Source organism: Triticum urartu, chromosome 5A (assembly GCF_056163025.1).
Source record: "Triticum urartu cultivar PI428250 chromosome 5A, HENAU_Tu73, whole genome shotgun sequence".
In the NCBI taxonomy this organism is placed as follows: Eukaryota; Viridiplantae; Streptophyta; class Magnoliopsida; order Poales; family Poaceae; genus Triticum; species Triticum urartu.
Genome location: NC_141877.1, coordinates 327,789,941 through 327,934,119, shown reverse-complemented (window position 1 = coordinate 327,934,119; position 144,179 = coordinate 327,789,941).

Below are 144,179 nucleotides of genomic sequence, written 5' to 3'. Positions count from 1 at the left end.
GGGAGCGTCTTCATCTTCCTCCTCGTCTTCATGGGAGGAGTACGCCGAGGAGTCCTCGGACGATGAGTCCGATATCACCTGGCGCCGGGAAGGGAAGGACTCTCCTTCCGGACAGTTCCACCACCGCCGCCGAAGGCGAAGACGAGTGGCTGCCCAGGGCCAAGCCCCTGGCGAAGTCGTAAGTATTCGGATACCAGAGTAGCTCATAGCATTCCTTTGTCACACTGCTTCTCCTAACGCCGAATCGTATTATGCAGACCGCCCTGAGCCCGTATCGACGTATCCTCGTCGGACGGCTCCCTGGACTCGTCGGATATGGATAGCGATTCACTTCCGACCGCCACCTCCCCTTGCCCTACGGACAACACCGAGGTGTTGTCTCAAGAGGCACCGGGTCGAGGGGAGACAGTCCCGGAGGCGCCTCAAGGCGACCTTCCGGACTCCGGGAACAGAGGGAACAAGGCCCCCGAGGGCTCCGAGTTTGGCCCTCAGCCGAACACCGCGCCGGAACCTCCAGTGGTTCCGGACTCGAGCAGGCGGCCTCCTTCCAAGAGGGGCAAGACGCCTGTGCCGGTGACCTCTGTCCATCCAGAGGCATCGGACAATCTGCTGGGAGTGCTTCGCAGCGCTTCCATCGACGAGGAGCACCGCACTATTATGAGTGCGGTGGTCCAGAAGGTTCAGTCCGCCAAGAGCGGACTGACTGAAGCCTGTGCCAGCCTTCTAACAGGCTTTGAGGTAAGTTTTTGAAATATGGGAAAAATATTACCGCATAGACAGTAGCCCCTGATGCTCTGTTCGGTGTTCACAAAGCAAAGCCGAACAGAGGATCAAACACTATCGCAGGAGTCTAATATAAGTATGTCTATATGCGTGTGCAAGCTTCGCTGCTAGCCTCTGCCGCACTGACTGCAGAGGTCGCCGCACTGAAGCAGGACCTCAAAGGGTCCACGGAAGAGCTCGGCCTTGCCAAGAGGCAGCTCGAGGAGAACAAAGGTAAGTAGTACCAAGTCTATGGACATATATGAAAGGAATGCAATTGCAAAATGATAGGATCATCGTAAATTTGCCAGGGGGCACGACCGAGGTGGTGACCCTGAAGCAAGTGCTATCCGAGGCCAAAAACAAAGTGGCCAAGGAGCGCACCGAGCGGGAAAGGCATGAGGCACGGGTGGGCGAGGTGCAGCAAGAGCTCCATGCTCTCATGACAAAGCACGAGGCGTTGGAGCTTGACTTGAAGACGCGAGAGTCCGAGCTTGCCGCGGCCCTCGAGAGGGCAAAGAATGCCAAGGCCGAAGCCCAAAAGGCCCTCCAGGAGATTGATGAGATGAAGAAGATAGCGGCGAGTAAGGCATTCTATATGCAAAGCAAGCATGTGAAAGTAAATTACTTGTTACTTACCCGAATCCGGAGCTCTCCAGGAGCATTCGCAGATTTGCCCCGCAGCGTGTCGGATGCCGCAACGTTTTAACAGGCCGAGAAGGGAAGCTCAACGGAGAAGTTGTTTTGGGCCCAATATACTGGGACCGAACACCCGGTGCCTATGAGCGACCAGCTAAAGCAGCTGGTCGAGCTACACAAGGCGGTCGAACAGGCCATGAATGGGCTTTATAGTCCGGTTGTGGCCTGGCGACGCCCTTCCGAACAGCTAGTTCGGCCTGGTGAGGCGGCTTGTGGATGCCTGCCCACGGCTGGAAGTCGTCAAGTGGTCCTCCTGCATCGAAGGTGCACGCCGGGCTTTCGCCCATGTGAAGGTGCAATGGGCCAAGCTAGACGCCGTGAAGCTAATCAAGGAAGGGTCGCCGGAGGGCAAGGAGCGTCGCCACCCCGAGATGTACTATGAGGGTGTCCTGAAGGGTGCCCGTCTCGTAGCGGACGAGTGTACCAAAGATACAATATTTGAGTAAACCCGCTCATGTAATCATGTATTCATGAAAACTTGTTCATATGCGCTATGCAAAGCTTGTTTGAATTTAAAATATTACCTTCTGTTCAGCTGTTTATCAAATCTGAGAGATGGCTAGTCGTCGGCTTCTGCCCCCATGCCACGAGTGCTGGGGTGTTCAGGATAAACCTGAGCACTCTTGTTCCCATTTTTGGGTCCTTCGAGGGAGGTGCTCAGCACAACGAACAAGGCAATCAGACTATAATGCGTTATCACTCTCACTTAGCCATAGAATTCTATAATTTTAAATTTAGGCCAAGCCCCTAGTGTTCGGAAGGCCGAACTCGGGGCGCGATACACGCCTTAAGCCGGACAGGGCCGACTCCTCGCTCTAAGCGGCATAAGTCTTTAAGGACTCGAAAACCTTTCGAACAGCGACCAGTCTCTCGCCTTATCATGATAGTCAGTTTTAGCTTTCTCTACTGAGGTGCTTAGCCCAGCAGAACCGGGGCACAATCGCAGTAGTTCTCCCAGTGCTACCTTAGCTGATATAGCGGAACGTAAGGTACCAAAATATGGGAGCCGGGCAAACCCAACTATTGACCCAAGACATGATTCGGAGCTGATGCATATAATGCTATAAGTTCGGGGTGCCGCACTGTTGAAAGTGTCCGGACTTCTCACGCCGTATTGTGGGGTATGCTTAAGCCCCTAGCGTATTGGCCATACCAGAGTGTGCGGGTGCTAGATGTCATGAATGAACATATATATATAAAAGAAGAATGCAATAATAGTCTTAATGTTATGCATTGTTTATTCAAAAAGGTGTGTTAAAGCAGAATGATACATGCAGTGCAATAAGAAAAAAGTAGGACTATGTCCCCTCCAAGGGCGAGCTGAAGAATAGTATTAAGGCAAGTATTACACTCGTTATCGTAATCCACCTGGGAGTTCTGTGGTGTGACGTAGCTTTCTGCCTTCTTGGTTGCTGCATCATATGTTCGGCAATCATGCTACCGGACCGGGTTTCCAAAGATGAAAGTCCTGAAAAGAAAATAACAAAACGGGAAGCCCCTAGTGCGGTTTAAGTCGCGTCTTGGGGCGTGCTGTAGTCATGCCCCCCCTCCCCGCCTGTGCCCATGGTATTTTTAATGCGTAATTATGTACGCGTGGCACGAATTTCGCCGTTTGGCTTGGGCCGGGATGGGGGCCGCATTGCTATGCGAGCTCGGAATGTGCCAGGCGGTCCTGTTGCTGATTACTCCGGGCGCGCTTGAAGGTGTTTGGGTCCTTAAACGCCGAACTAGTGGATTGCCTTAAGAGGCTGCTTTGCGCTTCCGCTGCGAGGGCCACAGTGTGCTCCTCCATTCGGAGAGAGCGCTCTGTGTTTCCGTTAACTGTAATGACCCCCTGAGGTCCTGGCATCTTGAGCTTGAGGTATGCATAATGCGATACCGCATTGAATCTCGCAAATGCGGTTCGCCCGAGCAGTGCATGATAACCACTTCAGAACGGGACTATATCGAAGATTAACTCTTCGCTTCGGAAGTTATCCGGGGATCCAAACACCACTTCCAGTGTGACTGAGCCTATGCAATGGGCCTCTACACCTGGTATGATCCCTTTAAAGGTCGTTTTGTGGGTTTGATCCTTGAGGGGTCTATACCCATTTTGCGCACTGTGTCCTGGTAAAGCAGGTTCAGGCTACTGGCGCCATCCATAAGGACTCGAGTGAGGTGAAATCCGTCAATGATTGGGTCTAGGACCAGTGCGGCGAATCTGCCATGACGGATACTAGTGGGATGGTCCCTGCGATCGAAGGAGATCAGATAGGAGGACCATGGGTTGAACTTTGGGGCGACTGGCTCCAACGCATATACGTCCCTGAGCGCACGCTTCCGCTCCCTCTTGGGGATGTGGGTTGCGTATATCATGTTCACCGTCCGCACTTGTGGGGGGAACCTCTTCTATCCTCCGGTGTTCGGGTACCGGGGCTCTTCCTTGTCATCGCTATGTGGCCCCTTATCTTTGTTTTCGGCATTTAACTTGCCGGCCTGCTTGAATACCCAACAATCCCTATTGGTGTGGTTGGCTGGCTTGTCGGGGGTGCCGTGTATTTGACACGAGCGATCGAGTATGCGGTCCAAATTGGACGGGTCCGGAGCGCTTCTTTTAAATGGCTTTTTCCGCTGACCGGGTTTAGAGCCTTTGAATCCGGCATTGACTACCGTATCCTCGGTATTTGTCACTGTTAATGCGGTGCTGATGTTTGTTGCGACGTGTTCTGCCATTGCCGTCCTTGGTATCCGAAGTACCACGGTTCTTTGATATGTTATTACTGCGAGCCAGCCAGCTGCCTTCTCCCCCACAAAAGCGGGTCATGAGTGTCGTGAGGGCTGCCATGGATTTTGGCTTTTCCTGACCAAGGTGCCGGGCTAGCCACTCGTCGCGGATGTTGTGTCTAAAAGATGCTAGGGCCTCTGCAAACAGACAGTCGATGATTTGATTTTTCTTTGTTGGGAACCGTGTCCAGAATTGCCTGGCCGATTCGTCTGGCTGCTGAATTATATGGCTCGGGTCATCGACGTCTGGTGCTCGCACATAAGTGCCCTGAAAGTTGTCGAGGAATGCGGCTTCCAGATCTTCCCAACAGCCAATGTACTCTGCTGGCAAGTTGTTGAGCCAATGCTGAGATGGTCCTTTAAGTTTGAGTGGGAGGTATTTTCTTGCGTGTAGGTCATCACCGCGGGCCATGTGGATGTGCAGGAGGAAATCCTCGATCCATACCGTAGGATCTGTCGTGTCGTCGTATGATACTATGTTTACGGGTTTGAAACCCTCTGGGATCTGATGATCCATTACCTCATCTGTGAAGCATAAGGGGTGTGCGGCACCTCTGTACTGGGCTATATCGCGACACAGCTCCAATGAGTCTTGCCCGCTGTGTTCGGCCCAAACAGATTTACTTTTACTATATCCGGCATGACGTTTATCATCTCGCATAGTGGCGCGCCCTCGTGATCCATAGATCGATCTTGCATGTTTTGCTTTGTCCTCCAATACGTCTCGCAGGTCTGGCGTATTTCCCCATGCCTTTTTATTTGAATGGCGTCGGGGTGCAGGCTGAGCTTTTGGCTGGAGCGCTTCTCTATCGGGGCCACAAGGTGGCCGATCAGCCGCGTCATACGCTTCTTACTCCAGTCGGGGTAGCAACCTGCATTTTGGGTAGCTCTTGGAGGGGCGTTCGAGTTTATATTCCTCGGCCGCGAGGACTTCAGTCCATCTATCAGCTAGCAGATCTTGATCAGCTTGAAGTTGTTGCTGCTTTTTCTTAAGGCTATTTGTCGTGGCTATAAGCCGGCGCTTGAAGCGCTCTTGTTCGACGGGATCCTCTGGTACGACGAATTCGTCATCGTCGAGGCTTGCCTCGTCTTCGGAGGGGGCATGTAATTATCATCCTCCGCCTCTCCATCTGCCGCTCTCTCTGGAGGGCTGGCCTCTCCATCCTCCTGTCCTAGATCGTGCTGGAGGGGATTGTTGCCATCTTCGGCACTATCCGGAGTGTTATTATCTCCTGTGCCGGCATCACCACTTTTGCTTTGGCGGGACTTAGAGCGGCGCCGCTGACGTCGGCTCTTGGGTTGCTTTTTGGAGGGGTCATCCTACGATGTCTCGTCGCCATTGCCTTCCTTGGGTGTGTCCACCATGTATATATCGTATGATGAGGTGGCTCTCCAGTGTCCTGTGGGCAGTGGTTCCTCTTCGTCTCTCGCATCGTCGTCCATACCGTCAATGTCTTCGGAGTCAAAGTCGAGCATGTCGGTTAAGTTGTCGACAGTGGCTACTAAGTGGGTGGTGGGTGGGCAGCGAATTTCTTCGTCGTCTGCATCCCAATCCTGCCGGACATAGTTCGGCCAGGATCCTCCTGACAATGAGAGAGACCTTAATGAGTTCAGTATGTTGCCAAAGGGCGAGTGCTGAAAAATATCCGCGGAGGTAAACTCCATGATCGGCACCCAAACGGATTCGCTAGGAACGGGCGCAGGCAGTTCGGAGTCCATGGCCGGAGAAGGATCCGGCAGTCTGACAACACGGCTCTCGTGCAGGGTAAGGTCGATGTTCGGCTCGATCACCGCTGAGGGTAAGGCCTCTGAGGGAGTCCTGGATTAGGGGGTGTTCGGGTAGCCGGACTATACCTTCAGCCGGACTCCAGGACTATGAAGATACAAGATTGAAGACTTCGTCCCGTGTCCGGATGGGACTTTCCTTGGCATGGAACGCAAGCTTGGCGATGCGGATATTTAGATCTCCTACCATTGCAACCGACTTTGTGTAACCCTAACCCTCTCCGGTGTCTATATAAACCGAGGGTTTTAGTCCGTAGGACAACTTCATCATACAACAATCATACCATAGGCTAGCTTTTAGGGTTTAGCCTCCTTGATCTCGTGGTAGATCTACTCTTGTACTACCCATATCATCAATATTAATCAAGCAGGACGTAGGGTTTTACCTCCATCAAGAGGGCCCGAACCTGGGTAAAACATCGTGTTCCTTGCCTCCTGTTACCATCTGGCCTAGACGCACAGTTCGGGACCCCCTACCCGAGATCCGCCGGTTTTGACACCGACATTGGTGCTTTCATTGAGAGTTCCTCTGTGTCATCGCCTTTAGGCCCGATGGCTCCTTCGATCATCAACAACGATGCAGTCCAGGGTGAGACTTTTATCCCCGGACAGATCTTCGTCTTCGGCGGCTTCGCACTGCGGGCCAAGTCGCTTGGCCACCTTGAGCAGATCGAAAGCTCCGCCCCTGGCGATCAGGTCAGGTTTGGAAGCCTAAACTACACGGCTGACATCCGCGGGGACTTGATCTTCGACGGATTCGAGCCACATCCAAGCGCGCCGCACTGTCTCGATGGGCATGATATAGCTCTGCCGTCGAACAGCGCCTTGGAGGCCGCACACGCATCGGTTCCGACCATTGATTCAGAGCCTACTGCGCCGATCAAGGATCAGCGGTTGGACGCTGCCTCAGGGGCTACGATCTCAGAGGTGATCGAGCCGAACTCCAGCCCCGCACTTCGCATGGCCCATGACTCCGAGGAGCCGGATTCCTTTCCGAACTCCGAGCCCCCCGCGCCCCTGCCGATCGAATCCGATTGGGCACCGATAATGGAGTTCACCGCCGCAGACATCTTTCAGCACTCGCCCTTCGGCGACATCCTGAATTTGCTAAAGTCTCTCTCTTTATCAGGAGAGCCCTGTCCGGACTACGGTCAGCAAGGATGGGATTTGGATGATGAAGAAATTCAAAACCCACCCACCACCCACTTCGTAGCCACAGTCGATGACTTAACCGACATGCTCGACTTCGACTCCGAAGACATCGACGGTATGGACGACGATGCAGGAGACAACCAAGAACCAACGCCTATAGGGCATTGGACAGCCACCTCATCTCACGATGTGTACATGGTGGATACCCCTAAAGGAAGCAACAATGAGGAAAATGGGGATGGAAAGAGGGATTGATCTCTCGAAAAACAATCAAAGCGTCGGCGTAAACGCCAACCCAAGCCCCGCCTCGATAAACACCCAGCCATAGAGCAGGATGAGCCGGTAGACGACGAGCATGACTTAGAGCAACCGTCCCAACAGGACAACCCGGATAGAGAAACCGAACATCCCTCCCCCGGCGAAAATGGCATTCCGGACGACCCTACGCCAGACAAGCCCACGAAGCAGAAGAACCTCCACAAACGGCTCGTTGCAACCGCACGCAGCCTGAAAAAGCAGAAGCGGAAGCTAAAAACTGCGGAAGATGCACTCAGGATCAGATGGAGTAAAGTAATCGATACTGCAGATAAATACGGCGACAGTCGCCGCACTAAAAGCTATCCGAAGAGAAAGCTACTGCCTGAATTCGATGAGGAGGCCTTAGAGCCCTCGCATTCCAAAAGTGAGAAAGCCACACAGTCGGATAGACGACCCCATGGCCAGCATAAAGCGGCAAGCAGCGCCGCACTTAAGCCGGCATGCGACCCACTTAAGGATTCGCATCACGGCCCAGCCAGGTCCATTTATGGGCCAAGAAAGCAAGCTCTCGTAAGCAATGCAATAAAGCCATTATCAGAATCTGGCACACCCAAATACAGGGGTGCCGCACACCCCCTATGTTTCACCGATGAGGTCCTGGATTATGAATTTCCAGCGGGATTCAAACCCGTAAACATAGAGGCATATGATGGAACAACAGACCCTGGAGTCTGGATCGAGGATTATATCCTCCACATACATATGGCTAGAGGAGATGACCTCCACGCCATAAAATACTTACCCCTCAAGCTTAAAGGGCTAGCCCGGCATTGGCTCAAAAGCCTTCCTGAAAACACAATCGGAAGTTGGGAAGAGCTCGAGGACGCTTTCCGAGCAAATTTTCAAGGGACCTATGTCCTCCCTCCGGATGCAGACGATCTTAGTCACATAACTCAATAGCCCGGAGAGTCAGCTCGGCAATTCTGGAATAGATTTCTTACTAAAAAGAATCAGATAGTCGACTGTCCGGACGTTGAAGCCTTAGCAGCTTTCAGGCATAATGTCCGAGACGAATGGCTTGCCAGACACCTCGGCCAAGAAAAGCCAAGAACAATGGCCGCACTGACAAGCCTCATGACCCGCTTTTGCGCAGGAGAGGACAGCTAGTTGGCAAGATGCAGCACCAGTGACCCAAGTACATCCGAAACTAGGGATGGAAACGGAAAACCGAGACACAATAACGACCGTCGCCGGACTAAGGAAAAAAGTCCGAAGAGCACGGCAGTCAACGCCAGATTCAAAAGCTCACGACAGAATCAGAAAAAGCCGCCCCTCCAATATAACAGGGACGACCTATCCAACCTAAACAAAATCTTGGATAGGATATGTCAAATACACAGCACTCCCGGAAAGCCTGCTAACCATACCCACAGAGATTGTTGGGTTTTCAAACAATCCGGCAGACTCAACACCGAACACAAGGGGCTCGACACACCAAGCGAAGACGAGGACGAACCCCAAAAGCAGAGTACCAGGAAACAAAAGAATTTCCCACAAGAAGTAAAAACAGTAAACTTACTCCACATAACAAAACGTGCGGCGCCCATAAAGGTACGCGCCCCACGGCCTATTCCAAAGCAATCCCGCCACTGGTTGTCAAAACCAATCATCTTCGATCATCTGGATTATTCTAGAAGTGTCAGGAACCCAGGCTGGACTGCCCTGGTACTCGATCCAATAATTGGCGGACTCCGGTTTTCAAATGTCCTTATGGACGGTGGCAGCGGACTCAACCTGATATATCAGGACTCAATCCGCCACATGGGGATCGACCCAAAAAGAATTCGCCACAGCAAAACCTCCTTTCAAGGAGTAACGCCAGGTCTGGACACCCATTGCATGGGTTTTCTCCAGCTCGAGGTTATTTTCGGCTCTGCCGATAACTTCCGTCGTGAAAAGCTGACTTTCCACATCGTCCCATTCTCAAGTCGCTATCAAGAACTACTGGGACGCGAAGCTTTCGCCCGCTTTAACGCAATACCGCATTATGCATCTCTTATGCTTAAGATGCCCGGTCCACGCGGCATCATCTCCTTAAAGGGGAAGCAGTGAGAACACCTCCCCCAAGCGGAGGATTGTGCGGCCGCTTTAACAGCCCCACAATATAATGGCTTCACCAGCCAGAACATCGGAACAGGTCATTAAGACCACGGACACGGATAGACGAATCCGGCACAAAAGTATCGTTGATAAAGGCTTAGTGGCCATATACCCCTGCACTAGGGGCTTCACACGTATAAAATAAGAGACAATAAAGCTCAATTTTTCATATTTTACTTTACACTTTGTTTATTTCATATAACTTTTTTTCGGCACGCCCCTTTTTCAACTTAGTTGCTCTCTTTTTACAGATGAATGTCGTGCTGCGTCCATCCAGGATACGGCACAACGGAGACATAGGCGCAGACGTGCAGTAGGGACCCATTCCAAGGATTCTTTTCAGATTAAGACCCTGCGTAAACCTTTTTTACTGTCTCTTGTTGATACACATCCCCTGGTTCTATGACCAAGGAGGAGGCTGGCGTCTTGGCATGTGGCCATGTCAGAATTCTTGCGCGTACCTGGACACTAGGGGATTATACCTCAGAGCGTTACCTCGCCCGCTCTCATAAAGACCGAATACCTTAGGGAGTGTTCGGCGTCGCGAGTTTGGCCTTATATGCATCAGCTCCGAGTCATGATTTTGGTCAAATGTTGGGTTGCCCAGCTCCTGTGTTCGGCCGCCTTACGTTCCGCTCTATCGGCTAAGGCGGCACCAGGAGAACTACTGTGATTGTGCCCTGGTTCGGCCAGGCGAGCACCTCAGTAGAGAAAGCCGAAAACCGACTGTCATGATATGGCGTGAGACTGGTCAACCACTCGATGACTCTCCGGAATCTGTAGGATTCCTCCGCATTAACGAAGGGCCGTTTCCCGGCCAGGCACATACGCGCCCCTAATTCAGGCGAGCGCAGTCGCCACCAGGGGCTGCCTAAATAGTCCCATTGTCAAGCTCCTATGGCTAAGTGAAAGTGTTAAAGCATTATAGTCCGGTTGCCTAGCTCGCTGCGCTATCACCTCCTTTGTAGGACCAAGACGTTGGATTAAGTGTGAAAATGCGCCTTCTGCGAGCACCCCCGCACTATGTGCATGGGGGCTGAAGCCAACGACTGCAATCTTTCAGATTGTGTATATATATCTTAAAACGGCCGCACATCAGGTGTTCCAAATACTTGAAGGCACAAGTATAAAAGGCTACTACAATTCATCAAAATATTGCTTTATAATTACATATGCTATCAGAACATAGCATCCTTCGAGCACTGCGTCTCTATTACACGAGCGCCTTCAAGAACTTCCTGAAAATAGTGCTCGGAGGGTACCCGGCTTTTGTCCGAATCTCGGGATGCAACAACGGTGGTCTCCATCTCTGCCCAGTATGTCTTGACACGGGCAAGAGCCATCCGTGCGCCCTCTATGCATGCTGACCTCTTCATCGCATTGATATGTGGCACCGCGTCAAGGAATTGCTGCACCAAGCTGAAATAACTCTTCGGCTCCGATCTCCCCGGCCACAGATGACCCATGACGTACTTCATGGCGAGTCCGGACAATCTATTCAGTTCGGCCCATTGAGCCAGATGATCGTCCACTGCCAGTGGACGCTCTGGATTCTGGAACTGCGACCAGAAAAGCCTTTCCACTTCGCGATCTTCTTGATCTCGAAAGTATTCGATCGCATCAGCAGCACTCGCTGCCAAATCCAGATAGGTGTCCTCCGCACTCCACATCCGGTCCAACGGAGCAAACTTCGGATCGCAAAACTTCCTCCGCAGCATAAAGGGCTTTCCAGCCGCAATCTTTCCGGCCTGACACAGCTCCTCCTTCGCAGCTCTCATCGCAGAGCGAGCGTCCTTGGCATCAGCAACGGCCTTCTCTAAGTCCGTCTGTCTCGCCCGGTCTTCTTTCTCAAGAAACTTGCAATGGTCAGCAGCACTTTTTAACTTCACGGCCATCACGGCCATCTCCTTCTTGCTTCGGCAGTGAGCAGCCTGTTCGGCTCTCAGCTCTTCAAGGGCCTTCTCGGCAGCCGCATCAGTTTTCCTGGCTTGTTCCTTAGCTCGGGCAAGTTCCGCCCGAAGACTCTCCACGGCGGCCGCACCATCTGTGTCAAGCACACACATTGTAAGATACTGGCATAAAGCTCCTCTTACCAGATGCCGCCCGAGGAATTGCATATCTTGAGCCTCACCAAGCCGCTCGTTGACGAGCGCGATGTCGGCATCTGCCACATCAAGTTGCCGCTTTGGTTCGGCAAAATCATCAGTTCGGCTCGATTCCGGACACTTCGCCACCTGTATACAAAGGCGACATTTTAGACCTGGGATTATGATCCTCTGCGCGTCGTCAATTTTGACAACGCACAAAGTCTTAGGGGCTACTATCTACACAGGGCGCATCTTGTTTATGCGCAACTGACAAAGAAGTACATTATCAAACGTACCTCAAAACCCGTCAGCAAACTTCTGACGGCCTCATGCAATCCGCTTTCCGCGGACAAAATCTTTCCAACCACCATACCCATCAATGCACGGTGCTCCTCTGAGATAGAAGCTCGCCCCAGCAGAATCATCAGCTCCTCCGACCGCGCATCGGACGGTGTCGGACTCGTCCTATGACCTCCATCGAAGGCCGGACGCGGAGAACCTTGGGGGGACATATGGCTACCTTCCACCCCTGCCGGATTTGGAGAAACCCTCCGCAACGATACCTCAGGGTCGCCCGCCTCACCAGGCGGTACGGCAGGGGGAGGCGTTCCACTCTCCATCATCTCCGGAAGAAGATCCCCCGAAGACGAGCTCTGCTGAGAAGGGCTACAAAGTAAAATATCGGTTAATCTTCTCAGATAAAAAGCAAGGATTTCTCTCATCCCTCTAAAGGAAAATCTTTCTCTACTTATGGCTCGCTGGAGGGCTGATCCCTTTGAGGGCGTAGTTCGGCCAAGGATCTCCCCGGCGTCGGACCCTCTGACGAGGACTTTTCCCCCCGCTTTGAGGCCATGGTATACGGGTCGTCAGAGGCGGCCCTCTTCTTCCCCTTAGGAGAGGAATTGTCGGCTCTTCCCTTCGGAGCAGCCTCCTTCGAGGAGGCCATAGTTTCCTTGTCCTCCCCCTCACTTCCCTCCAAAGGCACGATCTTCAACATCCTGACTAGCACGGGATCCGGCCTGGTCTCAGGAAGGGGAGCCGGACACCTGATCAGCTTTGCCTTCGCTATCCACTCCTGTTTAAAAGGATAGCTCTTTTAGGGGCGAATTTATGACAATTTTATGGATAGCGAGTCCGGGCACAAGGTTACTTACTTGAGTATCCGGGCGATTGCAGCTTAAATCTGCGTCCTCGGTCAAATCCAGACACATTTCTTGTGATCCGAAGAACATTTTATACATCTCCACGGGCGTTGCGCCCATAAAATGTTGGAGAGCTCGTGGTCCCTCCGGATTAAACTCCCACAGACGAAGGGAGAGACGTTTGTCGGGCAGTGTTCGGCGAATCAGCATGACCTGCGTCACCTTGACTAGGTTGAGGTCTCTTTCTAAGAGATCCCTAATGCGGCCCTGCAACAAGGGCACGTCTTTGGATAACCCCCAATCTAATCCTTTGTTGACCCATGACGCTAGCCATGGTGGGGGACCCGAGCGAAAGGCAGGAGGCGCCACCCACTTGGTGCTCCTGGGAGCGGTGATATAGAACCACTCTCGTTGCCACAAGCCGAGCTCCTCTTGAAAGGATCCCTCGGGCCATGGAGCATCAGCATTCTTACTTATGACAGCGCCTCCGCACTCGGCGTGCCGTCCCTCGATCATCTTCGGCTCCACTCCAAAAGTCTTGAGCCATAATCCGAAGTGAGGAATAACACGGAGGAATGCTTCGCACACAATGATGAATGAGGAAATGTGGTGGATGGACTCCGGAGCTAAGTCATGAAATTCCATCCCATAATAGAACATCAGCCCCCTCACGAAGGGATCCATCGGGAAGCCTAACCCCCGAAGGAAGTGAGACATGAACACTACGCTCTCACCGGGCTGGGGACTGGGAATAGCCTGCCTTTGAGCAAGCAACCTATGCAAAATTTCGGCGGTCAAGAACTTAGCCTCTCTCAACTTTAGCACGTCCTCCTCTGTGACGGAGGAGGGCATCCATCGGCCTTGAAGGTCCGAACCGGACATTGTCGAAGGTCCAAGCGCCTGGAATCTGGAGCCTAGGGTGGTGGAACTCGAGGCGACGGGCGAACTTGTTTTGAGATTGGAGAAAAGGAGTAAGGCCTTGGTCTCTTTATAAGAGGTCGAATACCAGGAGCCCTCCCCGTAACCATTTGGGACACGCCTTTAATCGAGAAGACATGCTAACAGGCACGATTGGGTTACCCACGTCAGTATTGATGAGAATCCCATAAATGGGGGACACGGTCTCTGCTTTGACAAGACGTGCCAAGGAAACCGCCTCGCAAAACACGCTGAGGTGGAAAAGTGAAAACGATTCGAATAAAGGCTTGGCCATAGTGTGATGTCACGCTGCAGAATACGTCAGCAGATTAGATTTGTGTTAATATTATTCTCTCTGTGGCAATACGTGGAAACTTATTTTGCAGAACCGGACACTACTCTTGGTGTTTACAAACTTTTATGAAGAATTTGGAGGAGGAACCCGCCTTGCAATGCCGAAGACAATCTACGCTCCGGACTCGTCATCATTGAAGCCTGGTTCAAGGGCTACTGAGGGAGTCCTGGATTAGGGGGTGTTCGGGTAGCCGGACTATACCTTCGGCCGGACTCCAGGACTATGAAGATACAAGATTGAAGACTTCGTCCCGTGTCCGGATGGGACTTTCCTTGGCATGGAAGGCAAGCTTGGCGATGCGGATATTTAGATCTCCTACCATTGTAACCGACTTTGTGTAACCCTAACCCTCTCCGGTGTCTATATAAACCGGAGGATTTTAGTCCGTAGGACAACTTCATCATACAACAATCATACCATAGGCTAGCTTTTAGGGTTTAGCCTCCTTGATCTCGTGGTAGATCTACTCTTGTACTACCCATATCATCAATATTAATCAAGCAGGACGTAGGGTTTTACCTCCATCAAGAGGGCCCGAACCTGGGTAAAACATCGTGTTCCTTGCCTCATCTTACCATCCGACCTAGACGCACAGTTCGGGACCCCCTACCCAAGATCCGCCGGTTTTGACACCGACAGCCTCCGTGGCGAGGTCCATCCACCCGTCCATGGACGGCGCAACTGGCTCCGAATTGAGGGTCGGAGCGGCTGCCGGTGCGATCTCCTAAACATTGTCTGATGGTAGAGCTAAATCGTACTCATCGTGACCACGTGACGTACAAGGCAGAGGCTCGAATCCGTCGAAGATCATGTCTCCGCGGATATCGGCCATGTAGTTTAAGCTTCCAAACCTGACCTGGTGGCCAGGGGCATAACTTTCGATCTGCTCCAGATGGCCAAGCGAGTTGGCCCGCAGTGCGAAGCCGCTGAACACAAAGATTTGCCTGGGGAGAAAAGTCTCACCCTGGACTGCATCGCTATCGATGATCGTAGGAGCCATCAATCCTAACGGCGACCACACAGAGGAACTTTCAATGAAAGCACCAATGTCGGTGTCAAAACCGGCAGATCTCGGGTAGGGGGTCCCGAACTGTGCTTCTAAGGCGGATGGTAACAGGAGGCAGGGGACACGATGTTTTACCCAGGTTCGGGCCCTATTGATGGAGGTAAAACCCTACGTCCTGCTTGATTTATTCTTGATGATATGAGTATTACAAGAGTTGATCTACCATGAGATCGGAGAGGCTAAACCCTAGATGCTAGCCTATGGTATGATTGTATCTTGTCCTACGGACTAAAACCCTCCGGTTTATATAGACACCGGAGAGGGTTAGGGTTACACAAGGTCGGTTACAAAGGAGGAGATATCCATATCCGTACTGCCTAGCTTGCCTTCCACGCCAAGTAGAGTCCCATCCGGACACGAGACGAAGTCTTCAATCTTGTATCTTCATAGTCCAACAGTCCGGCCAAAGGATATAGTCCGGCTATCCGGAGACCCCCTAATCCAGGACTCCCTCACTGACGGAGAGCACTGTACACGACTCGACTCGGCCACGCCCTGACGATCGACAAAACGGCGCACAGTCCCCCTAGGCATGCGGGGCCCGCACCTAGGGGAAACCAGCGAACCACAAGCCCTCAGCGGGACCCAGCCCGGGTTCCCAGACACCGACAATACATAGCCACCGACTTGTAACATTACCATTGTACCCCCGGGGGGTTGGACTATAAAACCCCGGGAGCCCGCAATCGTAGCAGAGCAGGCAAGAGAGAAAGCAGAAGACACATACAAGAGAAAAGCAAGCCAGCATAGGACTAGCCACAAAACAGCAACACCGAAGAGAAGGAGCAGCCCAAGCCTTGGCCACCTTCCTTCCTCCTCCATACAGCTCGAGGAGCAACATTGTACTATCGATCATCCAACTACACTCGACGGGACTAGGGGTATTATCTCTCCGGAGAGCCCCGAAGCTGGGTATGTCCGACGTCCCGCGCCTGGTCATGCCAACCTCGCCTCTGGAGTCCACCAACGCCCTCATGCATCCTCCTCTCTTTAGCCATCCCTTGGCATCTGCCGTGCGCCCACCATGACAACCATCGTCTTCCCCTGAGTCCGGCGAAACTCCCTGCCCTCTCAGCCCGTCATCGGAGCCTGTTCTGTTGGTTTCATTTTCACTATGGTTTGACACTGTGAAATGACATTTTTGCCCTTGCCCCTAATCAGCCCCTCTGAGAGAGAACTGTTTCTGGCAAATCTTTCTGCGAGCTTCTCGCACTTCTTCCCCGGTGATTTCTTCACCCCAGGCAAGCCACAACCACCATTTGCATGATAGCCATGCAGTAGCTTTGCCTTTCAACTTGAATCTTTAATAATTGTATGTTTGTTTTGCTACTGTTGTCGTTATTTCGGTTATGCTTATGGATCGGTGGTTACCGTCATGATATGCTTTCTTGCACTTTGTTATCATGAGCTACTTGTTAGTATTACTTTCATATTGCTATGCTAGATAGTAGTACATGTTGGGTTGGACATGTTCTTCGGTGCATGACTAACGTCGGTTATCGAGTACTGTTAATATGCATTGTTCCTTTGCTGCTAGTTGATTAAGTGTTTACTTAGTAATGTTGTTGATGAGTTCTTGCATGGTATTTATGGTTGATGCTAGTGGTCATGTTATGCTATGACTAGTGTGTACTTGTAATATTCATGCTCGTCATTATGCCATGCTTAGTTGGAGACGATTCATTGTTGATATGGTGGATAGTTATGTTGCAACCGTGCTTATGTTGATATAATGCTCATGCATTGTAATTGCATCATGTTATTTTATCATTGCTCAGCATATTGCATTCAAGTTTAACCGGATTAAATTGAACTTGAACAACTGTTGGCTGAGTCATGGTGCCACCATATCGAACTGACCAGTGCAACCACGCTTACCTTTATGGGAAGGTCCTAACTGGGTCTATTGTCGTGCCTCTCGCCGGTGCCTCCAATGAGGGAAGGTTATCGGCGCGCGCTACCCTGATCAGGTAGGCGGACATAAGCCTTGTGTGCCCATTGTTGTTGTTATGGATCCGGGTCCTCGTTTGGGACCGTTTATGTTTGGCCACGACGGTGGTCGTTGGTGTCTTTGGTAGACACGGGGCCACCCAGGACTAGCCCAGTGGGGGGTGAGTCGGAGTGGCCGGGAGAGTGTCATGGCAGTAGATTGGTTTTCTCAGAACAGCATTGGTCCACCCGAATGGGAGTGCGAGGTCATGGGTTCCGTGGTGTGGGTACAATGTACTAACCTCTGCAGAGTGTATATTAAACCTATCGATAGCCGCGCCCGCGGATAGGGGCCCAGTTCGTAGTCGGTCACACTATGAGTCAATAGTAATAATAATAATATGCTTAAGAACAACCCTGGTTCGATGATGAGATAAGTTGGTTGTGTGATCTATGAATGATCACCGTTTGGTTACGAGGTAACCCGTTGAACCAAGAGTGGTTCCGTTCGAGATCTTGAGATGATCACCGTGGTATCGAGGATACCGAGTTGTTGGATATTCATGATGTTGTGCGAGAATCATGGGTAAAGATCAAGCTCCTTGTGGTCATTTAATGATTACTACGGTATTTTTTATACCAAGCTTGATTTGATCCTGAGATGATCATGTGATGTCCGAGGTTGGTAAGTGCTGCATGTGATGGTTATGAGATAACCCGAGAAGAGTAAGTTGGTGCATGGTAGTGTCATCATGTTGGATGCTAGTATCGTCAGAATTATATGTTCATGCCATGTTCATATTGTTCTAGCTGTATCATATCATGTTGTTCATGCCATGTCATCCTGAAGATCTCATGATAATTCTTGCTTAACCTGTAATTGACATGATGTTGTATGTCTTGAATGCTTCTGGTTATTGTGAGCTTGCAAGTACATTCAATGTACTGACCTAGCGTGTCATGCCAGTTTGCAGGTCATGTCGTGATTGCTTGATTGCTTGTCGTGGTTTCCGTTCATGCAAGCTAGGATAAGCGTTCCAGCTAGAGTCCCTGCGGAGTGGAGTTCACCACCGTCGTCGTTGTTATGTTGCTAGAAGTTTTTCCGCTGCTTCGAGTTGTTCCGCTGCTTGCATAGAGCAACTGAGGATGGCGTAGTGTCTCCGTGCTGATGTTATTCATTGTAATATCAGAGACCTTGTATTCATATTCGTGTAATAATAGAAAGCTGGTTTGTTCTATGCTAAGCAGTGTCGTATTCTCGAAGACTTCTCCTCGATCTCTAGGCTGGAATACGGGGCATTCCGGTTTCTCTAAGCCGGGGTGCCACAGCTCTTGGCATCAGAGGAGGTCTGGCTGTAGAACGCCGTAGTCAGCGTGAGCGGTAGAAACCTCGGTAGTTTAAAGTCCGACTTGTTTATTGCTTTTGGTTGCTGCATTTCTTTGTTGCATAGCATGCATATAGCCTTAGTATTTGTTACTAATGGTTTATCTGGTGAGTGTAGCTGGCATCGGTTCGGATCCACTACAGCTCAGCCTTTGCATTTCTCCAGTTTTTCTCTTCTTGCTCGTTCTTCAGTGTTTGGTGTCATTTCTGTCCCAGCAGAGTGATGCCAAGTGATCCTGACACCGTTTGCAAAACTGGTGCTCAGGTATCTCGCTGATATCCTCCTTTCAGCCCCGCCTACCGTTTCGGTGATGGACATGCTTCTATCCCGAATCGCTCTTCATTTTGTCATGTTGGCAATCCTTAATGATCTTAGTTATCAAGAAAGGGTAATGTCAGCAGCCTCAGTTTTCCACCGCTATCCTATTCCTTGGATGAGTATAGATCTTTTTCCGTCCGCTTGATAATAATGTGGTTGTGACCTTCGTGTCCCATTATAGGATTACCAAGTGTGTCCTCACCTCCAATCTAGTCCTGGTTGCTGCCAGGTTAAGCTAGCACTTCGTGTAGCGCTATTTACACCAATTCTTCCACACATTTATTCGTCCTCGTGCACACCATCACAGCATGCTAGATCATAGTACCGGAGATCACGCGGGATTTGTGTGCTTAAGTAGGCATGCATATGTTGTGTGACTAGCAGTAATATGTGACATTGATTGTGTGTGAATTGATTTTTGTTGTGTGCTTTTGTTTAGTTCAGTTTTCTTTTGCTTCTTTCTTTTTGGGCCCCGGTGTTACATTATTTTTCCCCTATGAAGAGTTTCCCGTCAACCCACACCGGACTCGAAGAAGTAATAAGGAGTTCAAATATTTGGAAACTCAGCTAAACATAATGAACTCTCAGCCAGCAGCAGTAAAATGGGGAATATCTGATTTTGAGGCTGATAATCAATTTTGTATTAGTATGCACTCCTCATAACAGTACTGATAACTCAAGTCTACATCAGTATGAAATCCTCACAGCAGTAATGATCAATTCAGCAACAAGACAAGTTGTACAAGATCAACGGTACATTTTCCGTCGAAGGTATGGATCATATCCAAATTTTGGCTCAGCAATACATGATGCTTGAAATATGTTATCATCCGAAATGGAGTCAGAATGTGATATGCTCAAGGAAGACCGTCAAACAAATTTCCTCATGCAAATAATCAGCCACCGAATATTATGGGCATGTGTGTAGATTTCAGTCTGCATATTAGTATGAAGCTTTGGATGTAATAAACTCAGTATTCTTCCACACGTTATCGGAAGAAATTTATGATGAAAGGCTCCTCAAATTTCCTCAGCATGATATGTGAACAATTTCCGGTTTAAGATACCCGATCTTTCTCAGCAAGATACCTCGATAAAAGCTTCTGACAGACGAAAATGAATTTTTCTCAGCAAGCCAACCCGAGGAGAAGCTTCTCAAGTACGAAACTCAGGCTTCTGCAGCACAATAATCAGACCAAGCTTCGTGTGTAAGCTATAGAGCCTTCTTCTATGCGATACCTAGACAAAAGATTTGAGAAGAAGATAACAAGTCTTCCTCAGCAAGCTACTCGGATGGCTTCTCTCGTAAGCCATTCCGTCTACATCAGTATCATACTAATACACTGTCCTCAGAAGTTATATGATAAGCAGTACCGCTCAAGAATCAGACTCGCAACATTTTGTCGGAAGCACAAATCCCTCAGGGCATGAGTCTTCTTCAGAAAGCCAGTGTTTGGTTGCATGTGATTCTTATATATGGTGAGCGTGTATCCCTAGTCATATTAATCACTCATATGAGATGCGGCAAGGATCCAGCGGATATACCTAAAGAAAGTGAGGATCCCACAACCTCACGAGTCAGGCAAAGGAAAAAAAGCAGAGACACATCCCATAAATCACAAGAATTGACAGGATCTGGGGATGACATAACAGAATCAACAGTCTTGACAATGGTCATCAAGGACATTATTCTCGCACCGACAAGGAGATCTCATGAACTCTTGTATGGTTGGCCTCAACAATGAGCTCTGTACAGCTACAAGCCCCGAACATATGTCTTATGTGTGCGGACCCAGGTCAGAAAATAAGCAAAAGGAATAATGCCAACAATATTGCATTAATCACGTCCCTGGTCATACGAAGAATCAAGGACATTTGTGGCCAAGTTATTTCAGTAAGGTATCCTGACAAAAAAAATCATGACCGTTAAAGGGTGAGACTAACAGCAAAGGTATGATGATTTCTGCACAACCATCAAGGCCCGGATACCCAAATCAGTTGGAGGGCGTAATTCCATATGATTCCCGAAGGCATACCCTCAGAGGCCTACTCTGCTCTACAAGGATTTCATATCCCGCTGACCCGCTTGAAATGGTTAGTGTGAAAAAACAAAATGGGTATACCAACAAAATGAGAAAGTCAAAATCTGAACAATCAGCTCAGACCCGGTATACTCACCAACGAAATCAACTACATGGTCAGTCTGTCAGGAAAAGCAATTGTCTGTCAGTCCCCTATCAGGCTAGTCTCAAGATGTAAATGTTTGAGGTATGACACAACTATAACTCCATACCCCGCTATATTGCTCAAAAAAGGGCAATCTGTGGTACATATCTCATGCTCGAGCCAAAGGGAATCAATCAAAATAAATCGGTACCACCTATGAGCAGTCAGATCCCGTCAAAAGATGGCCATGATTAATTCTCAGCATTTATTGAAACCAGAAGGCCTGTATTTATTTTAAGCAACCCCATGACAGAAGTAAAAAAAGGTTTTCATGACCAAAAGAAAATGTATGCTCAGATCCATTGGATATCACCACAGGTATGGAGAATCAATGTCTGTAAAAAAAAAGAATTGGTATATGAGCAAAGACCCGTCAGAATCTGGGAAAGGTGAAGCAAGCCACCCCAGAGCAAGGTAAGTTAATCATCTGAAATTTTTGAGGGAACAATAAATGAAGGAAAAAGGATACCCGAGCTGGAAACGGTGTCCTTAAGTCATACTTGTTCCCTGAGCAACCAAATCTCGAGGACGGGATTTTTTTAAGGGGGGAAGGTTTGTAACGGCCTGGTTTTTGGCCCCTTCTTTTTCTTTTAATTTAATTGGTTTTTGCTCTGTTTTTCTTTTTGGAGTGGTTCTGTGGCCTTGTCACCTGGGAAATCACCTTCATTTCCTCTCCCAAGTGACTCATGATTCTCAAAACCTTGCCAAGATCATGTCATTCCACTGCTTTACCAAACCCTAATTTATTTTTCTAGGGAAAATCATTTTTCTATTAAAGGATTAACCCTATCTGCCCTAGGTTGTGAAGCAACCTATATTTCTATCCATCCAAAAAACCCAAATAATTCTTATAAATTTTTTGGGTCATATCTTCCTCAAATATGCCAAAATATTTCATTGGCCATATTTCTCACCATGCTCAATAAATTCATTTCCTATTCTGTCCTAAATGGCACATTGTGAAGCAAGTGCTATTTATCTTTTCCCATTTGACTCCAAACTTTTTGGACATCTTTTCCTGTCCAAATAATTGACTTGTGCCAAAATTCAACTTTATTTGCCTAGCCAAACTTCATAAGTGAGTTTTCAAAGTTCATGTCCGAGGGAAGCCTTTGTGAAGGAAGTGCTAGCTAGGGTTATCCAAATGAGTTGAAATTTTTTACACTCCTTCATGAACTCATATTAGCACACGCCTCCAAATTTCATCCCCATCCAATCATCTATATGAGCACAGGACCAAATCTTTGATTCTGTTAATATTTTCAGGTTGTGAATCAAGTATAATTTATATTGCTTCAAAAATCCTGATAAATTACCAGATGGTTCTCCTACCCAAATAACTTCTCTCCACCAAATTTGGCACCATTTCACCTAGCCAATATTTCTATAGAATTCTTGCAAGATTCTGGTTAGTGAAGATAGCTGTGAAGGAAGTACCATTTTCGTGAATCCAATTGGTATGAAATTTTTACAGTATCTTACTATGACCAAATAATTAGGCCTTACCAAATTTCAGCTCAGGTTGATGCTTCATGTGAGTGCATCACCCAAATCTCATTTCTGGACCAGTTTATGTGGTTGTTAAGCAACTACATTAAATCTTGGTCTTAATCTTCTCAAAGTTACCAGGATGAAAGTACTTCTTACCCTAAAACTCGCACGCAATTCCATTTGTCCCGATCACCTTCCTGTTGATCACCAGTGCTCATCCAAGTTTACTGCAGTAAACTTTAGAGGGTGATTACCATTCAACTAGAGCGAGTTTCTCCGAACTACCACATCAGTTGCAACCTCCTCAGGAAGGACTAACCCCTAGACATCTTTTGGCATAGCTTGTGGCACTGTGTGCACTAGTGCACGCGGTGACCATCGTTTTGGCACGCACCGGCCGCGTCCAGAGCGTCTTCTTGCTCGGGCCCCTTCTCTGCTCGGCGTCTCAGCGAGCATGGGCCTGTCCAGCGGGTTACACACGTCATCGCCGTCCTCCTGGAGCCAGTTCCCCCTCCGTTAGCCCCTCCGTCAGTGTTCGTCGCCGCGCACCCACGGGCGCACTGTGGCCGACCGAGCACTAATGGCGCCATGGCCGTTTCCCCTCTGCGCCCTCGGACCCACCTGCACTGTGCACCACTGTGGCTCGTCCGCTCCACCTTAATCGCGATCCTGCGCCTCCCCGTGATCGCTGGCCATCGCCAGAGCGTTGGCCGGATCCCCGCGGCGACACCCAAGCATACCTCCCTCGCCCGGCTATATATAGCCATCCTCGCGGCCTCCCGAGCACCTCATCAGCCTCGCCTCACTCCCAGCTCCCTCCCCGTCCACTCACCAGGGCTCCGGAGCCACCACACCTCGGCCATGGCCGCCGTGTCCACCCTCGGCCTCCTCCTAAATTCGCGGCCATGGAGCCCTAATCTTCCCCTAGCCACCACCATCGTCTTCCCCTGAGTCCGGCGAACCTCCCTGCCCTCTCAGCCCGTCGCCGGAGCCTCTGTTGTCGTCGTCCCCAAGCTTAGTCATCACCGGTGCCTCTCTGTTCCCCTTGCGGCACCGTCCCTCCCGCACATCTCCGGCGTCTCCTTCCCATCAGAATGGATGCGGCGCTCCGCCCCTAAGCCGTCGGTGCCTGCGCCTTGGCCTGAGGTGGCCTGGGCCGGCCAGGCCATCGCCGGCATCGCGGCCCCGCTCCTGCCTCCTCTGTCTCGCTTGGGGCCGAGCGAGCGAGGTAGAAGATGAGTGCCAGCCTGGCCCCTGCCCCCCTGGGTCCCACCTGTAAGCCTCTAAGCCGACCGGTCCCGCTTTGCCATGCTGGATAAGTGGAGGCGTATTCCTCTGAATACGTCATCCCAGCTGGAAAACATACTCTCCTTCTGTTTCAGCTCAAAATGTGTTTCCCTGCTCTAAAGGCGTATTCCACTAAATGCGCTTTCTCTTTTTCAGCTCAGGGGCCTGTTTGTAGAGTTATTTTTATAGATTGGTCCCTGAACTTTGTCGGGCTATAACTTTTTGCTCAAGACTCCGAATGAGGTGATTCCAAAGCCCACGTCTTCGTTTCGTCGAGCCTGTTCTGTTGGTTTCATTTTCACTATGGTTTGACACTGTGAAATGACATTTTTTCCCTTGCCCCTAATCAGCCCCTCCGAGAGAGAACTGTTTCTGGCAAATCTTTCTGCGAGGTTCTCGCACTTCTTCCCCGGTGATTTCTTCACCCCAGGCAAGCCACAACCACCATTTGCATGATAGCCATGCAGTAGCTTTGCCTTTCAACTTGAATCTTTAATAATTGTATGTTTGTTTTGCTACTGTTGTCGTTATTTCGGTTATGCTTATGGATCGGTGGTTACCGTCATGATATGCTTTCTTGCACTTTGTTATCATGAGCTACTTGTTAGTATTACTTTCATATTGCTATGCTAGATAGTAGTACATGTTGAGTTGGACATGTTCTTCGGTGCATGACTAACGTCGGTTATCGAGTACTGTTAATATGCATTGTTCCTTTGCTGCTAGTTGATTAAGTGTTTACTCAGTAATGTTGTTGATGAGTTCTTGCATGGTATTTATGGTTGATGCTAGTGGTCATGTTATGCTATGACTAGTGTGTACTTGTAATATTCATGCTCGTCATTATGCCATGCTTAGTTGGAGACGATTCATTGTTGATATGGTGGATAGTTATGTTGCAACCGTGCTTATGTTGATATAATGCTCATGCATTGTAATTGCATCATGTTATTTTATAATTGCTCAGCATATTGCATTCAAGTTTAACCGGATTAAATTGAACTTGAACAACTGTTGGCTGAGTCATGGTGCCACCATATCGAACTGACCAGTGCAACCACGCTTACCTTTATGGGAAGGTCCTAACTGGGTCTATTGTCGTGCCTCTCACCGGTGCCTCCAACGAGGGAAGGTTATGGGCACGCGCTACCCTGATCAGGTAGGCGGATATAAGCCTTGTGTGCCCGTTGTTGTTGTTATGGATTCGGGTCCCCGTTTGGGACCGTTTATGTTTGTCCATGACGGTGTTCGTTGGTGTCTTTGGTAGATACGGAGCCACCCAGGACTAGCCCAGTGGGGAGTGAGTCGGAGTGGCCGGGAGAGTGTCATGGCAGTAGATCGGTTTTGTCAGAATGTCGTTGGTCCACCCGAATGGGAGTGCGAGGCCATGGGTACCGTGGTGTGGGTACAATTTACTAACCTCTGTAGAGTATATATTAAACCTATCGATAGTCGCGCCCGCGAATAAGCGCCCAGTTCATAGTCGGTCACACTATGTGAGGGAGTCCTGGATTAGGGGGTCTCCGAACAGCCGGACTATATCCTTTGGCCGGACTGTTGGACTATGAAGATACAAGATTGAAGACTTCGTCTCGTGTCCGGATGGGACTCTACTTGGCGTGGAAGGCAAGCTAGGCAGTACGGATATGGATATCTCCTCCTTTGTAACCGACCTTGTGTAACCCTAACCCTCTCCGGTGTCTATATAAACCGGAGGGTTTTAGTCCGTAGGACAAGATACAATCATACCATAGGCTAGCATCTAGGGTTTAGCCTCTCCGATCTCATGGTAGATCAACTCTTGTAATACTCATATCATCAAGAATAAATCAAGCAGGACGTAGGGTTTTACCTCCATCAATAGGGCCCGAACCTGGGTAAAACATCGTGTCCCCTGCCTCCTGTTACCATCCGCCTTAGAAGCACAGTTCGGGACCCCCTACCCGAGATCTGCCGGTTTTGACACCGACATTGGTGCTTTCATTGAGAGTTCCTCTGTGTGGTCGCCGTTAGGATTGATGGCTCCTACGATCATCGATAGCGATGCAGTCCAGGGTGAGACTTTTCTCCCTGGGCAAATCTTTGTGTTCAGCGGCTTCGCACTGCGGGCCAACTCGCTTGGCCATCTGGAGCAGATCGAAAGTTATGCCCCTGGCCACCAGGTCAGGTTTGGAAGCATAAACTACATGGCCGATATCCGCGGAGACATGATCTTCGACGGATTCGAGCCTCTGCCTTGTACGTCACGTGGTCACGATGAGTACGATTTAGCTCTACCATCTGACAATGTTTAGGAGATCTCCTTCCTTGTAACCGACTCTGTGTAACCCTAGCTGTCGGTGTCAAAACCGGCGGATCTCGGGTAGGGGGTCCCGAACTGTGCGTCTAGGCCGGATGGTAATAGGAGGCAAGGGACACGAAGTTTTACCCAGGTTCGGGCCCTCTTGATGGAGGTAAAACCCTACGTCCTGCTTGATTAATATTGATGATATGGGTAGTACAAGAGTAGATCTACCACGAGATCGGAGAGGCTAAACCCTAGAAGCTAGCCTATGGTATGATTGTTGTTCTGTATGTTGTCCTACGGACTAAAACCCTCCGGTTTATATAGACACCAGAGAGGGTTAGGGTTACACAAAGTAGGTTACAATGGTAAGAGATCCACATATCCGTATCGCCAAGCTTGCCTTCCACGCCAAGGAAAGTCCCTCCTGGACACGGGACGAAGTCTTCAATCTTGTATCTTCATAGTCCAGGAGTCCGGCTGAAGGTATAGTCCGGCCATCCGGACACCCCCTAATCCAGGACTGCCTCAGTAGCCCCTGAACTAGGCTTCAATGACGACGAGTCCGGCGCGCAGATTGTCTTCGGCATTGCAAGGCGGATTCCTCCTCCAAGTACTTCATAGAAGATTTTGAACACAAAGATAGTGTCCGGCTCTGCAAAATAAGTTTCCACATATTGCCATAGAGAGAATAATATTTACACAAATCTAATCTGCTGACGTATTCCGTAGTGTGACATCGCCCCACGGCCAAGCCTTTATTCGAATCGTTTTATTGTCCCACCTCAGCGTGTCATGCGAGGCGGTTTCCTTGGCACGTCTTGTTAAAGCAGAGATCGTGTCCCCTTATTCTGGGATTCTCATCAATACGGGCGTGGGTAACCCAGCGGCCCCATTGATTACGGCGCTTGGAGATAAGTGAGTTTTACCAGGCTGGTGGGGACACATAGTTGCGTCCACCCATATAAGGGGATAAGGATCCACCTTTTCACGTACGCCTTCTTCCTCCTTTACCTATCCATTTTCGCGCACTCGAGCTCCAGCGCCCAAGTCCGCACTCCCCACCTCAACCTTCTCCAGCCATGTCCGGAGCGGGAGGCAAGTGGATGGTCTCCTCCATCACGGAGGGACACATCAAAAACTGAGGAAGGCCGGATACTTGTCTAACGACATCGCGTACCAGCTTCCCAAAGAGGGGCAGCTCGTCCCCGCCCCAAGGCCCCATGAGAGGGTAGTGTTCCTTCCCCACTTCCTCTGCGGACTAGGCTTTCCTATCCACCCATTTGTCCGGGGACTCATGTTCTACTATGGCCTGGATTTCCATGATCTGGCCCCGAACTTCATCCTCAACATCTCGGCGTTTATCGTCGTGTGCGAGGCTTTCCTCCGCATCCGCCCCCATTTCGGCCTATGGCTCAAGACTTTCAATGTCAAGCCGAAGGTGGTGCGCGGAAACCAGGCGGAGTGCGGAGGCGCCATGGTGGGCAAGATGCCCAACGTCTTATGGCTCGAGGGCTCCTTTGTGGAGACCCTGAAGGGGTGGCAATCGGGGTGGTTTTACATCACCGAGTCGCGCGACCCTGAGTGGGTCGCAGCCCCCGAGTTCCGGTCCAGACCCCCAACGCGGCTCACGTCCTGAAAAGAGACGGGCCTGTCGTGGGGTAGCAAATGAGAGGTGACTGGACTGCAAACATGCATCCAAACCATGGTGAACAAGTAGCTCAAGCTTGTCAACGTATTCCAGGTTATGCTCATCCGTCGGATCCTCCCGTGTCAACAACGGGCCTTCAATCTGTGGGAGTTCAACCCGGCGCAACACCGAATTCTGAGCAGGCTCTTCGACACGACATACAAAGATGCCTGGAAGGTGCTTTTCAAGGGCGCCGAGGCTCCCGCATCCTCTACCGAGGATCACGGACTCAGCGCGCAGCATCACGCTAGCGCGGTAAGTTGTTTGTACGTTTTACAGGGTATTAGTTTTTCATAGTTTAACTCTATGCGGGATCTAAGCTCCCTTACCTTTGACAGGATTGGCAGGCGAAGTCCGGACAGATCGACTGTCCGGCTCCTTTGCCCGAAGACCCAGCCGATGCCCGCTTGGCGAAGCTGCTGGTTCCGGCACCCTATGTGTTGCCCGAGAAGAAGGCCACGAAGAAGGCTACGGGGACTCGAAAAAGTGCCCGGCGCCAGGAGGTGTCGGGTTCATCATCCGACCGCAACAAGGCGCATTCCTCCCATGAAGATGAGGAGGAGGAAGAAGAGACCTCTCCCCCTCTAGCGGGGGGAGAGAAGAAAAGGAAGGCCGCCCTTACTGGGGAGGCCGAAGGGTCCAAGAAGGGGAAAACCCTTCCTCCGGACTACTCCACCAACGCCGACGAAGGCGCAGAGGAGTGGCCGCTCAGGGCCAAGCCCCTGGCGAAATCGTAAGTATCCGGACACCAGAGTAATTCATAGTATTCCTTTATTGCACAGCTTTCCCTTATGTCGAATATGATTATGCAGCCCACCCAAAGACCGGCTCGACGCGTCGTCGAGCGGTTCACTGGACTCGTCGGATGTGAATTCGCTTCCGACGGCTACCTCCCCCCGCCCTACGGACGACGCCGAAGTGTTGTCCCAACAGGTTCCAAGCCAGGAGGAGGTGGTCCTGGAGGCGCCGCAAGGCAACCTCCCGGACTCCAGGAGTAAAGGGGATAAAACCCCCCAGGCTCCAAGTCCGGCTCTAGGCCGGACACCGCTCCGGAACCTTCAAAGGTTCCAGAGTCCGGCGGGCGACCTCCTTCCAAGAGGAGCAAGCCCACCGTGCCGGTGACCCCCGTCCAACCGGAGGTGTCGGACAATCTGTTGGAGGTGCTCAAAGGCGCCTCCATCGACGAGGAGCACCGCACCATTCTGAGTGCGGTGGTCCAGAAGGTTCAGTCCGCCAAGAGCGGACTGACTGAAGCTTGTTCTAGCCTTTTAACAGGCTTTGAGGTAAGTGAAGAATGTGTAAATAATATTACCGCATAGACAGTAGCCCCTGATGCTCTGTTTGGCGTTCGGGAAGAAAAGCCGAATAGAGGATCAAATAAAATTCGCAGGAGTCTAACAAAAAGGAGTCAATATGCGTATGCAGGCTTCTCTGCTGGCGTCCGCCGCACTGACTGCGGAAGTGGACACGCTAAAGCAGAACCTTGAGCAGTCCGAGCAAGAGCTCGGGCGTGCCAAGAGGCAGCTCGAGGACAAGGAAGGTAAGAAATACCTTGTTTAAATATATATATAAAAGGTGCAATTGCAAAAAATGACAGGATTATCATGGCTATTGTATGGGCCACGTCTGAGGTGGCGACCCTTAAGCAAGCGCTGTTCGAGGCTGAGAAGAGGGCGGCCACGGAGCGCACCGAGCGGGAGAAGTATGAGGCCCAGGTTGGCAGGGTGCGGCAAGAGCTCCAGCTCTCATGAAAAAACATGAGAGTTTGGAGCTTGACTCAAAGACGCGAGCGTCCGAGCTTGCGGTGGCTATTGAAAATGCCAAGTTTGCCAAGGCCGAATCCCAGAAGACCCTCCAGGAGTTGGATGCGGTGAAAAAGATAGCGGTGAGTAAGGCATTCTTTATGCAAAGCAAACACATAAACGTGAGTTACTTGTTACTTACCCGAATCCGGAGCTCTCCAGGAGCATTCGCAGATCTTCCCCATAGCGTGTTCGATGCCGCCGCATTCTATCGAGCCGAGGAGGGCAGCTCGACAGAGAAGGTGTTCTGGTCTCAGTATGCTGAGGCCGGACACCCCGTGCCCCTGAGCGACCAGCTGAAGCAACTGGTTGAGCTCCACAAGGCGGCCGAACAGGCCATGAAGGGCCTCATAGTTCGGCTGTGGCCTGGAGAGGCTCTGCCTAGGAGCTATTTCGGGTTGGTGCGGCGGCTGGTGGGGGCCTGTCCAAGGCTCGAAGTCATCAAGCGCTCCGTCTGCATTAAAGGTGCCCGTAGGGCCCTTGCCCGTGCTAAGGTGCACTGGGGCAAGCTGGATGCTGAGAAGCTTGTGAAGGATGGGCCACCGCCGGGGAAAGAGCATCGCAAGCCCGAGAATTATTATAAGGATGTTCTAAAGGGTGCCCGCCTTATGGCGGATGAATGTTCCAGGGATGTAATTTTTTTAGTAAAATTTGCTCGTTTTGTCCTGTGCGCTAAAAACTTGTTCATATGTGCTAAGCAATGCTGTTCGAATTTAAAATATTACCTTCTGTGCGGCTGTTTATCAATTCTGAGAGATGGCGAGTCGTCGGCTTCTGCCCCTGTGCCGCTAGTGCTGGGGTGTTCGGGGATAAACCTGAGCGCTCTTTTTCCCATGTTTGGGTCCTTCGAGGGAGGCGCTCAGCACAACGAACAAGGCAATCGGACTATAATGCGTGAACACTCTCACTTAGCCATAGAATTCTATAATTTTAAATTTCGGCGAAGCCCCTGGTATTCGGAAGACCGAGTTCGGGGCGCTATCCACGCCTTGGCCGGACAGAGCCGACTCCTCGCTCTAAGCAGCATAAGTCTTTAGGGACTCGAAAAACCTCTCGAACAGCGACCAGCTCTTGCTTCATCATGACAGTCAGTTTTAGCTTTCTCTACTGAGGTGCTCGACCCAGCTCAACTGGGGCACAATCGTAGTAGTTCTCCTAGTGCTACCTTAGCCGACATAGCGGAACGTAAGGCACCAAAACATAGGAGCCGGGCAAACCCAACTGTTGACCCAAGACATGATTCGGAGCCGATGCATATAATGCTATAAGTTCGGGGTGCCGCACTTGTTAAAGTGTTTGGACTTCTCACACCATATTGAGGGGTACTAAAGCCCCTGGTGTATTTTGGCCGTACCAAAGTGTACGGGTGCAACATGTCGTTAAGGAACATATATTTGTAAAAAAAAGAGTAATGCAAAAATAGACAAAAGCTATGCATTGTTTATTAAAAAGGGTTGCGATTAAAGCAGAACGATACAAATAATGCGATAAGCAAAAGGTTGGACTATTTAACATGTCCGTTCCAGGGGCAGGCTGCGGAATGGTATGCGAAACAGGTATATTGCTCGTGATAGAGACCACCTGGGAGTTCCGTAATGCGGCATGGCTTGTCTGCTTCCCTGGTTCTTGCATCGTTTGTGCGGCAATTGAACTGCCGAACAGGCCTTCCAAAGAATTGAGTCGTGAAAGTAAGAGAAAATTAAAAAATCGGCAGCCCCTGGTGCGGTTTAAGCCGTGTTTCGGGCATGCCGTGATGGTGCCCCTCCCCCTGTACCCATGGTATTTCCAGAGCGTAGTTATGTACGCGAAGCACTGGTGTCGCATTTTGGCGAGGGCTGGGGTTGGGGCCGCATTGCTACGCCTGCTCGGAACATGCCAGGCGGTATTGTTGTAGGTTACTCCGGGCGCGCTTGACGGTGTTCGGTCGTTTAATGGCCGGCCTGGAGAACTGCGTGGAGAGGCTGCTTTGTACTTCCGCTGCAAGGGCCGCCGTGTGCTCCTCCGTTCGGAGGGAATGTTCGGTGTTTACATTGACCGTAATTACTCCTCGAGGGCCTGGCATCTTGAGCTTAAGGTATGCGTAGTGCGGTACCGCATTGAACTTGGCGAATGCGGTTCGCCCGAGCAGTGCGTGATAGCCACTGCGGAATGGGACTATGTCGAAGATTAACTCCTCGCTTCGGAAATTATCCGGAGATCCGGAGACCACTTCAAGTGTGACTGAGCCTGTACAGTTGGCCTCTACACCTGGTATTACGCCTTTAAAGGTCGTTTTGGTGGGCTTAATCCTCGAGGGATCTATGCCCATTTTCCGCACTGTATCCTGGTAAAGCAGGTTCAGGCGGCTGCCGCCATCCATAAGGACTCTAGTGAGATGAAATCCGTCAATAATTGGGTCTAGAACCAATGCGGCGAATCCACCATGACGGGTGCTAGTGGTATGGTCCCTTCGATCAAAGGTGATCGGGCAGGAGGACCATGGGTTGAACTTTGGGGAGACTGGCTCTACCGCGTATACATCCCTTAACGCGTGCTTCCACTCCCTCTTGGGGATGTGGGTTGCGTATATCATGTTCACCATCCGCACTTGTGGGGGAAAACCCTTCTATCCACTGTTGTTCGGCGGCCGGGGCTCTTCGTCGTCATCGCTATGCAGCCCCTTGTCTTTATTTTCCGCATTTAACTTGCCTGCCTGCTTGAACACCCAACAATCCCTGTTGGTGTGATTGGCCGGCTTTTCGGGGTGCCATGTATCTGGCACAAGCGGTCGAGTATTCGGTCCAAACTGGACGGGCCCCTAGGATTTATTTTGAATGGCTTTTTCCGCTGACCGGATTTATAGCCTCTGAATCCGGGTAACTGTCGTATCCTCAGCATTGTCGCCATTAATGCGGCGCTTCTGCTTGTTGCGACGCGACCTGCCACTACTGTCCCTAGTATCCGAATTACCAGGGTTCTTGGTCATATTGTTGCTACGAGCAAGCCAGCTGTCTTCTCCTGCGCAAAAGCGGGTCATGAGTGTCGTGAGTGCTGCCATAGATTTTGGCTTTTCCTGTCCAAGGTGCCGGGCAAGCCACTCGTCACGGATATTGTGCTTGAATGCTGCTAGGGCCTCTGCGTCCGGACAGTCCAGTATTTGATTTTTCTTTGTTAGGAACCGTGTCCAGAATTGCCTGGCCGATTCCTCTGGCTGCTGAATTACATGGCTTAGGTCATCGGCGTCTGGTGGTCGCACATAAGTGCCCTGGAAATTGTCAAGGAATGCGGCTTCCAGGTCCTCCCAACAACTGATTGATCTTGCTGGCAAGTTGTTAAGCCAATGCCGAGCTGGTCCTTTAAGCTTGAGTGGGAGGTATTTGATGGCGTGGAGATCATCGCCACGGGCCATGTGGATATGAAGGAGATAATCCTCGATCCATACCACAGGATCTATTGTGCCATCATATGATTCGATGTTTATGGGTTTGAAACCCTCGGGAATTTGATGATCCATTACTTCGTCTGTGAAGCATAGTGGGTGTGTGGCGCCTCTGTACTGGGCTATATCACGATGTAGCTCCAATGAGCTTTTGTCTACTGTGTTTGGCCCTACCGTATTTGTGTCCGGCGTGACGGTTATCGTCTCGAGTCGTGGGGCGCCCACGCGATCCGTAGATCGATCTTGTTTGCCTTGCCTTGTCCTCCAACATATCTTGCAGGTCTGGCGCATTTTCCCGTGCCTTGGTACGGGGTGCGGCTTGAGTGGAGGGCCGAGAGGCCTCTCTATCGTGGCCACGAGGTGGCCGGTCGGCCGTATCAAGTGCTGGTGATGTAGGTTTAAGTGCTTCCTCCTCTAATCGGGGTAGCAACCTGCGCTTTGGGTAGCTCTTGGAGGGGCGTTCGAGTTTATGCTCTTTGGCCGCAAGGACTTCAGTCCATCTGTCAACTAGCAAATCTTGATCAGCTCTAAGTTGTTGCTATTTTTTCTTGAGGATTCTTGCCGTGGCCATAAGCCTGCGTTGAAAACGCTCTTGCTCGACGGGATCCTCTGGCACGACGAATTCATCGTCGTCGAGGCTTGCCTCGTCTTCGGAGGGAGGCATATAATTATCGTCCTCGACCTCTCTGTCTGCCGCTCTCTCATGAGGGCTGGCTTCTCCATCCTCTTGTGCTGAATCTTGTTGGAGGGGGTTTTCTTCGGCACTCTCCGGAGTATTATTATCTCCCATGCTGGAATCACCGTATTTGCTTTGGTGGGATTTTGAGCAGCGCCGCTGACGCCGGCGCTTAGGCTGTTTCTTGGAGGCGTCATCCTCCGCTATTCCATCACCATCTCCTTCTTTTGGGGTGTCCACCATGTATATGTCATATGACGAGGTGGCTTTCCAGGGCCCAATAGGAGCTGGTTCTTCATCGTCTCCTGCATCAGCGTCCATACCGTCGATGTCTTCGGAGTCGAAGTTGAGCATGTCGGTTAAATCGTCGACAGTGGCTACAAAGTGGGTGGTGGGTGGGCTTTGAATTTCTTCATCGTCCATATCCCAACCTTGCTGACCGTAGTCCGGCTAGGGCTCTCCTGATAAAGAGAGAGACTTTAGTGTCTTTAGAATATCGCCGAAAGGCGAGTGCTGAAAGATGTCCGCGGCAGTAAACTCCATGATCGGCACCCAATCGGATTCGATCGGCAGGGGCGCGGAGGGTTCAGAGTCCGGAGAGGAGTCCGGCTCCTTGGAGTCACGAGTCTCGCGGAGTGCGGGGCTGGTGTTTGGCTCGATCGCCATTGGGATCGCAGCCCCCGAGGCGGCGTCCAACCACCCATCCTCGATCAGCGCAGTTGGCTTCGAATTGAGGGTCGAAGCCGATGCGGGTGCGCCCTCCAGGGCACTGTTCGGCGGCAGAGCTAGATCATACTCGTCATGACAGTGCAGCGCGCTCGGCAGTGGCTCGAATCCGTCGAGGATCAAGTCCTCGCGGATGTCAGCCGTGTAGTTTAAACTTCCAAATCTGACCTGAAGGCTAGGGGCATAGCTTTCGATCTACTACAGGTGGCCAAGTGAATTGGCCCGCAGTGCGAAGCCGCCGAAGACGAAGATCTGTTCGGGAAGGAAGGTCTCACCCTGGACTGCATCGCTATTGATGATCGTAGGAGCCATCAAGCCTAACGGCGACGACACAGAGGAACTCTCAATGAAAGCACCAATGTCGGTGTCAAAACCGGTGGATCTCGGGTAGGGGGTCCCGAACTGTGCGTCTAGGCCGGATGGTAACAGGAGGCAAGGGACACGAAGTTTTACCCAGGTTCGGTCCCTCTTGATGGAGGTAAAACCCTACGTCCTGCTTGATCAATATTGATGATATGGGTAGTACAAGAGTAGATCTACCACGAGATCGGAGAGGCTAAACCCTAGAAGCTAGCCTATGGTATGATTGTTGTTCTGTATGTTGTCCTACGGACTAAAACCCTTCGGTTTATATAGACACCGGAGAGGGTTAGGGTTACACAAAGTCGGTTACAATGGTAAGAGATCCACATATCCGTATCGCCGAGCTTGCCTTCCACGCCAAGGAAAGTCCCTCCCGGACACGGGACGAAGTCTTCAATCTTGTATCTTCATAGTCCAGGAGTCCGGCTGAAGGTATAGTCCGGCCATCCGGACACCCCCTAATCCAGGACTCCCTCACTAGCCCCCTCCGGTGTCTATATAAACCGGAGGGTTTAGCCTGTAGGAGAACAACAATCATACCATAGGCTAGCTTCTAGGGTTTAGCCTCTATGATCTCGTGGTAGATCAACTCTTGTAATACTCATATCATCAAGATCAATCAAGCAGGAAGTAGGGTATTACCTCCATCGAGAGGGCCCGAACCTTGGTAAACATCGTGTCCCCCGCCTCCTGTTACCATCCGCCTTAGACGCACAGTTCGGGACCCCTACCCAAGATCTGCCGGTTTTGACACCGACATTGGTGCTTTCATTGAGAATTCCACTGTGCCGTCACCATAAGGCTTGATGGCTCCTTCGATCATCGGTAACGATGTAGTCCAGGGTGAGGTTTTCCCCCCAGACAGATCTTCGTATTCGGCGGCTTCGCACTGCGGGCCAACTCGCTTGGCCATCTGGAGCAGATCGAGAGCTACGCCCCTGGCCATCAGGTTAGGTTCGGAAACTTAAACTACACTGTCGACATCCACGGAGACTTGATCTTCGACGGATTCGAGCCCATGTTAGGTGCACTGCACAATCACGGCGAGCATGACATAACTCTGCCGTTGGACAGTGTTCGGGAGATCACACCTGCAACTACTCCGGCCCTCAATCCGGAGCAAATTGCGCCATCCGAGGACGGGGGGATAGACCCCACCATGGAGGCTGCACTCTCAGTGGCGATGGAGCCGGATACTGACTTCACCCCTCACGAGGGCCGTGTTGCCGAACCACTGGATTCGTCTCCGGCCACGGACTCCGAGCTGCCTGCATCCGTGCCTATCGAATCCAATTGGGCACCGATCATGGAGTTCACCTCCGCGGATATCTTTCAGCACTCACCTTTCAGCGATGTGCTAAATTCATTAAGGTCTCTCTCCTTGTCAGGAGATCCTTGGCCGAACTATGTCCGGCTAGAAGGGGATGCGGATGACGAAGAAATTCGATGCCCACCCACCACCCACTTAGTAGCCTCTGTCGACGATTTAACCGACATGCTCGATTTCGACTCCGAAGACATCGTCGGCATGGACGACGATGTGGGAGAGGAATAGGAACTAGTGCCCACAGGGCGCTGGACAGCCACTTCACCACATGACATATACATGGTGGATACACCCAAAGAAAATAATGACGAAGAATGGTAGGATACAGCGAAGAATAGCTCCCTCGAGAAGCAAGCAAAGCGTCGGCATAGGCGCCGCTCAAAATCCCGCCTCGGCAAAAACAACGATAACAACGCAAGAGAAAATAACACTCCAGTCGATTCCAGAGGAAATGACGACCACATTGACCCAGTGGCAGAGCATGATGAAACTGCAAACGGCGAACATAGTACGGATCCGATGTCCGAACACGGCAACGCCGAGGATAAACCTCATCAACCCCCCTCTGGGGAGGAAATCAGTCGGGACGAAGATGCACAACCTCCGCAGAATGCTTATTGCCACAGCGAGGAGTCTGAAGAAGCAGAAGCAAAGGCTTAAGGCCGCACAAAATACGCTCAACAATAGGTGGAACAAAGTGCTCGACAACGAAGAAAAGTATGGTGGAAGTTACCACACAAAGAGCTATCCAAAGCGCAAGCTATTACCATGAGGCCGTAGAGCCCACACAACCAAAAAATAAAACGGCCAACCGGCCGGATCAACCACCTTGTGGCCGCGATAGAGCGGCTAACAAGGCCGCACATAAATCAACACACGATCTACGTGAGGACTTGCGCCAAAAATCCAGTATGACCAGATCCATCTATGGATCTAGGAAGCGCGCTCCGGCACAAAATCAAAACCGAATACTACAACCGTCCAAACGCCATGATACATCCAAATACAGGGGTACCGCACACCCCCTATGTTTCACCGATGAGGTGTTGGACCACGAATTTCCAGAAGGATTCAAACCAGTGAACATAGAGGCGTACGACGGGACCACAGACCCTGGGGTCTGGATTGAGGACTTTATCCTCCATATCCATATGGCTCGCGGAGACGATCTCCACGCCATCAAGTACTTGCCCCTCAAGCTTAAAGGACCAGCTCGGCACTGGCTGAAAAGCCTCCCCAAAAACTCAATTGGAAGTTGGGAGGAGCTCGAGGATGCTTTTCTGGCTAATTTTCAAGGGACCTATGTCCGACCTCCAGATGCAGACGATTTAAGTCATATAATTCAATATCTTGGAGAGTCAGCCCGAAAGCTTTGGAACACGTTTCTTACTAACAAGAACCAAATCGTCGACTGCCCGGACGCCGAAGCCTTAGCAGCTTTCAAGAACAGCGTCCGAGACGAATGGCTCGCCAGATGATAACCCACAAGTATAGGGGATCAATTGTAGCCTCTTTCGATAAGTAAGAGTGTCGAACCCAATGAGGAGCTAAAGGTAGAACAAATATTCCCTCAAGTTCTATCGACCACCGATACAACTCTACGCACACTTGACGTTCGCTTTACCGGAAACAAGTATGAAACTAGAAGTACTTTGTAGGTGTTGTTGGATAGGTATGCAAGATAATAAAGAGCAAGTAAATATAAAGTAGGGGCTGTTCAGATGAAGACACAACTAAATTAGTTTTTGTAAAGAGCTTTTGTCAACAAGAAGGTTATTTGTCCCTAGGCAATCGATAACTAGACCGGTAATCATTATTGCAATTTTATTTGAGGGAGAGGCATAAGCTAACATACTTTCTCTACTTGGATCATATGCACTTATGATTGGAACTCTAGCAAGCATCCGCAACTACTAAAGATTCATTAAGGTAAAACCCAACCATAGCATTAAAGTATCAAGTCCCCTTTATCCCATACGCAAACAACCTACTTACTCGGGTCTGTGCTTCTGTCACTCATGCCACCCACCATAAGCAAATCATAAGCATATTGCAAACCCTACAGCGGGGATCCCTCACGCTTGCGCGACACGGAGAGCACCATAGGACAGCACCAATAATAAAACATACAACTCAAACCAATCACGATCATCAAATAGCCATTAGGACAAAACAGATCTACTCAAACATCATAGGATAGCCATACATTATTGGGAAATAATATATAGCGTTGAGCACCATGTTTAAGTAGAGATTACAGCGGGTAAGAGAGAGGTTACACCGCTGCATAGAGGGGGGAAGAGTTGGTGATGATGGCGGTGAAGTTGTTGGTGAAGATGGCGGTGATGGTGATGGCCCCGGCAGTGCTCCGGTGCCACCGGAAGCAAGGGGGAGAGGGCCCCCTTCTTCTTCTTCTTCTTCTTCTTCCTTGACCTCCTCCCTAGATGGGAGAAGGGTTTCCCCTCTGGTCCCTTGCTCCCATGGCGTGGGAGGGGCGAGAGCCCCTCCGAGATTGGATCTATCTCTCTGTCTCTCTCTGTTTCTGCGTTCTCTTCTGGCTCTGTTTCACCGTTTCGTGTATATATGGAGATCCGTAACTCCGATTGGCCTGAAACCTTCGCCGTGATTTTTTTTCCGAAAATTAGCTTTCTTGCGGCAAAAGAAGAGCGTCAACCGCCTTACGGGTGGCTCACGAGGGTAGGGGGCGCGCCTAGGGGGGTCAGGCGCACCCCCCTACCTTGTGACCACCTTAGGCACCGTCTCGCGTGGATTTTTCTTCCGGAATTTTCCAAATATTCCAAAAATAAGCTCCGTCTGTTTTTATCCCGTTTGGATTCCGTTTGGTATGGATATTCTGCGAAACATAAAACATGCAACAAACAGGAACTGGCACTGGGCACTGGATTAATATGTTAGTCCCAAAAATAATATAAAAAGTTGCCAAAAAGTATATGAAAGTTGAATAATATTGGCATGGAACAATCAAAAATTATAGATACGACGAAGACGTATCAGCATCCCCAAGCTTAATTCCTGCTCGTCCTCGAGTAGGTAAATGATAAAAAATATAATTTTTGATGTGGAATGCTACCTAGCATAATCTTGATCATATGTCTAATCATGGCATGAATATTAAGACACGAGTGATTCAAAGAAATAGTCTATCCTTTGACATAAAAAAAATAATACTTCAAGCATACCAACCAAGCAATTATGTCTTATTGAAATAACATAGCCAAAGAAAGCTCATCCCTACAAAATAGTGTCCGGCGTTGCACTGCGAGACTAATGCTGGAAAAGCACAAATAGTTTAAAAGTGCCAAAAAGCTTGGAAAACCAAGAAACGTCAGTAAAAACATGACGTCCGAACAAGATCAAGTGTTCGGTGCCAATCCGAAAATTGGTCTTAGAAAAAAGAAGTGCTTCTGTCGTCCTTTAACATGACACATCCTATCTCAAGACTTCGAGCGGGTCAGCCTACGGCTTCAACCTCCTATCCCGAGGGCGGAGTACTTCTCATTAGGCCAGTTTAGCAAACTAAACTCTAACGGCTTTGAGAGAGAAATTAGGCTCCCCGGCTAGTGACCGCACACTCGCGTCGAAAAAAGGAGTGATAAATAATAATAATAGAACTTTGCAACGACTGAGAAGAAGAACACTTATTATAAAACAGCTCAAATAAACTTAAGAGCCCCCAAGTGACTTGGGTAGAAGAATGATTGCATGTACCGAAGTACTTATATCATATCTATGTTCAACCGAACTTTAAACGCGTCTTAACCGACCGTCGGCTTCTCCCTCTTCGGTTAAGGACCGAAAAGTGTTATGTACTCCATCGGTCGAGAATATCGACGGTGTTTCCAATAACCAGGCAATCAGGCCATAAGGCTGTAACAGACAAAGCGCGCTCAGGGAACTTATGCTATATTACTGCGAAGAGTAAGAAGCATCTTCGAAGAAAATAGTATCCCCACCGATACCTTTCTTCGGTGCTCATTGTTATTATGAGACTTGTGCAATAGATTTTTTGTACTCATGAGTTCCGTTGTGTGCCGACCATCATTGAATAACTATAAGAGCGCTAGCTTTCGGCTTCACCCAGTCTGAGGTCCGGCTTGGGTGATCCGATCGTGACAATCACAGAGGTGCTCCCTTTACTCCCTAGCCGAACAATCGGGAACGTAGGGGTAAACACAGGAGCGAGGCAACCCAGCTTGCAAATCGCTTAAGTCAATGTGGTGCATATTGTGGCGTAATACACGAACAAGGAACGAAGCCGTACAACGGTACAAGTATAATCATATGCAACAGGAAAAGCTTCATAAAGGAAGCCCCCAAGTAAACGGGGTATTTGAATTTATGCGTCACAAACAAAGTTTGGACAAGGAAATTTTTTACAAGCAACTCTTTTTTCCAAAAAAGTATAATGCTTGGTTGAACCGAGCACAAGTTAGAAATTAAAGCTTTGAGCATGAAAGCGACTTAGCTGGTTAATGTTTTCGGTATTGATGACGCGGTCCGAGCTTGATGCGGGGCAAGGTTCCATCCCCCAAGCTGGTCCCGAGGTGGCGGAGCGGAGAGCTCGACACGCCGAAGTGGTGACATAGCACGGTCAATGCAGACCGGCAGAGTGACGCCGAAGTCCCCGGATCATTTTCCAGTGCACAAAAAATAGTGCAAACTGGAGATAATGGTAATAATGATAATTAAAAAAAATGTTGCATAATAAATAATTTATGCATAGTGAGGAATAGAAGAAATATGGCCTGGCGCCGAAGTCAATGTCGATGCAGGGCGTCGGCGTGATGCGGTAAAGGCGTGGCAAAGCCTGAATTCACAAGTTGGTCCGAGTTCCGGATGCAGCGTTCGCCGGACTATGTACGGAGACTGATCGAACCACCATGCGACCGTCGTTAATGCGGTCACCATTTGATAGACCTGTGTACATATCATGGAAAAACCAGAGTAATAATTCCTTGGGAAAAATGAACCCAAACAAGCAAAAAATACTGGGATTAATAGCACCTGGTTTATTTGTTGTAGCAATCCGAAGGAAGGCGATTCCCAAAATTGGGACTCGCTCCGCACACCCATTGCCTGATGGGCAATAAAACGACGGCATGGCAATGCTGGTAAAGGTTGACTCGCCGAGGCAAAGCCCTCGGCCCAGCTAACGTGACGAAACTGGTCGGCTAGTGACGCCGAAGTGTCCGGAGTAGGTTGATGAAGAGATGGCGAAGCCCCCGGTCCAGCCGAGATGTCGAAGCCTCGATGTCAGCCGATGAGTCGAAGTAGGTCGGCGTGATGTACACTAGCTTGAAGAAGCAATAGTGCGGCCCTGTCGATGCAGGTCGTGACGTGGTCGATGCCGGCTTGATGAAGCGACCGTGCGGCGATGCCGGTATGCCCGCTCCGTGTAATCCGTGGGGCGGCGATGTTGGTGATGATTTATCCTTCGCGATGCCGGACTCTTGTTCGGCTTGCGAAGATGATGATCCGAAGAAGTTGAGCTCGGCTCAACAAAGTGACGCCGTGTCTAGCGCAGGTCGGCAGCCGTGGAGTAATATTGCCGGACTGGTTTGACACCAGCATGATGTTGAAGATCATGTTCAAAAGATCTTAAAGTTAGTGGGATGTGTTCGGGAACAAAACACAATACCCCATACAAAACTTCCTTCAAAAGGGATGTCCGAAATCCCGTTCATAAAAAAGATGAACTCGGGTCGGATTCGTTTTCACGCAGAAAACAGATCCGAAAAGTGATGCATTAATCGGAAGGTTCCCGGAGTTTGGACGGTCGGATCGAGCGAAATTTTGAGAGGTGGTAGATATAGGAATTCCGCAGCCGATCAACGGTTGGATCTTCCAAAGGACGTCCGATCTAGAAACTGGACACCACGCCCTAAACTCATCCAAATTCCCGTCCAGATATGACAGGGCTCTGGTATATCATGGATTGCCAGAGATTCCTCCATCGGAACTCGACGAAATTTTCCAGGGTTGTTGTAGACTCAATTCCGCACAATTCCACCAAAGCGATCGTCAAAGCGATACTCGAGGAGATGGTGGTGGCAGATACGAGTTCGCTGTCCAGAAAAACAGCACGGTCGCTTGAGGGCAATGTTGACGTTGAGCCCCCGAGCTCCATAGATGATTCCTCTGTGATCTTGATAGAGATCGGAGTTGATGTTTGATGAAGGCCCTCGTCCGGACATGGTGATCCGAACACGGGGCGCAATTCTTGGTCAAACCAAGGTGACCAGTCGAGCTGGTGACGAAGATGCCGAAGTCGCAGTTGATCTGCAGGCGAGCCATCGATCCTTTTGTCGATCACACAGCGGAACTCTCAATGAAAGCACCAGTGTCGGTGTCAAAACCGGCGGATCTCGGGTAGGGGTTCCGAACTGTGCGTCTAGGCCGGATGGTAACAGGAGGCAGGGAACACGATGTTTTTACCCAGGTTCGGGCCCTCTTGATAGAGGTAAAACCCTACGTCCTGCTTGATTAATATTGATGATATGGGTATTACAAGAGTAGATCTACCACGAGATCAAGGAGGCTAAACCCTAGAAGCTAGCCTATGGTATGATTGTTGTGTATGGAGTTGATCTATCGACTAGCCTGGCCTCGGTTTATATAATGCACCAGAGGCCTAGGATAACAAGAGTCCTAGCCGAATACGCCGGTGGGGAGAAGTCCTTGTCTTGATCACCAAGTCTTGTGGAATCTTCCTTGTATGCGGTAGCCGTCCGAACTGGCCCATGAGTATACGGGCACGGGGGTCCTCGGCCCAATCTAATAGATCGGGAGACGACGTGGTGAGTACCCCCTAGTCCAGGACACCGTCACTCGTCCCCGACCGCCACTCATAAGGAAGACAATCAATAAATAAATCATGCTCCGACTTCGTTACATAACGGTTCACCATACATGCATGCTACGGGAATCACAAACCTCAACACAATTATTTCTACAATCCACAACTACCCACTAGCATGACTCTAATATCACCATCTTTATATCGCAAAACTATTGCAAGGAATCAAACATATCATATTCAGTAATCTACAAGTTTTATGTAGGATTTTATGACTAACCATGTGAATGACCAATTCCTGTCATCTCTCCAAATAGATATAAGTGAAGCAAGAGAGTTTAATTCTTTCTACAAAAGATATGCCTGTACTCTAACAAATATAAGTGAAGCAAAAGCGCATTCTACAAATAGCGGTTGTCTATGTAAAGAGAAACAGGCAATCCAAACTTCAAATGATATAAGTGAAGTACATGAAGCATTCTATAAAGCCATACTCAAAAGATATAAGTGAAGTGCAAAGAGCATTCTATAAATCAACCAAGGACTATCTCATACCAGCATGGTGCATAAAAGAAAAATGAAAACTAAATGCAAAAGACGCTCCAAGATTGCACATATTGCATGAACGAAACGAATCCGAAAACATACCGATACTTGTTGAAGAAAGAGGCGATGCCTTCCGGGGAATCCCCAAGCTTAGACGCTTGAGTCTCCTTGAATATTTACTTGGGGTGCCTCGGGCATCCCCAAGCTTGAGCTCTTGCCTCTCTTCCTTCTTCTCACATCAAGACCTTCTCGATCATCGAACACTTCATCCACACAAAACTTCAATAGAAAACTCGGTAAGATCCGTTAGTATAATAAAGAAAATCACTACTCTAAGTACTGTTGAAAACCAATTTATATTTTGTTTTTGCATTGTTTCTACTGTAATATAACTGTTCCATGGCTTAATCCACTCATATGAATCGATAGTTTCATCAAAACAAGCAAACTATGCATCAAAAACAGAATCTATCTAAAACAAAACAGTCTGTAATAATCTGAACATTCACCATACTTCTGATACTTGAAACATTATACCAAAATTAGGAAAAATAAAAAATTTGTATATAAAGACAGTGCAAAAAGAATCAAAACCATTTGACGTTCCAGCTAAAAATGTAAAATCGCGCACTACAGCCAAAGTTTCTGTCCTGCAACGTACAAACCATCAAGCAAATGTAAACATCCTAAAGGCAAACCTTGGCACATTATTTTTATAATACAATGGAATTGTACAAGGGGATAATTATTTTTATTGAGAAGTTTTTGTAATCAAGATTCACAAAATTTCTGTGAGCATGAACAAAGTTCAAGGCTAGCTCCCACTTCTACAATGCTTGTATGTCTCACTTTCGCTTTCCTTTTTGAAAAAGTTTTGGGTTCCCCTCTTTATTTTTTGTTGTTTTTAAACTATATAAAAGCACTCAACAGAAATAAATAACTCTCTAAAACTTTCGGGTTGTCTCCCTGGCAGCGCTTTCTTTAAAGCCATTAAGCTAGGCATACAGTGCTCAAGTAATGGATCCACCCGGATCCCAATGTATATCAAAGCCAATTTTAATTAACAATGATTTGTAATTTAGTGGTGAGCACAAGTTAACATATATCATGTAATGACGAAGTCTAACTCTCTTCCTATGCATCGGCATGTCATAAAAGAACAATTCATGCACACATAGTAAAGGCCAATGCATAATATAAACAGTTTCTTGCAATTCTATCATATTGGAAACAAAGAGAGGTGGAGATATAGTTCCTCTCTCATAATAATTGCAAGTAGGAGTAGCGAGCACATGCATATTATATTCATCAAAATCATCATGTGTAGTAGTAAAAGGCAACCCATCAATATAATCTTTAATAAGTGCAAACTTCTCCGATATAGTGTAGTTGGCAGAATTCAAAAAGATAATAGGACTATCGTGTGTGGGTGCAATAGCAACAATTTCATGTTTAACATAAGGAACTATAGCAAGTTCATCTTCATAAGCATAATTCATATTGGCATCTTGGCCACAAGCATAGCAAGCATCATCAAAAAGGGATATTTCAAAAGAATCAACGGGATCATAACAATCATCATAGCAATCATCCTTCAGTAAGCACGAAGGGGAATTAAACAATGTATGAGTTGAAGAGTTACTCTCATTAGAAGGTGGGCACGGGTAGCTAATCCGCTCTTCCTCCTTTTTTTCTTCGCTCTCTTCCTCATCTTTTTCATCCAATGAGTTCACAGTTTCATCAACTTCTTCCATAGATTCCTGCAAAATATTAGTCTCTTCTTGGACAGTGGAGACTTTCTCAATAAGCGCATTAATTTCATAATTGTATTCATAATTCTCATAACAATATTTCAAGATAGCTAAATTTTCAGGTCTATAAACAACATCATCAAAATCTTCAAACTCTTTAAACATAGATTCAATTTCATAAGCACCCATAAAAGCAACAAATTCTTCTATTTGTTCCACACCATAGTAATCATATATACCATTAGCATAATAAGCTAAGGTTTTATTATCATTAAATTTGCATAAAAAGGGAAGGTGTGGAGCCTTCATCCTAGAGCAACAAGTATAATCATAACTCAAGCATACTTGCCGAGCATACCACTTCAATATATGAATTTGATCCCATAATAGTTTCCCTTTTTCTGTCAAGCGGTAATCCCTAAAGTATTCACGTTGATCCAACGTTACTCCCATTACATAATTGAATGGGGTTTTCTCAGGATTATTAAAGTAGTACATAATATTTTTCACATAACCAGCATCGAGGGTTTTAGGAGGTTCCCCATCTCCATGAGTAGCAAGTACACCTAATTTTTTTTTGGTATTTCGTGTTCCATATCCATAACTAAAGATAAAGAACAACTAAGAACAGCAAATAAAAATTACTTAGTGATAAAGCAAACAAGAACACGAGAATATTCACCCCACGCTATTGCTCCCCGGCAACGGCGCCAGAAAAATGTCTTGAAAACCCACAAGTATAGGGGATCGCAACAGTTTTCGATAAGTAAGAGTGTCGAACCCAATGAGGAGCTAAAGGTAGAACAAATATTCACTCAAGTTCTATCGACCACCGATACAACTCTACGCACGATTGACGTTCGCTTTACCTAGAACAAGTATGAAACTAGAAGTACTTTGTAGGTGTTGTTGGATAGGTTTGCAAGATAATAAAGAGTACGTAAATAAAAAGTAGGGGCTGTTTAGATAAAGAAACAATAAAGTAAATATAGCGAGTGTGGAAAAGTGGTGGTAGGAGTTGCGAAATTTCCCCTAAGCAATTGACTACTTTACTAGATCGATAACAAGTATTATGTGGGAGAGGCCACTGCTAGCATGTCATCCCTAACTTGGAATTCTATGCACTTAAGATTGGAACTATTAGCAAGCATCCGCAACTGCTAACGTTCATTAAGGTAAAACCCAACCATAGCATTAAGATATATTGGTCCCCTTCAATCCCGTATGCATCAATTTCTATGCTAGGTTGAAGCTTCTGTCACTCTTGCCCTCCAATACATAGTCCTATCAACATACAACTAACCTAGGGTGTGATCCACGCGCGCAATCATATGATGGGCACCAAAGGACAGCAACATAACCACAAGCAAATTAAATCAATCATAGCAATTCATCAACCACCAATAGGACAACGAAAATCTACTCATACATCATAGGATGGCAACACATCATTGGACAATAATATGAAGCATAAAGCACCATGTTCAAGTAGAGGGTACAGCGGGTTGCGGGAGAGTGGACCGCTGTAGATAGAGGGGGGAAGGTGATGGAGATGTTGGTGAAGATGGCGGAGGTGTTGGTGTAGATCACGGTGATAATGATGATGGCCACGGCAGCGTTCCGACGCCACCGGAAGAGAAGGGGAGAGTGGCCCCTTCGTCTTCTTCTTCCTTGACCTCCTCCCTAGATGGGAGAAGGGTTTCCCCTCTGGTCCTTGGCCTCCATGGCATGGGAGGGGCGAGAGCCCCTCCGAGATTGGATCTGTCTCTCTGTCTCTCTCTGTTTTTGCCTTCTCAGATTCTTCCCTTTCACCATTTCTTATATTCCCGGAGATCCGTAACTCCGATTAGGCTGAAATTTTGACACGATCTCTATCCGGAAATTAGCTTTCTTGCGGCGAAAGAAGGGCACCAACCGCCTTACGGGTGGCCCACGAGGGTCAGGGGCGCGCCCAGGGGGGCAGGCGCCCCCCCTACCCCGTGGCCACCTCGGGCACCGTTTTGCGTGGATTTTTCTTCCCAAAAATCATATATATTCCAAAAAAAAATCTCCGTCAGTTTTTATCCCGTTTGGACTCCGTTTGATATGGATATTCTGTGAAACAAAAAACATGCAACAAACATGAACTGCCACTGGGCACTAGATCAAGATGTTAATCCCAAAAATAGTATAAAAAGTTGCCAAACGTATATGAAAGTTGTAGAATATTGGCATGGAACAATCAAAAATTATAGATATGACAGAGACGTATCAGCATCCCCGAGCTTAATTCCTGCTCGTCCTCGAGTAGGTAAATGATAAAAAAGATAATTTTTGATGTGGAATGCTACCTAGCATAATCTTGATCATATGTCTAATCATGGCATGAATATTAAGATACGAGTGATTCAAAGAAATAGTCTATCATTTTGCATAAAAACAATAATACTTCAAGCCTACTAATAAAGCAATCCTGTCTTTTCAAAATAACATGGCCAAAGAAAGTTATCCCTACAAAATCATATAGTCTGGCTATGCTCCATCTTCACCACACAAAATATTCACATCATGCACAACCCCGATGACAAGCCAAGCAATTGTTTCATACTTTTGACATTCTCAAACCTTTTCAACTTTCACGCAATACATGAGCGTGAGCCATGGACATAGCACTATAGGTGGAATAAAATATGATGGTGGAGAAGACAAAAAGGAGAAGATAGTCTCACATCAACTAGGCGTATCAACGGGCTATGGAGATGCCCATTAATAGATATCAATGTGAGTGAGTAGGGATTGCCATGCAACGGATGCACTAGAGCTATAAGTGTATGAAAGCTCTAATTGAAACTAAGTGGGTGTGCATCCAACTTGCTTGCTCATGAAGACCTAGGGCATTTGAGGAAGCCCATCGTTGGAATATACAAGCCAAGTTCTATAATGAAAATTCCCACTAGTATATGAAAGTGATAACTCAAGAGACTCTCTATATGAAGAACATGGTGCTAGTTTGAAGCACAAGTGTGGAAAAAGCATAGTAGCATTGTCCCTTTTTTTTATTTGGCCTTTTTGGCCTTTCTCTTTTTTTATTCGGCCTTTCTCTTTTTTTTGGCCTTTCTCTTTTTTTATTCTTTTTTGGACAATGCTCTATTAATGATGATCATCACACTTTTTTACTTACAACTCAATATTACAACTCGATACTAGAACAAAGATATGACTCTATATGAATGCCTCCGGCGGTGTACCGGGATGTGCAATGATCTAGCGTAGCAATGACATCAAAAAACAGACAAGCCATGAAAACAACATGCTAGCTATCTTACGATCATGCAAAGCAATGTGACAATGAATGCTCAAGTCATGTATATGATGATGATGCAAGTTGCATGGCAATATATCTCGGAATGGCTATGGAAATGCCATGATAGGTAGGTATGGTGGCTGTTTTGAGGAAGGTATATGGTGGGTTTATGGTACCGGCGAAAGTTGCGCGGTACTAGAGAGGCTAGCAATGATGGAAGGGTGAGAGTGCGTATAATCCATGGACTCAACATTAGTCATAAAGAACTCACATACTTATTGCAAAAATCTATTAGTCATCAAAACAAAGTACTACGCGAATGCTCCTAGGGGGATAGATTGGTAGGAAAAGACCATCGCTCGTCCCCGACCGCCACTCATAAGGAAGACAATCAATAAACACCTCATGCTCCGACTTTGTTACATAATGGTTCACCATACGTGCATGATACGGGACTTGCAAACCTCAACACAAGTATTTCTGAATTTCACAATTACTCGACTAGCATGACTCTAATATCACCATCTTTATATCGCAAAACTATTGCAAGGAATCAAACATATCATATTCAGTGATCTACAAGTTTATGTAGGATTTTATGACTAACCATGTGAATGACCAATTCCTGTCATCTCTCTAAATAGATATAAGTGAAGCAAGAGAGTTTAATTCTTTCTACAAAAGATATGCCCGTGCCCTAACAAATCTAAGTGAAGCAAAAGAGCATTCTACAAATGGCGGTTGTCTATGTAAAGAGAAACAGACAATCCAAACTTCAAATGATATAAGTGAAGCACATGAAGCATTCTATAAAGCCATACTCAAAAGATATAAGTGAAGTGCATAGAGCATTCTATAAATCAACCAAGGACTATCTCATACCAGCATGGTTCATAAAAGAAAAATAAAAACCTAAATGCAAAAGACGCTCCAAGACTTGCACATATCGCATGAACGTAACGAATCCGAAAACATACCGATACTTGTTGAAGAAAGAGGGGATGCCTCCCCAGCATCCCCAAGCTTAGACGCTTGAGTCTCCTTGAATATTTACTTGGGGTGCCTCGGGCATCCCCAAGCTTGAGCTCTTGCCTCTCTTCCTTCTTCTCACATCGAAACCTTCTCGATCATCGAACACTTCATCCACACAAAATTTCAACAAAAAACTCGGTAAGATCTGTTAGTATAATGAAGCAAATCACTACTCTAAGTACTGTTGCAAACCAATTCATATTTTGTTTTTGCATTGTGTCTACTGTGGTATAACTTTTTCGTGGCTTAATCCACTAATATAAATTGATAGTTTCATCAAAACAAGCAAACTATGCATCAAAAACAGAATCTGTCTAAAACAGAATAGTCTGTAATAATCTGAACATTCACCATACTTCTGATTCTTGAAAAATTCTACCAAAATTAGGAAAAATAAAAAATTTGTAGAGGAAGACAGGGAAACAATAATCAGAACCATTTGACGTTCCAGCTAAAAATGTAAAATCGCGCACTACAGCCAAAGTTTCTGTCCTGCACCGTACAAACCATCAAGCAAATGTAAACATCCTAAAGGAAAACATTGGCACATTATTTTTATAATACAATGGAATTGTAGAAGGGGATAATTATTTTTATTGAAAAGTTTCTATAATCAAGATTCACAAAGTTGCCGTGAGCATGAACAAAGTTCAAGGAGCTCTCCCACTTCAACAATGCTTGTCTTTCTCACTTTCGCTTTCCTTTTTGAAAAAGTTTTGGGTACCCCTCTTTATTTTTGTTATTTTTAAACTATATGAAAGCACTTAACAGAAATAAATGACTCTCTAAAACTTCCGGGTTGTCTCCCTGGCAGCGCTTTCTTTAAATCCATTAAGCTAGGCATATAATGCTCAAGTAATGGATCCACCCGGATCCCAAGGTATATCAAAGCCAATTTTAATTAGCAATGATTTGTAATTTAGTAGTGAGCACAAAGCAACATATATCATGTAATGACGAAGTCTAACTCTCTTCCTATGCATCAGCATGTCATAAAAGAACAATTCATGCACACAAAGTAAAGTCCAACGCATAGTATAAACAGTTTCTTGCAATTTTATCATGTGGGAAACATAGAGAGGTGGAGATATAGGTCCTCTCTCATAATAATTGCAAGTAGGAGAAGCAAGCACATGCATATTATATCTATCAAAATCATCATGTGCAACGGTAAAAGGCAACCCATCAATATAATCCTTAATAAGGGCAAACTTCTCCGATATAGTATATTCGGGAGAATTCAAAAAGATAATAGGACTATCATGCGTGGGTGCAATAGCAACAATTTCATGTTTAACATAAGGAACTATAGCAAGTTCATCTCCATAAGCATAATTCATATTGGAATCTTGGCCCTAAGCATAGCAAGCATCATCAAAAAGGGATATTTCAAGAGAATCAATGGGATCATAACAGTCATTATAGCAATCATCCTTCGGTAAGCACGAAGGGAAATTAAACAATGTATGAGTTGAAGAGTTACTCTCATTAGAAGGTGGGCACGGGTGATCAATCCGATCTTCCTCCTTTTGTTCCTTGCTCTCCTCCTCATCTTTTTCACCCAATGAGCTCACAGTGTCATCAACTTCTTCTTCCATAGATTCCTGCAAAATATTAGTCTCTTCTTGGACAGCGGAGACTTTCTTAATAAGTGCATTAATTTCATAATTGTATTCATAATTCACATAGCAATATTTGAGGATAGCTAAATTTTCAGATCTATAACAAGCATCATCAATATCATCAAACTCTTTAAACATAGATTCAATTTCATAAGCACCCATAAAAGCAACAAATTCTTCTATTTGTTCCACATCATAGTAATCATATATACCTCTAGCATAAGAAGCCAAGGTTTCATTATCATTAAATTTGCATGAAAAGGGGAGGTGTGGAGAATTCATCCTAGAGCAACAAGTATAATCATATTCCGAGCATAGTTGTCTAGCATACCACTTCAATATACAAATTTGATCCCATAATAGTTTCCCTTTTTGTGTCAAGCGGTAATCCCTAAAGTATTCACGTTGATCCAACGTTACTCCCATTACATAATTGAATGGGGTTTTCTCAGGATTATTAAAGTAGTACATAATATCTTTCACATAACCAGCATCGAGGGTTTTAGGAGGTTCCCCATCTCCATGAGCAGAAAGTACACCTAATTTTTTGGTATTTCGTGTTCCATATCCATAACTAAAGATAGAGAACAACTAAGAACAGCAAATAAAAATTACTTAGTGATAAAGAAAACAAGCACACACGAGAATATTCACCCCACGCTATTGCTCCCCGACAACGGCGCCAGAAAAAGGTCTTGATAACCCACAAGTATAGGGGATCAATTTTAGCCTCTTTCGATAAGTAAGAGTGTCGAACCCAACGAGGAGCTAAAGGTAGAACAAATATTCCCTCAAGTTCTATCGACCACCGATACAACTCTACGCACACTTGACATTCGCTTTACCGGAAACAAGTATGAAACTAGAAGTACTTTGTAGGTGTTGTTGGATAGGTATGCAAGATAATAAAGAGCAAGTAAATATAAAGTAGGGGCTGTTTAGATGAAGACACAACTAAATTAGTTTTAGTAAAGAGCTTTTGTCAACAAGAAGGTTATTTGTCCCTAGGCAATCGATAACTAGACCGATAATCATTATTGCAATTTTATTTGAGGGAGAGGCATAAGCTAACATACTTTCTCTACTTGGATCATATGCACTTATGATTGGAACTCTAGCAAGCATCCGCAACTACTAAAGATTCATTAAGGTAAAACCCAACCATAGCATTAAAGTATCAAGTCCCCTTTATCCCATACGCAAACAACCTACTTACTCAGGTCTGTGCTTCTGTCACTCACGCCACCCACCATAAGCAAATCATAAGCATATTGCAAACCCTACAGCGGGGATCCCTCACGCTTGCGCGACACGGAGAGCACCATAGGACAGCACCAATAATAAAACATACAACTCAAACCAATCACGATCATCAAATAGCCATTAGGACAAAACAGATGTACTCAAACATCATAGGATAGCCATACATCATTGGGAAATAATATATAGCGTTGAGCACCATGTTTAAGTAGAGATTACAGCGGGTAAGAGAGAGGTTACACCGCTGCATAGAGGGGGGAAGAGTTGGTGATGATGGCGGTGAAGTTGTTGGTGAAGATGGCGGTGATGGTGATGGCCCAGCCAGTGCTCCGGTGCCACCGGAAGCAAGGGGGAGAGGGCCCCCTTCTTCTTCTTCTTCTTCCTTGACCTCCTCCCTAGATGGGAGAAGGGTTTCCCCTCTGGTCCTTGGCTCCCATGGCGTGGGAGGGGCAAGAGCCCCTCCGAGATTAGATCTATCTCTCTGTCTCTCTCTGTTTCTGCGTTCTCTTCTGGCTCTGTTTCACCGTTTCATGTATATATGGAGATCCGTAACTCCGATTGGCCTGAAACCTTCGCCGTGATTTTTTTTACAAAAATTAGCTTTCTTGCGGCAAAAGAAGAGCGTCAACCGCCTTACGGGTGGCTCACGAGGGTAGGGGGCGCGCCCAGGGGGGTCAGGCGCGCCCCCCTACCTCGTGACCACCTCGGGCACCGTCTCGCGTGGATTTTTCTTCCGGAATTTTCCAAATATTCCAAAAATAAGCTCCGTCCATTTTTATCCCGTTTGGATTCCGTTTGGTATGGATATTCTGCGAAACATAAAACATGCAACAAACAGGAACTGGCACTGGGCACTGGATCAATATGTTAGTCCCAAAAATAATATAAAAAGTTGCCAAAAAGTATATGAAAGTTGAATAATATTGGCATGGAACAATCAAAAATTATAGATACAACGGAGACGTATCACCAGACACCTCGGCCAAGAAAAGCCGAGAACAATGGCAGCCCTGACAAGCCTCATGACCCGCTTTTGCATGGGCGAAGATAGCTGGTTAGCCCGCAATAGCACCAGCGACCCAAGCACATCCGAAGTCAGGGATGGCAATGGAAAGCCACGACGCAGTAAAAGCAAGCGTCAAAATAAAGAAGATAGCCCAGATAATATGCCGGTAAATGTCGGATTCAGGGGCTCTCGACCAGGTGTTAGACCCAATAATAAACGGATACCATCTCACACGAGTCCTTATGGACGGCGGCAGTGGTCTAAATCTGATATATCAGGACACAGTCCGCAAAATGGGGATAGACCCGACAAAAATCAGCCACAGTAATACTACCTTCAAGGGAGTAATACCAGGCCCAGAGGCCCGCTCCATGGGCTCTCTAATACTAAGGTTGTATTCGGTTCATCCGACAACTACCGAAGTGAGAAGTTAGACTTCGACATTGCTCCATTCTGAAGCGGCTATCAAGCACTACTGGGAAGAATGGCTTTCGCTCGTTTTAATGCGGTACCACATTACGCTTCTCTTAAGCTTAAGATGCCTGGTCCACGTGGCACCATCACAGTTAGTGGAAATATTGAGCGTTCTGTACGCGCGGAAGAACGTGCGGCAGCTTTAACAGCCGAACACTAGACGGCCTCACCAACCAGAATAAATGACAGGTCGTCAATACCGCGGACACGGTTAGACAAGTCCGGCGCATCACTAGATATACCTGAGATTGGTTTGATGGTTAAACCCTCATAGACGGTACCAGGGGCTTCCCGCGTGTAATCAGGGCTAGTTCGGCTCAACTTGACTTATCTTGAATTTTAATGGTTTATCGAGAATAACCAATTTTTTTGGCACGACAACTTTCACCTAAGTTCTTCTCTTTTATAGATGAAAATCGTGCTACACCCATCCAGGACACGGCACAACAGAGACACAGGAACATACGTGCAGCAGGGACCCTCTCAAAGGTTTCTTTTCAGATTAAGACCCTGCGTAAACCTTTTTTTACTGTCTCTTGTTGTTCACATCCTCCGGATACTCAATACAACCGAGAAGGATGCTGGCGTTATTGGCATTTCTCCACATCAGAATATTGCACGTACCTGGATACTCGGGGTTTATTATTAAGGGCATTGTTCAGCCCGGAATATGTTATAAAGACCGAATACCTTAGGGATTGTTCGGTGTCGCGAGTTTGGCCTTATATGCATCAGCTCCGAATCATGTCTTTGGTCAAATGTTGGGTTTTCCCGACTCCCGTGTTTTGCCACCTTACGTTCCGCTCTATCGGCTAAGGCGGCACCGGGAGAACTACTGCGATTGTGCCTTGGTTCATCTGGATGAGCACCTTAGTAGAGAAAGCCAAAAACTGACTGTCAGGATAAAGCGCGAGACTGTTCAACCACTCGATGACTTAGCGGAATCTTCAGGATTCCTCTGCACTAACGAAGGGCCGTTTCCCGGTCATGTACGTACGCACACCGTATTCGGACGGGCGCGGAGGTACCAGGGGCTATATAGTAGTCCCACCGTCAAACTCCTATGGCTAAGTGAAAGTGTTAAAGCAATATAGTCCGATTGCCTTGTTCGCTGCACCACCACCTCCTTAATGGACCAAGACGTTGGATCAAGTGTGAATACGCGTTTTTTTTGCGAACACCCCCGCATTATATGCGTGGGGGCTGAAGCCGACAACTGCAAACTTTCAGGTTATATACATATACACATAAACGGCCGCACATGAGGCATCATAATACTTTCAGGCAAAAGTATAAACACAGCCTTTATAATTCAATAAAACATTGTTTTTACAATGGGAATACATGTCACTAGAACATAAAATTCTTCGAGCACTGAGCCTCTATTGAACGAGCGCCTTCAAGAACTTCTTCAAAGTAGTGCTCGGCAGATACTCGGCCTACGACCGAACTTGGGGTTGCAATAGTGGTGGCCTCCATCTCTGCCCAGTATGTCTTGACACGGGCAAGTGCCATACGCGCACCCTCTATGCACGCTGACCTCTTCATAGCGTCGATGTGCGGCACAGCGCCAAGGAACTGTTGCACTCAACTAAAATAACTATTTGGCCTTGGCCCTTCCGACCACAGATGATCCACAATAGACCTCATGGCAAGCCCGGACAACCTATGGAGCTCGGCCCACTCGGCCATTCGCTCATTCAACAGCAGCGGACGCACTGGAACATGGAACTGTGACCAGAATAGCCTTTCCACTTCACGATATTTTTGATCCTTGAAGTACTCGGCCGCATCAGCAGCACTGGCTGCCAAATCCACGTATGCGTCTGCAGAACTCCATAGTTGATCAAGAGGGGCATACTTCGGATCTCTGAACTCGCCCGCAACAAAAAGGGCTTCCCAGCCGCGATATCTCCAGCTTGACACAGCTCCTCCTTCGCCGCTCTGATTTTAGAGCGGGCTTCCTTGGCTGCTACCATGGCCTTCTCCAGGTCTGCCGCCTTCGCCCGGCTTTCTTTTTCAAGAAGCTGGTAACGGTCGGTGGCATCTTTCAACTCAACGGCCATCTTGGCTATTTTTTTCCTTGCTTTGGCAATGCGCAGCCTGTTCGGCCCTCAGCTCTTTTCGATCGCCTTTAGAGCGGCCGCATCACTATTCCTGGCTTGTTCCTTGGCTCGGGCAAGTTCCGCCCGAAGGGTCTCCACGGCGGCACCTCCATCTGCAGGCATAGCATATTAAAGATACTAGCATCATGCTCCTCTTACTATGTGTTGATCACCGGAGAAATCACATACCCTGTGCCTCATCGAGCCGCTTGTTGACAAGCACGATGTCGGCATCTGCCGCATCAAGTTGCCGCTTCAACTTAGCAAACTCACCAGTCCGACTAGCCACTGGACCTTCAGCCACCTGCACATGAAGGCGACCTGATTATTACCTCGGACTATGATCCTCTGTTTGCCACCGTTCTCGACGACAACCAGAGTCTCAGGGGCTACTATCTGGATAGGGCACACCTAACATGTGCGGTACTGTCAAAAACATACCCTCTGGCCTTGGCGGATCAGGAGAAACCCTCCGCGACGACACTTCAGGGTCGCCCGCGTCATGAGGCGGGTGGCATGGGGAGGTGTTTCGCTCTCCATCATCTCCGGAAGAAGATCCCCCGAAGACGAACTCTGTCGAGAAGGGCTACGATCCGAACTATAAGATACATGCTTCGGTTATTGTCTTCAGAAGTAATGTAGGATATTTAACTATTAAGTACTTTTTGTTTACTTATAGCTCGGTAGAGGGATGATCCCCTTGTGGGCACTGTGCGGCAAGAGTACCCTCCGAGGAAGGACCCTCTGGCGAAGATTTCTTCCCCCGTTTGGAAACCTTTGTTTCCGGGTCTTCAGAGGTGGTCCTCTTCCTTCCTTGGGGAGAGGGAATTTCATATTCTTCTCCCTGGTTATCCTCCTTCGCGGAGGCGCTAATTCCCTCGGTTTGGATGAATAATGAGTGAGGCCTGCTTTCAGCCTCTTTATCCCCCCTTTATCTTCCCTTGGGGGCGCCTGATAAGGCGCCGGCTCGAGCATTCTGGCCAGTACTGGATCTGCTGAGCCTTCGGGAAGGGGGGCCGAACACCTGATCATCTTCGCCTTTGTTACCCAGTCCTGGTCAAAGAGCGACCTTTCAGAATGATGTTGTGATAAATAAAAAAAACAACGCGTTCGGCCACGGGATTACTTACTTGGGTATCTGGATGTTTGCAGCTCAGACCCGCATCCTCGGTGGTGTTCGGACACCTTATATGTGGTCCGAAGAACAATTTATACATCTCTTCGAGCGTCATGCCGAGGAAGTGCTGAATAGTTCGTGGTCCTTCCGGGTTGAACTCCCACATACGGAGGGGTCGACGTTTGCAAGGCGGGACTTGACGAACTAGCATGACTTGCATTACCGTGGCCAGGCTGACATCTCTCTCTAAGAGATCTCGGATTCGACTCTGCAATATCGGCACATCATTTACTGGCCCCCAGTCCAGCCCCTTGTTGATCCATGACGTCAGTTGTGGTGGGGGGCCCGAGCGAAAGGCAGGGGCGGCTACCCACTTGGTTGTTGGGGAACGTTGCAGAAAACAAAAATTTTCCTACGGTTTCACCAAGATCCATCTATGAGTTCATCTAGCAACGAGTGATCGGATGCATCTACATACCTTTGTAGATCGCGAGCGGAAGCGTTCAAAGAACGGGGATGAGGGAGTCGTACTCGACGTGATCCAAATCACCGGAGATCCTAGCGCCGAACGGACGGCACCTCCGCATTCAATACACGTACAGTCAGCGTGACGTCTCCTCCTTCTTGATCCAGCAAGGGGGAAGGAGAGGTTGATGAAGATCCAGTAGCACGACGGCGTGGTGGCGGATGCAGCAGTCACCGCAGCAGGACTTCGCCGTTCTTCTGCGAGAGGGAGAGGTGTAGCAGGGGAGAGGGAGGCGCCAAGACTCAAGGGTGCGGCTTCCCCTGCCCCCCTTTATATAGGCTCCCAAAGGGGGGGCGCCGGCCCTAGGAGATGGGATCTCCTAGGGGGGCGGCGGCCAAGGGTGGAGTAGCCCCCAAGGCAAGTGGGGCGCCCCCCACCCTAGGGTTTCCAACCCTAGGCGCAGGGGGTGGGCCAAGGGGGCACACTAGCCCACTATGGGCTGGTTCCCCTCCCCACTTCAGCCCATGGGGCCCTCCGGGATGGGTGGCCCCACCCGGTGGACCCCCGGGACCCATCTGGTGGTCCCGGTACAATACTGGTGACCCCCGAAACTCTCCCGATGGCCGAAACTGCACTTCCTATATATAATTCTTCACCTCCGGACCATTCCGGAACTCCTCGTGACGTCCGGGATCTCATCCGGGACTCCGAACAACTTTCAGGTTACTGCATATACATATCTCTACAACCCTAGCGTCATCGAACCTTAAGTATGTAGACCCTACGGGTTCGGGAGACATGTAGACATGACCGAGACGGCTCTCCGGTCAATAACCAACAGCGGGATCTGGATACCCATGTTGGCTCCCACATGCTCCTCGATGATCTCATCGGATGAACCACGATGTCGAGGATTCAGGCAACCCCGTATACAATTTCCTTTGTCAATCGGTACGTTACTTGCCCGAGATTCGATCGTCGGTATCCCAATACCTCGTTCAATCTCGTTACCGGCAAGTCACTTTACTCGTACCGTAATGCATGATCCCGTGACCAGACACTTGGTCACTTTGAGCTCATTATGATGATGCATTACCGAGTGGACCCAGAGATACCTCTCCGTCATACGGAGTGACAAATCCCAGTCTTGATCCGTGTCAACCCAACAGACACTTTCGGAGATACCCGTAGTATACCTTTATAGTCACCCAGTTACGTTGTGACGTTTGGTACACCCAAAGCACTCCTACGGTATCCGGGAGTTACACGATCTCATGGTCTAAGGAAAAGATACTTGACATTGGAAAAACTCTAGCAAACGAACTATACGATCTTGTGCTATGTTTAAGATTGGGTCTTGTCCATCACATCATTCTCCTAATGATGTGATCTCGTTATCAATGACATCCAATGTCCATATCCAGGAAACCATGACTATCTGTTGATTGACGAGCTAGTCAACTAGAGGCTTACTAGGGACATGTTGGTGTCTATGTATTCACACATGTATTACGATTTCCGGATAACACAATTATAGCATGAATAAAAGACAATTATCATGAACAAGGAAATATAATAATAATCCTTTTATTATTGCCTCTAGGGCATATTTCCAACAGTCTCCCACTTGCACTAGAGTCAATAATCTAGTTACATTGTGATGAATCGAACACCCATAGAGTTCTGGTGTTGATCATGTTTTGCCCTAGGGAGAGGTTTAGTCAATGGATCTGCGACATTCAGATCCGTATGTACTTTACAAATATCTATGTCTCCATCTTGAACATTTTCACGAATGGAGTTGAAGCGACGCTTGATGTGCCTGGTCTTCTTGTGAAACCTGGGCTCCTTGGCAAGTGCAATAGCTCCAGTGTTGTCACAGAAGAGTTTGATCGGCCCCGACGCATTGGGTATGACTCCTAGGTCGGTGATGAACTCCTTCACCCAAATTGCTTCATGTGCTGCCTCCGAGGCTGCCATGTACTCCGCTTCACATGTAGATCCCGCCACGACGCTCTGCTTGCAGCTGCACCAGCTTACTGCTCCACCATTCAACATATACATGTATCCGGTTTGTGACTTAGAGTCATCCAGATCTATGTCGAAGCTAGCGTCGACGTAACCCTTTACGACGAGCTCTTCGTCACCTCCATAAATGAGAAACATGTCCTTAGTCCTTTTCAGGTACTTCAGGATATTCTTGACCGCTGTCCAGTGTTCCTTGCCGGGATTACTTTGGTATCTTCCTACCAAACTTACGGCAAGGTTTACATTAGGTCTGGTACACAGCATGGCATACATAATAGACCCTATGGCTGAGGCATAGGGGATGACACTCATCTCTTCTATATCTTCTGCCATGGTCGGACATTGAGCTGAGCTCAATTTCACACCTTGCAACACAGGCAAGAACCCCTTCTTAGACTGATCCATATTGAACTTTTTCAATATCTTATCAAGGTATGTGCTTTGTGGAAGACCTATGAGGCGTCTTGATCTATCTCTATAGATCTTGATGCCTAATATATAAGCAGCTTCTCCAAGGTCCTTCATTGAAAAACTCTTATTCAAGTACTCCTTAATGCTGTCCAAAAGTTCTATATCATTTCCCATCAAAAGTATGCCATCTACATATAATATGAGAAATGCTACAGAGCTCCCACTCACTTTCTTGTAAACGCAGGCTTCTCCATAAGTCTGCATAAACCCAAACACTTTGATCATCTCATCAAAGTGAATGTTCCAACTCCGAGATGCTTGCACCAGCCCATAAATGGATCGCTGAGCTTGCATACCTTGTTAGCATTCTTAGGGTCGACAAAACCTTCCGGCTGCATCATATACAGTTCTTCCTTAAGATAACCGTTAAGGAATGTCGTTTTGACGTCCATTTGCCATATCTCATAATCATAGTATGCGGCAATTGCTAACATGATTCGGACGGACTTCAGCTTTGCTACAGGAGAGAAAGTCTCATCATAGTCAACCCCTTGAACTTGTCGATAACCCTTAGCGACAAGCCTAGCTTTATAGATGGTCACATTACCATCCGCGTCTGTCTTCTTCTTAAAGATCCATTTATTTTCTATGGCTCGCAGATCATCGGGCAAGTCAGTCAAAGTCCATACTTCGTTTTAATACATGGATCCTATCTTGGATTTCATGGCTTCCAGCCATTTGTCGGAATCTGGGCCCGCCATCGCTTCTTCATAGTTCGAAGGTTCACCGTTGTCCAACAACATGATTTCTAAGATAGGGTTGCCGTACCACTCTGGTGCGGAACGTGTCCTAGTGGACCTATGAAGTTCAGTAGCAACTTCATCTGAAGTTTCATGATCATCATCATTAACTTCCTCTCTAGTCGGTGCAGGAACCTCAGGAACATTTTCTTGAGCTGTGCTACTTACCGGTTCAAGAGGTAATACTTCATCAAGTTCCACTTTCCTCCCACTTATTTCTTTCGAGAGAAACTCTTTCTCTAGAAAGGACCCATTCTTGGCAACAAAGATCTTTCCTTCGGATCTGAGGTAGAAGGTATACCCAACAGTTTCTTTAGGGTATCCTATGAAGACGCATTTTTCCGACTTGGGTTCGAGCTTTTCAGGTTGAAGTTTCTTGACATAAGCATCGCATCCCCGAACTTTTAGAAACGACAGCTTAGGTTTCTTCCCAAACCATAATTCATACGGTGTCGTCTCAACGGATTTCGACGGAGCCCTATTTAAAGTGAATGCGGCAGTCTCTAAAGCATAGCCCCAAAATGACAGCGGTAAATCGGTAAGAGACATCATAGATCGCACCATATCCAATAGAGTGCGATTACGACGTTCGGACACACCATTACGCTGAGGTGTTCCAGGCGGCGTGAGTTGTGAAACTATTCCACATTTTCTTAAGTGTGTGCCAAATTCGTGACTCAAGTATTCTCCTCCACGATCTGATCGCAAAAACTTGATTTTTCTGTCACGTTGATTCTCAACCTCACTCTGAAATTCCTTGAACTTTTCAAAGGTTTCAGACTTGTGTTTCATTAAGTAGACACACCCATATCTACTCAAGTCATCAGTGAGGGTGAGAACATAACGATAGCCCCCACGAGCCTCAACACTCATTGGACCGCACACATCAGTATGTATGATTTCCTATAAGTTGGTTGCTCGCTCCATTGTTCCTGAGAACGGAGTCTTGGTCATTTTTCCCATGAGGCATGGTTCGCACGTGTCAAATGATTCGTAATCAACAGACTCTAAAAGTCCATCTGCATGGAGCTTCTTCATGCGTTTGACACCTATGTGACCAAGGCGGCAGTGCCACAAGTATGTGGGACTATCATTATCAACCTTACATCTTTTGGTATTAACACTATGAATATGTGTAGCATTACGCTCGAGATTCATTAAGAATAAACCATTCACCATAGGAGCATGACCATAAACATATCTCTCATATAAATAGAACAACCATTATTCTCGGGTTTAAATGAGTAGCCATCTCGAATTAAACGAGATCCTGATACAATGTTCATGCTCAAAGCTGGTACTAAATAACAATTATTGAGGTTTAAAACTAATCCCGTAGGTAAGTGTAGAGGTAGCGTGCCGATGGTGATCACATCGACCTTGGAACCATTCCCGACGCGCATCGTCACCTCGTCCTTCGCCAGTCTCCGCTTATTCCGCAGCTCCTGCTTTGAGTTACAAATGTGAGCAACCGCACCGGTATCAAATACCCAGGAGCTACTAGGAATACTGGTAAGGTACACATCAATTACATGTATATCACATATACCTTTTGTGTTGCCGGCCTTCTTGTCCGCTAAGTATTTGGGGCAGTTCCGCTTCCAGTGACCACTTCCCTTGCAATAAAAGCACTCAGTCTCGGGCTTGGGTCCATTCTTTGGCTTCTTCCCGGCAGCTTGCTTACCGGGCGCGGCAACTCCCTTGCCGTCCTTCTTGAAGTTCTTTTTACCCTTGCCTTTCTTGAACTTAGTGGTTTTATTGACCATCAACACTTGATGTTCCTTTTTGACTTCTACTTCTGCTGATTTCAGCATTGAAAATACCTCAGGAATGGTCTTTTCCATCCCCTGCATATTAAAGTTCATCACAAAGCTCTTGTAGCTCGGTGGAAGCGACTGAAGGATTCTGTCAATGACCGCGTCATCCGGGAGATTAACTCCCAGCTGAGTTAAGTGGTTATGTAATCCTGACATAGTGAGTATGTGCTCACTGACAGAACTATTTTCCTCCATCTTACAGCTGAAGAACTTGTCGGAGACTTCATATCTCTCGACCCGGGCATGAGCTTGAAAAACCATTTTCAGCTCTTCGAACATCTCATATGCTCCGTGTCTCTCAAAACGCTTTTGGAGCCCCGGTTCTAAGCTGTAAAGCATGCCGCACTGAACAAGGGAGTAATCATCAGCATGCTGCTGCCAAGCGTTCATAACGTCTTGGTTCTCTGGGATGGGTGCGTCACCTAGCGGTGCTTCTAGGACATAATCTTTCTTGGCAGCTATGAGGATGATCCTCAGGTTCCGGACCCAGTCCGTATAGTTGCTGCCATCATCTTTCAGCTTGGTTTTCTCTAGGAACGCGTTGAAGTTGAGGACAACGTTGGCCATTTGATCTACAAGACATATTGTAAAGATTTTAGACTAAGTTCATGATAATTAAGTTCATCTAATCAAATTATATAATGAACTCCCACTCAGATAGACATCCCTCCAGTCATCTAAGTATAACATGATCCGAGTTAACTAGGCCGTGTCCGATCATCACGTGAGACGGACTAGTCAACATCGATGAACATCTTATGTTGATCGTATCTTCTATACCACTCATGCTCGACCTTTCGGTCTTCTGTGTTCCGAGGCCATGTCTGTACATGCTAGGCTCGTCAAGTCAACCTAAGTGTTTGCATGTGTAAATTTGTCTTACACCCGTTGTATGTGAACGTTGGAATCTATCACACCCGATCATCACGTGGTGCTTCGAAACAACGAACTGTCGCAACAGTGCACAGTTAGGGGGAACACTTTCTTGAAATTATTATGAGGGATCATCTTATTTACTACCGTCGTTCTAAGTAAACAAGATGCAAAAACATGATAAACATCACATGCAATCAAATAATAATAGTGACATGATATGGCCAATATCACATAGCTCCTTTGATCTCCATCTTGGGGCTCCATGATCATCTTGTCACCGGCATGACACCATGATCTCCATCATCATGATCTCCATCATCGTGTCTCCATGAAGTTGCTCGCCAACTATTACTTCTACTACTATGGCTAACACATTTAGCAATAAAGTAAAGTAATTTACATGGCGTTTCTCAATGACACGCAGGTCATACAAAAAATAAAGACAACTCCTATGGCTCCTGCCGGTTGTCATACTCATCGACATGCAACTCGTGATTCCTATTACAAGAACATGATTTCATACATCACATATATTTCATTCATCATTCATCACAACTTTGGCCATATCACATCACAAAGCACTTGCTGCAAAAACAAGTTAGACGTCCTCTAATTGTTGTTGCAAGTTTTACGTGGCTGCAATAGGGTTCTAGCAAGAACGTTTTCTTACCTACGTAAAAGCCACAACGTGATTTGTCAACTTCTATTTACCCTTCATAAGGACCCTTTTCATCAGATCCGCTCCAACTAAAGTGGGAGAGAAAGACACCCGCTAGCCACCTTATGCAACTAGTGCATGTCAGTCGGTGGAACCAGTCTCACGTAAGCGTACGTGTAAGGTTGGTCCGGGTCGCTTCATCCCACAATACCGCTGAAGCAAAATAAGACTAGTAGCGGCAAGAAAGTTGACAACATCTACGCCCACAACAAATTGTGTTCTACTCGTGCAAAGAGAACTACGCATAGACCTAGCTCATGATTCCATTGTTGGGGAACGTTGCAGAAAACAAAAAATTTCCTACGGTTTCACCAAGATCCATCTATGAGTTCATCTAGCAACGTGTGATCGGATGCATCTACATACCTTTGTAGATCGCGAGCAGAAGCGTTCAAAGAACGGGGATGAGGGAGTCGTACTCGATGTGATCCAAATCACCGGAGATCCTAGCGCCGAACGGACGGCACCTCCGTGTTTAATACACGTACGGTCAGCGTGACGTCTCCTCCTTCTTGATCCAGCAAGGGGGAAGGAGAGGTTGATGAAGATCCAGCAGCACGACGGCGTGGTGGTGGATGCAGCAGTTCAAGGGTGCGGTAGGGGAGAGGGAGGCGCCAAGACTCAAGGGTGCGGCTGCCCCTCCCTCCCCCCTTTATATAGGCTCCCCAAGGGGGGGGCGCCGGCCCTAGGAGATGAGATCTCCTAGGGGGGGCGCCGGCCAAGGGTGGAGTAGCCCCCAAGGCAAGTGGGGCGCCCCCCCACCCTAGGGTTTCCAACCCTAGGCGCAGGGGGTGGGCCAAGGGGGCGCACCAGCCCACTATGGGCTGGTTCCCGTCCCCACTTCAGCCCATGGGGCCCTCCGGGATGGGTGGCCCCACCCGGTGGACCCCCGGGACCCATCCGATGGTCCCGGTACAATACCGGTGACCCCCAAAACTCTCCCGATGGCCGAAACTGCACTTCCTATATATAATTCTTCACCTCCGGACCATTCTATAACTCCTCGTGACGTCCGAGATCTCATCTGGGACTCCGAACAACTTTCGGGTTACTGCATATACATATCTCTACAACCCTAGCGTCACCGAACCTTAAGTGTGTAGACCCTATGGGTTCGGGAGACATGTAGACATGACCGAGACGGCTCTCCGGTCAATAACCAACAGCGGGATCTGGATACCCATGTTGGCTCCCGCATGCTCCTCGATGATCTCATCGGATGAACCACGATGTCGAGGATTCAGGCAACCCCGTATACAATTTCCTTTGTCAATCGGTACGTTACTTGCCCGAGATTCGATCGTCGGTATCCCAATACCTCGTTCAATATCGCTACCGGCAAGTCACTTTACTCGTACCATAATGCATGATCCCGTGACCAAACACTTGGTCACTTTGAGCTCATTATGATGATGCATTACCGAGTGGGCCCAGAGATACCTCTCCGTCATACGGAGTGATAAATCCCAGTCTTGATCCGTGTCAACCCAATAGACACTTTCGGAGATACCCGTAGTATACCTTTATAGTCACCCAGTTACGTTGTGACGTTTGGTACACCCAAAGCACTCCTACGGTATCCGGGAGTTACACGATCTCATGGTCTAAGGAAAAGATACTTGACATTGGAAAAACTCTAGCAAACGAACTATACGATCTTGTGCTATGTTTAAGATTGGGTCTTGTCCATCACATCATTCTCTAATGATGTGATCTCGTTATCAATGACATCCAATGTCCATATCTAGGAAACCATGACTATCTGTTGATTAACGAGCTAGTCAACTAGAGGCTTACTAGGGACATGTTGGTGTCTATGTATTCACACATGTATTACGATTTCCGGATAACACAATTATAGCATGAATAAAAGACAATTATCATGAACAAGGAAATATAATAATAATCCTTTTATTATTGCCTCTAGGGCATATTTCCAACATTGGTGCCCTGGGGAGCTGTGATATAAAACCACTCCCGTTGCCATAAACTGGACATCTCTGGCCATGGAACATCAGCGCTTTTGCTTATTGCGGCACCTCCTCACCCTGCGTGTCACCCCTCAATCATCTTCGGCTTCACATTGAAAGTCTTGAGCCACAGGCCGAAGTGTGGGGTAATGCAGAGGAAGGCCTCACACACAACAATGAATGACGAGACGTGAAGGAGGGAATCCGGGGCCAGGTCATGGAAATCCAGCCCATAATAGAACATGATCCCCCTAACAAAGAGATCCAGAGCGAGGCCTAGCCCTCGGAGGAAGTGAGAGATGAATACAATCCTCTCGCCGGGTTCGGGAGTGAGAATGACCTGCCCTCGAGCAGGCAGCCTATGCGAGATTTCACCGATCAAATACCTGGCCTCTCTTAGCTTCTTGATGTCTTCCTCTGTGACAGAGGAAGGCATCCACCAACCTTGAAGGTTGGATCCGGACATGGTTGAAGGTCCGAAGCGCCTGACCTGAGCCTTGAGTGTTGGAACTCGAGGCGGGGGAAGGATTCGATTGAGTACGAGAGGGAAAAAAGGACAGGCCTTGGCCTCTTTATAAAGAGGGTGAATATCAAGCGTCCTCCTCGTGGCCGTTTGGGACTTGCCTAAAATCGAGGAGTCATACCAACGGGCACGATTGCGTTACCCACGTCCGTATTGATGAGAATCCCATAATAAGGGGGACACGATCTCTGCCTCGACAAGACATGTCAAGAAAACCGTCTCGCGATATGTGCAGTGCTGGTTGAGAAAAATGGTTCGAATAATGACCGGGCCATGGCATGATGTCACGTTGCTAAACGTGTCAGCAGATTTGTGGAGATATTATTTTCTCTACGGTGGTATGTGGAACTTGTTTTGCAGAGCCGGACACTATCCTTGTGTTCAAAATCTTCTATGGAGTATTCGGAGGAAGAACCCGCCTTGCAATGCCAAAGACAAATCTGCGCGCCGGACTCATCGTCATTGAAGCCTGGTTCAGGGGCTTCTGAGGGAGTCCTGGATTAGGGGGTCTCCGGACAGCCGGACTATATCCTTTGGCCGGACTATTGGACTATGAAGATACAAGATTGAAGACTTCGTCCCGTGTCCGGATGGGAATCTCCTTGGCGAGGAAGGCAAGCTTAGCAATACGGATATGTAGATCTCCTTCCTTGTAACCGACTCTGTGTAACCCTAGCCCCCTCCAGTGTCTATATAAACCGGAGGGTTTAGTCCGTAGGACAACAACAATCATACCATAGGCTAGCTTCTAGGGTTTAGCCTCTACGATCTCGTGGTAGATCAACTCTTGTAATACTCATATCATCAAGATCAATCAAGCAGGAAGTAGGGTATTACCTCCATTGAGAGGGCCCGAACCTGGGTAAACATCGCGTCCCCCGCCTCCTGTTACCATCCGCCTTGGACGCACAGTTCGGGACCCCCTACCCGAGATCCGCCGGTTTTGACACCGGCACTATGAGTCAAAAGTAATAATAATAATATGAAGAACAACCCTGGTTCGATGATGAGATAAGTTGGTTGTGTGATCCGTGAATGATCACCGTTTGGTTACGAGGTAACCCGTTGAACCAAGAGTGGTTTCGTTCATGATCATGAGATGATCACCGTGGTATCAAGGATATCGAGTTGTTGGATATTCGTGATGTTGTGTGAGAATCATGGGTAAAGATCAAGCTCCTTGTGTTCATTTAATGATTACTACGGTATTGTTTATACCAAGCTTGATTTGGTCCTAAGATGATCGTGTGATGTCCGAGGTTGGTAAGTGCTGCATGTGATGGTTATGAGATAACCCAAGCAGAGTAAGTTGGTGCATGGTAGTGCCATCATGTTGCATGCTAGTATTGTCAGATTTATATGTTCATGCCATGTTCATATTGTTCTAGCTGTATCATGTCATGTTGTTCATGCCATGTCATCCTGATGATCACATGATAATTCCTGCTTAACCTGTAATTGCCATGTTGTTGTATGTCTTGAATGCTTCTAGTTATTGTGAGCTTGCAAGTACATTCAATGTACTGACCTGGCGTGTCATGCTAGTTTGCAGGTCATGCCATGATTGCTTGATTGCTTGTCATGGTTTCCGTTCGTGCGAGCTAGGATAAGCGTTCCAGCCAGAGTCCCTGCGGAGTGGAGTTCACCACCGTTGTCGTTGTTACGCTGCTAGAAGTTTTTCCGCTGCTTCGAGTTGTTCCGCTGCTTGCATAGAGCAACTGAGGATGGCGTAGTGTCGCCATGCCGATGTTATTCATTGTAATATCGGAGACCTTGTATTCATACTGTGTAATAATAGAAAGCTGGTTTGTTCTATGCTAAGAAGTGTCGTATTCCAGAAGACTTCTTCTCGATCTCTGGGCTAGAATACGGGGCGTTCCGGTTTCTATGAGCCAGGGTGCCACAGCTTCCTAAGCATGGACATGAGTTGTCATTTGATAATGGGATCAAATCATTAGGAGAATTTGTGATGGACAAGACCCATCTGTTAGCTTAGCATAATGATCGTTCGGTTTTATTGCTATTGCTTTTTCATGTCAAATACATATTCCTTCAACTACGAGATTATGCAACTCCTGGATACAGGAGGAATACCTTGTGTGCTATCAAATGTCACAACATAACTGGGTGATCATAAAAATGCTCTACAGGTATCTCTGAAGGTGTTTGTTGAGTTGGCATAGATCGAGATTAGGATTTGTCACTCCAAGTATCCGAGAGGTATCTCTGGGCCCTCTCGGTAATACACATCATAAGCTTGCAAGCAAATGACTAAGGAGTTAGTCACGAGGCGATGTATTACAAAATGATTATAGATACTTGCCAGTAACGAGATTGAACTAGGTATAGAGATACCGATGATCGAATCTCGGGCAAGTAACATACCGAAGGACAAAGGGAATTACGTATGTTATCATAACAGTTCGACCGATAAAGATCTTCGTAGAATATGTAGGAGCCAATATGGTCATCCAGTTTCCACTATTGGTTATTGACCAGAGAGGTGTCTCGGTCATGTCTACATAGTTCTCGAACCCGTAGGGTCCACACGCTTAACGTTCGTTGACGATATAGTATTATATGAGTTATGTGATTTGGTGACCGAATGTTGTTCGGAGTTCCGGATGAGGTCACAGACATGACGAGGAGTCTCGAAATGGTTGATAGGTAAAGATTAATATATAGGATGATGGTATTCGGACACCGGAAGTGTTTCAGAGGGTATCGGGTACTTATCGGGTCACCGGAAAGGAGTTTCGGGCACCCCTAGCAAAGATATGGGCCTTATGGGCTAAGAGAGGGATTGCATGAGCCACAAGGGACTAGTGCGCCCCATAGCAGGCCGGACTAGGAGGAGAAGGAAAGAGGGGACGGAAAGGAAAGTGTGGAGTAGGACTCCCCATTCCTTCCCTCTCCCCCCTCTTTCCTTCCCCTTGGGAAAACATGGCACGGGGGCGCAGGGCAAGGCAGGGCCCCTAGGGGCCGCGTCCAGCCCTAGGGCGCACCTGGATGCCTCCCCTCCCGTCCCACCTATATATATGTGGGGAGGGGGCGCCACAAAAGGACACACAACATTGTCTCAGCCGTGTGCGGCGCCCCCGTCCACCGTTTACTCCCTCGGTCGTATTTTCGTAGTGCTTAGGCGAAGCCCTGCGGAGGTCACATTACCATCACCGTCACCACGTCATCATGCTGTCGAAACTCATCTACTACCTCACCGTCTTGCTGGACCAAGAAGGCGTAGGACGTCCCCGAGATGAACATGTGTAGAACACGGAGGTGTCGTGCGTTCAGTACTAGATCGGTTCGAGCGCGAAGAAAGTTCGACTACATCAACCGAGTTGTGAAACGCTTCCACTTACGGTCTACGAGGCTATGTAGACATAATCTCCCCCTTGTTGCTATGCATATCCATGGATAGATCATTCCGTGGGCGTAGAATTTTTTTGTTTTCCATGCAACGTTTCCCAACAGTGGCATCATGAGCCAGGTATATGCGTAGATGATATGCACGAATAGAACACAAAGAGTTGTGGGCGGCGATAGTCAAACTGCTTACCACCAACATCTTATTTTGATTCGGCGGTATTGCGGGATGAAGTGGCCCGGACCATCCTTACATGTCCACGCACATGAGACCGGTTCCACCGACTGACATGCAAGTAGTTTGCATAAAGGTGACTAGCGGGTGTTTGTTTCTCCTACTTTAGTTGAATCGAATTTGACTATGGCCGGTCCTTGAATAAGGTTAAAACAGCAAACTTGATGAATCACCGTTGTGGTTTTTGCCATAGGTAAGAACGGTTCTTGCTAGAAACCCGTAGCAGCCACGTAAAACTTGCAACAACAAAGTAGAGGATGTCTAACTTGTTTTTGTAGGGTATGTTGTGATGTGATATGTTCAAGACATGATGCGATATACATTATTGTATGAGATGATCATGTTTTGTAAGATATCAGGCAACCGGCAGGAGCCTTATGGTTGTCTCTTTACTGTATGAAATGCAAACGCCATGTAATTATTTTACTTTATCGCTATGAGTTAGCAATAGTTGTAGAAGCAATAGTTGGCGATACGACCATGACACAACGATGGAGATCAAGGTGTCGAGCCGGTGACGATGGAGATCATAATGATGCTTTGGAGATGGAGATCAAAAGCACAAGATGATGATGGCCATATCATGTCACATATTTTGATTGCATGTGATGTTTATCTTATATGCATCTCATTTTGCTTAGAACGAAGGTAGCATTATAAGATGATCCCTTCACTAAATTTCAAGGTAAAGTTTTTCTCCCTGAGTATGCACCGTTGCTATAGTTTGTCATTTTGAGACACCACATGATGATCGGGTGTGATAGACTCTACGTTCACATACAACGGGTGTAAGCCAGTTTTACGCATGCAGAATACTTGGGTTAAACTTGACGAGCCTAGCATGTATAGACATGGCCTCAAAACACTAGAGACCGAAAGGTCGAACATGAACCATATAGTAGATATGATCAACATAGAGATGTTCACCATTGATGACTACCCCATCTCACGTGATGATCGGACATGGGTTAGTTGATTTGGATCACATATCACTTAGATGACTTGAGGGATGTCTATTTAAGTGGGAGTTCTTAGTAATTTGATTAATTGAACTTAACTTGTCAAGAACTTAGTCTTATAGTTTTGCATATCGATGTTGTAGATCAATGGTCCGAGCTACCGTTCCCCTGAATTTTAATGTGTTCCTAGAGAAAGCTAAGTTGAAAGTTGATGGTAGCAACTACATGGACCGGGTCCATAACTTGAGGATTATCCTCATTGCTGCACAGAAGAATTATGTCCTTGATGCACTACTAGGTGAAAGGCCTGCTACAGGAGCAGATGCTGATGTTTTGAACGTTTGGCAAGCTTGATCTGATGACTACTCGATAGTTCAGTGTGTCATGCTTTACGACTTAGAACCAGGACTTCAAAGACGTTTCGAACATACGGAGCATATGAGATGTTCCAAGAGTTGAAGTTAATATTTCAAGCTAATGCCTGGGTTGATAGATATGAAGTATCCAACAAGTTCTATAGCTACAAGATGGAGGAGCGCAGTTCTGTCAGTGAACACATACTCAAAATGTCTAGGTATTATAATCACTTGACTCAGCTGGGAGTTGATCTTCTAGTTGATTGTGTCATTGATAGAGTTCTTCAATCACTACCACCAAGCTACAAAGGCTTCGTGATGAACTATAATATGCAATGGATGAATAAAACAATTCCCGAGCTCTTCGCAATGCTTAAGGTCGCAGAGGTAGAAATCAAGAAGGAGCATCAAGTGTTGATGGTTAACAAGACCACCAGTTTCAAGAAAAAGGGCAAGGGAAAGAAAGGGAACTTCAAAAAGAATGGAAAGCAAGTTGCCACTCCCGGGAAGAAGCCCAAAGCTAGATCCAAGCCTAAAACTGAGTACTTCTACTGCAAAGGGACTGGTCACTGGAAACGGAACTGCCCAAATACTTGGTCGTACCTTTCTAATGCTCGTAGTAGTGCCTGGGTATTTGATACTGGTTCGATTGCTCATATTTATAACTCAAACCAGGAGCTATGGATTAAACTAAGATTGGCAAAGGACGAGGTGATGATGTGCGTCGGGAATGGTTCCAAGGTCGATGTGATCGCCGTCGGCATGCTACCTCTACATCTACCTTTAGGATTAGTTTTAGACCTGAATAATTGTTATTTGGTGCCAGCATTGAGCATGAACATTATATCTGGATCTTCTTTAGTGTGGGACGGTTATTCATTTAAATCGGAGAATAATGGTTGTTCTATTTATATGAGTAATATCTTTTGTGGTCATGCACCCTTGAAGAGTGGTCTGTTCTTGTTGAATCTCGATTGTAGTGATACACATATTCATAATATTGATGCCAAAAGATGCAAAATTGATCATGATAGTGCAACATATTTGTGGAACTGCCATTTAGGTCATATTGGTGTAAAGCGCATGAAGAAACTCCATACAGATGGACTTTTGGAATCACTTGATTATGAATCATTTGATACTCGCGAACCATGCCTCATGGGAAAGATGACTAAAACTCCATTCTCCGGAACAATAGAGCGAGCTAATGACTTACTGGAAATAATACATACCGATGTATGTGGTCTCAGGAGTATTGAGGCACACGGGCGGGTATCGTTATTTTTTTACCTTCACAGATGATTTGAGCAGATATGGGTATATCTACTTAATGAAACACAAGTCTGAAACATTTGAAAAGTTCAAAGAATTTTAGAGTGAAGTAGAGAATCATCGTAACAAGAAAATAAAGTTTCTACGATCTGATCGCAGAGGCGAATATATGAGTTACGAGTTTGGCCTTCATTTAAAACAATGTGGAATTGTTTTGCAACTCACGCCACCTGGAACACCAAAACATAATGGTGTGTCCGAACGTCGTAACCGTACTTTATTAGATATGGTGCGATCTATGATGTCTCTTACCAATTTACCACTATGATTTTGGGGTTATGCATTAGAGACAACTGCATTCACGTTAAATAGGGCACCGTCTAAATCCGTTGAGATGACACCTTATGACCTGTGGTTTGGCAAGAAACCTAAGTTGTCGTTTCTTAAAGTTTGGGGTTGCAACACTTATGTCAAAAGGCTTCATCCTGATAAGTTCGAGCCTAGATCGGAGAAGTGCGTCTTCATAGGATACCCTAAGGAAAAAATTGGGTACACCTTCTACCACAGATCTGAAGGCAAGATCTTTGTTGCCAAGAATGGAACCTTTCTAGATAAGGAGTTTCTCTCGAAAGAAGTGAGTGGGAGGAAAGTAGAACTTGATGAGGTAATCGTACCTTCTCTCGAATTGGAAAGTAGCACATCAGAGAAATTTGTTCCCGTGATGCCTGCACAACCTAGAGAGGAAGCAAATGATAATGATCATGAAACTTCAGATCAAGTTGCTACTGAACCTCGTAGGTCAACCAGAGCACGAGCAGCACCAGAGTGGTACAGTAATCCCATTATGGAAGTCATGTTATTAGACCAAGGCGAACCTACGAACTATGAAGAAGCTATGATGAGCCCAGATTCAGACAGATGACTTGAGTCCATGAAATCTGAGATAGGATCCATGTATGAGAACAAAGTGTGGACTTTGGTGGACTTGCCCGATGATCGGCAAGCCATTGAAAATAAATGGATCTTCAAGAAGATGACTGGCGCTGATGGTAATGTTACTGTCTACAAAGCTCGACTTGTCGCAAAAGGTTTTTGACAAGTTCAAGGGGTTGACTACGATGAGACTTTCTCACCCGTAGTGATGCTTAAGTCCGTCTGAATCATGTTAGCAACTGCCGCATTGTATGATTATGAAATCTGGCAAATGAACGTCAAAATTGCATTCCTTAATGGATTTCTTAAATAAGAGTTGTATATGATGCAACCAGAAGGTTTTGTCGATCCTAAACACTTCAAAGAAAAGACACATCCATGACATTTTGGGCCGAACAAATTTTTTCTGTCATGCTTATGACACTTCTATGACGATAATTGTGATAAAACCTGGTATCATCATAGATGTGGTGGGCTCCTACTTCTATGACAAAAATCATGACAGATAATGGGCTTTTCGTCCTGGACGGGCCAGAGACGCAGCTACATGACATTCTTTGGGCCATACATGACGAAAAAAATGTGGTAGAAGCGAGGGCGAGGAAAATATCGGGGAGTTCCCGGTTACGGTGGGTTGTCGGGGCCAAGCGATACACGAAGAGGTTTGCGTGTTTCTCTCATACATGTACGCGCGTGTGTGTGAGGTGTTGCGCTCTAACTGAACTTGAGCGAGGCGTTGGGCTCTAACTGAACCCGAGAAATTGCACTAGCTATGTTACCGAACCTCGATTGATCCCTTGCTGTTAACTGAACCCGAGTGATTTCTTCGCTACTGCTGCTAATTGAAGCCGATCGAAGCTGCCTCTTGATGAACAGTCCCCGGTGGGGGTTAGACGAATAGTTCCCGGTGGGGGTTGGATGAACGGGATCACGTGGTAGTAGAGGTTGTTGCCGCTGGATTAACATGACCCCGATCGAGGAGGTGGGGGTGGATGAACAGTAGCCGATGGAGGGACCCCGTGGAGGGCTGGTTGAACAGGACCCCGTGGAGACTGGATGAATAGGACCCCATGGAGGGCTGGTTGAACAGTAGCCGGTGGAGGGCTGGATGAACAGTAGTGTCGGCATCCTGGGAACGGGGGTCCCCAGACTTGCCTGCCTGCGGCTCACGGCATGGCTGGGCTGGCAGGTCTATACGGCCCATCTTCATCGACAAGGCATTCAAGACCCTCACGAGGGGCCAAGCCTCGTGAGGCGGACGATGCAAGACCTCCTCAGGAGCGGCCTCGCTAGGCAGGCTCGCGAGGGGCAGAGAGATCAAGGCAGGGCAAACCTTGTGAGGTCCTCATGACGTGAGCCATGACGATCGAGACCAGGCGGGTGCCAGCGCGCGCAGTGTCCTTGTTTCCTCTTTGGTGCCAAGGGGGCAAGCGCAGGCGCGGAGTACCGAGGCATCAGGAAAAGGTTTCCATATTGGTGCAGCAAGACCAAGACCAGAAGGATGGCAGGACGGAGGTCACCATGGAGCCCAAGACGGCGTCACGACCAGAGCCTTTGGCAAGCGAAGACCACCTTTTGTCAGGATAACTTGTACTAGTTGTCCCCTTTCGAATTGGCCATTGTTGGCTCCCTTCCCGCTCAATATTTGGGGAGAGAACCAGGGCCTATATAAGTTGAACTAGCCACCACAGTGGAAGAAAGAGAGAAAGAGAGCACAAAAGGAAGAAAGAGAGCACAAGGGAGAGAAAGAGAGCACAAGAGGGGAAAAGAGAGCACAAGGGGGAAGAAGGGAGAAGAAAGAAGGGGACGAGAGACAAGAGAGGATCGACCTCATCACAAGTCCACCAAGCACAAGAACACCTCAACCTCAGGAAGCTGTTCTTCCCCTTGTAACCGTTCTTCATCGGCCCAAGAGGCAATCCACCACCATCACACTGGAGTAGGGTATTACACCACAACGGTGGCCCGAACCAGTATAAATCTTGTGTCTTTCTGTGTTGTGAGTTTGTTGAGTTCATATGCGAGATCTTAGAGAGCTAGGGCGTGGATCGATAGGGAGAAAACCTTCATGCGCACCCCAGTGTTCGAACCTCAAGGGTTTGCCGGAACCCGTGATCTGCCATTTGGCGCGGCAGGTAGGGGTGTGCCGAAGCTTCCTTCCGTCGCTCCGCGGTCCGTTGCTTCACCGTCTCCATGGCAGACGCGGGCCGCGCTCGTGCCGAGCGCTGGGCTGCCCTCGCCGCCCACGTTGCTTAGACGGCTCCCATCAGCGGGCCGCCTCATCGTTCCCCGTCGCCTGCCGCCAACGCCGCCACCGGCCCGGCGGGGAACGAGCAGCAAGCATCCTCGCTGCATCCCTTGGTGCGGCGGGGTGGCCGCACCACCACTCCAACGCTGACCCTGGCCGGTTCTTCTTCCCATGCATGTCGCCCTCCCATGGATGCACGGGTTGCGCTCCTCATGGCACATGAGCTCCTGCGCTACCGTCCGGTCGACGACCTCTACAAGGACTGGCTCGACCGCATCGCTGAGCTTCTCCGCGCCGCAGGGGGCTCCCCTGCGCCGTCCCTCTCTCTGCCTCGCCCTCCGCCAACTACGGGCGATGTAGCTCACGGAGCGCCTCCACCACCTCAGCCCCAAGACCGCGGCTCCGTGACGCGACCCGCCGCGTCCTGCACCCGCGCGTGAAGAGAGAAGCTGTCAAGAAGTCATGACCAAGCTCCACCCCCAAGGCGGGTCCCGGTGACCACAGCTGGCTGCCACGCCTTCACCCCCGAGCTACGTAGTGTCTCCTGGTCGGGCAGGTTCAAGCCAGATATGCCTCCTCGCTATGACGGCACCCCTGACCCCTAAGAGTTCTTGCAACTCTATGAGCTGAGCATCGAAGCGGCCAACGACGATGAGAAGGTCATGGCGAACTGGTTTCCCATGGCTCTCAAGGAAGGCGCCCGCTCCTGGCTCCTGAACCTGCCTCTGGGCTCAATCTCCTCCTGGGACGAAATGCGCATCCGCTTCATCGCCAACTTCCAGGGCACTCGCGACCGCCCCCCGGTCGCGGGTGACCTGCGCCGCATCAAGCAACAACCAGGAGAGACCCTACAGAAGTACATTCAGCGCTTCAACAGCGCACGGATCAAGATCCCCAAGGTGACCGACGAAGCCATCATCTCTGCGTTCTCCGATGGCGTCCGCGACGTCAAGATGAAGGAGGAGCTCGCCATCCATGAAGAGTTGTGCACAACCTTGGAGCTGTTCAACATCGCAACCAAGTGTGCTAGAGATGAGGAGGGGCGCCTCTCCCTCCTCGAGCTTCCTGCTGTGGACCCAGAGGAGAAGAAGGCCAAGGACGTGAAGAGCAAGGGAGCAGCCATGCTCGCAGCGGAACCAGACACCAAGCGTGGCAGAGACCAACCAGAGTCATCCAAGGGCAGCCGTCCGTTCTGTGCCTTCCACAACCTGAACACCCACAACACCAGCGATTGTCAAGAGCTCAGAGCCATTCTCGAAGGGCGCTTCAGTCGACGCCCTGAGCGCGGTGACCAGGGCTATGGCCGAGGAGGAGGGCATGGTGGCAGACGCTGGGACGACCGTGGTCCGTGCCAGGTGTGGCGCGATCGGCCTCGCGAGGACCGCTGGCAGGATCAGCCTCGCGAGGGCGCCTGGAGGGATCAGCCTCGTGAGGATCGTCCTCAAGGCAACGTCGGGCTCCCTCCGCTGCGACCACCGCCAAGAAGGAATGACGAACACCATCAGGACGAGGGGCTGGGGGCTTCCAGGAACCACGTGATACCGCCTGCACCTTGGGCGGAGCCCAGGCCCCAGCCTCGCAGCGTATCTTCAAGCAGTTTGCTCATGAAGTGAATGCAGTCCTCCCCAAGCTCGAAGCCACGCACCCGCTCGGATGGTCCCAGTGCCCCATTACATTCAACTCGGTAGACCAGCTCAAGTATGCAGCTACTGCTGGCACCCTCCCGATGCTCTGCTCCCCAGTAATCAGCAACGTGCAAGTTACCAAGACCCTCATCAACGACGGCGTGGGGCTCAACGTCCTGTCTGTCGACACGTTCGACAACCTCCAAGTGTCGTATGACCAGCTTCAGCCCACCAAGCCTTTCTCAGGAGTGACCGACGGTTCCACCACACCGATAGGGCAGGCCCGCCTCCCTGTCACCTTCGTTGAACGCAAGAACTACCGCACCGAGCTCATTGACTTCGACATCGCACACATCCGTCTGCCGTACAACGCCATCCTCGGGTATCCAGCCCTGGCCAAGTTCATGGCAGTGACCTATCACGGCTACAATGTCCTCAAGATGCCGGGAAGTAGCGGGATCATCACGGTCCCATGTGAAGAGAAAGATGCGGTGTGCGCCCTCGAGCATGCTTTCCAAGCTGCAGCGATCGACGACCCCGACAGCAAGGGCGAGGGTCCTCCTGAGGCCGTCCCGAAGAAGAAGGATCAGGTGCGACACGTAGGACCTCAGGAGGGTGACGCCACGGCCGGAGTCTCGTCAGGATCAGCGCCCGCTCCAGGGGCGTCTCCCTCCATCGCATAGGAAGGCGCGCCCAGTGCCCTTCTCGGGCAGGGTTTGGGGGCTTTCTTCTGGAAGGCCACAGACTTTGCCCACATCATGAGGGAGGCGCTCGGACACCACTTGGAGGCGTGCTTCGCAGCATGTTTCCCTCAGGAGGGAACATGGCAAGGATCGCCCACCATTTAGGAGTTCATCCCCAAGACCACCCAGGAGTTGCAAGACGCAAGGGCCATGCGCGGCGACCGCCGCTCAAGAGATGCAGCTTCCCATCCAGGTGAACCCGAGCTGCGTGTTTGCATCGATGTTCCGTGGCTCAACAGGGCCGCGTCTCCGGAACTTTTCTGGCCCTCGCGCGTGGGACACTGCGAGGGCCCACCATACGTTCGCATGCCCTTTGGCCTGCCAAGTGTATCGTCCACCTACCAACGCAACTTGCGGTGAATCCTAGCAGGTCAGGAAGCCAGGCACCACGCTGTCCTGATGGAGATGGAGACGGTCCTCACGGAACCACCTGAGCCCCCAGAGCCTCCCGAGGCTCAGAGCTCCGGAGGATCGTGAGGAGCAACCCCTTCGTCGTACACCTTCAGCTGCTTCAACTTGTTGGAGATATGCCCTAGAGGCAATAATAAATTAGTTATTATTATATTTCCTTGTTCATGATAATCGTTTATTACCCATGCTAGAATTTTATTGATAGGAAACTCAGATACATGTGTGGATACATAGACAACACCATGTCCCTAGTAAGCCTCTAGTTGACTAGCTCGTTGATCAATAGATGGTTACGGTTTCCTGACCATGGACATTGGATGTCATTGATAACGGGATCACATCATTAGGAGAATGATGTGATGGACAAGACCCAATCCTAAGCCTAGCACAAGATCATGTAGTTCGTATGCTAAAGCTTTTCTAATGTCAAGTATCATTTCCTTAGACCATGAGATTGTGCAACTCCCGGATACCGTAGGAGTGCTTTGGGTGTGCCAAACGTCACAACGTAACTGGGTGGCTATAAAGGTACATTACAGGTATCTCCGAAAGTGTCTGTTGGGTTGGCACGAATCGAGACTGGGATTTGTCACTCCGTGTAAATGGAGAGGTATCTCTGGGCCCACTCGATAGGACATCATCATAATGTGCACAATGTGATCAAGGAGTTGATCACGGGATGATGTGTTACGGAACGAGTAAAGAGACTTGCCGGTACCGAGATTGAACAAGGTATCGGGATACCGACGATCGAATCTCGGGCAAGTATCGTACCGATAGACAAAGGGAATTGTATACGGGATTGATTAAGTCCTTGACATCGTGGTTCATCCGATGAGATCATCGTGGAGCATGTGGGAGCCAACATGGGTATCCAGATCCCGCTGATGGTTATTGACCAGAGAGTCATCTCGGTCATGTCTGCATGTCTCCCGAACCCGTAGGGTCTACACACTTAAGGTTCGGTGACGCTAGGGTTATAGAGATATAAGTATGCGGTAACCCGAAAGTTGTTCGGAGTCCCGGATGAGATCCCGGACGTCACGAGGAGTTCTGGAATGGTCTGGAGGTAAAGAATTATATATAGGAAGTGCTATTTCGGCTATCGGGACAAGTTTCGGGGTCACCGATATTGTACCGGGACCACCGGAAGGGTCCCGGGGGTCCACCGGGTGGGGCCACCTGCCCCGGGGGGCCACATGGGCTGTAGGGGGTGCGCCTTGGCCTATATGGGCCAAGGGCACCAGCCCCAAGAGGCCCATGCGCAAAGAGATAAGGGAAAGGAAGAGTCCTAACGGGGGAAGGCACCTACGAGGTGCCATGGGGAGGATGGACTCCTCCCTGGCCGCACCCTTCCTTGGAGGAAGGGCCAAAGCTACACCCCCCCTCTCCCTTGGCCCTATATATAGTGGGGGGAAGGGAGGGCAGCAACACCTAAGCCCTGGCGCCTCCCTCTCCCTCCCATGACACATCTCCCTCCACCCGCAGCGCTTGGCGAAGCCCTGTTGGAATCCCGCTACTTCCACCACCACCCCGTCGTGCTGCTGGATCTCCATCAACCTCTCCTTCCCCCTTGATGGATCAAGAAGGAGGAGACGTCGCTGCTCCGTACGTGTGTTGAACGCGGAGGTGCTGTCCGTTCGGCGCTAGGATCATCGGTGATTTGGATCACGACGAGTACGACTCCATCAACCCCGTTCTCTTGAACGCTTCCGCGCGCGATCTACAAGGGTATGTAGATCCACTCATCCCTCGTTGCGATATGACTCCATACATTGATCTTGGTGACACGTGGGAAATTTTTTGAATTATTGCTACGTTCCCCAACAGTGGCATCATGAGCTAGGTCTATGCGTAGTTTCTATGCACGAGTAGAACACAAAGTAGTTGTGGGCGTTGATTTTGTTCAATATGCTTACCGTTACTAGTCCAATCTTGATTCGGCGGCATTGTGGGATGAAGCGGCCCGGACCGACCTTACACGTACTCTTATGTGAGACTGGTTCCACCGACTGACATGCACTAGTTGCATAAGGTGGCTAGCGGGTGTCTGTCTCTCCCACTTTAGTCGGATCGGATTCGATGAAAAGGGTCCTTATGAAGGGTAAATAGCAATTGGCATATCACGTTGTGGTTTTTGCGTAGTAAGAAACGTTCTTGCTAGAAACCCATAGCAGCCACGCAAAACATGCAAACAACAATTAGAGGACGTCTAACTTGTTTTTGCAGGGTATGCTATGTGATGTGATATGTCCAAGAAGGATGTGATGAATGATATGTGATGTATGATATTGATCATGTTCTTGTAATAGGAATCACGACTTGCATGTCGATGAGTATGACAACCGGCAGGAGCCATAGGAGTTGTCTTTATTTATTTATGACCTGCGTGTCAACATAAACGTCATGTAATTACTTTACTTTATTGCTAACCGGTAGCCATAGAAGTAGAAGTAATAGTTGGCGAGACAACTTCATGAAGACACGATGATGGAGATCATGATGATGGAGATCATGGTGTCATGCCGGTGACGATGATGATCATGGAGCCCCGAAGATGGAGATCAAAAGGAGCAATATGATATTGGCCATATCATGTCACTATTTGATTGCATGTGATGTTTATCATGTTTATACATCTTATTTGCTTAGAACGACGGTAGTAAATAAGATGATCCCTCATTAAAATTTCAAGAAAGTGTTCCCCCTAACTGTGCACCGTTGCGAAAGTTCGTCGTTTCGAAGCACCACGTGATGATCGGGTGTGATAGATTCTTACGTTCGAATACAACGGGTGTTGACGAGCCTAGCATGTACAGACATGGCCTCGGAACACATGCAAAACACTTAGGTTAACTTGACGTGCCTAGCATGTACAGACATGGCCTCAGAACACAAGAGACCGAAAGGTCGAGCATGAGTCGTATAGAAGATACGATCAACATGAAGATGTTCACCGATGTTGACTAGTCCATCTCACGTGATGATCGGACACGGCCTAGTTGACTCGGATCATGTAATCACTTAGATGACTAGAGGGATGTCTATCTGAGTGGGAGTTCATAAGATGAACTTAATTATCCTGAACATAGTCGAAAGGTCTTCGCAAATTATGTCGTAGCTCGCGCTTCAGTTCTACTGTTTAGTTATGTTCCTAGAGAAAATTTAGTTGAAAGTTGATAGTAGCAATTATGCGGACTAGGTCCGTAAACTGAGGATTGTCCTCATTGCTTCATAGAAGGCTTATGTCCTTAATGCACCGCTCAGTGTGCTGAACCTCGAACGTTGTCTGTGGATGTTGCGAACATCTGACATACACATTTTGATAACTACGTGATAGTTCAGTTAAACGGCTTAGAGTTGAGGCACCGAAGACGTTTTCGAAACGTCGCGAAACATATGAGATGTTTCGAGGGCTGAAATTGGGATTTCAGGCTCGTGCCCACGTCAAGAGGTATGAGACCTCCAACGATTTTCTTAGCCTGCAAACTAAGGAGAAAAGCTCAATTGTTGAGCTTGTGCTCAGATTGTCTGAGTACAACAATCATTTGAATCGAGTGGGAGTTGATCTTCTAGATGAGATAGTGATGTTTTTCCGAAGTCATTACCACCAAGCTGCTAGAGCTTCGTGATGAACTATAATATATCAGGGACATATATGATGATCCTTGAGATATTCGCGATGTTTGACACCACAAAAGTAGAAATCAAGAAGGAGCATCAATTGTTGATGGTTGGTGAAACCACTAGTTTCAAGAAGGGCAAGGGCAAGAAGGGATACTTCATGAAACGGCAAATCAGCTGCTGCTCTTGTGAAGAAACCCAAGGTTGAACCCAAACCCGAGACTAAGTGCTTCTGTAATAAGGGGAACAGCCACTGGAGCAGAATTACCCTAGATACTTGGTAGATGAGAAGGCTGTCGATAGAAGTATATTGGATATACATTGTGTTAATGTGTACTTTACTAGTACTCCTAGTAGCACCAGGGTATTAGATACTGGTTCGGTTGCTAAGTGTTAGTAACTCGAAATAAAAGCTACGGAATAAACGGAGACTAGCTAAAGGTGAGCTGACGATATGTGTTGGAAGTGTTTCCGATGTTGATATGATCAAGCATCGCACGCTCCCTCTACCATCGAGATTGGTGTTAAACCTAAATAATTGTTATTTGGTGTTTGCGTTGAGCATAGACATGATTGGATTATGTCTATCGCAATACGATTATTCATTTAAGGAGAATAATGGTTACTCTGTTTATTTGAATAATACCTTCAATGGTCTTACACCTAAAATGAATGGTTTATTGAATCTCGATCGTAGTGATACACATGTTCATGCCAAAAGATATAAGATAGTAATGATAGTACCACCTACTTGTGGCACTGCCACTTAAGTCATATCGGTATAAAACGCATGAAGAAGCTCCATGTTGATGGATCTTTGGACTCACTCGTTTTTGAAAAGTTTGAGACATGTGAACCATGTCTATTGGTGTATATGCATGAAGAAACTCCATGCAAAGGGACTGTTTGGACTCACTTGATTTTGAATCACTTGATACATGCAAATCATACCACATGGGCAAGATGACTGAAAGCCTCGTTTTCAGTAAAATGGAACTAGAAAGCAACTTGTTGGAAGTAATACATTTTGATGTGTGCAGTCCAATGAGTGCTGAGGCATGTAGTGGATATCGTTATGTTCTTACTTCACAGATGATTTGAGTAGATGTTGAGTATATTTACTTGATGAATCACGAGTCTGAATTATTGAAAGGTTCAAGTAATTTCAGGGTGAAGTTGAAAGATCGTCGTGACAAGAGGATAAAATATCTATGATATGATCATAGAGATGAATATCTGAATTACGAGTTTGGCATAGAATTAAGACATTGTGGAAATTGTTTCACAACTAATACAGCCTGGAACACCATAGTGTGATGGTGTGTCCGAACATCATAACTGCACCCTATTGGATATGATGCATACCATGATGTCTCTTATCGAATTACCACGATAGTTTATGGGTTAGGCATTAGAGACAACCACATTCACTTTAAATAGGGCACCACGTAATTCCGATGAGATGACACCGTATGAACTATGGTTTAGAGAAACCTAAGCTGTCATTTCTTAAAAGTTTGGGGCTGCGACACTTATGTGAAAAAGTTTCAGGCTGATAAGCTCGAACCTAAAGCGGATAAATGCATCTTCATAGGACACCCAAAACAGTTGGGTATACCTCCTGTCTCAGATTCGAAAGCAATAAGGGATTGTTTCTAGAATCGGGTCCTTTCTCGAGGAAAAGTTTCTCTCGAAAGAATTGAGTGGGAGGATGGTGGAGACTTGATGAGGTTATTGAACCGTCTCTTCAACTAGTGTGTGGCAGGGCACAGGAAGTTGTTCCTGTGGCACCTACAACAATTGAAGTGGAAGCTTATGATAGTGATCATGAAACTTCAGATCAAGTCACTACCAAACCTCGTGGGATGACAAGGATGCGTACTACTTCAGAGTGGTACGTGATCCTGTCTTGGAAGTCATATTGCTAGACAACAATGAACCTACGAGCTATGGAGAAGCGATGGTGGGCCCGGATTCCGATAAATGGCTCGAGGCCATCAAATCCGAGAGAGGATCCATGTATGGAAACAAAGTGTAGACTTTGACAGAACAGCTCGATGGTCGTGAGGCTGTTGAGTACAGATGGATTTTAAAAGGAAGACGGACAATGATGGTAAGTATCACCATTAAGAAAGCTCGACTTGTCGTTAAGATTTTTTTCCGACAAGTTCAAGGAGTTGACTATGATGAGACTTTCTCACTCGTAGCGATGCTAAGAGTCTGTTATATTAGCGATTACTACATTATTTATGAAATCTTGCAGATAGGATGTCAAAACATTGTTTCCTCGACGATTTTCTTGAGGAAAGGTTGTATGTGATACAACCGGAAGGTTTTGTCAATCATGATAGATGCTAATAAGTATGAAAAGCTCCAGCAATCCTTCTAAGGACTGGAGTAAGCATCTCGGAGTTGGAATGTACGCTTTGATGAGATGATCAAAGATTTTGGGTTTATACAAAGTTTATGAGAAACCTGTATTTCCAAAGAAGTGAGTGGGAGCACTATAGAATTTCTGATAAGTATATGTTGTTGACATATTATGGATCAGAAATGATGTAGAATTTCTGGAAAGCACATAGGGTTATTTGGAAAGTGTTTTTCAATGGAAAGCCTGGATTAAGCTACTTGAATATTGAGCATCAAGATCTATAAGGATAGATCAAAACGCTTAATGGTACTTTCAAATGAGCACATACCTTGACATGATCTTGAAGGTGTTCAAGATGGATCAGTCAAAGAAGGAGTTCTTGCCTGAGTTGTAAGGTATGAAGTTAAGACTTAAAGCTCGACCACGGCAGAATAGAGAGAAAGGACGAAGGTCGTCCCCTATGCTTAAGACATAGGCCCTACAGTATGCTATGTTGTGTACCGCACCTGAAATGTGCCTTGCCATGAGTCAGTCAAGGGGTACAAGAGTGATCCAAGAATGGATCACAAGACAGCGGTCAAAGTTATCCTTAGTAACTAGTGGACTAAGGAATTTTCTCGATTATGGAGGTGGTAAAAGAGTTCGTCGTAAAGAGTTAGTCGATGCAAGCTTAACACCTATCCGGATAGCTCTGAGTAGAGATACCGGATACGTATAATGGAGCAACAATTTAGAATAGCTCCAAGTAGAGCAGTTATTTGAAATGGCTCCAAATATAGCGTAGTAGCTGCATCTACAAGATGACATAGAGATTTGCGAAGTACATACGGATCTGAAAGATTCAGACCCGTTGACTATAACATCTCTCACAAGCATAACATGATCAAACCCAGAACTCATCGAGTGTTAATCACATGGTAATGTGAACTAGATTATTGACTCTAATAAACTCTTTGGGTGTTAGTCACATGGGGATGTGACCTTGAGTGTTAATCACATATCGATGTGAACTGGATTATTAACTCTAGTGCAAGTGGGAGACTGTTGGAAATATGCCCTAGAGGCAATAATAAATTAGTTATTATTATATTTCCTTGTTCATGATAATCGTTTATTATCCATGCTAGAATTGCATGGATAGGAAACTCAGATACATGTGTGGATACATAGACAACACCATGTCCCTAGTAAGCCTCTAGTTGACTAGCTCGTTGATCAATAGATGGTTACGGTTTCCTGACCATGGACATTGGATGTCATTGATAACGGGATCACATCATTAGGAGAATGATGTGATGGACAAGACCCAATCCTAAGCCTAGCACAAGATCATGTAGTTCGTATGCTAAAGCTTTTCTAATGTCAAGTATCATTTCCTTAGACCATGAGATTGTGCAACTCCCGGATACCGTAGGAGTGCTTTGGGTGTGCCAAACGTCACAACGTAACTGGGTGGCTATAAAGGTACATTACAGGTATCTCCGAAAGTGCCTGTTGGGTTGGCACGAATCGAGACTGGGATTTGTCACTCCGTGTAAATGGAGAGGTATCTCTGGGCCCACTCGGTAGGACATCATCATAATGTGCACAATGTGATCAAGGAGTTGATCACGGGATGATGTGTTACGGAACGAGTAAAGAGACTTGCCGGTAACGAGATTGAACAAGGTATCGGGATACCGACGATCGAATCTCGGGCAAGTATCGTACCGATAGACAAAGGGAATTGTATACGGGATTGATTAAGTCCTTGACATCGTGGTTCATCCGATGAGATCATCGTGGAGCATGTGGGAGCCAACATGGGTATCCAGATCCCGCTGATGGTTATTGACCGGAGAGTCATCTTGGTCATGTCTGCATGTCTCCCGAACCCATAGGGTCTACACACTTAAGGTTCGGTGACGCTAGGGTTATAGAGATATAAGTATGCGGTAACCCGAAAGTTGTTCGGAGTCCCGGATGAGATCCCGGACGTCACGAGGAGTTCCGGAATGGTCTGGAGGTAAAGAATTATATATAGGAAGTGCTATTTCGGCTATCGGGACAAGTTTCGGGGTCACCGGTATTGTACCGGGACCACCGGAAGGGTCCCGGGGGTCCACCGGGTGGGGCCACATGGGCTGTAGGGGGTGCGCCTTGGCCTATATGGGCCAAGGGCACCAGCCCCAAGAGGCCCATGCGCCAAGAGATAAGGGAAAGGAAGAGTCCTAAAGGGGGAAGGCACCTACGAGGTGCCTTGGGGAGGATGGACTCCTCCCTGGCCGCACCCTTCCTTGGAGGAAGGGCCAAAGCTGCGCCCCCCTCTCCCTTGGCCCTATATATAGTGGGGGGAAGGGAGGGCAGCAACACCTAAGCCCTGGCGCCTCCCTCTTCCTCCCATGACACATCTCCCTCCTCCCGCAGCGCTTGGCGAAGCCCTGTTGGAATCCCGCTACTTCCACCACCACCCCGTCGTGCTGCTGGATCTCCATCAACCTCTCCTTCCCCCTTGCTGGATCAAGAAGGAGGAGACGTCACTGCTCCGTACGTGTGTTGAACGCGGAGGTGCCGTCCGTTCGGCGCTAGGATCATCGGTGATTTGGATCACGACGAGTACGACTCCATCAACCCCGTTCTCTTGAACGCTTCCGCGCGCGATCTACAAGGGTATGTAGATCCACTCCTCCCTCGTTGCGAGATGACTCCATAGATTGATCTTGGTGACACGTAGGAAATTTTTTGAATTATTGCTACGTTCCCCAACACAACTCTCCTTCGTCAACATGACCAGGTGACATCTTTCCAAGTCATTCAGCTGGGAGCGCCCCTTAGGCTGCATCATTCCCAGGCCTGCGTGGGTCCGTCCCTGTGGCATGTATCCCTTTTCTTATGTCTTTAGCTTACCTTGTTGGGGGCGCCCCTTGGGCTGCATCATCCCCAAGTCGGTCGGGCCTGACCCAGTGGCACGTATCTCTCATGCACTTGCTTAAGCCTGCTACTCTCATGTTCAATCTATCTATGATTACCACCTACTCAATCATCACCTCCCACCGGGCCTCAGCATGTTGGCATGGCGCTGGTGCATGGGTCCGTCCCTACCATGTCGATAACCTGAGCGGTCGAGCTCTGGCTCGTGGCACGCCCGTGCACATCACCTCACCAGGCCCTCAGTGCCTTCAGCCCCTCGCGGAGCAACCAACGGCAGGCTGGCAACCATAATGGTAGATCGTGTTCTTCCTTGTACTGGCTTGCAGGGATCTCACGAGGATAGCACCAGGCGGCACCGCGAGCTCCCACCTCTTCCAGGTAATCCGCTTGCATGTTAAAAGGGGGGGCTCCTGAGCATCGCGACTCAAGAGCTCTTACTGGCTCTCCAGCCCTCACCCCCTGGCCTTGACCACGGCACACGACCTGGCATACCAGCAGCGGCTGAGATCGCTCGAGGGCCGGGACCTGAGGACGTAGAGCACAAAGGAGAGCATTGAAGGGGGAGGACTCGTATGAGCCTGTTCTAGCTACGCTGCGGATGATCACGCACCGGTCTAGCGCATCATGAAGAATCGACCCCGGACTACCAAGATAAGTCACGAGCTCAGATCAGATAATCGTTGGGATCTAGGGGATACATTCGCCATGGCCCTGTTGCGGCAACGTCGCCTCCCTTTCTTATCTTACCATAGCTGCTTGAGCGCTAAAGGGGACCCCCTGAGCATCACGCCTCAGAGGCTCTTACTGGACCTCGGGCCGCTCACCTCCTGGCCTTGACCACGGCACGCGACCTGGCATACCAGCGATAGCTGAAGCTTGCCTGGGGACCGGGACCTGTCAGTGTAGAGAAACAAGCTATCGCGAGGTTGGAAAGGGAAGACCGAGCCTAAACAGGACCTGCACTAACAAGGCTTCCTTAATTGGGATAATATCAACAAAGACATTGCAAACCCTTTACATGCCCCCACGGGGCACTTCTTGGTTCCTCGCAGGGAACAAAAGACGCGAACCTAGGAGAATCCTATCTACACACTGCACGGTCGACGCCATCATCAACCGTGGGCCGCGGGAGGCCGGCGCCAACCCCATCCAGATCAGCGGCAGCGGCGGTCGGACGTTGCGGCCTTGCTCCGGGCACGGCGAGAGCTCAGGGGCACGTACCTGTCGTCGCTCGTTTCTAGAGTCTCGTAGAGATCGGGAGAACTGCTGGACTCCCAAAAATCGCTGCTGCTGGAGCAGCCCCGAGCGGGGCGCGCCTCGTCCTGGCGCTCTCCTTCGGGGCAGCACTCCAAGCGGCGACCCTCCGTGTCGAAGACCTTGAAGAACAGCGAGGAGGCGCCATCGTACTCGAAGTGGATCGTGAGGACGCCCTCCGCAGGGGCAAACCCGCGCGACCTCGCCCCAGCCGTGGGTCATGAAGATCTTGCCGGTGGCGGCCGCTTCAACCTCTGCTCTGGTCACCGGAGCATCGCAGTCAGCATGCTGCAACCAGAGCTCGAGAGGCCCCCTCGGTGGCATCACATCGGAGAAGAAGCGCGGGAAGCAGATCCAGGAGCTTCGGGGCATCGCCGCCCACAGCACGAGCTCGCGTGAGGAGTCCGCGGCATGGACTCCAGGAGCGATAGCACTCGTCGCCGGGATGCGGCGAGCTTGGCCGCGGTGCGCGCGCCGATGCCCGTCGCTCCTTCCTCCCGAGCCCTGGCTTGGGTGTACAAGGGCAGTGGGTACCCAGGAGGAAGCAGCTCGTACCAAGGCCTCTCCACCACTTGCATCTCCGCAGCATCGCGGCGGTGGGTCGACCTCTTCTTCGGCGGGAGCAGCGCCGGCACGTCGAGAGGAACCTTTCCCTTCTCTTCAGCAGAAAACCTATGGGTCGGCGCCATTGGAGCTTCTGCTGGCAGTGGAGCGGAGGAAGAAGGAGCGAGTGGAATGGGAGAAGATGAGCAAGGGGGGCTCTGTCCCTCCCCATTTATAGCAGGAGAAGGCCAACCAGCACCCCCACGATCACAGGTAATGATGGCTTCCCTTGCATGTCGCAGGGACTTGTCAAGTCGGACAGTTGCCGAGGCAACGTGGGGAAGCGGAGATGCCCATTTCCAATCAACCGCCATGCGTCAACCAAGGCCGCGGGCTTTGGGGGCCCGCGGCGCTCTGTGCTTGACCTTTTGGCTTCGCCTCGAAGCAAAGCCCGGGCGCGCCTTGGGCCCGGGGGCTACTGTCGGCGTCCTGGTAAGGGGGGTCCCCAGACTTGGCTGCCTGCGACTCACGGCGTGACTGGGCTAGTAGGTCTATACGGCCCATCTTCATCGACAAGGCATTCAAGACCCTCGCGAGGGGCCAAGCCTCGCGAGGCGGACGACGCAAGACCTCCTCAGGAGCGGCCTCGCCAGGTAGGCTCGCGAGGGGCGGAGAGATCAAGGCAGGGCAAACCTCGCGAGATCCTTGTGACGTGACCCATGACGATCGAGACCATGTGGGCGCCAGGCGGGCACCAGCGCGCGCAGTGTCCTTGTTTCCTCTTTGGTGCCAAGGGGGCAAGCACAGGTGCGGAGTACCGAGGCATCAGGCAAAGGTTTCCATATTGGTGCAGCAAGACCAAGACTAGAAGGACGGTAGGACGAAGGTCACCATGGAGCCTAAGACGGCATCACCACCAGAGCCTTTGGAAGGTTGAGGGAGTCCTGGATTAGGGGGTATCCGGACAGCCGGATTATATCCTTTGGCCGGACTGTTGGAGTATGAAGATACAAGATTGAAGACTTCGTCCCGTGTCCGGATGGGACTCTCCTTGGCGTGGAAGGCAAGCTTGGCAGTACGGATATGTAGATCTCCTTCCTTGTAACCAACTCTGTGTAACCCTAGCCCCCTCCGGTGTCTATATAAACCGGAGGGTTTAGTCCGTAGGACCAACAACAACAATCATACCATAGGCTAGCTTCTAGGGTTTAGCCTCTCTGATCTCGTGGTAGATCAACTCTTGTACTACTCATATTATCAAGAACAATCAAGCAGGACGTAGGGTATTACCTCCATGAAGAGAGCTCGAACCTGGGTAAACATCGTGTCCCCTGCCTCTTGTTACCATCCGCATAGACGCACAGTTCGGGACCCCCTACCCGAGATCCGCCGGTTTTGACACCGACATTGGTGCGTTCATTGAGAGTTCCTCTGTGTCGTCCTCGTTAGGCTTGATGGCTCCTTCGATCATCGATAGCGATACAGTCCAGGGTGAGACTTTTCTCCCCGGATAGATCTTTGTATTCGGCGGCTTCGCACTGCGGGCCAACTCACTTGGCCATCTGGAGCAGATCGAGAGTTACGCCGCTGGCCACCAGGTCAGGTTTGGAAGCTTAAACTACACGACCAACATCCGCGGAGACTTGATCTTCGACGGATTCGAGCCCCTACCGAGTGCGCTGCACGGTCACGATGAGCATGATTTAGCTCTACCATCGGACAGTGTTCGGGAGACCGCACCAGCAACCGCTCCGACCCTCAATTCGGAGCCAATTGCGCCATCCATGGACGGGTGGATAGACCCCTCCACGGAGGCTGCATTCTCAGCGGCGATCGAGCCGAGTATCGACCTTACCCTTCATGAGAGCCGTGACACCAAACTGCCGGATTCTTCCCCGGCCACGGACTCCGAACCGCCTGCGCCCGTGCCTATCGAATCCGACTGGGCGCCGATCATGGAGTTCACCTCCGCGGATATCTTTCAGCACTCGCCCTTCGGCGATATTCTAAACTCATTAAGGTCTCTCTCCTTGTCAGGAGAGTCCTAGCCGAACTATGTCCGGCAGGATTGGGATGCAGATGACGAAGAAATTCGCCTCCCACCCACCACCCACTTAGTAGCCACTGTCGACGATTTGACCGACATGCTCGACTTCGACTCTGAAGACATCGACGGTATGGACGACGATGCAAGAGACGAACAAGAACCACTGCCCATAGGGCACTGGACAGCCACCTCATCATATGATATATATATATATATGGTGGACACACCCAAAGAAGGCAATGGCAACGGGACAGCGGAGGATGACCCCTCCAAGAAGCAACCCAAGCGCTGACGTCAGCGGCGCCACTCTAAGTCTCGCCAAGGCAAAAGCGGTGATACCGGCACAGGATATAATATCACTCCGGACAGTGCCGAAGATGACAACAATCCCCTCCAGCAAGATTTAGAGCAGGAGGATGGAGAAGCCAGCCCTCCCGAGAGAGCGGCAGATGGAGAGACGGAGGATGATAATTACATGCCTTCCCCCGAAGACGAGGCAAGCCTCGACGATGACGAATTTGTCGTGCCTGAGGATCCCATCGAGCAAGAGCGCTTCAAGCGCCGGCTTATAGCCACAGCAAATAGCCTTAAGAAAAAGCAACGGCAGCTTCAAGCTGACCAAGATTTGCTAGCTGATAGATGGACTGAAGTCCTTGCGACCGAGGAATATAAACTCGAACGCCCCTCCAAGAGTTACCCAAAGCGCAGGTTGCTACCCCGACTAGAGGAGGAAGCACTAAAACCTACATCTCCAGCGTATGACGCGGCTGATCGGCCACCTCGTGGCCGCGACAGAGAGGCATTTCAGCCAAAACCTCAGCCCGCACCCCGACGCCACTCAAATAAAAATGTCAAGGCACGGGGAAATACGCCCGACCTGCGATACGTATTGGAGGACAAAGCAAAACACGCAAGATCGATCTACGGATCACGAGGGCACGCCACTACACGAGATGATAACCGTCACGCCGGATACAGTAAAAGTAAATCCGGCCGGGCCAAACACAGCAGACAAGACTCATTTGAGCTACGTCACGATATAGCCCAGTACAGAGGCGCCGCACACCCCTATGCTTCACAAACGAAGTAATGGATCACCAAATCCCAGAGGGTTTCAAACCCGTAAATATCGAATCATACGACGGTACAACAGATCCTGCGGTATGGATCGAGGACTTCCTCCTGCATATCCACATGGCCCGCGGTGATGATCTACACGCCATCAAATACCTCCCACTCAAACTCAAAGGACCAGTTCGGCATTGGCTCAACAGCCTGCTAGCAGAATCCATTGGCTGTTGGGAAGATCTGGAAGCCGCATTCCTCGACAACTTCCAGGGCACTTATGTGCGACCACCAGATGCCAATGACTTGAGCCACATAATTCAGCAGCCAGAGGAATCGGCCAGGCAATTCTGGACACGGTTCCTGACAAAGAACAATCAAATCGTCGACTGTCCGGATGCAGAGGCCCTAGAAGCTTTTAAGCACAACATCTGCGATGAGTGGCTCGCCCGGCACCTTGGCCAGGAAAAGCCGAAATCTATGGCAGCCCTCACGACACTCATGACCCGCTTTTGCGCGGGAGAGGACAGCTGGCTGGCTCGCAGCAATAACATATCAAAGAACCATGGTACTTCGGATACCAAGATAGCAATGGCAGGTCACATCGCAACAAACACAAGCGACACATCAACAGTGACAATACCGAGGATACGGCAGTCAACGCCGGATTCAGAGGCTCTAAACCCGGTCAGCGGAAAAAGCCATTCAAAAGAAGCACTCTGGGCCCGTCCAGTTTGGACCATATACTCGATCGCTCGTGTCAAATACACGGCACCCCCGACAAGCCAGCCAACCACACCAATAGGGAATGTTGGGTGTTCAAGCAGGCTGTCAAGTTAAATGCTGAAAACAAAGATAAGGGGTTACATAGTGATGACGAGGAGGAGCCCTGGTCGCCGAACACCGGAGGATAGAAGAGGTTCCCCCCACAAGTGCTGACGGTGAACATGATATACGTAACCCACATCCCCAAGAGGGAGCGGAAGCATGCGCTAAGGGACGTATATGCGTTGGAGCCAGTCGCCCCAAAGTTCAACCCATGGTTCTCCTGTCCGATCACCTTCGATCGCAGGGACCACCCCACCAGTATCCATCATGGCGGATTCGCCGCACTGGTCCTAGACCCAATCATTGACGGATTTCACCTCACTCGAGTCCTTATGGACGGCGGCAGCAGCCTGAACCTGCTTTATTAGGACACTATGCACAAAATGGGTATAGACCCCTCAAGGATCAAACCCACAAAAACGACCTTCAAAGGCGTCATACCAGGTGTAGAGGCCCATTGCACAGGCTCAGTCACACTGGAAGTGGTCTTCGGATCCCCGGATAACTTCCGAAGCGAGGAGTTAATCTTCGATATTGTCAGGACCCCGATCCTAAGTCACACTGATCTAGCATGTAACACTTCATATCACTTTGCGGCCTCACGCACGGTATTCCCACGGGTGCCACCTTACCTGGCCCGGGGCCGCTTGCGCCTTTTGGCTCACATGTATGATAGTGTCGCTAGCATCCATATGACAGAGAACCCGGGCCGACATGGCTAGTCGTGAACCCAAAGCGGCACTAACCTATGGGAACATGCATACATGAAACACATCGAGCATGTCGGTCATCAGCGAGTGAATCCGGGCTATAGCACTGGGCTAACAGGACTCCGGGGAACCCGGGCTGTAGCAGGCTAGGCAGGACTACGGATGTCACCGCGTGACATTTCCCCGAAGGGACAGACATAGGAACGAAGTGAAACACATGCCGGCCAGTCAAGTGTCCTGAGCAGTAGTGCTGGGCTAGCAGGACTCCGGTGAACCGGGCTGTAGCGGACTACTATGGCTCATGGAAGCACTAGACTACATTTCCCCATAAGAGAGGCTGCCAAGGATAAACAACTAGATTGTCGGATCCCACACATACCAAGCATTTCAGTCATACACACAATATGCTCGATATGTGCAAATACAACATGGCATCACAACATAACTCTACGACTCAAGTATTTATTCATTAGGCTCCGAGGAGCGAGATAATACAAACATGGATCTCATGACCCAACAATCATAGCATACAAATCAAAGCACATGCAGAAGCTTAACATGTCTGAGTACAGACATCTACAAATGAAAAAGGCTAAGAAGCCTGGCTATCTACCAGATCCTGTCGAGGGCACAAGATCGTAGCTGAGGTATCAAGCTAAACGTCGGAGTCCACGTGGAACTACTAGTGAGACTGAAGTCTCTCTGCAAAACATAAATTAAGCAAACATGAGTACAAATGTACCCAGCAAGACTTACATCAAAACTATCTACATATGCATCGGTATCAATAAAGGGGGTGGTGGAGTTTAACTGCAGCAAGCCAGCTTTGACTCAGTGGCTAACCTGAACTACGACTGCAAGCAACTCTTTCGAGGTGGCGCACACGAGTCCACATATTCACCATTCAATACACCACTATGGATCCGCTCCCGTCTCCCTACGAGAAGGCCATCCATAGCACTCACACTTATCTTGCGCATTTTAGAGTATCCACTTTCACTTGTCTATGAACTGTTATAGGCAACCCAGAAGTCCATTACCGCGGACACGGCTATTCGAATAGATGATGTTAACCCTGCAGGGGTGTACTTCTTCACACACGCTCTCACCACTTACCGCCGTTTACACGACATGTACTCGGAAACCTTCAAGCAGAAGCCCAACGAGGGTGTCGGCCACAGCCTACCTAAACACTCAAGCCTCTAGTCCAGGTTTATCGCCTATCTAGGTTCCATCCATATGGAGTCCGGCCGAGGTTTCCACATACGGCCCCGAACGATGTGAACAGGGTTCTCGAGACACCAAACGGGCGCCCGGTACACCGTGCCACGGTGTATCTACCGCATCATAGCCCACCCCTAGGGTCAGCGCTACGCACGGTCACCAACACATAACCTACAAACACCAGAAACTAGTTGCAACTCCTGGACAGAGTACTAGGGTGATTAAGAAGCCGAAAGGGTCCATTGGTTTCGGGCCCAATGCGTGGTAGTAACTGTTTCATGGATCACAAACACAGAAATCATTTCCTGAGGACGGCTTCAATGAGACAACCCACCATGTACTCCTACATGGCCTCTCACCGCTACCTTTACCAAATCGTGTTCACACACTTAGCTCTCAATAGTAGGACATGTTTACACACCTCCGATTCATCCCCGATGAATCAGACCTGACTCGACTCTAAGCAGTAGCAGGCATGACAAACAAACATGAATGAGTAGGCACATCAGGGCTCAAACAACTCCTACTCATGCTAGTGGGTTTCATCTATTTACTGTGGCAATGACAGGTCATGCAGAGGAAAAGGGTTCAACTACCGCAGCATGTAACAGTTGAATCGTTGTTGTCCTAATGCAGTAAAAGAGAGCAAGAGCGAGAGGGTGGGATTGTATCGGAATGAACAAGGGGGTTTTGCTTGCCTGGCACTTCTGAAGATATCATTGGGTCTTCATCAGTGTCAACGATCACAGCGTCGGTACAACGTCTATTGAGAGGGGACAACCACCGACAATAGAGAAGAACACAATCAATGCATATGCGACAATATGATGCATGATCATGACATGGCAATATGTTGTGATTTGAGCTAATGCATCTAGTTATGATTTAAATGAAGTTGGTTTGAATACAAGATTCAAATTCCAACTCCATATATGATTGTTTAAATGCCCTTTATTTGTTTTGTCCAAAATAGAGGACAAACATTGTTCAAACATGCATGAAAATGGTACAGATGGATTCCTTGAATTTTTCTGATAATTTTTCATATATAATTTATCTTATTTGGAGTTACGGTTTAATTTTTATGATTTTTGGCAGTTTAGGGGATTTTTTGAAAATAAATAAATCATTTAGATTTATTTAAAATACAGAAAAGCATTACTGCATCAGCCTTGCATCATGCTGACGTCATCTGGTCAACAGACGCGGTCCAGGTTAAACCTGACCAGTGGGACCCACTGGCCAGTAGTTAGTTAACTAAGTAAAGTTAGTTAGTGTTAAACTAATACTAATCCTAGTTAATTAGTGGCCTGGGGCCCACACGTCAGTGACCCGGGGAGTCAAACTGGGCCCACCCAGTCAACGGTCAGCGGGATCAAACCCGTCGGCGACTTGACGCCGGCAAGGCCCGAGACGGTGGCGCGGCTCGGAAAACGCCCACAGGGCACGGGCGAGGCCGTTCTTGGGCTCGTTGGAGAGCTCTTGCAGGTGCGCATCTAGTGGGGGTGGAGGCCGGGTCTATCGTGGCCGGAGCCAACGACGGCGAGCTCCAAGGCAGCGGCCGGAGTTCGGCCATGTGCGGGGTTTGGGCTACGGCATGCAATCGCGGGAACTGAGGCGCTAGCGAGGCACTATGTGATGCGGCAAGCATGTTGGGTAGCACGGGATGACCAAATGGTCGCCGGAGCGACGCCGGCGACAAGCTCGAGCGGAGATGAGCTTCGGCCATGGTGGAACTATGGCCTAGAGGGTGCAAACGCGTGGCAAAGAAGAGGGGAAAAGCGGCGGAGCTCACAGGGAGGTCGATGAGCAGATCAGTGGGCTCGGGGGCGACCGGAGCGAGGCGAATCGATGAACGCCGTCCGGCGGGTACCGAGGTTGAAGACGACCTGATGGCGGCGATGCAGGGCCTCCGGCGAAGCGTGGCTCGGTGGGAAGGGCGAAGGCGTCGCGGCGGAGATTCTGGACATGTCGGAGAGGCGAGGGGGGGCGGTGGCCGCGGTGGTGCACGTCGGCGGCGGCGGGCGCGTTCGGGGAGAGAGCAGAGAAGGGGGAGGAAGCCATGGGAGAGTGAGAGGTCCAGGGGAAGGGAGGGGCGATGCACGTGGCGCTCGGGGTAGACTCCAGCGGCGGCAAGAAAGCAGGAGGTGGCCGGACGCGTGCTCGCGCGCGCCGGCCACGCGCTCGTCCTCCTGGCAAGGGGAAGACGGCAGGGAGGAGCCCCTGGTGGGCTGGGCCGGCCAGCTACAGTGCTGGGCCGGTTGGTGGCGCCAGGTAAGTTTTCTCTTCTCTGTTTTATTTCTGTTTGTTTTGTTTTTATTTATACATTTTGCCACTGATTCAAAATTCAAAACAAATTCAAAACAGGGCAAATCCTTCTGAATATTTTTATGTTGCCATTATGGACTTTTCCAGAGGCACATAAATAATTCCAGGTCCTTTTGAATTATATTCTATAAAAATGAATATAATCCAAAACTCAAATACTTATTGATTTAATTTCAAAGTCCAAAAATAATTCCATCAAAAATGTTCACTATTTTTGGTTTGGTCTCAAAGCCTTGCCAAATTTATCAAACATTTATGATGTCATTTTGGAAGCAATGAATGCAATTTAAAGGGTTCTTGCCCTTCTTTTAAAATGATTTCTGAGGCTTTCAATTTCCTCATTTCAAGTTTCTTGAAAATAACAGGATGCATGATGCTCACTGATGCAACTATCTGCAACCAATGCTAGGGCTATGACAAATATAGTCCCATTCCGCAGTGGCTATCATGCACTGCTCGGGCGAACCGCATTTGCAAGATTCAATGCGGTACCGCATTATGCATACCTCAAGCTCAAGATGCCAGGACCTCGGGGGGTCATCATAGTCAATGGAAACACAGAGCGCTCTCTTCGCACGGAGGAGCACACTGCGGCCCTCGCAGCAGAAGCACAAAGCAGCCTCTTTAGGCAATCCACCAGTTCGGTGATTAAACACCCGGACACCGTCAAGCGCGCCTCGAGTAATCTGCAACAAGACCGCCTGGCACGTTTCGAGCTCGCATAGCAATGCGGCCCCCACCCCAATCCCAGCCAAACGGCGAAATCCGTGCCACGCATACATAATTACGCATTGAAAATACCATGGGCATAGGTGGGGGGCACGACTACGGCACGCCCCAAAACGTGGCTCAACCGCACTAGGGGCTTCCCGCCTTATTATTTTTTCTCTCTTTCAGGACTTTACTCTCTAGAAACCCCATTCGGTAGTACGATTGCCGGACACACGATACAACAACCAAGGAGGCAGAAAGCTACGTCGCATCATGGAATTCCCAGGTGGTCTCTGATAACGAGTGAAATACCTGCTTTAAATACCATTCCTCGGCTTGCCCTTGGAGGGGACATGTCAAATAGTCCTACTTTTTGCTTATCGCACTACTTGTATCATTCTGCTTCGACGCACCTTTTTGAGTAAACAATGCATAGCACTAGACTATTACCGCATTCTCTATTATTTTATATATATATATGTTCATTCATGACATTCAGCACCCGTACACTCTGGTACGGCCAATACGCCAGGGGCTTAAGCATACCCCATAATACGGTGTGAGAAGTCCGGACACTTTCGACAGTGCGGCACCCCAAACTTATAACATTATATGCATCAGCTCCGAATCATGTCTTGGGTCAATAGTTGGGTTTGCCCGGCTCCCATGTTTTGGTACCTTACGTTCCGCTATATCGGCTAAGGTAGCACTAGGAGAACTACTACGATTGTGCCCCAGTTCATCTGGGCAAGCACCTCAGTAGAGAAAGCTAAAACTGACTATCATGATAAGGCGAGAGCTGGTCGCTGTTCGAGAGGTCTCGAGTCCCTAAAGACTTATGCCGCTTAGGGCGAGGAGTCGGCTTTGTCCAGCTTAGGCGTGTATAGCGCCCCGAATTCGGCCTTCCGAATACTAGGAGCTTCGCCAAAATTTAAAATTGTAGACTTCTATGGCTAAGTGAGAGTGATAAAGCATTATAGTCCGATTGCCTTGTTCGTTGCGCTGAGCACCTCCCTTGAGGACCCAACAATGGGAAAAAGAGTCCTCAGATTTATCCTGAACACCCCAGCACTTGTGGCATGGGGGCAGAAGCCGGCGACTGGCCATCTCTCAAATTTGATAAACAGCCGCACAGAAGGTAATATTTTAAATTCAAACAAGCGTTGCATAGCGCACATGAACAAGTTTTCATAATACAGGATCACACGAGCAAGTTCATTCAAAAATTACATCCTTCGCACACTCGTCCGCCACAAGACGGGCACCCTTCAGGACACCCTCATAATACATCTCAGGGTGGCGATGCTCCTTAACCTGTGGCGGCCCCTCCTTCACCAGCTTCTCGGCGTCCATCTTGGCCCAGTGCACCTTCGCACGGGCAAAAGCCCGGCATGCACCTTCGACAGACAGACCGCTTTATGACTTCCAGCCGTGGGCAGGCATCCACAAGCCGCCTCACCAGGCCGAAGTAGCTGTTGGGAAGGGAGTCGCCAGGCCACATCCGGACTATAAGGCCCCTCATGGCCTGTTCGGCCACCTTGTGCAGCTCGACCAGTTGCTTCAGCTGGTCGCTCACAGGCATCGGGTGTTCGGTCCCAGTATACTGAGACTAGAACAACTTCTCCGTCGAGCTTCCCTCCTCGGCCTGGTAGTACTTTGCCGCATCCAACACGTTGCGGGACAAATCTGCGAATGCTCCTGGAGAGCTCCGGACTCGGGTAAGTAACAAGTAATTTACTTTCACATGCTTGCTTTGCATAATGAATGCCTTACCCGCTGCTATCTTCCCCATCGCCTCAATTTCCTGGAGGGCCTTTTGGGATTCAGCCTTGGCACGCTTTGTGCTCTCGAGGGCCGTGGCAAGCTTGGACTCGCGCGTCTTCGAGTCAAGCTCCAAAGTCTCATGCTTCTTCACGAGAGCCTGGAGCTCTTGATGCACCTCGCCCACCCATGCCTCTTGTTTTTCCCGCTCGGTGCGCTCCTTGGCTGCTTTGTTTTCGGCCTCGGACAGCGCTTGCTTCAGGGTCGCCACTTTGGTTATGGCCCCTCGCACATCCATGATGATCCTATCATTTTGCAACCGCATATTTTTTTATATATACATATAGACAAGGTATTACTTACCTTTGTTCTCCTCGAGATGCCTCTTGGCAAGGCCGAGCTCTTTCTCGGACCGCTCGAGGTTCTGCTTCAATGCGGCGACCTCCGCAGTCAGTGCGGCAGAGGTCAGCAGCAAAGCCTGCATACACATATACACATACTTGTATTAGACTCCTGCAGATATTATTTGATCCTCTATTCGGCTTTTCTTTGTGAACACCAAATAGAGCATCAGGGGCTACTGTCTATGCGGTAATATTTTCCTATATTTTAAACACTTACCTCAAAGCCTGTTAGAAGGCTAGCACAGGCTTCAGTCAGTCCGCTCTTGGCAGACTGAACCTTCTTGATCACCGCACTCATAATAGTGCGGTGCTCTTCATCGATGGAAGCACCGCGAAGCGCTCCCAGCAGGTTGTCCGGTGCCTCTGGATGGACAGAGGTCACCGGCACGGGCAGCTTGCCTCTCTTGGAAGGGGGCCGCCTGCCGGAGTCCGGAACCACTGGAGGTTCCGGCGCGGTGTTCGGCTGAGGGCCGAACTTGGAGCCCTTGGGAGTCTTGCTCCCTTTGTGCCTGGAGTCCGGAAGGTCGCCTTGAGGCGCCTCCGGGACTATCTCCCCCCGGCTCGGTGCCCCTTCAGACAATACCTCGACATTGTCCGTAGGGCGAGGAGAGGAGGCGGTTGGAAGTGTATCACTATTCATATCCGACAAGTCCAAGGAACCTTCCGACGAGGATACGTCGATACGGGCTCGGGACGGACTGCATGATCATATTCGACGTTAGGAGAAGTAGTGCAATAAAAGTATGCTATGAGTTACTCTGGTATCCGAATACTTACGACTTCGCCAGTGGCTTGGCCCTGAGTAACCACTCGTCTTCGCTGTCAGCGGCGGTGGTGGAACAGTCCAGAAGGAGAGTCCTTCCCTTCTTGGACCCTTCGGCCTCCCCGGTTGGGGCGGCCTTCCTTTTCTTGTCTCCCCCGGCTGGTGGGGGAGAATCTTCATCTTCTTCCTCCTCATTTTTACGGGGGAAGTGCGTCTCGGAGTTATCGGACAATGAGTCCAATACCACCTGGCGCCGGGAACTCTTTCGGGTTCTTGTGGCCTTCTTCTTGATCTTCTTCTCCGGCACCTCATAAGGAGCCGGGGTCCGCATCTCCGTCAAGAGAGCATCTGCAGGGTCTTCGGGCAGAGGGGCCAGACAGTCAATCTGCTCCGATGTCTCCACCCAGTCCTGTCAAAAGCATGGGAGCTCAGATCCCGCACATGGTTAAACTATAGAAAATAAATACCCTACGAGATGTACAGAACTTACCGGATTTGCAGGACGCGTCGCGCTTAGCCCGCAGTCCTCGGTAAGGGGAGGGGGGACCTCGGCGCCCTTAAACAGCACCTTCCAGACATCCTTATGCGTCATGTTGAAGAGCTCGCGTAGAGTCTGGTGCTGGGACGGGTCGAACTCCCATAAGTTGAAAGCCCGTTGTTGACACGGGAGGATCCGGCGGAAGAGCATGACCTGGACTATGTTGACAAGCTTAAGTTTCTTGCTTATCATGTTCCGGATACACTTCTGGAGTCCGTCCAGCTCCACCGATGAGCCCCAGGACAGGCCTTCTCCTTCCAGGAAGTAAGCCGAGTGGGGATTCCGAATCGAAACTCGGGGGCCGCCACCCAGTTGGTGCTGCGCGGCTCGGTGATGTAGAACCACCCCGATTGCCACCCTTTTATGGTCTCCACGTAGGAGCCCTCGAGCCATGTAACATTGGGCATTTTTCCCACCATGGCTCCGCCGCATTCCGCTTGTTGACCGCCTACTACCTTCGGTTTGACATTGAAGCTCTTCAGCCACAGGCCAAAGTGGGACCGGATGCGGAGGAAAGCCTCGCACACGACGATGAACGTCGAGATGTTGAGGATGAAATTTGGGGCCAGATCATGGAAGTCCAGCCCATAATAGAACATAAGGCCGTGGACGAATGGATGGAGGGGAAACCCCAGTCCACGGACGAAGTGGGTGAGGAAAACCACCCTTTCGTGAGGTTTCGGGGTAGGGACGATCTGCCCCGCGGCTGGCAGCCGGTGCGCGATATCCGCGGCTAAGTATTTGACCCCGCGCAGCTTTTTGATGTCTCCCTCCATAACGGAGGAGACCATCCACTTGCCTCCCACTCCGGACATGTTTGGAGAGGGTTGAGGAGAAGGATGTGGACTTGGGCGCTGGAGCTCGAGTGCGCGAGAATGGATGAGCATGGAGGAAGAAGGCGTGGGTAGAAAAAGGTGAACCCTTATCCCTTTAAAAGGGCGGACTAAACTATGCGCCCCCACCAGCCTGGTAAAACTCGCTTATCCCCCAAGCGCCGTAATTGATGGCGCGGTTGGGTTACCCACGTCCGTATTGATGGGAATCCTGTAATAAGAGGACACGATCTCTGCTTCGACAAGACGTGTCAAGGAAACTGCCTCGCGAAACACGCTGAGGTTGGTTGTGAAAAACGATTCGAATGGTGACCTGGCTATGGTGTGAAGTCACACTGCGTAATGCGTCGGCAGATTAGATTTGTGAAAATATTATTCTCTCTACGGTTGTATGTGGAACTTGTTTTGTAGAGTCGGACACGATCCTCGTGTTCAAAATCTTCTATGAAGTATTCGGAGGAGGAACCCGCCTTGCAATGCCGAAGACAATCTGCATGCCGGACTCATCGTCATTGAAGCCTGGTTCAGGGGCTACTGAGGGAGTCCTGGATTAGGGGGTATCCGGACAGCCGGATTATATCCTTTGGCCGGACTGTTGGAGTATGAAGATACAAGATTGAAGACTTCGTCCCGTGTCCGGATGGGACTCTCCTTGGCGTGGAAGGCAAGCTTGGCAGTACGGATATGTAGATCTCCTTCCTTGTAACCGACTCTGTGTAACCCTAGCCCCCTCCGGTGTCTATATAAACCGGAGGGTTTAGTCCATAGGATCAACAACAACAATCATACCATAGGCTAGCTTCTAGGGTTTATCCTCTCTGATCTCGTGGTAGATCAACTCTTGTACTACTCATATTATCAAGAACAATCAAGCAGGACGTAGGGTATTACCTCCATCAAGAGGGCCCGAACCTGGGTAAACATCGTGTCCCCTGCCTCCTGTTACCATCCGCCTAGATGCACAGTTCGGGACCCCCTACCCGAGATCCGCCGGTTTTGACACCGACACAGGCGAAGATCACCTTTTGTCAGGATAACTTGTACTAGTTGTCCCCTTTCGAATTAGCCGTTGTTGGATCCCTTCCCACTCAATATTTGGGGAGAGGACCAGGGCCTATATAAGTAGAACTAGCCACCACAGTGGAAGAAAGAGAGAAAGAGAGCACAAAAGGAAGAAAGAGAGCGCAAGGGAGAGAAATAGAGCACAAGAGGAAAAAAGAGAGCACAAGGGGGAAGAAGGGAGAAGAAAGAAGGGGACGAGAGACAAGAGAGGATCAACCTCATCACAAGTCCACCAAGCACAAGAACACCTCAACCTCAGGAGGCTGTTCTTCCCCTTGTAACCGTTCTTCATCAGCCCAAGAGGCAATCCACCACCACCACACTGGAGTTGGGTATTACACCACAACGGTGGCTCGAACTAGTATAAATCTTGTGTCTTTGTGTGTTTTGAGTTCGTTGAGTTCATGTGCGAGATCTTAGAGAGCTAGGGCGTGGATCGATAGGGAGAAAACCTTCGTGCACACCCCAGTGTTTGAACCTCAAGGGTTTGCCGGAACCCGTGATCCAACAAGTAGCCCGTGGATGAACAGTAGTTGGTGGAGGTAGGAGGAAGACGCGATGGATGAACAATGTAGGTGGAGGCTGAAAGAAGTCGACGGCGGGTGAACAGTAGCCCGTGAGTCCCGTTTTAAGGTACGCCAGACCCCTCCGATGAACAGGACCCCGTTTCGACCGTAGTGCCGCAACACAAGTCTGTTTCCTCCGTTTTGCGGTACGCCACACACCTCCCGTTGAACAGGACCCCCGTTTTGACCATAGCCGGTCGAACAAAAGGCCGTTTCCTTCGTACTGTGGTACGCCAGACCCCGTTTCAGCTGTTCCGTCCAAGCTGGTTGGCTTCCGTTGAACAGGACGCATTCTGACCCAGTCTATTGCCTCCCGATGAACAGGATGATATTTCTCCGGTGTGACCCAGCCGGTTGGCTGCCCGATGAAGAGGACGCCGTTGCTGCCATTCGTTGCATGTCCATGTACACGAGCCCTGGCCGTACATATGCGTGAGTACGCGTTCGAGACCCCGCTCGTATGTACGTACATGGCCATATTTTTTGGCATGTGGTTGTACGTACGTGTACACGGTTTGGAAGGGACTGCCTGAACTACTAGGTCGGGGGCTCTACTACTACACGTGCCGCTGCTTGCTCGGCCACGGTTCATCGTTGCAGAGAGACCGATCGACCAGTATGTACGTACACATTCACGACCAGAATGACAATGCTGCGTACGCTTCGACCAGGTGGGTCCCGGTTGTTAGGGAGGATAAGGAGGCACTTCCTTGCGTGTGAAGTTATTGATAGTGGGCCTGTGCTGTCAGGGGGAGGATTCATTTTTTTGCGCCTAATATGGAGGCACTTTCATTGCGTTCGAAGCTGGTGGGTCCCATCTGTCAGAGTGGAAAACATTTTTTTTCTTCGCAAAATACAGCTAAGCCAAAATAAAGAGGCCCTTCCGGTAGGTCCCTATTGTCGGGTGGAGGAATCATTATTTTGTGCGTAATAAGGAGGCACTTCCTTGCTGTGGCCGTGGACCCACCTGTCAGCCTCTCCACATACAGTCCTCTTCCGATGTAAGTCGTTCCTTAACCACGTTGACCACGCTGCACCGAGAGCACCAAGGCGATGGATGACGACGAGGCCTAGGAACGGAATGACCCGGAGCCGGGGAAGACTTGGCAATTGTTTCCCACACGGAGGGGCGTACGAGGGTTTACTGGTTGTGCTGCAGTGTGAGGTTGTCGTTGCCAGAGAATAACAATGTGTCTGGGTGAGTACAAGGATGGCCATGCCAGCAATGGGAGTAGGGTGGGGCGGTGAGGCCTGTGCGGCAACAGAGCCGGCCACGAGAGGCAGGAGCAGGCGACACGACTGGCGCTGGTTTGGGAGGCTAGAGCAAGAAGACTAGAGGTTGAAGAAGCACTACGGATGTTGGATGGACATCGTATAGTTACTGGAGCTAGAATCGTTCATATCGACTAAGTTGACAAAGCCCTCCATCCGCGTCAGTAGGCCCACAAGTCAGCCTCCAACTATGGTGGGTCCCAGATAGTAGGGGGAGTATTCATTTTTTGTGCGGAATAAGGAGTCACTTCCTTCCGTGAGAAGATATAGCTGGTGGGTCCGAGCTGTTAGCGGGAGGGACATTTTTTCGCGAAATACAGAGGCCCTTCTGGTGGGTCCCTGCTGTCAGGTGGAGGAATCATTATTTTGTGCATAATAAGGAGGCACTTCCTTGCGTGCGGCCGTGGACCCAGCTGTCAGCATCTCCACGTACAGTCCTCTTCCGATGGATGTCGTTCATTGACCACGTTGACCACGCTGTGCCAAGAGCACCAGGGCGATGGACGACGGCGAGGCCTAGGAAGGGAACGACCCGGAGCCGGGGAAGACTGGCAGTGGTTGCCCACGCAGTGGGAGTACGAGGGTTTACTAGTTCAGCTGCCCGCTGGAAAATAACAAGAGGTGTGGGTGAGTAGAGGAATGGCCTGGCCAGCGATGGAGTAGGGTGGGGCGGTGTGGCCTGTGCGGCGGCACAACCAGCCACAGGAGGCAGGAGCATGTAGTCCCACCGGCGCTGGTTTGGGTGACTGGAGCAAGAAGATCAGATATTGAAGAAGCAGCACGGCTGTTGGATTAACATCCCATGATCACTGCTGCTAGAGTCGTTTATGGACTAAGTTGACAAAGCCTTTCATACACGTCAACCTAGTAGACCCACAAGTCAGCCTCCAAATATGTCCCAAACAGCATACAGCCATATTCAAATTAATTTAGAAACTAAACATACCTTATATCAAATCCAATGAAATTTTACCCGCGGAAAAAAATGAAATTTAAAATATCAAAATCCGAAATAAAAAAGTATTTTGGAACTAATTGCATGTTTGTTGTATTTTTTCATTTTACAGCCCATTTCTTTTTACTTATAGCCCATTTTCGGGGCTAGCCCGAATGCATCCCTCATCGTCTTGAAAGATTTCCGGCCCAGCAGAGCGTAGAAAAGCAAGTAGGCCTACGTTGGTTATTCTGCAAAAAACAAAATAGTTGGGCTAGCCATTTTCAAAAAGGAAAAAAACGGGGTTGGTCATGTGGTAAACATATGAAATAAAAGCCTGGGCTAGACGGTCCACAGCTCCCGCACAACCCAGTTGATACCCTTCTCCGTCCCAAAAAAATACTACGCGCGCTGCTAGGTCCCGGCTGTCTGCCGATCCTTGTGCACTTATCTCGCTTATTGACTACGTTGACAGTGGCGTGCGATCCAGATGTCAGGAAACCGTCAGGAGGAACCCATTATTTCTTGTAATAAAGGAGGCACTTGCTTACCTACTGCCATGATCCTGGTGGGTCCCTACTGTCATCCTCACCATGTACAGTCATCTCCTTATTCCTCTCGGTTGTTGACCATGTTGACAACACCCGAGGACGACACCGCGGTGAGCGAACCAAGGCGGAGGACAATGGTGAGGCCTCGAACGGGAACAAACAGGAGTCGGGGAAGATGTGCAGAGTTTTAGGGTGCGATGTGGCCACGATGCGTGCGCGGCACAGCCAGCAGTGGGAGGCGGGAGCAGGCGGTCCCGTCGGCGCTGGTTTGGCTTTGGCGACTAGAGGAAGAAGAGTCTGAAGAAACACGACAGACGTTGAATGTCAATCCAATGGTCAAGGTTGGCACAATCGTTTGTTGACTAAGACGGCACCAAGTAGCATACTTTTTATATATAGGAAGAAAAGAAAAACTAGTCTCATTCACCTAATAACATTCCCAAAACTACGACCGTTCGATCTTGCGTCACAACTAAAACTGCGAGGAAAATGCGTTTGTCAGCCATCCTCCTCTCAGGGAACGTTCACCACATAAGTGACTAGCACCCTTGGTTTTCAACCGAGAGGTCTTGGGTTCGAGTCCCAGGAACACTCAATTTTGTCCTCCTTCCTTCCTCGCAAAAAAAGAAAGAAAATCAAAGACTTGAGAAGGCGTACAGAACAAGCTAGTGTCCAGTAAAGAGATGTTGCTGAGTTTTAGATAAAAAGAGAGACGTGCTCCTGTAGTTGGTTCGAATCCAAACCTAGACTATGACTATATATGGTGCTATGCTACTCTGCAAGTAATGAAACTGACATATCCAACCATATCCACTGGCGGCTCGTCCACCTGCTCTTCAGCAGGCAACAACTAGATATGCGCCAAGTCACCACCCATACCATCACCTGTGGGTCTGATCACACCCCTGCCAGCACATGCACCGCAGCCGGTTGCTCATCGCAACCCGCTGCCATTGGTGTGGTGCCACTACTACAAATCACGCAGAGTCATCCATCGCGTCTCAACCACAATCCTCAACCCTGGCCGAGTCTTCTACATGTGCCCGGATCATGGGGTAATAATATGTTTAAGTGTTGTTCCGCCACTTTCAGTTGCTGATTTTTTTAATAGTTTGGTTGATGATCTTCCAATTTGATTCATGTAGAAAAGGGAAGATTCGTCTGAGTTGTATTTCTAGGAAGTTGCTCATGTGGGGGAATGCAACTACGCTGATTATTTGGTTAGCCGAGGAATCCCAATACCAGCAGGTTGGGGTGTTGGACAAGTAACTGAAGGAACGGCAGAAGAGGAAGATGCAGAGTAGAAGGTTAAAGATGCAGTTCCCCTGATCATGGCCAAGCAACAGCTGCTGAACGGCCTTGACAACAATGAGGAGATGAAAGATGTTGTGAAGATAGTGGGAAAAATCGATGTGTTGTGTAGGATGATTGTCTCTTTATTTGCAGTGTATGTACTATGTAGCACTCGTGATGTATTCAGTGGCTATGACATGAGCACTTTGTTGAAACTAGTAATGAATGAAACCTATTTAGTAGGCTGGGCATAGTGTTGTGAGCATCTAATGATTTCTATTAACGGAAATCGGGGGGTATCCCCTTTTGCTCATAAATAAATAAATAGCAGAGGCCCTTTTGCTAATAAATAAATAAATTACCATAGGCCTTGTCGTGTCAGCTTTATTCCCATTCAAAGACGTCAAGCAAATTGCAGTCCAACAACAAACTATGTCATCAAATACAAGTTTCACAGCCAAATATGAGTACAACTAAACAACAATGTCATCATGTTTTAGTCGTCATACAATCACCAAACACAAATCAACATACATAATAAGTGATGTTCTCACAGCAAAATACTAAACAACAAGTTCATCAGGTTTCAGTTGTCATAGCAAACACAATTTCACATAGTAGATAAAAAAGGTCTTTTGATAGGCAAATATGACAAAATCAATCTAATCATCATCCGCAGCAACAGCGTTAACATCTTCGCCATGTGTATCAGTATGAATCGTAATCCCCCCCAGTGTCATCTTCTTCTTCATCCTCAATGTCCTCAAACGTTGGCATCTTATTGATCAACTCTCATATGTCCACATCCCGACAGGCAATCTTTTTGCCAGTGTCATTGACGTGATGGTTCTCAAAGATATTAGGAACATCTGTGGAATCTTCTACATCAGGAGCAATGTAAGCATCATCTTGTTGTGCAACTTCATTAAACGAATTCCTCTGCTCAAACCTTTGCAATACTTTCCAGTCATCGCTACGTGCAAATGTGTCTTCCAAGAAAAATATTTGTGTTGCTTGATTTGCCAAAATAAAAGGCTTGTAGGTCTGGTACGCCGCCTTGACATTGATGGATTTGAAATAATCATCAGCTCTGGGTTTTGCGATCTGATACGTCTCCAACGTATCTATAATTTTTTATTGTTCCATGCTATTATATTATCAATCTTGGATGTTTTATAATAATTTTATAGTCATTTTATATCATTTTTTGTTACTAACCTATTGACATAGTGCCAAGTGCCAGTTGCTGTTTTTGCATGTTTTTTACATCACAGATAATCAATACCAAACGGAGTCCAAATGCAGCGAAACTTTTTGTGGAATTTTTTGGACTAGAAGACAACCAATGGGTCGAAGAAGCACCTGGGGCTGCTCTGAGGGGAGCACAACCCACCAGGGCGCGGCTGGGGGCCTAGGCACGCCCTGGTGGGTTTTGCCCACCTCGGCTGCCCCACGGACCACCTCTTTACTCTATAAATACCCCCAATATTCTAGAAACCCTAGGGGAGTTGACGAAAATCAATTCTAGTCGCCGCAGAGTCCAGAACCACCAGATCCAATCTAGACACCATCACGGAGGGGTTCACCACTTCCATTGGTGCCTCTCCGATGATGTGTGAGTAGTTCTTTGTAGACCTTCGGGTCCGTAGTTAGTAGCTAGATGGCTTCCTCTCTCTCATTTGATTCTCAATACAATGATCTCTTGGAGATCCATATGATGTAACTCTTTTTGCGGCGTGTTTGTTGGGATCGGATGAACTTTGAGTTTATGATCAGATCTATCTTTTTATATCCATGAAAGTTATTTGAGTTTCTTTGATCTCTTATATGCATGATTTCTTATAGCCTCGTATTTCTTCTCCAATATTTGGGTTTTGTTTGGCCAACTTGATCTATTTATATTGCAATGGGAAGAGGTGCTTTGTAGTGGGTTCGATCTTACGGTGCTTGATCCCAGTGACAGAAGGGGAATCGACACGTATGTATCGTTGCTACTAAGGATAAAACGATGGGGTCTATCTCTACATAGATAGATCTTGTCTACATCTTGTCATCATTCTTATTTCATTACTCCATTTCTCCATGAACTTAATACACTAGATGCATGCTGGATAGTGGTCGATGTGTGGAGTAATAGTAGTAGATGCAGGCAGGAGTCGGTCTACTAATCTTGGACGTGATGCCTATGTAATGATCATTGCCTGGATATCATCATGATTATTTGGAGTTCTATCAATTGCCCAACAGTAATTTGTTTACCCATCGTTTGCTATTTTTCTCAAGAGAAGCCACTAGTGAAACCTACGGCCCCCGGGTCTCTTTCTCATATTATTTGCCTTTGCGATCTACTTTTCCTTTACTTTTATTTTCAGATCTATTAAACCAAAAATACCTTGCTACAATTTATTCTTATTTATTTTATTTGGCATTCGATCTATCAATCTACTACAATTCATCTCATGTCCGTTTGCCTATCTTGAGGCGTCGCTACCCGAAAGGGATTGCCAACCCCTTTTACACGTCGGATTGCAAGTAGTTATTATTTGTGTGCAGGTGCTGTTTACATTGTGTTGCTTGGTTCTCCTACTGGTTTGATAACCTTGGTCTCATAACTGAGGGAAATACCTACCGTTGTTGTGCTGCATCATCCCTTCGTCTTTGGGTAAATACCGACGTAGCTTGAAGCCGCTATCACGATCCTGGAAAACAGGTTATACCAACGACAACACAACAGAACCACACACCGATGAACCTCGAAACTGGAGATATACTGCAACTGAACAATGTCTGTTATGTTAGCATACATTTCAGTTATCTCTTCGCCGCACTTATCCGTGTTCATGATGGCACTATTTTGTGTCTTCCTGCCTTCGTCGCGTGCAAGGGAGTTGTAGCTCACATCTCCAACAATGCAAGATTCATCATGTCCTACCCGAGTATCAGGGCCCATTGCTAGTGCGTAAAGGGCATCATTAACTGCCTGCCCATCCTCCCGCATCTTCTTAACCTATGGTTAGAAAATATACAAGCTCGTCATCATATGTACTCAATATATTAAAAAAACTGACAGTGCAATTCAAAAGCTTACATGGCTCTTGAACCATTTCGCAAATCCTGCCATAACTAGTTTGTCAATGTTTCTTGGATTTTGCGGCAGTAACTCCTTTTTATAGATGCTGTACAGCATAGTGATCGCGTCAAACATCTAAATATATAAGAATGTGCTGCAAGTTTAGTAGATTACGATGTATAAGCTGCAGTACTTAGCACTTACTCAATATAAGGTAGAATCTCAGGACAATTATTCAACACATACCAAACCATTTTGTCCAAATCTTTAGGTTTTTCATCTTGTCGACTCTTCCCTGTAACTCAGACAGAACAATCGAAAACATTGAGCCCGAGATTGTCTTCACCCACCTCTTTGCTAAGTTGATCAGTTGTTTCAATGTATTTTGAGCAGAATGCCAATGCTTTTGTAGCAATGTAGGCCTCTGCAATGGAACCCTCGGGTCTAGCTTTGTTCCTAACATAGCTCTTGAAAGTGCCTAGCCACCTTTCAATAAGGTACATCCAGCCATATTGTACTAGACCTCTAAGTCATGCCTCATCAGGTAGATGAACAGCCAAATGCACCATCACATCAAAGAAGGTTGTAGGATATATCTTCTCAAGGTCGCATAGGATAGCCGGTATCTTGTCTCTAAGACGCTCCAAAGCATATATCCTGATATTTCTACTGCAGAGTTCCCTGAAGAATTGTCCCAACCCTGCAACTGCTCTGTATAAGTCCGGGCCTCCTCTAAGGATAACAGGTAAAACCCTTTGAAGTAGGACGTGGCAGTAATGAGTTTTCAACCCTTGTACCTTGTTTCCATCTGCATTGACTCTCCTTTCAGGGTTGGAAGCAAATCCATGTGGGAATCTCACATGTGACAGGACCTCGCAGAATTCTTTTCTTTTTACCTTGTCCAAGACGTACACGGTTGGTGCCATATCCCGTGGTTTACCTTCATCTTCCACCTACAAATCCTTTTTGATACCCACGTGTGTCAAATCAATCCTAGATTTAAGGTATCTTTCATCTTGCCTTCAATATTAAGAAGTGTGTCGATAATGATGTCACATATATTTTTCTCGATGTGCATCACATCAAGATTATGCCGCAGATCCAAATCTTTCCAATACTCCAAGTCCCACAAAGTGGACATGTGGGTAAACAATAATCTCTCTTCTGCCCTGCCACACTTCCTTTTCCCGCTACCATTATCAGGATGGTTTCCTGGTGTAATATGCATGGCCTTCTCTAATTCCACTTGCAACTCATCGACGGTGAGCCTCTTTGGCGCATCACGGTTTTCATGCTTTGCATTGAACACATATCTTCAGTATTTTGTAGGACACTGCTTGTCCTTGGCAAGGAAACGACGGTGTCCAATGTAATAGATCTTGCTAAGTTTTGCGTATGACAGCGGATTCCTGTCACAGCGAACACATGCATTGTAACCATGTGTCATTCGCCCTGACATAGTGCCCAAAACCGGATAATCATGGATGCACCAAATTATAATAGCACGCAGAAAGAAATCAGCTGGTGGGATGCTATATAGGTCTCGAGTGAGAACACCCCTCCATAGATGTTGAAGTTCCTCCACAAGAGGCTCCATGAACAAATCAAAATCCTTTCCAGGACTTTTTGGACCTGGAATGAGCAAGGCCATCATGTAGTTTGATTCTTTGGTGCAGACACTTGGAGGCATGTTGTAAGGGATAACAAGCACTGGCCACATGCTATATATGGCACTCTGGTGGCCAAATGTGTTAAATCCATCTGAAGCTAAGCCAAGTCTAATGTTTCTCGGGTCAGCAGCAAACTTTTTGTGTTCTGATTGAATCTTTTCCAGTCACTACCATGAGATCTGAGAACTTTTATTTCTGCCTGAGGAGAGGCACGCCCTAGTGGGTTGTGCTCACCTAGGGGGGCCCTCCGATGGTTCTTGGATCCAGTATTTTTCTTTTATTATATAAAAAATCCTCGCAAAGTTTTGTTCCAATCCGAGAACTTTTATTTCTGCACAAAAACAACACCATGGTAGTTCCGCTGAAAACAATGTCAGTCTGGGTTAGTTTAATTCAAATCATGCAAATTAGAGTCCAAAACAAGAGGCAAAGCGTTAGGAAAAGTAGATACGACGGAGACGTATCAACTCCCCCAAGCTTAAACCTTTGCTTGTCCTCGAGCAATTCAGTTGATAAACTGAAAGTGAAGAAGGAAAACTTTTATGAAGTCTTTTGCTCTTGTTTACATAAATAAGCTTAAATAGCACCCATGTTTTCAGCAAAGGTTATAACCAACCATGTCAACAATAACTCTTAAAAACTATATTAACTCATATAAATGACATAATCAACTAGCGAGCAATAATAAAATATCTCAAATGATAACACCTTGTCGAAACAATCATGATATAATATGACAATAGTGGTATCTCTCTAGCCCTTTCTGAGACCGCAAAACATAAATGCAGAGCACCTCCAAAGTTCAAGCAGCGACTAAACATTGTAATTCATGGTAGAAAAGATCCAGTCATGATGCATCCAACATTAACTATACACAATGCATGAGGATGACAATAATGCTCTCAGGATCTAGCACTTATTTGAGAAGGTGATGACTCAACATAAAAATAAATAGATAGTCCCTTCGTAGAGGGAAGCAGGGATTTGGAGCGGTGCTAGAGCTCAATTTTTAAAACGGAGGTAAATGAAATTTTGAGAAATCCACCCTTCTTGTTTACTCCACGACCATTAGTTATCAATATCTTCCATGCTAAACACATTAGTGGAGGTTCCCAAGCGATAAAAGTAAAGGTTTACTCCCACTCCATTGCTAACGAATCCACGGGTACCGTCCATACCAACATAGGTCCTGGGGGAGTTTTGTTTAATTATTTGGAATTTCATTTCGGGACTGGGAATCCCTATTATCGCCCCTCTCATGCAAGGACGAGTGAATTAACACTCATCGTGAGAATAACCCGCTTAGCATGGAAGATACCAACTACATCTTGTCACTCTATGAACAATCCAGGCACACAAAAAAGGATATTTATTTGAAGTTTTTAGAGGTGGCACATGCAAATTAATTAGAACGGCAGGGTAATACTGCATATAGGTAGGTATGGTGGACTCATCTAGAATAACTTGAGTTTTAGGATTTTGATGCACAAGCAGTAATTCTGCTTGGTACAGGCGAAGTCTAGCAAATAGGTTGGGAAGCGGCCAGCTAGAGAGCGAAAACGGTCATGAACATGCATTATTCATAATGAACATTGGACACTAGCATGAGTAGGATATGAACACCATGAACATAAATATCATAGAGGCTATGTTGATTTGATTCAACTACATGCATGAACATGTGCCAAGTCAAGCCACTCGAACATTCAGAGGAGGATATCGTATCATCATACTACATCACAATCATTTTAACGCAATGTTGACATCTAAGATAAATCATTATCCACTCCTAACTACTTAACCATGGCATGAGAAACTATAATCACTAATTATCATTGCAAACATGTCCGATCATAATATGATGAATCATGGATACTAGGTTAATCATATTTACAAAAATAGAACAAGTTGAATTCATACCCATTTCTCTCTGCCACAGCCAGTTCACCAAATATCATCATTATTGTCTTTCACTTGCATGACCGAACGATTTGAAAATAATAATACTGCAAGAGTGCTGTGGACTAAGCTAGAATCTGCAAACATTTTACTCAAAGGAGAAGACAAGGTAATTTGGGCTCTTTGTTAGATCAACTATAATGCATATGAGAGCCACTCAACAATTTCATCATGGTCTTCTCCTTGGTATGACTCAATAAATGAAAAAAATTAATTTAGAGAAACACATTGCAATATTTTTGGAGTTTTTAGTTTTTCTAGAAGGAAGCAACTTAAAACAGGAAAAACAAAAAACGAGAAAAACTATTTACATGGGAAAGCTCCCAACAAGTGCTACTTCTTAAGTTTGCGTTGGTTTTTCCCTTGAAGAGGAAAGGTGATGCAACAAAGTAGAGATAAGTATTTCCCTCAGTTAGAGAACCAAGGTATCAATCCAATAGTAGCTACAAGCAAGTCTACAATATATGCATCTGCACAAGCAATCAAATACTTGCACCCAACGCGATAAAGCGGTTGTCAATCCCTTCACGGTCAATTGCAATGGTGAAATCTGATAGAGATAGATATAAAAGATTACTAAAACGTAAAACAAAATAAAAGTAAATAAATTGCAGCAAGGTATTTTTGGGTTTTTTGGTTTATAGATCTGAAAATATATGATGGAAAATAGACCCGGGGCCATAGGTTTCACTAGAGGCTTCTCTCTTGAAGGCAAATAATACGGTGGGTGAACAAATTACTGTCGAGCAATTGATAGAAAAGATCAAAGTTATGATGATACCCAAGGCAATGATTATGCATATAGGCATCACATCTGTGTCAAGTAGACCAAAACGATTCTGCATCTACTACTATTACTCCACACATCCACTGCTATCCAGCATGCATCTAGAGTATTAAGTTCATAAAGAATGGAGTAACACCTTAAGTAAGATGACATGATGTAGAGGAATAAACTCAAGCAATATGATGAAAACCCCATCTTTTTATCCTTGATGGCAACAATACAATACGTGCCTTGCTACCCGTACTATCTCACTGGGTGAGGACACCGCAAGATTGAACCCAAAACTAAGCACCTCTCCCATTGCAAGAAATACCAATCTAGTTGGCCAAACCAAACCGATAATTCGAAGAGAAATACAAAGATATCAAATCATGCATATAAGAATTCGGAGGAGATTCAAATAATATTCATAGATAATCAGATCATAAATCCACAATTCATTGGATCTCGACGAAAACACCGCAAAAGAATATAACATCGGATATAACTCCAAGAACATCGAGCAGAACATGGTATTGAAGATCATAGAGAGAGAAGAAGCCATCTAGATACTAGCTATGGACACGTAGGTCTGAGGTAAACTACTCATGCTTCATCGGAAGGGCAATAGGGTTGATGTAGATGCCCTCCGTGATCGAATCCCCCTCCGGCAGATCACCGGAAAAGGCCCCAAGATGGGATCTCACGGGAACAGAAGGTTGCAGCGGCGGCAAAGTATTTTCGTGTATGCTTCTGAGGGTTTGGGAATATTTCTGAATTTATAGGTCGAAGAATAGGGTTAGAGGAGCCCCGAGGGGCCCACAAGGCAGGGGCGTCCCCCTGGGCGTGCCCTGCACCCCTGCCGCCGCCTCAGGACTCCTTTGCCTTGGTTGTCAAGTCCCACGTGTGTCTTCTGGTTCAAGAAAAATCATCGTAAAGTTTTATTCCGTTTGGACTCCGTTTGATATTCCTTTTCCACGAAACTCAAAAACAAGGAAAAAAACAAAACTGCCACTGGGCTTTGGGTTAATAAGTTAGTCCCAAGAATAATATAAAATAGCATATTGATGCATATAAAACATCCAAAATAGATAATAAATCATGGAACAATCAAAAATTATAGATACGTTGGAGACGTATCAACAAGCAAGAAGAAGAATCGAGAAATCTTTTTGGGCTTTCTTTTAATACTACAACTAATTTAAACTAGAAAGAAAACCCGAAAAGAAGCAGGAAATAATTTTGGATTTTCTCAAAGTTTTTCAAACACAAGAAGAAGGTGAGAAAATAAATCTAGCATGGATAATACAATGAAAAAGTGTGGACACCGACAACTGAAATGAAATGAACATGAATGTAATATCGGTGGAAATACGTACTCCCCCAAGCTTAGGATTTTGGCCTAACTTGGTAATCACCACTCATAGTAGCCATCAGGTCCTATGTTGAAGTGCTGTGGAGCGGGTACCTGAGCGTCCCACTCCTGAGGCACCTCCTCAGCCGTTGCCTCGTTGTTCCGGTAGGCAACGATGTCTTCTGGCATGATCCTGTACCGCCCTGGCAATAGAATCAAACAAAGCAGGTGCAGGCAACGGGATAATATCACGGGTATTCTCACTGAAAACCAGGTTGTAAGGAATTGGAATAGCAGTGTTCTCACCATCAATAAATTGATGGGCTACCATAGCCTGGCGATCTAAATAAACCTTGGTAAAATGATAATCATGCTGGAGAATCTGAATGTTAAAATGACTCGCTAAATGAGTCGCATAAATACCGCCATGAATTTTACCCTTGGATCCTGTTAAGGTGAAGGCGACGTGTCACAATAGCTCCCAAGCTATAAGTGTTATCGCCGTAGAGTGTGTGGCATAAGACAGTGAAATCGGGGGCACTAAGTGCACCAACCTTCTCCCTAGCAAGTAGACACTTCGCAATGAATAGAGTAAAATAATGCACTGAAGGAAACTGCAAGCTAGTCGCGGTGACACTCGACACCCCTCTCTCATCTCCTACTGACAGAGTGCGATAAATGCCCTCAAACTCTGTAGGCCTAGGTTCTCTTATCTCCCTGTCAGAAGGGAGCAAGCATATATCACAAAATTCAGTAAGTGAAATCTGACAAGTTTCAGCATATAAATTAAACCGCACCTCAGGGGGGTTATTCCTACTTATGAAATGAAAACTTTGCACAAAGGAATTTTTTAAGGAGATGATATTGTTCACACTCAGTTGCGATGAAGTCGGTGAGGCCAACATTGGCAGCAAATTGTGCGAACTCTTGACGGATTTCGGCTCCATCCATGAAGGGGTTATGTGGCCATTCGCATGGCCGCACTTCCGCCATTCCCCGAGTTTGGAGGTCGCTATCCGATGATTCACCCACAACTCCCTTGGAGTTCTTCTTGGGAGCAAACTTCCTAAAAAAACTCATCTTATTCCTATGAACAAAATCCTGAAATTTTTAGTCCACAAAATTTTTCTCAACATAACTTCACAAGATTGATAGTAACCACTCATAAGCATGCATAGAGGTTATATTAAGCATTCAAACTACTTAGAACTCTAAGAATTCAACATGCAAGCTCATCTACAACAGCACCAAGAGTAGCTAATTATTCAAAATATAAACTACTAAAGCAAAAGCTAATTGGACCAATGGAGGAGTCACATACCAAGTAGCAATCCCCCAAAACAGTTTCGGAAACAGAGCTTCGAGCAAAGATCGAAATCTGCGGGTTTGAGAGCAAGAACACGAGAGAGAGAGAGAGAGAGAGCAATGGTGAACTTTTTTCTAGAGGTAGGTGATGACATGGGCTAAGGAGATAAGTGAGGGGGCTCACGTGGGGACCACAACCCACCAAGGCACGCCTAGGGGTGGTGGCGTGCCCAGGTGGGTTGTGCCCACCTGGTGCACCCTCCTATGATGTTAATTGCACCAAAAATTCTTAAATATTCAGAAAAAATCATATAAATTTTTTAGGACATTCTGAGAACTTTTATTTTTGGGTCATTTTTTATTTGCACGAAAAATCCAGAAAACAGGATAAACATGTCATTTTATTTTATTAAACTAACAAAAACATAAAATAAAAGGTGAGGACAGAAGGTTGTGCCTACTAGATTCATCGACTTCATACCTCCCAAAAGTGATCCATTAATAAGGTTGATCAAGTCTTATTAACAACCACCTTTGATTAGCATGAAAGCGAAGAACTTTTGTAAAACACTAAGTTGCCTCAGTGGGGATATGCATGTCCGCAACAATAAGTATATCATATTTCTTTTTGGCAGTAGGTAGAGGTATTTGAAAACTTCCAATAGTGAGTCTCGAAGATTTTTCAATAACATTTATACCATTCACTTGGAATTGTTTCTTCGGAAAGTGCATGGTATGCTCATTGCCATTTATATGAAAAGTGACATTGCTTTTATTGCAATCAATAACTGCCCCTACAGTATTCAAAAAGGGTCTACCAAGAATAATCGATATGTTGTCATCCTTGGGCATCTCAAGTACAACAAAGTCAGTCAAAATAGTAACATTGGCAACAACAACGGGCACATCCTCACAAATACCGATAGGTATGGCAGTTGATTTATCAGCCATGTGCAAAGATATTTCAGTAGGTGAGAGTTTATTCAAATCAAGTCTTTTGTATAAAGAGAATGGCATAACACTAACACCAGCTCCTAAATCACACAAAGCAGTTTTCACATAATTTCTTTTGATGGAGCATGGTATAGTTGGTATTCCCGAATCTCCAAGTTTTTAGGTACTCCATCCTTAAAAGAATAATTAGCAAGCATGGTGGAGATTTCAACTTCCGGTATTTTTCTCTTACTGGTGACGATGTCTTTCATGTACTTTGCATAAGGGGCCATCTTTAAAATATCAGTCAAGCGGGTACGTAAAAAGACTGGCCTGATCATTTCAGCAAAGCGTTCAAATTCTTCTTCATCTTTCTTCTTAGTTGATTTAGGTAGAAAGGGCATAGGTTTTTGAACCCATGGTTCTCTTTCCTTACCATGTTTCCTAGTGGCAAAGTCTCTTTTATCATATCTTTTATTCTTGAGTTGTGGGTTATCGGGATCAATAGTTGGTTCTATTTCAACATCATTATCTGGTTCTTTATTGTTTGTTTGAGTGTCTTCATGAACCTCGTCATTATCTTTTTCATTATCACTAGGTGTGTGTTCATTACCAGATTGAGTTTCAGCATCAGAAATAGAAATATCATTATTAGCTTCAGGAGGTTTTTCTATCTCAGGTTCACTAGAGGTATGCAAAGTCCTATCATTTTTCTTTTTCTTTTTAGATGAACTAGGTGCATCAGTGTTAATTCTTTGAGAATCTTGTTCAATTCTTTTTGGGTGTCCTCTCAGGATAAAGTGGTTCCTGAGTCATTTTACCTCCTCTAGTTGCTAATCTAACAGCAAAGCCATTTATATTATTGTTCATTTCATCAAGAAATTCTCTTTGAGATTTAGCAACTTGTTTCAGTTGAGTTTGAACCATAGAGGCATGTTTTCCTACACCTCTAACATCATTTGACATTCAAAATAACAAGTCACTCAAGCGAGCAATCATACCAGAATTTTATTTCAATTGTATTGAAGTGATCTTGTTTTCTAATGTAGTTATCAAACTCATAAAGGCATTGACTAGGATGCATATTATAAGGATTGTCATTATAATTGAATTTCATTAAAGAGTTTACCTCTACCACCTTGGGTGGTGATGTATCAATCCCATTTATTTCTTCAATAGGAGGTAAATTTTTGACATCCTTAGCTTTAATACCTTTTTCCTTCATACATTTCTTTGCCTCTTGCATATCTTCAGGACTGAGATATAAGATACCCCTCTTCTTCGGAGTAGCCTTAGGCGGTGGTTCAGGAAGAGTCCAATCTGTTGGAAATATGCCCTAGAGGCAATAATAAAAGGATTATTATTATATTTCCTTGTTCATGATAATTGTCTTTTATTCATGCTATAATTGTGTTATCCGGAAATCGTAATACATGTGTGAATACATAGACACCAACATGTCCCTAGTAAGCCTCTAGTTGACTAGCTCGTTGATCAACAGATAGTCATGGCTTCCTGACTATGGACATTGGATGTCATTGATAACGAGATCACATCATTAGGAGAATGATGTGATGGACAAGACCCAATCCTAAACATAGCACAAGATCATATAGTTCGTTTGCTAGAGTTTTTCCAATGTCAAGTATCTTTTCCTTAGACCATGAGATCGTGTAACACCCGGATACCGTAGGAGTGCTTTGGGTGTACCAAACGTCACAATGTAACTGGGTGACTATAAAGGTATACTACGGGTATCTCCGAAAGTGTCTGTTGGGTTGACACGGATCAAGACTGGGATTTGTCACTCCGTATGAAGGAGAGGTATCTCTGGGCCCACTCGGTAATGCATCATCATAATGAGCTCAAAGTGACCAAGTGTCTGGTCACGGGATCATGCATTACGGTACGAGTAAAGTGACTTGCCGGTAACGAGATTGAACGAGGTATTGGGATACCGACGATCGAGTCTCGGGCAAGTAACGTACCGATTGACAAAGGGAATTGTATACGGGGTTGCTTGAATCCTCGACATCGTGGTTCATCTGATGAGATCATCGAGCAGCATGTGGGAGCCAACATGGGTATCCAGATCCCGCTGTTGGTTATTGATGGAGAGCCATCTCGATCATGTCTACATGTCTCCCTAACCCGTAGGGTCTACACACTTAAGGTCCGGTGACGCTAGGGTTGTATGGATATGAGTATGCAGTAATCCGAAAGTTGTTCGGAGTCCCGGATGAGATCCCGGACGTCACGAAGAGTTCCGGAATGGTCCGGAGGTGAAGAATTATATATAGGAAGTGCAGTTTCGGCCATCAGGAGAGTTTTGGGGTCAACGGTATTGTACCGGGACCACCGGAAGGGTCCCGGGGGTCCACCGGGTGGGGCCACCCATCCCGGAGGGCCCCATGGGCTGAAGTGGGGAGGGAACCAGCCCATAGTGGTCTGGTGCGCCCCCCCCTTGGGCCCCCCATGCGCCTAGGGTCGGGAACCCTAGGGGAGGGGGCGCCTCCACTTGCCTTGGGGGGCACTCCTCCCCCTTGGCCGCCGCCCCCCTAGGAGATCCCATCTCCTAGGGCCGGCGCACCCCCCTATGGGGCCTATATAAATGGGGGAGGGAGGGCAGCCGCACCCTGAAGTCTTGGCGCCTCCCTCTCCCCTGCTACACCTCTCCCTCTTGCAGTAGAACGGCGAAGTCCTGCTGCGGTGACTGCTGCATCCACCACCACGCCGTCGTGCTGCTGGATCTTCATCAACCTCTCCTTCCCCCTTACTGGATCAAGAAGGAGGAGACCTCACGCTGACCGTACGTGTGTTGAACGCGGAGGTGCCGTCCGTTCGGCGCTAGGATCTCCGGTGATTTGGATCACGTCGAGTACGACTCCCTCATCCCCGTTCTCTTGAACGCTTCCGCTCGCGATCTACAAAGGTATGTAGATGCATCCGAGCACTCGTTGCTAGATGAACTCATAGATGGATCTTGGTGAAAACGTAGGAAATTTTTTTGTTTTCTGCAACGTTCCCCAACAGTGGCATCATGAGCTAGGTCTATGCGTAGTTCTTTTTTGCACGAGTAGAACACAATTTGTTGTGGGCGTAGATGTTGTCAACTTTCTTGCCGCTACTAGTCTTATTTTGCTTCAGCGGTATTGTGGGATGAAGCGGCCCGGACCAACCTTACACGTACGCTTACGTGAGACCGGTTCCACCGACTGACATGCAGTAGTTGCAAAAGGTGGCTGGCGGGTGTCTGTCTCTCCCACTTTAGTTGGAGCGGATTCGATGAAAAGGGTCCTTATAAAGGGTAAATAGAAGTTGAAAAATCACGTTGTGGCTTTCACGTAGGTAAGAAAACGTTCTTGCTAGAACCCTATTGCAGCCATGTAAAACTTGCAGCAACAATTAGAGGACGTCTAACTTGTTTTTGCAGCAAGTGTTTTGTGATGTGATATGGCCAAAGCTGTGATGAATGATGAATGATGAATGATATATATGTGATGTATGAGATGTTCATGTTATTGTAATAGGAATCACGACTTGCATGTCGATGAGTATGACAACCGGCAGGAGCCATAGGAGTTGTCTTTATTTTTTGTATGACCTGCGTGTCATTGAGAAACGCCATGTAAATTACTTTACTTTACTGCTAAACGTGTTAGCCATAGTAGTAGAAGTAATAGTTGGCGAGCAACTTCATGGAGACACGATGATGGAGATCATGATGATGGAGATCATGGTGTCATGCCGGTGACAAGATGATCATGGAGCCCCAAGATGGAGATCAAAGGAGCTATGTGATATTGGCCATATCATGTCACTATTATTATTTGATTGCATGTGATGTTTATCATGTTTTTGCATCTTGTTTACTTAGAACGACGGTAGTAAATAAGATGATCCCTCATAATAATTTCAAGAAAGTGTTTCCCCTAACTGTGCACCGTTGCGACAGTTCGTTGTTTCGAAGCACCACGTGATGATCGGGTGTGATAGATTCCAACGTTCACATACAACGGGTGTAAGATAGATTTACACATGCAAACACTTAGGTTGACTTGACGAGCCTAGCATGTACAGACATGGCCTCGGAACACAGAAGACTGAAAGGTCAAGCATGAGTCGTATAGAAGATACGATCAACATGAAGATGTTCACCGATGTTGACTAGTCCATCTCACGTGATGATCGGACACGGCCTAGTTAACTCGGATCATGTTATACTTAGATGACTGGAGGGATGTCTATCTAAGTGGGAGTTCATTGAATAATTTGATTAGATGAACTTAATTATCATGAACTTAGTCTAAAATCTTTACAACATGTATTGTAGATCAAATGGCCAATGTTGTCCTCAACTTCAACGCGTTCCTAGAGAAAACCAAGCTGAAATACGATGGCAGCAACTATACGGACTGGGTCCGGAACCTGAGGATCATTGTAACACCCCGGATATGATTTACCCAATTTGTACTCCAACTCTTGTTGTTTCCGGCTTTAAGTTATTTTATTTTCTCGGGTTCGGGTCTTTGTCTCCGTGTGTTGTTATCGTTGTCATGCATCTCATATCATGTCATCATGTGCATTGCATTTGCATACGTGTTCATCTCATGCATCCGAGCTTTTTCCCCGTTGTCCGTTTTGCATTCCGACGCTCCGTTCTCCTCCGGTGGTCATTTCTAGCTTTCTTTCGTGTGTGGGGATTAAACATTTCCGGATTGGACCGAGACTTGCCAAGCGGCCTTGGTTTACTACCGGTAGACCGCCTGTCAAGTTTCGTACCATTTGGACTTCGTTTGATACTCCAACGGTTAACCGAGGGACCGAAAAGGCCTCGTGTGTGTTGCAGCCCAACACCCCTCCAATTTGGCCCAAAACCCACCTAAACCCTCTCCATCATCTAGAGCATTCAATCACGATCGCGTGGCCGAAAACCGCACCTCATTTGGACTCTCCTAGCTCCCTCCACCTCTATATAAAGGACCCCCCCATTTCAATTCACAGACGAAACCCTAGTGCCACCCACCTCTCGCGCCGGCGGACATTTTTTTGTCCGGCCGGACACGTCCGGATCCACCCGCCGCCGCCACGTCAGCACCCGCGAGCCCCACTTCGCCGCCGCCGCCAGGGCCCGCGGGGCCCATCGCCGGCCCTCCCGGCCCGAAGCTCCCGCGCCACCCGCGCGTGACCCCGCCGCCCCAGCGCCTCCTCGCCTCCATCCCCGGCGCCACCGCGCCACCGCGCCGCAGCGCGCCCTCGCCGGCGGCCGCCTCGCCCCTCGCCGGCGACGACCGCGGCAGAGCCGCCCCGCGCCGCCAAGGCCGCCGCCCCGCCGTCAACCGCCTCCCCGCGCCGGATCCGGATCCTCTCCGCCTCTCCCTCGACTCCGGTGACGCCCCGCAGCTCCAGCGAGAACGAACTCCGACACCGGCCAACCTCGTAATCCGCGCAGATCTCAGATCCAGATCGCCTCGGTTGACTTTTTCTCCCGAAAGCCAAGTTCATGTGCCCATCTTCATCATGCTATAACTTTGCATCCGTAGCTCCGATTTGGGCATATAGCATATCAAAATGTTCGTCTCAGAGAGTACATCGTTTCATTCAATTGCATCATTTTCATTTGAGTTCATCTTGATGCCCGAAATGCTGTTAGAAGAGGGCTACTTGAGATAATTGTCAGATCTGTTGCTCCATTTAGATATTTGTCATTTTTGCCATGATTATTGTGTGCATGATATGCCCATGAGCTCTACATATGTTTTGTTAAGGGTTTTGCCATCTTTCCAGAGGTGCAACACATGTATTTTTGTGATGTGTGTGCTGACTAGCACAAGCTTGCAAAGTGAGGCACTTGTTAGTGCTGATTTCAGGGACTTAGCATTTCCACTAAGTCCTTGAGCTGTTTATCTCATATGGCCATATGTTCATGTTGTTTCCTAGTGATCCGTGCCTCTTTTGAGGATGAACAGTAAGGATGTTTTGTTAATCTTGTAGTGCTCTATCCATCCATGTCTTTTTTGCAATTATGGAGCATCCTAGCTTGAGTCAATCGAGCTCTACTTTTGCTACTTCGTGAATCTGGGCAGATTGTCTACTTGTTAGCGATTTTGCCGATGATGTTGTAGTTGATCCGTGCATGCTATGCTATTGTTCTCACCATGTCTAGCTTGAATTTTGTGTATTCTTGATGGGTGTATGCTTAGATTGTCATGACTTGCTCCGTAGTGAGTGCATCGAGCTTGTAAACATGCCTACTTGATATCTGTTTTCAGCATGCTCCAGTTTTCACTAAGTCTGAAAACTGATTATGTTTTTGCTATGTTCACATGCTTGCAATTGTATTTTGTGATCCCTTTTGGCTCTAGGTCACTAAGGGACTTTTGTTAAGCTCTTTTAGTAGCTCCATGACATGCTTTACTTTGCCATGTTCAGGTCCTGTAGCATGTAGTTTTGTTGCTCCGAAGAGTGCTACCTGATCTGAAATTCCAGACAAGTGTTAATTTCACTAAGTCTGAAATCTGTTTGCCATATGCATTTTTGCCATGCTTGTTTGAACCTGTTAATGGATGAATTGGCCGTAGCTCAGTGCTAGACTTTTGTTAAGAATCTTGAGTACATCTCTGCCATGTATTTTGTTGTCATGTTTGGATGATGTAGCATGTTCATCTCATTGCATTTAGATGGCTACTTGCTGTAAATCGCAGACCGTGGTCATATTTGATTTGCTTGCCATTTCCAAACCGTAACTCCGATTCCGGCGTTCTTTATATCGTTTTCAAGCGATTTCATCTCATCTTTCCAGTGGCATACTTGGATTTCCAAGTTGAGGCCAGGTTCATGCATCCCTTGTCAAATCTTGCATATGCATCCCGCATCGCATCCCGCATAGCATACCATCTTTGCATCATATTGTTTGAGCTTTGCACGTGGTTGATTGTGTCCTTGTTGCTTGTTTGTCTTGTTTTGGTAGAGCCGGGAGACGAGTTCTCTAACGAGGAGCCCGTTGAGTTTGCTTTCGAGGATCCAGTCAACTCTGACAACTGTGCAGGCAAGATGATCATACCCTCGAAATCACTACTATCTTTGCTATGCTAGATTGCTCGCTCTTTTGCTATGTCAATTCTACGATGCCTACCACTTGCTTTCAAGCCTCCCTAATTTCCATGTCAAACCTCTAACCCACCATGTTCTATCAAACCGTTGATTGGCTATGTTACCGCTTTGCTCAGCCCCTCTTATAGCGTTGCTAGTTGCAGGTGAAGATTGGAGGTCGTTCCTTGTTGGAACATTTATTTACTTGTTGGGATATCATTATGTTATCCTGTTATCTTAATGCATCTATATACTTGGTAAAGGGTGGAAGGCTCGGCCTCTCTCCTAGTGTTTTGTTCCACTCTTGCCGCCCTAGTTTCCGTCATATCGGTGTTATGTTCCCGGATTTTGCGTTCCTTACGCGGTTGGGTTATAATGGGAACCCCTTGATAGTTCGTCTTGATTAAAGCTTTTCCAGCAATGCCCAACCTTGGTTTTACCATTTGCCACCTAGCCTCTTTTTCCCTTGGGTTTCCGGAGCCCGAGGGTCATCTTATTTAAAACCCCCGGGCCAGTGCTCCTCTGAGTGTTGGTCCAACTCGTCAGCCGCCGGTGGCTACCAGGGGCAACTCTGGGCTGGCCTACCGAAAGTTTAGACAATCTGAGTGTGCCCTGAGAAAGAAATATGTGCAGCTCCTATCGGGATTTGTTGGCACATTCGGGCGGTGTTGCTGGTCTTGTTTTAACCTGTCGAAGTGTCTTGAAGAACCGAGGTACCGAGTCTGATCGGAACGTCTCGGGAGGAGGTCTTTTCCTTCGTTGACCATGAGAGCTTGTCATGGGCTAAGTTGGGACTCCCCTGCAGGGATTTGAACTTTCGAAAGTCGTGCCCGCGGTTATGGGCAGATGGGAATTTGTTAATGTCTGGTTGTAGATAACTTGAACCTTAACTTAATTAAAATGAATCAACTGAGTGTGTTACCGTGATGGCCTCTTCTCGGCGGAGTCCGCGAAGTGGACACGGTGTTGGAGTAATGCTTGCGCAGGTTGCTCTCTAGTTTCTCGCTTGCGCTTTGCCTCCTCTTCTCGCTCTCTTTTGCGAACAGGATAGCCACCATATTTGCTAGTCACTTGCTGCAGCTACACATATTTACCTTGCCTTACCTATAAGCTTAAATAGTCTTGATCCCGAGGGTGCGAGATTGCTGAGTCCCTGTGGCTCACAGATTACTATTACACCAGATGCAGGGCCTGATGATTCCGCTCCAGGTGACGCGCTTGAGCTCAAGTGGGAGTTCGATGAGGACTCTCAACGATACTATGTTTCTTTTCCTGATGATCAGTAGTGGTGCCCAGTTGGGGGTGATCGGGACCGTGTCGCATGTTGGGTTATCTTTTATTTTGGCGCCGTAGTCGGGCCATGAGTGTTTGGTTGATGTAATGTTATTTATGTACCTTGATTGACGTGGCGAGTGTAAGCCAACTATGTTATCTCCCCTTTATTATTATATTACATGGGATGTTGTAAAGATTGACTTACTTGCGACATATGCCTTCAATGCGATTATGTCTCTAAGTCGTGCCTCGACACGTGGGAGCTATAGTCGCATCAAGGGTGTTACAAGTTGGTAATCAGAGCCTTCCCCGACCTTAGGAGCCCCATTGCTTTATCGTTATTAGCGGCCGAGTTGTGTCTATAAAAATGTTTTGAGTCATTTAGGAATTATAAATCGGAGAGTTTAGGAATTCTTTTACTTCCCAGTCTCCTCATCGCTCTGGTAAGGCATCCTGACGTAAGTTTTGACTTTTCTCTTCTCAAATTTCACTAAAAAAATTTAGGATCACGCGGGTATCTTGGAATCGTTCCGATGGTTTTATGATGAGAACATTGTCTTGGTGCCTCCTGTCAGGGGTTTTGTGGAAGTGTCCCGGGGAGTTGAGCTCTGAGGTGTTGTTGTCATAATTTTATCATTGCATTTCTGGAATACCTGAGTTTAGTACGCCGACATCGAAAATCTCTTTTATGCAGTTCGTTGGTGAGATAACCTCGACGCCACCCAGTACTGGGGCGGGAGTTCGGGAGTATCGCCATAACTTGTATAACGGATGCTTTTCGAAGGTTGAGGTAGATGGTTTCCGAAGTTTTTCTCGGTTATGTGTTGAAGGATGGATACAGCTGGATGTAGGATTTGCTAGATTTGGGTGAGATATTATGCTTCCCCTGTATCCCCAACACCTGATTGCATAACCGGAAAGGTTCGGGAGTTTCATAGGTGGGAATTCTCGTAGCTCTAGTTCTTCTTCCACAGATATTGGTTTGAGATTGGGATTTCTTACCAATTATTCGTTCTTGATCCGTACCTTGTTGATTTATTTCTCTACCTTAATTCTAAGTGGCTTCTCAATTTATGGATATGTGACCATTTCAAGAGGAATGCATTCGTTCATTTTGTTCGGATGTGAAGACTATATGTTGCAATTTTCATTCCGTTGGATTCTGCTTCATTTATCTATCTATGTGCTAACGGTGGCCAACCTCTTCAGGATGGCTCCCGCTAAGAGCACCAATCAGAATCAGAATCAAGATCCGCCACCACCTCCACCTCCTCCGGAGGCATGGCAAGCTGTGATGGCCGCAACCAATGCAAACACACAGTTGATCATGCAAATTCTTCAAGAGCGCAATCAAGGCAACCAAGGGAACCAAGGCAACAATCTGAATCACTCTGCTACACTCAACCAGTTCCTTGCTAACGGGCCAAAAACTTTCAGCAATTGTGTTGAGGCAACTGATGTTGACGATTGGCTCGTGGATCTGTGCAAGCATTTCGAGTGCAGTAACGTCAGGCTTGAGGACTTCGTCAAGTTCGCTTCCTTCCAACTCAAAGATCAAGCTGCAGAATGGTTCCAGCAGTACAAGGATTCCAGAGGTGGACGTGCAATCACTTGGGATGAATTCCGTCAAGATTTCAGAGCTCACCATATCCCTCGGAGCGTGATTGAAAGCAAGCGTGAGGAATTCCGCAACCTGAAGCAAGGCTCTTTGTCTGTCTATGACTACAACAAGTTGTTCCAGAAGCTCGCCCGCTTTGCCAAGCAGGACGTACCTAATGAGAAGAGCATGATATACCAGTTCAGGGGTGGTCTCAGAGAAGAAATCCAGCTAGCTCTTGTTCTCTTTGAACCCGTGAGGTACGATGAGTTCTACAACATGGCATTGAAGCAAGAGGCTGCTCAATTGAGGTGTGATGCTTCCAAGAAGCGAGTCAGAGATGTTACTCCTTCTTCCTCTACTCAAGTGGCCAAGCAGCAGAAGTATTGGCTTCCTCCTCCTCCGTTCCGTCAGCCGTATCAGCAGAAGAGCAAAGGTGGCAGTGGTTCTTCCCACCCGCCCAACCCTGGCTTTCAGAACAAGACTTCGTCTCAAGCTCCAAGATCGAGTGCTCCGTATCACCGTCCGCTTTCAGAGGTCACGTGCAACAAGTGCCAACAGAAGGGTCACTATGCCAACAAGTGTTTCAACCAGAGGCGTCTTCCTCCTCCTCCTCCTCCTGTCAGATCGGCAAGTACAGCTGTGGTCAAGCATAACCCCAAGTACGCCAAGGTCAATATGGTGAATGCAGCTCAGGCAGAGGATTCATCAGATGTCATCATGGGTAACCTCCTTGTTAACGATGTTCCCGCAAAAGTTCTTTTTGACACTGGTGCATCGCATTGTTTTATCTCGAGACCTTTTGCATCTAAGCATGGGTGGTTTTCTCAAGTTATGCATAAGCCATTAGCAGTTGTCTCTCCGGGCAGATGTTTGCTCGCTAACTACGAGGTTCCGGATATTTCTATCTCGATGGGTGATTTCAAGTTTCTGGCTTCTCCAATGATCCTTGGTAACTCGGATATTGATCTTATTCTCGGAATGGATTGGCTTTCTAAGCACAAGGCTCAGCTTGATTGTGCAGCCAGGCAGATTCAATTGACTCATTCGTCTGAGGATGTAATTGTCTTTGCTGCTCGGGATAATACTATCCGTCTGTTTTCTCTCAATGAGAAGGGTGAACTAGATGCTATCTCGCAGATTCCAGTCGTTTGCGAATATCAAGACGTCTTTCCAGAAGAGCTTCCAGGAATGCCTCCGCACCGGCTAGTTGAATTCGTTATTGATCTTGAGCCCGGCACGGAACCTGTGTGCAAGCATCCTTACAAGCTAGGACCTGAAGAGTTGAAGGAGCTGAAGAAGCAACTCGATATTCAAGAGAAAATGGGTCTCATCCGGCCTAGTTCTTCTCCGTGGGGTTGTGGTGTTCTTTTTGTGAAGAAGAAGGATGGAACAGACCGACTTTGTGTTGATTACCGTCCATTGAACAAGAAGACCATAAAGAACAAATACCCACTTCCCAACATCAACGAGCTGTTCGAACAACTCAAAGGTGCCCAAGTATTCTCCAAGCTTGATCTCCGTATGGGTTATCATCAGATTCGAATCTGTGAGCAAGATATTCCCAAGATGGCTTTCAGGACAAGCTATGGTTCATATGAATACACTGTCATGTCTTTTGGCCTCGTCAACGCTCCTCCGACTTTCTCTCGCATGATGAACTTCATCTTCAACGCCTACACCAATGACTTCGTTTTGGTCTATCTCGACGACATTCTGGTTTTCTCGAAGAACAAGGAAGATCATGCCAAGCACTTGCGTTTGGTGCTTGATAAGCTAAGGGAACATCAGTTCTACGCCAAGTTCTCCAAGTGTGAATTTTGGCTCGATGAGGTTCTTTATCTTGGTCATATCATCTCTGCCAAGGGCATTGCCGTGAATCCTGAGAAGGTGTCTACAATTGTGAATTGGGAACCTCCTCAGAACATGAAGCAACTCCGTAGCTTCCTCGGTCTCGCAAGCTATTGCCGAAGATTCGTTGAAAACTTTTCTAAGATCACGAAGCCTCTCTCTAATCTTCTCCAAAAGCACGTCAAGTACGTTTGGTCTCCGGAGTGTGACATTGCTTTCAACACTTTGAAAGAGAAATTGATCACTGCTCCAGTTCTGACTCCGCCTGATGAATCCAAGCCGTACGAGGTCTTTTGTGATGCCTCTCTCCAAGGTCTTGGCGCAGTGTTGATGCAAGAGAAGAAAGTTGTTGCTTATACCTCTCACCAGTTGAAGCCTAATGAGAAGAACTACCCCACTCATGATCTCGAGTTGGCGGTAGCTGTGCATGCTCTTTTGACTTGGAGACATCTCTTATTGGGACGAAAAGTGGACATTTTCACTGATCACAAGAGTCTCAAGTACATCTTCACTCAGCCTAATCTCAACCTCAGGCAAACTCGATGGGTCGAAATGATTCAAGAGTATAATCCGAGTATCGAGTATACTCCAGGCAAAGCCAATGTGATTGCTGACGCATTGAGCAGGAAGGCTTACTGCAACAGTCTGATTCTCAAGCCTTATCAACCCGAGCTTTGTGAAGCTTTCCGCAAACTTAACCTGCAAGTTGTTCCTCAAGGTTTCCTCGCCAACCTTCAAGTCTCTCCTACCTTGGAAGACCAGATTCGCCAACCCAGCTTCTTGATGCTATGGTGAAAAAGGTGAAGATTGGGATTGCCAAGAGTCAACCCAAGTACAAGTGCTACCGCCTTGATGACAAGGATACTCTCTTCTTCGAGGATCGTATTGTCGTGCCCAAAGGTGACCTCCGTAAAGTGATCATGAACGAGGCTCACAGTTCTCTCCTCTCCATCCACCCTGGGAGCACAAAGATGTATCAGGACCTTAAGCAGGCTTATTGGTGGACTCGAATGAAGCGCGAGATTGCTCAATTCGTGAACGAATGTGATGTCTGCAGAAGAGTGAAGGCAGAACACCAAAGGCCAGCTGGTCTCCTCCAACCTCTTGCCATTCCAGAATGGAAGTTTAACCACATTGAAATGGACTTCGTGACTGGGTTTCCAAAGTCCAAGCGTGCAATGATGCTATATTCGTTGTCATCGACAAACTCACCAAAGTGGCTCATTTTCTGCCTATCAAAGAGTCGATCACTGTAGCTCAATTGGCGGAACTCTATACCTCTTGTATTGTCTCTCTGCACGGTATTCCACAAGTGATCTCTTCAGACTATGGCAGCATCTTTACCTCAAAGTTTTGGGATTCTTTTCAGAAGGCCATGGGCACCAACATCCGCTTCAGCACAGCTTTCCATCCTCAAACTAGCGGTCAAGTCGAGCGTGTCAACCAGATTCTTGAAGATATGCTCAGGGCTTTTGTGATCTCCTTCGGCATGAAGTGGGAGGATTGTCTTCCTTATGCTGAATTCTCCTACAATAACAGTTTTCAAGCAAGTTCGGGCAAGGCCCCATTTGAAATTCTGTATGGCAGGAAGTGTCGTACCCCTCTCAACTGGTCTGAAACCGGTGAACATCAGCTTTTGGGTAATGACTTAATCACAGAGGCAGAGGAAATGTGCAAAGTCATTCGAGATAACCTCAAAGCAGCCCAATCCCGTCAGAAGAGCTACTATGATAGTAAGCACCGTGATTTGGCTTTCGAGATCGGAGATCATGTTTACCTCCACGTCTCTCCTATGAAAGGCACTCGTCGCTTCGGTATCAAAGGGAAGCTTGCCCCTAGATACGTCGGACCTTTCAAGATTGTCAGCAAGAGAGGCGATCTCGCCTATCAACTCGAGCTTCCTTCAAACTTTGCAAATGTTCATGATGTGTTCCATGTCTCTCAGCTCCGAAAGTGCTTCAAGACTCCTGACCGCACCGTCAACTTCGAGGACATTGAGCTCCAAGAAGATCTCTCCTATCGTGAGCACCCAGTTGCTATTCTTGAAGAGACTGAACGCAAGACTGGCAATAAGTCAATCAAATTCCTCAAAGTCAAGTGGTCACACCATTCTGACCGTGAAGCTACCTGGGAACGCGAGGATCACCTCCGTTCTGAGTACCCGGCGTTCTTTCAGTCCTAGATCTCGGGACGAGATCCTTTCGTACTGGTGGAGTGTTGTAACACCCTGGATATGATTTACCCAATTTGTACTCCAACTCTTGTCGTTTCCGGCTTTAAGTTATTTTATTTTCTCGGGTTCGGGTCTTTGTCTCCGTGTGTTGTTATCGTTGTCATGCATCTCATATCATGTCATCATGTGCATTGCATTTGCATACGTGTTCATCTCATGCATCCGAGCTTTTTCCCCGTTGTCCGTTTTGCATTCTGACGCTCTGTTCTCCTCCGGTGGTCATTTCTAGCTTTCTTTCCTGTGTGGGGATTAAACATTTCCGGATTGGACCGAGACTTGCCAAGCGGCCTTGGTTTACTACCGGTAGACCGCCTGTCAAGTTTCGTACCATTTGGACTTCGTTTGATACTCCAACGGTTAACCGAGGGACCGAAAAGGCCTCGTGTGTGTTGCAGCCCAACACCCCTCCAATTTGGCCCAAAACCCACCTAAACCCTCTCCATCATCTAGAGCATTCAATCACGATCGCGTGGCCGAAAACCGCACCTCATTTGGACTCTCCTAGCTCCCTCCACCTCTATATAAAGGACCCCCCCCATTTCAATTCACGGACGAAACCCTAGTGCCACCCACCTCTCGCGCCGGCGGACATTTTTTTGTCCGGCCGGACACGTCCGGATCCACCCGCCGCCGCCACGTCAGCACCCGCGAGCCCCACTTCGCCGCCGCCAGGGCCCGCGGGGCCCATCGCCGGCCCTCCCAGCCCGAAGCTCCCGCGCCGCCCACGCGTGACCCCGCCGCCCCAGCGCCTCCTCGCCTCCATCCCCGGCGCCACCGCGCCGCAGCGCGCCCTCGCCGGCGGCCGCCTCGCCCCTCGCCGGCGACGACCGCGGCAGAGCCGCCCCGCGCCGCCAAGGCCGCCGCCCCGCCGTCAACCGCCTCCCCGCGCCGGATCCGGATCCTCTCCGCCTCTCCCTCGACTCCGGTGACGCCCCGCAGCTCCAGCGAGAACGAACTCCGACACCGGCCAACCTCGTAATCCGCGCAGATCTCAGATCCAGATCGCCTCAGTTGACTTTTTCTCCCGAAAGCCAAGTTCATGTGCCCATCTTCATCATGCTATAACTTTGCATCCGTAGCTCCGATTTGGGCATATAGCATATCAAAATGTTCGTCTCAGAGAGTACATCGTTTCATTCAATTGCATCATTTTCATTTGAGTTCATCTTGATGCCCGAAATGCTGTTAGAAGAGGGCTACTTGAGATAATTGTCAGATCTGTTGCTCCATTTAGATATTTGTCATTTTTGCCATGATTATTGTGTGCATGATATGCCCATGAGCTCTACATATGTTTTGTTAAGGGTTTTGCCATCGTTCCAGAGGTGCAACACATGTATTTTTGTGATGTATGTGGTGACTAGCACAAGCTTGCAAAGTGAGGCACTTGTTAGTGCTGATTTCAGGGACTTAGCATTTCCACTAAGTCCTTGAGCTGTTTATCTCATATGGCCATATGTTCATGTTGTTTCCTAGTGATCCGTGCCTCTTTTGAGGATGATCAGTAAGGATGTTTTGTTAATCTTGTAGTGCTCTATCCATCCATGTCTTTGTTTGCAATTATGGAGCACCCTAGCTTGAGTCAATCGAGCTCTACTTTTGCTACTTCGTGAATCTGGGCAGATTGTCTACTTGTTAGCGATTTTGCCGATGATGTTGTACTTGATCCGTGCATGCTATCTTATTGTTCTTGCCATGTCTAGCTTGAATTTTATGTATTCTTGATGGGTGTATGCTTAGCTTATCATGACTTGCTCCGTAGTGAGTGCATCGAGCTCGTAAACATGCCTACTTGATATCAGTTTCAGCATGTGCCAGTTTTCACTTAGTCTGGAATCTGATTATATTTTTTTCCATGTTCACATGCTTGCAATTGTGTTTTCTGATCCCTTTTGTCTCAAGGTCACTAAGGGACTTTTGTTAAGCTCTTTGAGTAGCTCCATGCCATGCTTTACTTTACCATGTCCAGGTCCTGTAGCATGTAGTTTTGTTGCTCCGAAGAGTGCTACCTGATCTGAAATTCCAGACAAGTGTTAATTTCACTAAGTCTGAAATCTGTTTGCCATATGCATTTTTGCCATGCTTGTTTGAACCTGTTAATGGATGAATTGGCCATAGCTCAGTGCTAGACTTTTGTTAAGCATCTTGAGTATATCCGTTCCATGTATTTTGTTGTCATGTTTGGATGTTGTAGCATGTTCATCTCATTGCATTTAGATGGCTACTTGCTGTAAATCGCAGACCGTGGTCATATTTGATTTGCTTGCCATTTCCAAACCGTAACTCCGATTTCGGCATTCTTTATATCGTTTTCAAGCGATTTCATCTCATATTTCCAGTGGAATACTTGGATTTCCAAGTTGAGGCCAGGTTCATGCATCCCTTGTCAAATCTTGCATATGCATCCCGCATCGCATCCCGCATAGCATACCATCTTTGCATCATATTGTTTGAGCTTTGCACGTGGTTGATTGTGTCCTTGTTGCTTGTTTGTCTTGTTTTGGTAGAGCCGGGAGACGAGTTCTCTAACGAGGAGCCCGTTGAGTTTGCTTTCGAGGATCCAGTCAACTCTGACAACTGTGCAGGCAAGATGATCATACCCTCGAAATCACTACTATCTTTGCTATGCTAGATTGCTCGCTCTTTTGCTATGTCAATTCTACGATGCCTACCACTTGCTTTAAAGCCTCCCTAATTGCCATGTCAAACCTCTAACCCACCATGTCCTAGCAAACCGTTGATTGGCTATGTTACCGCTTTGCTCAGCCCCTCTTATAGCGTTGCTAGTTGCAGGTGAAGATTGGAGGCCGTTCCTTGTTGGAACATTTATTTACTTGTTGGGATATCATTATGTTATCTTGTTATATTAATGCATCTATACACTTGGTAAAGGGTAGAAGGCTCGGCCTCTCGCCTAGTGTTTTGTTCCACTCTTGCCGCCCTAGTTTTCGTCATATCGGTGTTATGTTCCCGGATTTTACGTTCCTTACGCGGTTGGGTTATAATGGGAACCCCTTGATAGTTCGTCTTGATTAAAGCTTTTCCAGCAATGCCCAACCTTGGTTTTACCATTTGCCACCTAGCCTCTTCTTCCCTTGGGTTTCCGGAGCCCGAGAGTCATCTTATTTAAACCCCCCCCCCCCCGGGCCAGTGCTCCTCTGAGTGTTGGTCCAACTCGTCAGCCACCGGTGGCTACCAGGGGCTACCGGAAGTTTAGACAATCTGAGTGTGCCCTGAGAAAGAGATATGTGCAGCTCCTATCGGGATTTGTCGGCCCATTCGGGCGGTGTTGCTGGTCTTGTTTTAACCTGTCGAAGTGTCTTGAAGAACCGTGGTACCGAGTCTGATCGGAACGTCTCGGGAGGAGGTCTTTTCCTTCGTTGACCGTGAGAGCTTGTCATGGGCTAAGTTGGGACTCCCCTGCAGGGATTTGAACTTTCGAAAGCCGTGCCCGCGGTTATGGGCAGATGGGAATTTGTTAATGTCCGGTTGTAGATAACTTGAACCTTAACTTAATTAAAATGAATCAACTGAGTGTGTTACCGTGATGGCCTCTTCTCGGCGGAGTCCGCGAAGTGGACACGGTGTTGGAGTAATGCTTGCGCAGGTTGCTCTCTAGTTTCTCGCTCGCGCTTTGCCTCCTCTTCTCGCTCTCTTTTGCGAACAGGATAGCCACCATATTTGCTAGTTGCTTGTTGCAGCTACACATATTTACCTTGCCTTACCTATAAGCTTAAATAGTCTTGATCGCGAGGGTGCGAGATTGCTGAGTCCCTGTGGCTCACAAATTACTATTACACCAGATGCAGGGCCTGATGATTCCGCTCCAGGTGACGCGCTTGAGCTCAAGTGGGAGTTCGACGAGGACTCTCAACGATACTATGTTTCTTTTCCTGATGATCAGTAGTGGTGCCCAGTTGGGGGTGATCGGGACCGTGTCCCATGTTGGGTTATCTTTTATTTTGGCGCCGTAGTCGGGCCATGAGTGTTTGGTTGATGTAATGTTATTTATGTACCTTGATTAACGTGGCGAGTGTAAGCCAACTATGTTATCTCCCCTTTATTATTATATTACATGGGATGTTGTAAAGATTACCTTACTTGCGACATATGCCTTCAATGCGATTATGTCTCTAAGTTGTGCCTCGACACGTGGGAGCTATAGTCGCATCGAGGGTGTTACAATCATCCTCATAGCTGCCAAGAAAGATTATGTCCTACAAGCACCGCTAGGTGAAGCACCTGCTCTCCCTGCAGAACAAGACGTTATGAACGCTTGGCAGACACGTACCTATGATTACTCCCTCGTTCAGTGCGGCATGCTTTACAGCTTAGAGCCGGGGCTCCAAAAGCGTTTTGAGAGACACGGAGCATATGAGATGTTCGAGGAGCTGAAAATGGTTTTTCAAGCTCATGCCCGGGTCGAGAGATATGAAGTCTCCGACAAGTTCTTCAGCTGTAAGATGGAGGAAAACAGTTCTGTCAGTGAGCACATACTCACTATGTCTGGGTTACATAACCGCTTGACTCAGCTGGGAGTTAATCTCCCGGATGACGCGGTCATTGACAGAATCCTTCAGTCGCTTCCACCGAGCTACAAGAGCTTTGTGATGAACTTTAATATGCAGGGGATGGAAAAGACCATTCCTGAGGTATTTTCAATGCTGAAATCAGCAGAAGTAGAAGTCAAAAAGGAACATCAAGTGTTGATGGTCAATAAAACCACTAAGTTCAAGAAAGGCAAGGGTAAAAAGAACTTCAAGAAGGACGGCAAGGGAGTTGCCGCGCCCGGTAAGCAAGCTGCCGGGAAGAAGCCAAAGAATGGACCCAAGCCCGAGACTGAGTGCTTTTATTGCAAGGGAAGTGGTCACTGGAAGCAGAACTGCCCCAAATACTTAGCGGACAAGAAGGCCGGCAACACAAAAGGTATATGTGATATACATGTAATTGATGTGTACCTTACCAGTATTCCTAGCAGCTCCTGGGTATTTGATACCGGTGCGGTTGCTCACATTTGTAACTCAAAGCAGGAGCTGCGGAATAAGCGGAGACTGGCGAAGGACGAGGTGACGATGCGCGTCGGGAATGGTTCCAAGGTCGATGTGATCGCCATCGGCACGCTACCTCTACACTTACCTACGGGATTAGTTTTAAACCTCAATAATTGTTATTTAGTACCAGCTTTGAGCATGAACATTGTATCAGGATCTCGTTTAATTCGAGATGGCTACTCATTTAAACCCGAGAATAATGGTTGTTCTATTTATATGAGAGATATGTTTATGGTCATGCTCCTATGGTGAATGGTTTATTCTTAATGAATCTCGAGCGTAATGCTACACATATTGTTAATACCAAAAGATGTAAGGTTGATAATGATAGTCCCACATACTTGTGGCACTGCCGCCTTGGTCACATAGGTGTCAAACGCATGAAGAAGCTCCATGCAGATGGACTTTTAGAGTCTCTTGATTACGAATCATTTGACACGTGCGAACCATGCCTCATGGGAAAAATGACCAAGACTCCGTTCTCAGGAACAATGGAGCGAGCAACCAACTTATAGGAAATCATACATACTGATGTGTGCGGTCCAATGAGTGTTGAGGCTCGTGGGGGCTATCGTTATGTTCTCACCCTCACTGATGACTTGAGTAGATATGGGTGTGTCTACTTAATGAAACACAAGTCTGAAACCTTTGAAAAGTTCAAGGAATTTCAGAGTGAGGTTGAGAATCAACGTGATAGGAAAATCAAGTTCTTGCGATCAGATCGTGGAGGAGAATACTTGAGTCACGAATTTGGCACACACTTAAGAAAATGTGGAATAGTTTCACAACTCACGCCGCCTGGAACACCTCAGCGTAATGGTGTGTCCGAACGTTGTAATCGCACTCTATTAGATATGGTGCGATCTATGATGTCTCTTACCGATTTACCGCTATCATTTTGGGGCTATGCTTTAGAGACTGCCGCATTCACTTTAAATAGGGCACCATCAAAATCCGTTGAGACGACACCGTATGAATTATGGTTTGGGAAGAAACCTAAGCTGTCGTTTCTAAAAGTTTGGGGATGCGATGCTTATGTCAAGAAACTTCAACCTGAAAAGCTCGAACCCAAGTCGAAAAAATGCGTCTTCATAGGATACCCTAAAGAAACTATTGGGTATACCTTCTACCTCAGATCCGAAGGCAAGATCTTTGTTGCCAAGAATGGATCCTTTCTAGAGAAAGAGTTTGTCTCGAAAGAAGTAAGTGGGAGGAAAGTAGAACTTGATGAAGTATTACCTCTTGAACCGGAAAGTGGCGCGACTCAAGAAAATGTTCCTGAGGTGCCTGCACCGACTAGAGAGGAAGTTAATGATGATGATCATGAAACTTCAGATCAAGTTGCTACTGAACTTCATAGATCCACAAGGACACATTCCGCACCAGAGTGGTACGGCAACCCTGTCTTGGAAATCATGTTGTTAGACAACGGTGAACCTTCGAACTATGAAGAAGCGATGGCGGGACCGGATTCCGACAAATGGCTGGAAGCCATGAAATCCGAGATAGGATCCATGTATGAAAATGAAGTATGGACTTTGACTGACTTGCCCGTTGATCGGCGAGCCATAGAAAATAAATGGATCTTTAAGAAGAAGAAAGACGCGGATGGTAATGTGACCATCTGTAAAGCTCGGCTTGTCGCTAAGGGTTATCGACAAGTTCAAGGGGTTGACTACGATGAGACTTTCTCACCTGTAGCGAAGCTGAAGTCCGTCTGAATCATGTTAGCAATTGCCGCATTCTATGATTATGAGATATGGCAAATGGACGTCAAAACGGCATTCCTTAATGGTTTCCTTAAGGAAGAATTGTATATGATGCAGCCGGAAGGTTTTGTCGATCCTAAGAATGCTGACAAGGTGTGCAAGCTCCAACGCTCGATTTATGGGCTAGTGCAAGCATCTCGGAGTTGGAACATTTGCTTTGATGAGATGATCAAAGCGTTTGGGTTTATGTAGACTTATGGAGAAGCCTGCGTTTACAAGAAAGTGAGTGGGAGCTCTGTATCATTTCTCATATTATATGTAGATGACATACTTTTTATGGGAAATGATATAGAGCTTTTGGACAGCATTAAGGCCTACTTGAATAAGAGTTTTTCAATGAAGGACCTTGGAGAAGATGCATATATATTAGGCATCAAGATCTATAGAGATAGATCAAGACGCCTCATAGGTCTTTCACAAAGCACATATCTTGATAAGATATTGAAGAAGTTCAATATGGATCAGTCTAAGAAGGGGTTCTTGCCTGTGTTGCAAGGTGTGAAATTGAGCTCAGCGCAATGTCCGACCACGGCAGAAGATATAGAAGAGATGAGTGTCATCCCCTATGCCTCAGCCATAGGTTCTATTATGTATGCCATGTTGTGTACCAGACCTGATGTAAACCTTGCCGTGAGTTTGGTAGGTAGGTACCAAAGTAATCCCGGCAAGGAACACTGGACAGCGGTCAAGAATATCCTGAAGTACCTGAAAAGGACTAAGGAAATGTTTCTCGTTGATGGAGGTGACGAAGAGCTCGTCGTAAAGGGTTACGTCGACGCTAGCTTCGACACAGATCTGGATGACTCTAAGTCACAAACCGGATACGTGTATATTTTGAATGGTGGGGCAGTAAGCTGGTGCAGTTGCAAGCAGAGCGTCGTGGCGGGATCTACATGTGAAGCGGAGTACATGGCAGCCTCGGAGGCAGCGCATGAAGCAACTTGGGTGAAGGAGTTCATCACCGACCTAGGAGTCATACCCAATGCGTCGGGGCCGATCAAACTCTTCTGTGAAAACACTAGAGCTATTGCACTTTCCAAGGAGCCCAGGTTTCACAAGAAGACCAGGCACATCAAGCGTCGCTTCAACTCCATTCGTGAAAATGTTCAAGATGGAGACATAGATATTTGTAAAGTACATACGGACCTGAATGTAGCAGATCCGTTGACTAAACCTCTCCCTAGAGCAAAACATGATCAACACTAGAATTCCATGGGTGTTCGATTCATCACAATGTAACTAGATTATTGACTCTAGTGCAAGTGGGAGACTGTTGGAAATATGCCCTGGAGGCAATAATAAAAGGATTATTATTATATTTCCTTGTTCATGATAATTGTCTTTTATTCATGCTATAATTGTGTTATCCGGAAATCGTCATACATGTGTGAATACATAGACACCAACATGTCCCTAGTAAGCCTCTAGTTGACTAGCTCGTTGATCAACAGATAGTCATGGTTTCCTGACTATGGACATTGGATGTCATTGATAACGAGATCACATCATTAGGAGAATGATGTGATGGACAAGACCCAATCCTAAACATAGCACAAGATCGTATAGCTCGTTTGCTAGAGTTTTTCCAATGTCAAGTATCTTTTCCTTAGACCATGAGATCGTGTAACTCCCGGATACCGTAGGAGTGCTTTGGGTGTACCAAACGTCACAACGTAACTGGGTGACTATAAAGGTATACTACGGGTATCTCCGAAAGTGTCTGTTGGGTTGACACGGATCAAGACTGGGATTTGTCACTCCGTATGACGGAGAGGTATCTCTGGGCCCACTCGATAATGCATCATCATAATGAGCTCAAAGTGACCAAGTGTCTGGTCACGGGATCATGCATTACGATACGAGTAAAGTGACTTGCCGGTAACGAGATTGAACAAGGTATTGGGATACCGACGATCGAGTCTCGGGCAAGTAACGTATCGATTGACAAAGGGAATTGTATACGGGGTTGCTTGAATCCTCGACATCATGGTTCATCCGATGAGATCATCGAGGAGCATGTGGGAGCCAACATGGGTATCCAGATCCCGTTGTTGGTTATTGACCGGAGAGCCGTCTCGATCATGTCTACATGTCTCCCTAACCTGTAGGGTCTACACACTTAAGGTTCGGTGACGCTAGGGTTGTATGGATATGAGTATGCAGTAATCCGAAAGTTGTTCGGAGTCCCGGATGAGATCCCGGACGTCACGAAGAGTTCCGGAATGGTCCGGAGGTGAAGAATTATATATAGGAAGTGCAGTTTCGGCCATCGGGAGAGTTTCGGGGTCAACGGTATTGTACCGGGACCACCGGAAGGGTCCCGGGGGGTCCACCGGGTGGGGCCACCCATCCCGGAGGGCCCCATGGGCTAAAGTGGGGAGGGAACCAGCCCATAGTGGGCTGGTGCGCCCCCCGCCCCCCCTTGGGCCCCCCATGCGCCTAGGGTTGGGAACCCTAGGGGAGGGGGCGCCTCCACTTGCCTTGGGGGGCACTCCTCCCCCTTGGCCGCCGCCCCCCCTAGGAGATCCCATCTCCTAGGGCCGGCGCACCCCCCTAGGGGGCCTATATAAAGGGGGGAGGGAGGGCAGCCGCACCCTGAAGTCTTGGCGCCTCCCTCTCCCCTGCTACACCTCTCCCTCTTGCAGTAGAACGGCGAAGCCCTGCTGCGATGACTGCTACATCCACCACCACGCCGTCATGCTGCTGGATCTTCATCAACCTCTCCTTCCCCCTTGCTGGATCAAGAAGGAGGAGACATCACGCTGACCGTACGTGTGTTGAACGCGGAGGTGCCGTCCGTTCGGCGCTAGGATCTCCGGTGATTTGGATCACGTCGAGTACGACTCCCTCATCCCTGTTCTCTTGAACGCTTCTGCTCGCGATCTACAAAGGTATGTAGATGCATCCGATCACTCGTTGCTAGATGAACTCATAGATGGATCTTGGTGAAAACGTAGGAAAATTTTTGTTTTCTGCAACGTTCCCCAACACAATCATCATAATTTTTCATTGTGTTATTCAATAATTCTTCAGCTTGTTCAACAGTTCGTTCCATGAAAACGCAACCAACACAACTATCTAGGAAGTCCCTAGAAGCATCGGTTAGTCCATTATAGAATATATCAAGTATTTCATTTTTCTTAAGAGGGTGATTAGGCAAAGCATTCAGCAATTGGAGAAGCCTCCCCCAAGCTTGTGGGAGACTCACTTCTTCAATTTGCACAAAGTTAAATATTTCCTATAAGGCAGCTTGTTTCTTATGAGCAGGAAAATATTTTTCAAAGAAGTTATAAATCGTATCCTATGGACTACGCACACAACCAGGAGCAAGAGTATTATACCAAGTCTTAGTATCACCCTTTAATGAGAATGGAAATAATTTGAGAATATAATAGTAGCGAATTTTCTCATCATGAGCAAATAGGGTGGCTATGTCATTCAGCTTAGTAAGATGTGCCACAACAGTTTCAGATTCATAACCATGGAAAGGATCAGATTCAACCAAAGTAATTAACTCTAGGTCGACAGATAATTCATAATCCTTATCATCAACAAAGATAGGTGAAGTGGCAAACTTAGGATCGCATTTCATTCTAGCATTCAAAAAAATTTCTTTAAGTTTGCATAGTAATTTCTTAAGATCATCTCTATCATTGCAAGCAAGAAAGTCTCTAGTTGTCTCCTCGTCCATAACATAACCTTCCGGTATCTTAGGCAATTCATATCTAGGAGGACTAGGTCTAATAGGTGTCTCAAGATTTTTAGATTCAGGTATTTCATCAGTTTCAGTAATTTCATTCTCTTTAGCTCTAGCAAATTT